The 103,776-nt window shown below is 36.7% G+C and overlaps 5 protein-coding genes and 1 long non-coding RNA gene across 7 annotated transcripts; 3 read left to right on the forward strand and 3 right to left on the reverse strand.

Annotated features, from left to right (window-relative positions):
* The first annotated feature begins 1,096 nt into the window (after window positions 1–1,096).
* On the forward strand, window positions 1,097–10,247 carry prss56 (serine protease 56). Its single transcript, XM_052134960.1, has 13 exons — window positions 1,097–1,571; window positions 1,956–2,145; window positions 2,279–2,387; window positions 2,538–2,694; window positions 2,799–2,941; window positions 4,489–4,648; window positions 4,816–4,995; window positions 5,965–6,132; window positions 6,278–6,429; window positions 6,575–6,980; window positions 7,996–8,058; window positions 9,663–9,769; window positions 10,005–10,247. The coding sequence occupies exons 1-13, from the start codon at window positions 1,097–1,099 to the stop codon at window positions 10,176–10,178; spliced, it is 2,484 nt and encodes an 827-aa protein (XP_051990920.1). The 3' UTR covers window positions 10,179–10,247.
* A 3,702-nt stretch (window positions 10,248–13,949) lies between these two features.
* chrng (cholinergic receptor, nicotinic, gamma) lies at window positions 13,950–23,459 on the forward strand. Its single transcript, XM_052133752.1, has 12 exons — window positions 13,950–14,089; window positions 16,242–16,378; window positions 17,262–17,306; window positions 17,395–17,516; window positions 17,690–17,845; window positions 17,941–18,038; window positions 18,325–18,525; window positions 19,922–20,036; window positions 20,973–21,087; window positions 21,468–21,723; window positions 22,538–22,671; window positions 22,795–23,459. Exons 1-12 carry the CDS (start codon window positions 14,029–14,031, stop codon window positions 22,984–22,986), a joined length of 1,632 nt encoding a protein of 543 aa, XP_051989712.1. The 5' UTR covers window positions 13,950–14,028; the 3' UTR covers window positions 22,987–23,459.
* A 9,063-nt stretch (window positions 23,460–32,522) lies between these two features.
* Window positions 32,523–42,575, reverse strand: LOC127648922 (eukaryotic translation initiation factor 4E type 2). 2 transcript variants are annotated; one of them, XM_052133755.1, is made up of 9 exons: window positions 42,483–42,575; window positions 38,640–38,751; window positions 36,165–36,299; window positions 35,884–35,988; window positions 34,584–34,736; window positions 34,278–34,414; window positions 33,882–33,944; window positions 33,724–33,798; window positions 32,523–33,569 (listed from the first exon to the last, which is right to left on the reverse strand). In XM_052133755.1, exons 1-7 carry the CDS (start codon window positions 42,500–42,502, stop codon window positions 33,932–33,934), a joined length of 675 nt encoding a protein of 224 aa, XP_051989715.1. In that variant the 5' UTR covers window positions 42,503–42,575; the 3' UTR covers window positions 32,523–33,569; window positions 33,724–33,798; window positions 33,882–33,931. The 2 variants fall into 2 exon arrangements, with proteins under 2 accessions (XP_051989715.1, XP_051989714.1); XM_052133754.1 differs by lacking the exon at window positions 33,882–33,944.
* Window positions 42,576–45,889: 3,314 nt separating this feature from the next.
* LOC127649826 (uncharacterized) lies at window positions 45,890–47,495 on the reverse strand. Its single transcript, XR_007971319.1, has 3 exons — window positions 47,341–47,495; window positions 46,965–47,197; window positions 45,890–46,723 (listed from the first exon to the last, which is right to left on the reverse strand). It is a non-coding gene; the product is annotated as an uncharacterized LOC127649826 (long non-coding RNA).
* Window positions 47,496–52,666: 5,171 nt separating this feature from the next.
* Window positions 52,667–54,469, reverse strand: LOC127648597 (C-C motif chemokine 12-like). The gene is made up of 4 exons (XM_052133263.1): window positions 54,284–54,469; window positions 53,389–53,497; window positions 52,996–53,073; window positions 52,667–52,813 (listed from the first exon to the last, which is right to left on the reverse strand). Exons 1-4 carry the CDS (start codon window positions 54,357–54,359, stop codon window positions 52,792–52,794), a joined length of 285 nt encoding a protein of 94 aa, XP_051989223.1. The 5' UTR covers window positions 54,360–54,469; the 3' UTR covers window positions 52,667–52,791.
* A 3,056-nt stretch (window positions 54,470–57,525) lies between these two features.
* LOC127649545 (C-C motif chemokine 20-like) lies at window positions 57,526–59,069 on the forward strand. Its single transcript, XM_052134702.1, has 4 exons — window positions 57,526–57,660; window positions 58,385–58,484; window positions 58,603–58,680; window positions 58,849–59,069. Exons 1-4 carry the CDS (start codon window positions 57,582–57,584, stop codon window positions 58,889–58,891), a joined length of 300 nt encoding a protein of 99 aa, XP_051990662.1. The 5' UTR covers window positions 57,526–57,581; the 3' UTR covers window positions 58,892–59,069.
* Window positions 59,070–103,776: the final 44,707 nt, after the last annotated feature.

The raw sequence follows: 103,776 nt of genomic DNA on the forward strand, positions 1-103,776 counted from the left end.
GAAGTTTACCTAATCCATTTGAGTTGGGACTACTTGAATACTCTTTGTGGTACTGAAGGGGATTTCCATTTCTTACCATGCTTTGCATGGGACTCGACAGGGAGAGTAAATGCTAAAATGAAGTGTTATTTTATGTGTTTTTGTGCAAGATTAATTTAAAGACGGATACTTGTTGCTGTTTAAGGTTTTGTTATGTTGGAGATTTGGGGTTAACATTACTATAGTGAAGAGTGGAGCTTGAGCAAATAAACTCATGTACAGAGTAAATAATTTCACCATTAGTCCTTGTGGCATCTATAAAGTAGTCTTCTTTTTGCTATAAATGCTGCTTTTGAAATAGGCAGGAATCAGTGCTCGGCTCTTGTATGCGGTCACAGTGAGACTCTGTGTTCAGCAGTTTAGCATAGTCACCATAGAGGCCATAGTTCAGGCTGTTAATTAAGGTCACAATCAGCTTTGAAGTCTCTCTCGCTTTCTGGGATATAGAGAAGAGGGGACGGCTGAATGATGTTCGGTGTGTTTGAACTTCATGTTTGGTGTCTTCAGCAGTGCTTTGGGCATGAGTTTGCTCACTTGTTTAGAAGAAATATGCACACTGTTTTTAGAGGAATTAAAAAGAAATGTGATTTTATCACAGCTTGTAATAGTATACTCACCGGCACAAGGGATAGTTCACCCAAAAATAAAAACTCTTTTTCATTTTCTCATTCTCATGTTGTTATAAACTGCATGACTCTTTCTTCTGTGGAACACAAAAGGAGATGTTAGGCAGAATGAAAGCGTCTGAGCCTCAGGTGCACCATTCACATTCACTTTTTTCCATACAGTGAAAGTGAATGGCCACTGAGGCTGTCAGTGCCTAACATTATATCTCCTTTTGTGTTCCACATAGGAAAGAAAGTCCTACAGAACAACGTGAGTGTGAATACATTTCCCTGTTTTGGTGAACTATTCCTTTAAGTTCCCTTTAAAGCTTTTCAACATTATCTGTCTGTTGCTGTGTGGTTTTGTGGCATGTAGTCTCTTTTACCAACATCTCTCTCTCTCGCTCTGCCTCTCTTTCTCAATAGCGTTGACTGATAGAGGAACAGTAGTGATGGAGGCAGCTCTGTCCCGTGCCCTGTCTGCGATAGATGCTGCCATAGCGGACCGCAGCAAGGCTGAGGCAGGCTGCAGAGGATGTGTGCCCTGTCTGTTTCAGGACTGTGGACAGCGAAAAGGTGCCTGTGGTAAGCTTGAATGCACAAACACTTCAAAACCAGGACTCAAAACTGTGACTCTAAGCTCTGATGATGATAATGATGATAATTTCATAGCATCTTCAGAGACCACCCAATTGGAGCCGAGCTGTGAGGTGATCTCTCATGCTCAGCAGGAAGCTGATGAAGGTGAGAGGAGCTGGTTGCTAAGTCAGGCCTGTGGTTTCTACAAATTCCGTTGCTCACCTGCTCAGCTGAACAAAGACTCATGCATCAGAATTATGGGAGAGAGCTGCAGCGCTCGTGTCTTGCAGTGCAGTCTGCTCAACACCATGCAAAACCTGGAGCCAGCCACACAGACCACAACTCAAGGTTAAGAGACACACACACATATATACACTTAAAGGGGCCTCATTAATGAAACACAAGCAGATGCAACAATTTATATACGAATAGTGTTTATGAAGAATTTACACAAAAAGAAAAAGATACAGTATTGAGCAAAATGTTCAGGATGCTCTTTGCATTTAATAAAAGTGGATAGTGACTAGAGGCTGTCAAGTTTGAAAAAGAAGACAAATGTACTACAAAAGTAGTTCATACAACTTGAGTATGCTGTATGTACAGTAGTAGCTATAAAATAGCTTTGTGCAAGGAACTGACACTGACTGAAAGTTGATAGAATAAATATTCCTTTAAAGGATGCAAACATTTCTTGCTTTACATCTATTATATGAAATCTTTACATTTATGCAGCTGTGTGTGGGCAGCGCTTGTCCGTCATGCAAAACTTGACACAGCCTCGCTCTCGTATCATGGGAGGGTCTCCGGCCCCTCCGGGCAGCTGGCCATGGCTGGTGAACCTGCGGCTGGACGGGGCTTTGATGTGTGGGGGTGTGCTAGTGGACAGCTCTTGGGTTGTTACTGCTGCCCATTGCTTTGTTGGGTAAGAGCACAAATACAAATACACAAACATACAGATGGTAGAAGAATACAGAACAATCGCATAATGAATGAATTAAGTAATTGATGAATGAATTTGTGGAGATAAAATAAGTACAGCTGTCTCGCCTGATTAGGAGTCGCAGTGAGAGTTACTGGACGGCTGTGGTGGGGGAGTTTGATCTCACTAAAACTGACCCCGATGAACAGGTCATGAAGGTCAATCGTATCATCACTCATCCGAAGGTAAACACAATAAAAATGCAGCTTACAGCTATTCTAATCATTATTTTATCTAAGCATTTTTTTAAAGTATGTAAATGAAATTTATTCAACATCAACTTTGTTGTTTATCAAAGCATCCCTTCCCTATTCCCCTCTTCTTTCTCATTGTAGTTTAACCCAAAAACATTTAATAATGACATTGCTCTGGTGGAGCTGAGTTCTCCTGTAATTCTGTCTGAATGGGTCACACCTGTCTGTTTGCCCTCCGACCTCGATCCCCCGGGTGGTACACCCTGTTTGGTGGCTGGCTGGGGCTCACTGTATGAGGGTAAGAGAATACCTATAACAGCTTAAGAGTTTAACACAAAGTTTTCTCAGGGTTGTGTAAAATGTTTTGTTTTTGCCTCTCTGTGCATGTGTTGGTGTGTGTAGATGGCCCCTCTGCAGATGTGGTGATGGAGGCTAAGGTGCCCCTGATGTCTCAGACCACCTGTCGCAGTGCGCTTGGGAAGGAACTACTCACTAACACAATGTTCTGCGCTGGGTACCTATCTGGGGGCATCGACTCATGCCAGGTATTTACACACCATCATACTCACGCACATTATAAACACCACCCCTGTTTTAGGAACATCTCACCTGTATGATTAACACCATACCTGTTTTAGGACCATCTCACTTGGATGATTAACACCACATCTGCTTTACAAACATCTCACCAGCATTGCAAACACCATAGCTGATTTAGAAATATCTCAAACATATAAAAACCAAACCTGCTCTATAAAACATCTAACCTGCAAAACACCATACCTGCTTTAAAAACATCTAACCTGCATTATAAACACCATACCTGCTCTATAAAACATCTAACCTGCATTATAAACACCATACCTGCTCTATAAAACATCTAACCTGCATTATAAACACCATACCTGCTCTATAAAACATCTAACCTGCATTATAAACACCATACCTGCTTTAAAAACATCTAACCTGCATTATAAACACCATACCTGCTTTAAAAACATCTAACCTGCATTATAAACACCATACCTGCTTTAAAAATATCTAACCTGCATTATAAACACCATACCTGCTTTAAAAATATCTAACCTGCATTATAAACACCATACCTGCTTTAGAAACATCTAACCTGCATTATAAACACCATACCTGCTCTATAAAACATCTAACCTGCATTATAAACACCATACCTGCTCTAGAAAACATCTAACCTGCATTATAAACACCATACCTGCTTTAAAAACATCTAACCTGCATTATAAACACCATACCTGCTCTATAAAACATCTAACCTGCATTATAAACACCATACCTGCTCTATAAAACATCTAACCTGCATTATAAACACCATACCTGCTTTAAAAACATCTAACCTGCATTATAAACACCATACCTGCTTTAAAAACATCTAACCTGCATTATAAACACCATACCTGCTTTAAAAACATCTAACCTGCATTATAAACACCATACCTGCTTTAAAAACATCTAACCTGCATTATAAACACCATACCTGCTTTAAAAACATCTAACCTGCATTATAAACACCATACCTGCTTTAAAAAACATCTAACCTGCATTATAAACACCATACCTGCTTTAAAAACATCTAACCTGCATTATAAACACCATACCTGCTTTAAAAACATCTAACCTGCATTATAAACACCATACCTGCTTTAAAAACATATAACCTGCATTATAAACACCGTACCTGCTTTAAAAACATATAACCTGCATTATAAACACCATACCTGCTTTAGAAACATATAACCTGCATTATAAACACCATACCTGCTTTAAAAACGTAACCTGCATTATAAACACCATACCTGCTTTAGAAACATCTCACATGCATTAAAAACACCAAATTTGCTTTTAAACATTTCACCTGCATCTTAAATACCACATCTGCTTAAGAGTGATCTTATTTGTATTATAAACACCACCAATGCTTTGGAAATACTACACATGCAGCTTCAACACCACAGCTGCTTTAAAAACATCACACATGAACTATAAACACTACACCTAACCTTTAAAAGCATCTAACCTGTATCTGCTTTAGTTACAACTAATTTTGCATTTTTTACAGGGTGATTCTGGTGGGCCGTTGATCTTCCAGGACCGTTTATCGGGACGGTTTCAGCTATTTGGCATCACCTCTTGGGGCGATGGTTGTGGGGAGAAGGGAAAGCCTGGCGTGTATACACGGGTCACTGCCTTCTCTGACTGGGTCTTGACAGAGATACAGAGTGAGTTACTCAACATGTTACACAGATGCTTTCACTTCACTGAAAGAAAGAATATCTTCACTCTTCACAAGTATTTTTGCAAATTTTCAGTGAAAATCCATAATGTCTGCAAAACATTTCCATTCACATTTTTAAAATGTGATTAAAATTCTTTCTCCAAATTTCAGAGTCCTTTGGGAGCCGGGAGCCCACGTGTCCTGAGCTGCTAAAGACAACTGAACTGTCTGAGGAACAACAGATGTCAGAGTTCTGCCACTTTTACACACAGACCTGCTCTTCAGCCACTGACCCGTCTGCCTGCCAACGATTGGCTCAGGAAAAATGCCAAAGTCGATTTAAGAAGTGCCGTAAGTTATCCAGGCATTCTATAGAGCGCAACAGTCTGGTTCCAGAAGTAAAAATCCCATTCATTTTTCTCATAGACTAATTGATTTTCAATGATTACTTCTAAACCTTTAAAACAGACCTACCATGAGCTCTAAGGTTGTTCATTGATGGTATAAGCTTCCGTTCAATCTATTAGTCTGTGTGGTCAACAAAGCCCACGAAACTAGGAATGACCGCCCTCTCCCACAACGCACTGTGAATGACGCAACTCCTTTCTGGTCTCCTTTCACCCTTAAACTACTTAAATATTTGTATATATCTGAATATTTTGCGATAAAAATTAAATCAATTGTTTCTATACTTCTAATCAGCAACCTAAAATCAATAGTTTTATATATTCCCATCATATTATATTTAATTACATCATTCACAATGCTTCAAGGGTATTGTAGCCCATGCCCTTGTGAAAGATGGTAAGTAGACAGTCTTGTACCTTTGTCTTTTTGTCCATTTTTCATATGCTTATTTGCTTCAAAACAACATTTGTATTGTTGTGATTCTCCTTGGAGCTAGTTTGCTTGGTTAATGGGTTACAACTCTTTTATGGAGGATTTTATGGAAATCCTATGCAAAAATGAATGGGAAATATACTTCCAGAACTCAGATGGCTGAAAAAGTGGGCTGGCACTGTTGCACTCTAGTAACAGAAATTATTTACTACATGATTGAAGGGAATGTACTTGCCATGAAGCACTAAGATGATGAATTAAAGAACACAGCAAGTTTGGACATACTCTTTATTAGTAGCATTTTACACATTTTAGAATAATAGTGAAGTAATCACACACAAATGAAAATATTCAAATTATGCAGTGACCAAAGTTTTGCAAAGAAATGAATATGTACTACGCACTGTGTCAAATAAATGCCCTAATCTCCTTCCTTTATTTTGTTGCTTTTCTTTCTTTCTTCCTCTTTTCTTTCTGCAGAGTTACGTTCCTTTCTGCAGACACTTTTGGACTTGCTTCAGAGGGCTGATGACTACATCAGAGATAAAGTCGATCTGAACTTTTTAACTCAGACTCTTCCTCAGCTGGTGGAGAATGTCTATAGTTCTACACATATAAAACGACAACGTAGAAATGCACCCACAACAGGTACAGCCATTAAACCAGTATTAGTTGTAGAACAATAAAAACAACATCAGTTGTTCATTTGTTGATTTATAAGCTATGTCATACATCAGGATCTGTATAGACCATCTTCTAGATCATTATTCTGACAGATATATTACTCTAAAAGAGCAGGTAGGCCTGCCAGCAATATTCCAGCAAGTGGGCCCCCTGGTGGATGACTGGGAGAGCTACCTCAGAGGCATTGCTGAAGATCTGGATCAACTGAGAGAACTAAAGAACTCAGAGCAGCTGTCTCAGGAGGAACAACTCTTCACACCGGTAAGCGTGCCTAATTACAGATACAGTGTTATCTGTGATAGAGCAACTTAATGGATTTTTATGGTTTGCATATTTCAAATGAGGGACAAACCTTTTATAGATATGGGTTCTTATTGTCTCCATCTGTGTCTTGCGGTATTTTCAGGATGATGAAAAGGAAGAATCCCCTACTCATCAGCTAGACGGTGCACTCCGCTCCTCCATTGCTTTTCTGCATTCCAAACTGGAATCACTGCGCTTTCCTGTCATACCAGAGTTGGACCACCAACTGTTTCAGAGGGATTTCACCACTGGAAAACCACAGGACAACAGTGCACATTCTGAAGAGCCTGTACTGTCACCTGACATTTGGACTGCTCTGATACTTAAAGCTCTCAGAGGAAACACTACAGGAAGTGTCACAGGAGACCCAGTGATGACAGCATCTCTTGAGGATACATACACGCATACACAGCCTCTCAAGCTCAGCACCATGGATCATGCAGAGGCACTTCTTGAAAAAAGCTCTCTTTCTACTCCGATGCCCCTGCTTCCACAGTCACTCTTCAAAAGTAAGACTTTATGTGGTTTGAGTGCTCTTAAAGCAAATTAAAAAGGATCAACAGGAAATATAGCAGCAGAATGGTGGTAAAGAATGGCAGGAAACCACAAAAACATGTTTACATAGAGGAAAATACGAACACAAATTTACAAATAAATGTAACAAATTAGTGCATCAACCTAAAACTGTAGTCCCACAACAGTAATGACACTTCAGCTTCACACATCAAGTAATTCACATTGTTAATGGAAGAATTCATGCAAGGGCTTCAAACTATAATATAAATAAAATTAATACAAACTTAGCATTTCTGCTTTTAAAGGAATAGTTCATCTCTCATCATTTTCTCACCCTAATGCCATCCCAGATGTGTATGACTTTCTTTCTTCTGCAAAACACAAATTAAGATTTTTAGAAGTTCTCAGCTCTGTTGGTCCTTACAATGAAAGTGAATGGTGACCAGAACTCAGAAGGTCCAAAAAGGAAATAAAGGCAACATAAATGTAATCTATAAGACTCCAGTGGTTAAATATATGTCTTCAGAAGTGATATGATCTGAGAAACAGATCAATATTTAGGTCCTTTTTTTTTTTACTGTCAATCTCCACTTTCACAACGTTCATCTTTTGTTTTTGCAATTTGCTGCCTTTGTGTATATCGCCACCTACTGGGTGGGGAGGAGAATTTATTGTAAAAAAAGAACTTCTTACCCACACCTATCACATCGCTTCTGAAGATATAGATTTAACCACTGCAGTCTTTTGGATTAATTTTATGCTGCCTTTATGTGCATTTTGGAGCTTAAAAAGTTTGATACCATACAGTTGCATTGTGAGTACCTACAGAGCTATTCTTCTAAAAAATCTATGTTTGCAGTCAGCAGAGGAAAAAAGGTCATACACGTCTGGGATGGCATGAGGGTGAGTGAATTATGAGGGAACATTTTCTTTTAAGTGTTAAGTATTGCAGAAAGTTAAAACCATGAATATAAAACCTGACAGAATCCACCTCTGATCTTGTTTCAGAGCTCCTTCAGAGGAAAAGGAGAGCCCTGTACAAGAGAAGGATAAGAAGAGCAAATGACAAAGGTATGATTTCTCATTTGATTATTATTTAGTAAACTTTTTCCTTATCCCAAAATTAGCGCATTCGTTCTATGCATTGACCTTTGGATTATGGGCCCTGCACACTATATATAGAATAGAATAGAATCCTTTATTTTGGTCACATATTATACACACAGTTTTTTTGCATATATACCGTGAAATGTATTAGTTTTCACATATCCCAGCTAAGCTGAGGAAAATGTTTATGTTTGGAAAATAGACGACTGTTCAAGGTATACAAATGGGCCATGGACCGTATACTTTAATTTTCTCTTACAATCAAATCAAAATCAAATCAAATCAAATCACTTTATTGTCACACTACCATGTACACAAGTGCAACAGTAGGTGAAATTCTTGTGTGCAGTTCCGAGCAACATAGCAGTCATGACAGTGACGAGACATATACCAATTACAATAAACAACATACTTACACAAAACAATTTACATATCAAATGTACACATACTTACACAAAACAATTTACAAATCAGATGTACACATACTTACACAACACAATAATTATATACAATGCAGAATGATATAGAACAGAATATACAATACAATACAATAAGTGGGAGTATATGAAATATATATGTGTATATATATATATATAGCAGTTGTATTGAGGAGAATATGTTGACAGTCCAGTGTGAGATTATAGCTGAATAAAGTGCAGTGCTAATTATTGATCCTGATAGATCAAGAGTTCAACAGTCTGATTGCTTGGGGGAAAAAGCTATCATGTAGTCGGCTGGTGCGGGTCCTGATGCTGCGATACCGCCTGCCTGATGGTAGCAGTGAGAACAGCCCATGACTTGGGTGACTGGAGTCTCTGATGATCCTCCGAGCTTTTTTCACACACCGCCTGGTGTATATGTCCTGGAGGGAGGGAAGCTCACCTCCGATGATGTTCCTGGCAGTTCGCACCACCCTTTGCAGGGCTTTGCAGTTGTGCGCGGTGCTATTGCCGTACCAGGCGGTGATGCAGCCAGTCAGGATGCTCTCTCGATGCTCCAATCACCTCATAGATGCGATATCAGAGCTGAAGAAGTTGGTGGCATTATTGCACTTCTACTGACAAGTTTCGCACCGCTTTTGGTGTGAAATGAAAACGCCTGTACAAACGAAACATTTCAAAAGCCTGCCGCCCACCACATCCCCTGTAAAACCGCCTTTAGTCTTCACAGTTTAAATTCCTATTGAGGTTCTTTGCCAAAAAAAAAACACATATAGGCAAAAACTAAAAATTTATTAAATGTTTAATTGTAATTTGTTCAAAGGAAAATTGATAGGTCTAGTTCTTCATTCAAATTATTCTGAGGTAGTGCTTTGAGTTTGTAGATCCAAAAAAGCTTCATGTTTTAATAATTTGTTTTTTAAATTACCTCTTCTGCAAGGCCCTTGAACTTCCTCTTTCCCTATACATTCCAATTGTTTAATACTATGACCCATCACATTAAAGTGTTTTGCTACTGGAGATGTTATATCTTGATGTCTAATAGCTGACTTGTGTTCATTAAACATGACTTGATCTCTTAGTATTATTTTATAAGAATGTGTTCTTTAAGGTTTTTTTTTTTTGTAGTTTGCTCAGGAGTAACTGAATCTGCTCAGCTGGTCAGCACCACCAAAGAGATGTACAACTGGATCCTGGCTGTTCCTCCTAACAACCTTAACATGATCTTCCAGGAGGTGTGTGTGTGTGTGTGTGTGTGTGTGTGTGTGTGTTTTACAAGTTACAAGACACCAGTCAAAATTATCAAATGGACACTTTCCATATTAAAAAGGACAATTCTTTATTCTCATTCATGTTTTGAAAATTCACAAGAAGAGTTAAATTGTAACAATTTGTAGAATAGAAAGTAATTTTATAATTTGGTGTGTAAAGGTGTTTCTCTTCATATTGTGTGTGTGTGTGTTACCTCAGGTGTTGGTTGATCTCAACTCTAAGAATGAACGTGGTTTGTACCAGTCACGGATCAAGGCCACTGTTGGCGGGCGACCTTTGACCTTTTACAGCTTGGTGGGTTTGGAAAATGAAGCATTTTACCGCAGCATGCCACGCATCATTGCGGTTGCCATCGATTCTCTCAAAACGTAAAACACACTCACAGACACTTGTATACAATGCAGAAATTGTGCTTAATGTATGTGTGTGGGTTTAAAACTGCTGAGCACAGGTAGAAACACACACACATACACACGCGCTTCACCTTTTCTTAAAGGGACAGGAATCTTGACATTTCTTTTGTGGGATCCTACATGTAGCATCGCCTATTTGGACATTTCACGAAGGCTTTCCGACATGGATCATTGTCATTTCGAATCTTCAACTGAAATAGCACCACCAACATTGAACATTGTTACATCAAAAATTATATTGTGATATCACGTGTTGCTGTGGAAATGATTGGACAGAATCGCTTTTCTAGAACTCCTCCTCTCAGAATGAGGTGCTTCTTTCTGAGGGGGATGAGGGGTTCCAGTTGACTGACCTGACAGTCCACCCTGACTTAACTTATTCTGCAGGGACAGAGGTTGATCCTCCAGTACAATCTGCCAACTGTACAGATATTATTTTTGACGTTTGTTACATATTTATTTGTATTAAGGCTTTGTATTTGAAATATTTTTATATAAAAATGATGTTTCATATCATTATAACAAAAATAAAAATGAAATTGAGTCTTTAACTATATTTAAATAAATGTTGTCATCATATTTATAAGCTTTGTATGCACATTTTTTTTATCATTCATTATGTTCTTACATAAGAATTCCAACCCTGCATTCCTTTTATCTTAATCTTTTTTGTTATCCCTCCTTGTCTTTGCAACTGTTACATTTTCTGTCTCTATCTTTTATACAATTAATGTGGAGGAGATATCTCCCTTTTAACTTTGAAACCAAAAGTTTTGTTTTCCTCCAATGATTCCAAGGTATGCCTGCCAGGTCTCTGAGCAGCCACATTTGAATCCCACAACTAGAAGGCTTCCACTCACAATTAACACATCAGTTCTTCCACTGCAGAACCTCTCAGTACTGTCAGCAGGGACTGCACTGGAAAACACAGTGGGCCTTTTTGTCAGTGTGAAGTGATTGAGGATACAGCAACTGGCAACCCACTTAGAGTCTTCATTTAGAACTAATGCTTTGGTTTATCCTTTGGGCTTTCAGAGGATTCTAGAGGAACATTGGGGAAATACTTGCTGCATTAGCACTTGATAGTTGACAGGTTCAGCTCCTTGTCTCTTCCATAAAGTCTTAATTTCAGATTGTATATCCTTTTTAAGTGTGATTAAGTAGCTTATTGAGAGCAGTGAAGAGTAGTTAACTACATTTTTAAATGTTCTTCTTTTTAAACAGTGTAATTAATCAGCAATTACCCAAAGTTTAACTCTATTCTATTCTATTTTCTGGAACTAGTTTGCAATTAGCCCTATTATACCCAAACGAATTAGCATTCTAGAAACTGTCATCCCAGAATTCCAGGACATATACCTTTTAGACTCCCAAAAATTCATTTTCAAATAGATATAATAAATAATAGATATAGAATAAAAGAACAGGGAGCCCTACAACAATTGGCATGGACCCCACAGAGCCCCTATACTGAACATCGAGTCTGTTTGGGATTACAAGAAAAGACCTCCTGAATAGATAGAAGAACTGTGGGGAATTCTCCAAGAAGCTTGGAACATCCTATCAGCCAACAACGAAGGAAAACTGTGTACAGGTGTACCTAGAAGAATTGGTGCTGTTTAGAAGGCAAACGTGGTCACAGCAAATATTGATTGAATTCTTTTTTTCTTTTTATGTTAACTGGATTTTGTATGACGTTAGTTGATACATTAAAACTATTTATTGCATTATTTTTGAATATATATTTAAGAAATAGCACACTCAATAGTGTAATATGTTCCTACATCAGCAGTGCTGATGTAGGGCCATATCGCATGATTGCGAGTGTGATATTGCTTATATACAAGAGTTCAATGAACAAGTGAAATAAAAATAGTTTTTTGAAAAAACTGAGTACGGTCATAAAAACGCATCTGTGCACGGAACTACATTCTTACGCGACCAATCAGAATCTGCCGTTGCTGGTTCAAACCAAATGTGTCCAAGCCTTCATTAGTAATTCAAAAATGTCACTTCAGAAATAGTATCACGGCTTGTTCTGTTTCTACCAAGTTATTGGATAAATGTGTGTGTGAGAGTGTGTGTGTGAGTGAGTGTGTGAGTGAGTGTGTGAGTGAGTGTGTGAGTGTGAGCATGTATTTATCACTTTGTGGGGACCAAATGTCCCCATAAGGATAGTAAAACCCGAAATTTTTGACCTTGTGGGGACATTTTGTCGGTCCCCATGAGGAAAACAGCTTATAAATCATACTAAATTATGTTTTTTGAAAATGTAAAAATGCAGAACGTTTTCTGTGAGGGTTAGGTTTAGGGGTAGGGTTAGGTTTAGGGGATAGAATATAAAGTTTGTACAGTATAAAAACCATTATGTCTATGGAAAGTCCCCATAAAACATGGAAACACAACGTGTGTGTGAGTGTGTGTGTGTGTGTGTGTGTGTGTGTGAGTGTGTGAGTGTGTGTGTGTGTGTGTGTGTGTGAGTGAGTGGGTGAGTGTGTGAGTGAGAGAGACAGAGAGACAGAGAGAACTAGCGATCATCTGTTGCCACACCCAAGCAGAGATGCTCTCAGCTTTCTGAAGGTCAGCTTTCTCAGTGGAAAAATAGCCGTCCAAGCGAGGGTATTTCTCCCTATTTCGCGGTAGCCGGTGCGCAAGAGTCATTCACTATAGAAACCGCAATGTCCTCCGCCATTTTAAACAGCATGTCCTTTCCAATGTGGAAACTCTGGTAAGACGTATTTGCCTTGAGTTCTGTAATTAATCAGTCTGTTGTTTCTCTCAGCTGTGATGAGCCTTAATGCTGAATTTGTTAGTTTAAAGCTGTTTCCTAGCTTTAGTAGTAATACGAGTGATCATGGAGGCTGTTGTATGTAAACACTGGCTGATGCGGATTCACTTCACGTCACCAACTGGCTCATATTAGACACAAAAATGATCTTTTGCCACCACCTGCTGGCCAACATATATAATGTTAAAAAAATAAAAATAAAATACATGTAAAAGAGACACATACAGTAGCTCGTAACACATATGCACTGCTCTTACACTTTAGTTTAGAGCGGCACGAAAGCGGAGTGATACAAACAGTGAAGCGTAGGTGTGAAGCTGATGGTGTGAGACCATCGGTGCTTAAGGAACGTCTCTTGTCCAATCAGATTCGAGGACTGGAACTATATGTATGTATGTAATGTAATGTATAACATTGTAAAATATGGAAATATATATATACAGTATATAACAATAATAAATAATTTAATATGTATGTATTTTCAAATACATGTATTTATATCCAAAAGCAGTGACATTAAAAGTGAACTTGTCTTACTAGATGGGGGTCATTAGACAGAGATGAATGAAGAACAGCTGATGACACATGTCCTTCCACAGATCATCTCAGGTCACACCATCTGTGCACTGACCTGTGGGAAAATACTGTAACCTTATCTTTCTGTTTGACTTCAGAGAGAGAAACAGAGGAAAAGAGAGAGAGAGGGACAGTAGGTAATATAACTGGTTCCTATGGCCTCCCATTGGGGCTGGACATCATGTCTGCGATGTGTGTGTGTAGTGACAGCTGACAATGTGAGGAACTGTATGTGCATGGAGTGTGTGGGCATTCTGAAAATAACAATGTAGATTCAAGCTTGAAACCACACCTATTTTCCCCATAATACTTCCCTTTCCCAAACAGCTGTTTCTCCTCTCTCTCACACACACACGCACACACACACTCTGATAAGGTGCTGGTTCTGAATAAGGGAACTGAGATCGTCCCCTTCCTCACTAATGCTGCTCTGAGGATTTCAACCATGGGTTTCATCTCTCCCTCAAATATTGTCTGGTTATGGGCTTTTCTGTCTTTTCACCTGGGTAAGACAGGACATTTTTCCTTTCTTTTCTTTCTTTCGTTTTTTGTTTTTTTTTGGAGGATTTGTGACAAATAAAGTAATTTCACATGAGACTGGTGGATAACCAACTGGTAATGTGACTACCTCATGTAGGATCTTGGTCATGCTGTTGAGTAATGAGTAATAAATCTAATCAAGTTAGAAACGTGTCGATTCTCTTATAAAAATAGGTTGTGCTAAGTCAATGAAGTAAATAAACTGTGGCAATGCAACATTCTGTTGTCATTTCTTATGAGAGCACATGCTTGTCCTCTGCCTTTATCAAGTGTTAGAGAGTAGGATAAGCAAGTATCACTGTGCTAAAGTGTCAAATATGGTGTTAAATCCTTGTTAATTTTCATGAGCACAACTGCTAAGAGTTCCTTTTAACCCAAAGTGAAGCTTGCAATGTTTATAGTTCATATCAGGTTATGTAATAAACACATTGTTTTGATTCATTGATTGATTGAGTCATGGTTTATTAGACATCCATTGTTATTTGATCATATATAATTAATTAATGATGACTTTGCAATACTGAGCATGTATAGGGAAAATTAAACAAGCCAAAAGACTAAAGACCAGCAACTAAATATTGCACTCTAAACAAAACAAAAGAAAAACTCTTCACAACATTGACCGTTAGAATAACATTATGTTAAATGATTAATGGTGATTTTGCATCAAAATTCTTATTTCATTCTTGTGGGCTTTTCACATGAAGGTTTGAATATTTTGTTGTACTTGGTGGTAAAATTTTACAATAAGGTTCCATTTGTTAACAACATTATTTAACATGCATTTATTCATTTTGGTTCATTTTATATTTGAACATATAGAAATACATTTTTGAAATCAAAAGTTAACATTAGTTAATGCATCATGAATTAACATGAACTAACAACAAACAATTGTATTTTTGTTAACTAACAAATATTAATAAATGCTGTCCCTTCATTGTTAGTTCATGATACATAATGCATTACATTTAGATTTATGCATTTGTCAGACGCTTTTATCCAAAGCGACTTACAGTGCACTTATCCCGGAGCAACCTGGAGTTAAGTGCCTTGTTCAAGGACACAATGGTGGTGGCTGTGGGGATCGAACCAGTGACCTTCTGATTACCAGACTACCAGTTATGTGCTTTAGACCACTACACCACCACCACTCCACGCATTAACTGTTGTAATGTTTTACTGTTAACATTAACAAATGCATTAGTTGTCATGGACAATACATTTTTACAGTCTTTATTTATCTTGGTTAATGTTAATTTATAAAATTATAATATACAATTATTCACTGTTAGTTCATAATGCAATAACTAATGTTAACATATACAACTTTTAATTTAAAAAATGTACAGTATTAGTATAATGTATGTTGAAATGAACAATAACCAATATTAAAGGAATAGTTCACCCCAAGAGGAAAGTTCTCTCATCATTTACTCTCCCTCATGCATCCCAGATGTACTTATGCTAAACATAAAACTAAGATTTTTAGAAGAATATCTCATCTCTGTAGGTCCATCCAATGCAATTGAATGGTGACCAGAACCCCAAAAGCTCCAAAAAGTAGATAAAGTCAGCATAAAAGTAATTAATATGGCTCCAGTGGTTTAATCAATGTCTTCTGAAGCGATCCAACTGGTTTGGGGTGAAAACAGACCAAAATATAACACCGTACATCATCGCAGCAGTCTCCTTGGCGATCGTGATTTCAAGCTTGATTACACTTCCTATTGCGTCATCTAGCTCTTGCGCATGCGTCAAGCACTAGGAAGTGTAATCAAGCATGAAATCAGAATCATGCCTAGAGATGGCAATGCCAAGATTTATGGTGAAACAAGGAGTTATATAGTTTGTGTTCTGCAGAAGAAAGTCATACACATCCTACTGTTGATGGCATAAGGGTGAATAATTAATGAGATCATTTTCAGTTTGGGGTCAAATATCCCTTTAATAAGTGTTTTAAAAGTATTGTTAATTGTTAGTTTGTGTTAATTAATACAGTTATCTATAATATCAAATGCTGTGTGCAAAATGTGGATAGAACAAAATAGAGTTTTGATGAATAGCCACTTTGTGGATTAGTGGCATTGTAATGCTTTGTTTGTGTGTGTGTTTCAGTGGTTGTGTGTAATCTGGAGGGCTCTCTACACAAAGATCTAATGATAGGCTACAATAAAAACATACGGCCTGTGGAGCACCACGATGACATCACAAATGTGAAAATCAAGATGACCCTTACAAACCTAATTTCTCTGGTAAAACTCTTTATTTGTGTCCGTGTGTCAGTCAAGATAAATAAGTGTGGTGTATGTGGGTCCAGGTTTACTTTTGAAATGTATTCCACTACAGATTACAAAATACATGCTGTAAAATGTAATTTGTAAAGTATTCTGTTAGATTACTCAAGGTCAGTAACATATTCTAAATACTTTGGATTACTTCTTCTGTAGATTTTTTTCACTTGTTTTGACTATAAAAACTGCCAGTACAGTGACAAAAATACATTCTCCGAAAAACCGAAATATCTTATGCAGTGTTGTTACTAAAACATGACAAATCAAATTGATTTTGTTTTAAGATTTTTTGATATTTTTACAGGAAAACAATACAATAATTATTATCAAGAATATGATTTTTACCCTAATATCAAAGGTCTCGCTAGAAAAAAAATAATTATGATCCAACGTGAATTTTCTTGATATAAAAATATGATCATGTTTGGTAACATGTGCATGTAAAATGGCTAGAAATAGCATTATAGCTTAGTGTAAAGCTGACAATTTACACAAGGTTTATTTCTATTTCTTTATTTCTTCTCTGTCTGCTCGTATGAATGTAAAACATCAGAAGAAAGTGTTTCACCGCTGTTCAAATGCACTTTGGATCACATAATTTATATTTATTAATGTTTTCCATCTGAAAGGACTAAATATTAAATGAAACAAATGACAATAAAAGGCAAAGTAATCTCTTCAGTAGTCAAAATACTTTTTGAATGTAACTGTATTCTAATTACCAATGATTTAAATTGTAACTTTAGTGGAATTCAGTTACTTATATTTTGTATTTTAAATATGTATTCCTGTTACCCTGTGTGGGTCAATATGGTTTATCATCCAATTGCTTTTTCATGTCCAGAATGAGAAAGAAGAGACCCTCACCACTTGCGTTTGGATTGAGATGGTAAGATTTATCATGTCTGTGTAGTTGCCAAATCTGGATTTGTTGTGTAGTTAGCAGTGATTTCATTTCTCTCTCTCGCTCTCTTTAGACATGGCGTGATTATAGACTCAGCTGGGCCAACAGGACAGGGTTTGAGGTCTATGAGAACATCACCCGCATGCGTCTTCCCTCAAAAGCCATCTGGCTGCCTGACGTTGGCCTGGAGAACAAGTGAGTAACTGTATGAATGAGGATTCTATGTGCAGTTTACCCAGCACATTCAGCAGAATATTGTGGTCTTTGACTGATATCTGAGCCGTTTTTCACAATCTGGGTATTTTAACCCAGGGGCATTGGTGTAAATTGTGACCAACATAAAGTAATACCTGTTTGTGTGTTTGCAGTGTAGATGGGCACTTTGAGGTGGCCCTCTATACTAATGCTCTGATAGATCCTGACGGTAGTGTGGTCTGGCTACCCCCTGCCATCTACCGGAGCTCCTGTGGCATCAAAGTCAACTACTTCCCCTTTGACTGGCAGAACTGCAGCATGGTGTTCAGGTACGGCTAATCAGTGAGGAGATAAATTACATTTCTTCTTACTTGAATTAAGAAGCATACTTTTATGCTGGGTTTCACTCCGGTTCCTTTTGCAGATCTCAGACATACAACTCTAATGAAATTACACTGATGTTGGCAGAGGAGGACAATATCACCATGGAATGGATAGAGATCGACCCAGAGGCTTTTACTGGTACTAAACCTCCTGTGACACATTTTCTTGTCTTACGTATCAAGATAAACTCCAGATTCCATCACTATAAAATACAGTTTATATATATATATATATATAGTACTGTGCAAACATTTTAAGCAGTTAGGATATTTCCCATTGACACACTAAAACAGAAGCTATAAAATAATCTTAAGACAAATGTTTTTGTGAAACATCTAATGTGCTTAATATTTTTGCACACTATTGTACATAAAACATGGGCATGGCCATTAATATACACCTTTCCTGTGCCCTGATTGGTCAGAAAACGGTGAATGGATTATTAAGCACCGCCCTGCTAAGAAGGTTGTGAATAAGCGATACAGCCCAGATGAATTGGAGTACCAGGATATCATCTTCTTCCTCATCATCCAGAGAAAGCCACTCTTCTATGTCATTAACATCATCGTACCTTGTGTCCTCTTTTCGTCCCTTGGGCTTCTTGTCTACTTCCTGCCAGCTAAAGGTGAGATTACATTGCCAACGTTAACAGTTGTCACTGTTGTGGATGCTCTACAAGCTTGCCATTTCAACAAGACCATAATGACAGCATGTTTTGTTCAACTATCCTTTTAATATCCTCAAAATGAAGAAATCAGAATGTGATGTCAACTCACTTTGCTACAGTTTTTAAGGGTGGTAAATAATTTAGAAGCAGACTTTATAAAATAATTACAACATTCTTTCACTCTCCATAAACCTCAACACAATCCTAATTATACACAGACAGACACTGTAGTATTTTCTGCACCTCTGCTGGGCACATGGCAACACACCAAAAATAACTCTAAACCCTACAACCCACATATTATTTTAATCTCCATGCTGACCCTCAGACTGAATTTACAGAAGCCCTGAACCACAAGGTGAAATAAAAATTCACCAAATGAAAATATTGTTTTTTTGGTGTCTTAGTGCCTTCCATGTCCTATTTATTCGCACATTTTTTTTTTTCCTTCTCTAATTTTTCTTTTAATTGAATTTAATTTTCTCTTGATTTTTTTTTTTAGGAAAAATAAATAAATACAAATTTAGATAGAGAAAATACTATTTTCCGAGAGAAAAAAAAATGCCAAAGAAAGAAAAATGGGGAGAATTTTTTTTTACTAAGACTCCAAAAAAATTTACTAATGATTTTTATCCCACCTTGCAGTTCAGGGCTTTCATAAGAACTAAACTAGCAAAACTGAACATAAATTACACAGTCCATGTTTTGTTTCTCTTGTGTATAGAGTTTCACTGAGTGATGCTTTATAATAGGAGCTGTTTATGAAGAGTCTTCATCTGAAAGAGCTTACAGAGACCTAAAGAGATACTTGCTTTCTAATACATAGTGTTGCTTTAGATTACGGCATGGTGGCCCAGTGGTTAGCACTGTCACCTCACAGTAAAAAGATCCTAGGGTTTGAAAGGGTCCAGCACCACCTGTAACTCTACTTTGGATCAGTGGGTATATAAATTGGATGGATGGATGTTTGCTTTAGAGGTTAATGCAAACTCAAATTAAACTGAAGGTGGGCTTGTTACACAAGCTTCTGTGGACCATTTAGACTCAAATTCTCTTTGCCACTCAGGGTAATTATTTATTTTCTGGACAAAGTATTGAACTCACAATGACAAGTATTAAAAGGAGTGAATTAGTAATAGGGTAATAGTGACAAATGATGCATGTATTTACTCAAGTATCTATAGCTGCAGCCCGGAGATCTTCAAATGGGGGCGAAATCTCTAAAAGAGGGCAAGGTAACTCCAGAAGGTGGTTGGGCCAGCTATAAATGGGGGTGGCACTTTGGGTTACGATTATTTTTTTTTTTGTATCTTTATTGATGAATAGACCTCTTAATTGTTTCTTTAATGAATAGCTGGAGGACAGAAGTGCACCATGGCCATTGCAATCCTGCTGGGTCAAACTGTCTTCCTGTTTCTTATCGCCAAGAAAGTGCCGGAAACCTCCCAGGCTGTGCCACTCATTGGAAAGTAAGTCTGTGCTTTTATTCTCTTAAAGGGATAGTATACACAAAAATTTAAATTCTCTCATCATTTAATAACCCTCATGCCATCCCAGATGTGTATGACTTTCTTTCTTTTGCTGAACACAAACAAAGATTTTAAGAAGAATATCTCAGCTCTGTAGGTCCTCACAATGCAAGTGAATGAGTACCAACATTTTAAAGCTCCATAAAGCACATAAAGACAGCATAAAAGTAATCCATACGACTCCAGTTGTTATGTCCATATCTTCAAAATTATATGATAAGTGTGGGTGAAAAACAGATCAATATTTAATTCCTTTTTTTTACTATCAATCTCCACTTTCACATTCTTCTTCTTTTGTTTTTGGCGTGTCACATTCTTCATGTATATCGCCACCTACTGGGCAAGGAGGAGAATTAATAGTAAAAAAGGATATTGATAAATCCTATAAAATAAAGATATTGATCTGTTTCTCACCCACACTTATATCGCTTCTAAAGATATAGATTTAACCACTGGAGACTTATGGGTTACTTTTATGCTGCCTTTATTTGCTTTTTAGAGCTTCAAAATCTTGGTAACCATTCACTTGCATTGTGAGGACCTACAGAGCTTAAAAATTATTAGTTTGTGTTCAGCAGAAGAAAGAATGAATGTCATGCACATCTGGGATGGCATGAGGGTGAGTATATCATGAGTGAATTTTCATTTGTTTGGTGAACGATACCGTTAACATCTTTTGTTATCAAACATTTCCTGCAAACGTGTTAAAAGTTCACACTGAGTTGACTATCTAAGCAAATGTTCTGTTGGTTTCCTCTCCTTGTTCAAATTGGCTGGCCAAAAGGCAAAGACTAATGTTTTTAAAACTTAATTTTCAGTTCAAAAGAAATTGACTTGTCTTGAGCAAATGAGTTTTTTTTTTTTTTTTTTTGCCAGGTATCTTATGTTTGTGATGTCAGTGACAACGATAACCGTGATGAACTGTGTGGTGGTATTAAATGTTTCTCTTCGAACTCCAAACACCCACCCAATGAGCAACAGCATTAGAAAGGTACAACACTGCCAGACACACCACAGCCATTTGTCCATCACTACATTTCTAAATTGCTTCAAAAAGTATTCAGAACATGGTCAAGCATGGGTCCCCCTGGGCCAGACAAGTGGGTTATACAACAACCCCCTCCCCAACTGCACAAATTCCTTTAAACTAATTCCACAAACTGATGTTAAAACTGTCTTCTCACCATCATTTCCTGTCTTCTCTATACTATCTCTGTCAAAAACAATGACCATTTAAGCAGTTTAAACAGAACTTGAACTCCAAATCTTACTCCTAAATTCCTTTTCCAAACCTCTGATTTGTAACATAGAAATGAAGATGTTATTGTGCAGAGGTCAATAAACTCTTTTCCTCCATGTCATGGTCCCCAGGTCTTGTTGAACATCCTTCCTCGTCTGCTGAGGATGAGGATGCAGCGCTGGACACCTGACAACAGCGAGCAGGAGGAGGGGGTTTTTAAGATGTTTGCACTGGGTGACGGCAGCCCGCTCCATCGCAGGAGACGCAGCTCTTTGGGACTGATAGCGAAGGCAGATGAATACATGTTCAGAACAGCACGGTCAGAGCTGATGTTCAGTCGATTAAAGGAACGACAGGGACTTCTGAAGAACACACTGGAGAAAATACGTGAGTAAACAACAAATGACAAAGAAACCAACACATACACTGAAAAAATATATAGTATAAGTAAATATAGCAGAAAAGGTACGGTACCATTTAAATAAGATTTGTTTCTGTATTAACTGAAATGTTTAAGTTAAATTTACTCCTTCACTTTAATCAATATCATGTTAAGAAGATTCTACTTAATTTAATAGTTATAATTTACTTTGAAAAACTGCAAAAACATAAGCAAATCTTACTAGTATATTTTCAGTGTAAAAACAGCAAATTATTATGTACAAAGTGAGTATATGAATGCGTGCTTACAGACAAAACCAAAATCAATAATAAAAACACCATATTCAGTTCCATCAGATAGAGCAGGGTTTTTCAAACAGAAGGGATTGACCTGCAAGGGGTTCATGAGATTGTGATAGAAATGCCAATGGCAAATTATAAATAAAATAAAATATGTATTCATATTATCTATTTATATTTATTAATATAATGTTTTGAAATTCATTTGTAATGATTATATATTAATGCCATAAAAATAATTTATAATTAAGTAATTAATAATGTATATGCAATAATATTCTAAATCATATTTTCACTATAGACCAGTAGGTGGCGATATGCAGAATGAATGTGAATGTTTTTCGTATATATAATATACTATATATACACTATACTGTTTTTATAATAATAATACAAAATTACATTATTTATATGTATATATATGAAGAGCCCCCCCCTTCCTGGTTCAAATAAAAATTAATAATTTTCATAATTTTTCCCCAAATGGGTGTCAACTTCAATTTGTTGCTTGTGACCTCAGAAAATGGCCTAGGGGATGGAACAGCAAAGGATCTGGAATCCAGTCTGGCTTTGGCATCACCAGAAGTGCAACAGTGTCTGGCTTCCTGTAAACACATTGCAGAGAGTGCCAAGCAGCAAAATGCCTTTCAAAGTGTGAGTCACTGATCCAGAATTCTCCAAATACCAGCTGAAAGTGTTGTATCTCATTTGCACTTATAGTGAATCTTTTCAGTTGGGTTTAAATGTAGTATTTTCTTTTATTTAATCACTCTGCAGGAAAATGAGGAGTGGTTTCTGGTCGCCAGGGTGATTGACAGAGTGTGCTTCATCGTCATGATGCTGCTGTTTATACTGGGCACCATCGCGATCTTCCTGATGGGCCATTTTAACCAGGCACCATCTCAACCATTTCATGGAGACCCCAAGAAATACCTGCCTGAAATCTCACTTGGGGACATCACAGGATAAACGCATCCCTACTACTGTATAGATTAAAAAGAGCTTAAAGAAAATTCAGTGCCACATAGAAGAATGGAAAACTTTGTTAAAGATATTCCAGAGACAAATTGCAGTCAGATTTAGTTTTACTATACTGTGGTAAAGGGAACCTTGGCACTATTGTGCTATACCAGAAACATATACACTTTTTATGCAATCTGGAGAGAGAATGTGTTCGATCTTAAGCCATTTGAGACAGAAAAATGGCCTATATGAGTTGTGTACAATAATGGAAATTATATTATTTGTTAATCATTAAATCAGTCTCAATTTTGTGTTGAAGTGATTTAAACAAGTTTAAGCTTCCCTTAGAGCTAAATTTGGCCAAATGTTATGCCAGACTATGCCATCTGTATGACCAAAAATTGCCTCAAATAAGTCATCTTCATACTCTCCCTAGCTACCTTCATCTGAAATATAAAGCTCATTTAAAAAAAAAAATAGTCGTGTATCGTGTATAAAAAAAACTATATCTTTGTATATACTTACATATATATATATGTATTCACAGCGCTTCACCTTTTCCACATTTTTTATGTTACAGCGTTATTCCAAAATGGATTAAAGTAATTATTTTCCTCAAAATTCTATAAACAATACCCCATAATGACAACGTGAAAGAAGTGTGTTTGAAATCTTTGCAAATGTATTAAAAATAAAAAAATGAGTAAAATCACATGCCTTTGCCATGATACTCAAAATTGAGCTCAGGTGCATCCTGTTTCCACTGATCATCCTTGAGATGTTTCTACAACTTGAATGGAATCCACCTGTGGTAAATTCAGTTGATTGGACATGATTTGGAAAGGCACACACCTGTCTATATAAAGTCCCACAGTTAACTGTTCCTGTCAGAGCACAAAGATTTAAAAAAAAAAAAACTTCTTTCACATTGTCATTATGGGGTGTTGTTTGTAGAATTTTTAGGAAAATAATTAATTTAATCCATTTTGGAATAAGGCTGTAATATAATAAAATGTGGAAAAAGTGAAGCGCTGTGAATATTTTCCGGATGCACTGTATATACTATAAGGTGTCTGGGTGGTCATATAGGTCATTGTGGGTGAGAAACGGATCAATACTTTACTATAAATTCAGAGTGTGATAGTGAAAGTTAATGTGGAGATTTATAGTGAAAAAGGACTTAAATATTGATCTGTTCTCCCTTATTACTGTGGCTTATGAGCTGGCCATGACACAGGAATCAAAGTTGTGTTTACAAGTTCCCAGGCAGTTACAATGAGCACTTCTAAGGAACAGCTAATAATTTGAGCTACTACTAAAATCCCCATCGGTTTCAACTAAAAATATAATTTACGTACCCTTTAAACGGTGTGAAGAACCAACAACTTCAGCTAAAGCTGGAGACAGCTGAAACGGTCCTCTCCAGAACAACTGGGACAATAGAACTTCCCAAAATACTCTCCCCACAAATAAAGGGCCGCAAACAAACAAATCGGATATTCTTCAATCCAACATGCATCTCCCACAAAAGGCGAGTACAAAAACTCAAAACAATAGCGCTACAAACCATGTTTTTATTTAATCGGCTGAAGAAACGATGAGGGCGACACCCACCAAATAGCCAATGAATAAAAAAAACAAAGTGCCTCAATCATTGGAACTAAATACAAACCACGCCAAGAATGAACTGATCAACAAAATTCCCAGACACAAGCTCCCACTTCAAGGCCGGCTTGTAAGCCGCAACAATAAGGGAGACTACACGGTATATACAGGCTCAAAGAATATATATTTTTTAACAATAACATGGAATAACTGGAAACAAGAGAGAATGATAACCAAACAACACAAGTCTGGATAGGGGAGAGGCACACCAGGAATGACGAGTGCCGGATTTTTAAATCCCTCGCCACCCTTCGCATAGGTGAATTTGTGTAGGCTTATTGAGCAGGGCTCATCTCAAAACGAAGCACCACAAACAACAGTGAGAAGAAAACCCACGAGGCCAGCAAGGGTCGACACACCTGGCAGACCAAAAAAAAGCTGTATAAAGCCATCCAGCCAGATTGAAACTTGCCATTTTCATCAGTGGTCCATGAGCAATCTGTAGATATTAAATCAAATCATTTTTTTATTTTTCAGAACACCAGTGACAATAAAAAAACAGTAAGTGAAAAACTTGTGATCCACCAACTTTGCTGTCATGTTGTGAAATAATTCAGTTTACATGATTTGAAGTATGCACAATATGTATAATATTATATGCAGAATATATCAACACATAGTACAACATACTAAAAAGTTTTGTAGGAGTGGCAGTTACAGAAAGATTTCAATACACAAAATCTGTAATGTATATTCAATGACTACTGCAAGGGTCCTGTTAGCTGTTCATGGTGGAGTATTAATAAAATTAAACAATGATTGGGCACAGTATGTGGTACTGGAGTGCAATATCAGGCAAGTAAACATTTGTTTACTATGGGTACATGAATGCCACCAGTACATATGCAATCTGAAGCTGAGACTTACTAGATGCACCTTAATAGATGCACCTGTAAAAAAGAAAAAAATAAGCACAGAGGCGATTGGAGGGGGAAAAAAATTATTGAATGATAGAAACTCTATCTGCAAATCTATTATGCAGACAGAGCTCTTCATTCACTTCTCTTTCATGTTACATCATAGCCATCTCACATTACATCTACCCATGTAAAACATACAAATTCCTTTGTCAAGATGGTTTTACAGTTAAACATCTCATATCTTTCAAAGTCATTTTTCCTCATTTGCTCTTCATTATGGTGCCAACTATTCTGTGAGGTCAGAAAAGGTCACCATTGTTTACCTACTAACAGCCTCAGAGGAATGCCATATCCCTCAATCTCTCTCTCATTCTTTCCAGGCAGCTTTGAGAATGCAATTAAATATGGAGAGATGCTGTGAACTTCGTGGGACGGAAGCATCAACATGACCTCTTCCTCAGGACAGCCGAAAACAAAGGCACAATGTTCCAGATATTGTGTGCATGTGTTTGGTTGTCGTCACATACAGTACTACAGCCTTTTAGCATTAGGTGATAATGCATAATATCACTCATGCATTTTTGAGCCAATGAGCTAAGCCATAAATGCCATGTGACTAATCACAGAATAAGTCAAATTCATGCTTTTAAAAGGCTATGACAAACATGTTGTTTGCACAAATACACTCCACCAGCCATTTTATTAGGTACACCTGTACATCTACTTATTCATGCAATTATCTAATCAGCCAATCATGCAACGTAATGTATAAAATCATGCAGATATGGGTCAGGAGCTTCCGTTAATGTTCACATCAATCATCAGAATGGGGAAAAAATGTGATCTCAGTTATTTAGTCATGGCGTGATTTTTGTTTCGAGTATTTCTGTAACTGCTGATCTCCTGGGATATTCATGCGCAACCGTGTATATAGAGAATAGGACGAAAAACAACCAGTGTTCTGTAGATGAAAATGGCTTGTTGATGAGAGAGGTCCATGGAGAATGGTAAGACTGACAGAAAGGCTACATTAACTCCTAACCCTTCTGTACAATTTTAGTCAGCAGAATAGCATCTCAGAATGTAGGGGCTTATCTCCCGGATTCGATATTATCCCGATACTTGGGAGCTGATTCGAACTGATTCTTTCTCTGAACAGCTGGGTAGTTTATTCATTGTCCCATCCAGAGTCCGTTGGCTTGCTGCTACTACAGGTTGTTTGGCCAACTCCACGTTTAGCTCTGGATGGTGTCAAGCAAGATGGGGACTCATGTTGGTCATATTACCACAATACGATACCAATGCATGACAGAGTTTGCATACCGATTTAGTCATGTCTAGTTCTGCATTTCCTGGTAATGTATCAAATCCAAAGTGCTTCCATATTTTGGATTTAAAATGTGAGGGTGCAGGACGTATCCCTGCAGATCTCTGACCGTCCGGCATTTTTTTTTAGCTTTCTCGCATCTGCTTGAAACTGATATGATGTCACGTAATACTCATAGATGACAACAAATACTTTCGCTCTCTGCTGGAATAAATGCGGTAACTTCTCTCCACCTCGTCTATCAGCAAATACTTTATTTTCTTTATTATTCAATCTGTCACCCATTTAAAAAAATTTGTAATGAAATAAATTAATATGTTGGTACATTATATTTTTGTCTACAAAACAAATTTCAAACAATTAAGCATACACCTTCAAATCAAAAGGTTTTTAAGATCATGAGAATCATTTCAGTGAAGTGACCCCAATATATATATCAATCTGTCCAGTTAGGAAGCCTAAGCGATTGTGAATCAATGTCACCTGTTTTGGTGCAAATGAAAGTGACAATAGGTGCATTGGAAAGGCAAAAGCAAGACAACCCCCAAAAAGGAAATTGTTTTGCAGGTGGTGGCCACAGACAATTGCTCTCTCCTTATCCTTCCTGACTGAATCTTCTCTAGTTTTGTATATTGCTAATGTCCTTGTCAATGCAGGTAGCAGCCCATTCAGGTTGCACTGCACATGTGGACTCCAGGATGTCACATCCATACGTGCCATCGCAAGAAGGTTTACTGTGTCTCCCAGTACAGTCTCAAGTGCATGGAGGAGATACCAAGAGATGGGCCGTTACACGAAGAGAGCTGGACAGGGCCGTAGAAGGGCAACAACCCAGCAGCCGGGTATCTGCTCCTTTGTGCGAGGAGGAACAGGAGGAGCACTGCCAGAGCCCTATAAAATGACCTCCAGCGGGGTACTTGTGTGCATGTTTCTGACCAACGTCCTGACGTCCTCTAGTGGGACCTGTACTCACAGCCCAGCATTCGCCAGAGAACACCAGAATTGCCACCCCGTTCTCTTCAAAGATGAGAGCAGGTTCACACTGAGCACGTGGCAGACGTGAAAGAGTCTGGAGATGCTGTGGTGAACGTTATGCTGCCTGCAACATCATCCAGCATGACCGGTTTGGCGGTGGGACAATGATGGTCTGGTGAGGCATATCCTTGGAGGGTCACACAGACCTCCTCCGGGATGAAATCCTCAGACCCTTTATCAGACCTTATGCTGATGTAGTGGGCCCTGGGTTCCTCCTGGTGCAGGACAATGCCTGGCCTCTTGTGGCCAGAGAGTGTAGGCAGTTTGTGTTCCCCAGACTTGAATCCAATTGAGAACCTTTGGGACGTTATGTATCGGTACATCCAACACCACAAAGCAGCGCCACAGACAGTCCAGGAGTTCACTGATACCCTGATCCAGGTCACCCAGGACACCATCCGCCATCTCACCAGGAGCATGCCTAGATGTTGTCGGGAGTGCATACAGGCACGTGGGGGCCATACACACTACTGAGTCACATTATGAGTTGCCGTGATGAAATTCATGCAAGTTGGAACAGCCTGTGATTTCAATTGTTTACTTTGATTTTCAGTGCGAGTTTGAATCCAGCCCTCAATCAGTTGGTGATTTTGGTTTCCATTGACCGTTGTTACGTCATATTGTTCTCAACGAATTACACAATGTACAGTAAAGATTTTGATCTTCAATATATTTCGTTCATGGAGATCCGATGTGTGATTTAGATGTTCCCTTAATTTTTTTGAGCAGTGTGTGTGTGTGTGTATTTATTATGACTCTACATTAGACTCTACATTAAGAGACTAAATAAAATATTTGAACTTTAAAAAAAAAAACATGTCACACCACAAGACCATTTTAATTGAACTAGACAGTAAAATGGTCATAAAAAAAAGAAAAAAAAGGTGACCAGTAACAGGACCTATAATCATTAACAATTTACAATAAAGCTGCAAGCAGCCACTATGGGGCCAAGCACCAGCATGGCAACCACTGCACACTAAACACAACCCAAAGTTCTCACAATCAAGCAGAGATCATAGCACCCCAGGACAGATTTGAACACATATCTTTCTGTTCTAGAGTTCAGTGTGCAATCCACTACACTACACAGCCAGTTATGCAGAGTTACAAGTTAACAAATGGGCATACCAAGCTTAGAGGCAACCCCACACTACTTCACGTCACCCAAAAGTTACAGAAAACACAACAGAAACACTGCTGTGCCACGTTGCCACAGGTTTTACAGGTGCTGAAGAGATATACCAAGATGAGAGTCCACATGTTTTAAATTTAAAAAGTATTCAAAGGGGTGGAGTGCTGATATGGCTGATATCAAACACAGCAGAAAGAAAGAACAAACAGGGCATGAAGCATTTTGCAATTACTCAAAGTTTTTCCAGTTGTACCAAGCTGGTCTCAAACCAGCAACGTTTTTATCTCCACAGCACTCAGGTATAGTACACCATACTGCTGGACAGAGACATACCAAGCTGAGAGTCAGCAAGTTTTGAATAAAAATAAAGTATTCAAAACGGTGGAGAGCCAATATGGCTAATATCAAACACAGCAGAAAGAAAGGACAGAATGGTCATGATGTATTTAACTGATTAGTATGTTAAACTAATGTTACCTATGGATAGCATTGTGCTTTAACAATTGCTGCAAGCAGCAATTTCAGGGTATTGTGATCAAACAGCCTTACAAATGTATTGGTTAGAATGCTAAGCTAATGTTGCCCTATGGATAGCATTGTGATCAAATAGCCTTATAAGACAGAAAACCCAACAGTTACCATGCTAAACAGACCATGCTCTTTTGAACTACATGTGATGCTGTCTCCAAACGTTTTAAATCCTTTCAAAAGATATCCCTCCCATATATATCAGAAGAACAACACTAAGACAAAGAAGAACAAGAAGTATACCAGTAAACATAAATTATCTGTTATAAGCCCTGCAACTATTCAGTATACAAAATGCAAAGATCTCCAGTACACTATACCATCAACTCTAACACTGTTCACTCTGGGAATCAAACCTACAACTTTTTGAACTATAAATCAGTGCTTTATCATGCCCATTGAGTGGCAAAGAGACTTCCTGAGGTTAGAGTTAGTGCTCAAATGTAGGTTATCTTTTGAACTATAGTGCCACACTGACTCTAAACTGCTCAAGTATCACCAGGACATGATGTCGATGATACACACCAGTTTTCATTGAAATCCGACAATGTATTTAAAAAATATAAAATCTTTTAATAAATGTCAATATGGTGGAGAGGCAATATGGCCAATGTGGGAAACACTGGTATCATTGATCCGCATGACCTAAGGAATCCACAGACATCAACCCCATGATTTTAGGACATACAGTTAAAAAAAACTAACTTTCACATTTCTTGACCTATAGGTGGCGCTGTCGCGAATCTCTGCATGTCCCCACAGACCAAGGTCCTCATGGGGCATAGCCTACCAAGTTTTGTCTTGAAAGGACAAACCATTGCAGAGATACAGCCTCACATCCAGTTTTAAATTTGTGCTGCTGCTGTGAACATCATTATCCAAGATGGCAGCTACTGTAATGGGTGTAATTATAATGTATGGGTTTAATTTGAAACAGTAAAAGAAGAGTAATCAGACAAAAAAAAAATGTTTTTGTTTCTAGGACAACGGTTCAAAAGACACACACTAAAGAAATATGAATTTTTGGACTGGTGGTGGTGCTATGGAGTTTGCCTTAAAGGTCCTAAATTTGCTATGGGGACTATACATGACCACTCCCATCAGTGTGCCAAATTTCATAATTGTCCTACGAACGGTTTTATGGGCTGCCATAGTGGTTTAAAATCCATGAACAGAATTAATTCTGTAATAACATTGCATTTCACTTTTGACCAATAGGTCATGTCAAGGGATGGCTATAATGGCACATTTAAAGTTTCTTGTCAATTCAAGTGTTTACAAGATACATCCTAATATAATTGTTGGCATATTGGCATAAAATTAGTTGTAGTGTTATAGAGAACAACAGACTTTTTGCCAGTATGGTGTAATGATTTTGTAGACCACATTTGGTGAAGGTCTAATGAATGGCCTAGGGCTAGATTGCAAAAGCAGATTTTGTTGCGTAGCTCAAAAATTTCACGAACAATTTGACTGACACCAATGGTTCTTGAGGCAAAGGTGGACACATATCATAAGCTATGAATTACTTCTGTTTTTCTGAAACACTGCACTATACAAAATCATAAACACCCATTGTAAAACGTAACAGTGCCACCCCGTGGTCAGTTTAATTGTCAATTTGTGAAAAATCCTATCGGGCAAAGATTCAAATATGTCCCCCGCATTTCATTCCGATTGGCCTTTGTTAAAATTGTCTAACAGCTGAATTGGCCATGTTGGCGGCCATGTTCCTCAAGATACTCAACTGTCCTCATGGTCAATGATGGCAACTCCAACAAAGACACTGCATGCAAATTTTGTAAATTGGACCAAGGGTTCTGTAGTTAGAGACACTTTCATGTCGTTTCCTGTGATAGTGTCACTAAGTGTCCAAGCCACGCAACTTTCTCAGATTGAGTCCCGATACAAGTGTCAAATTTGCTGGAAATATCTCATTCCGTTTAAGAGTTATATTCATTTATGTAAAAGCGGAGACAACTTTTACAATTGTCTGCCTGTTTTTGGTCCTTAAAATAAAATTTTTGCCATGTCCCTTAAAATATCAAAAGAACTTGCTTACCACAATTCTTCTGGTGGTGGTTTCGTTCTGATTGGAAGAATGGCCTAGGAGCAATTTGCTAAAGTAGTTTTGGTGCCAAATTCAAAATGGCAACAGGCCATAGGGCGAACCATTGCAAATGTGGTATTGTTGCACTCGGCAAGTCCCCAGAAATGTAACGAGACTAGCCTCATGAAAACAGGCCAACACCATCAAAAGTTATAATCTCACAAATGTATAATATTAAATTTTTTAACTAGATGGCACCAGACCCAAACTTCTCAGGCACCTACAGGACATGGTACTGATGACACAAAGAAACCAATGTTAACGAATATAACCATATTGTAAAGTGTTAACGTTCATTGCAATATTCTGTATACTAGTGCATTTTTACACTAAAAGTTGTATATGCTAATGTTAGTTAATACATTATAAACAGTGGTGTTAATAAATGGAGTGGTGGTGGCATAGTGGGCTAAAGCACTGAACTGGTAAGCAGAAGTTTGTAGGTTCGATCCCCACAGCCACCACCATTGTGTCCTTGAGCAAGGCACTTAACTCCAGGTTGTTCTGGGGGATTGTCCCTGTAATAAGTGCACTGTAAGTAGCTTTGGATACAAGCGTCTGCCAAATGCATAAATGTAAATGTAAACAAAAATGAACTAATGAACAATTTTAAATGCATAAATTAACATTTACCAATGTTAAATGCTGTAAAACAATATTGTTCATTGTTAGTTAATGATACCTAAAGCATTTACTTGTTACTGAATATAACCTTATTTGTAAAGCGTGACCATAGCATTGCCCTTACACATTTATATACATTTTAACCTAAAAATGTTGACGTTGATAAAAAAAAAGTCCATGCATATCATGCATCAACTACCCAAGTAACAAGTTATACTACCAACAAAACAGTCACACCACAGCTGAAAATGAGCAGCAGATGCATAATAACCATTTATTGCTAATAAATTGTAAATACAAACCACCTTTCCTTTTCTCTTTTTATATACCGGTATACCTCAAATACAACTTTGTCCAGCACCAGCACTGAATTTCAGGCAGTATAAAGTAGGTGTTGAAACTAGAGCCCGCCCAACCTCCATCAACTCCAGATCAATGTTATCACTACATATCTGTGCAAAAAGTTTTAATGATTTCAAATTATTCTAAACCAGGGCTTGGGATCTTCTCTATATAACACTGGAGCAATGATGTCACTCTGACACCTCCAGTGACCCCTTCCCCAGCAGAGTGCCAGGATGTGGAGTGATTTTTAAAATCTGTTTTGACAGAGGCGAAGGCCTGTAGGCCAGGCACAGTGAATCAGGCAGCTTGGTACCCACCATGCCCACCCCAGGGAAGGCATTGTCCTTTGTGTTTTCACTCTCTCAACTCAGGAAAAATAAAAAGTTTCCATTATAGATCTCTCCAAATATGTTTAGAAATATAATATTTTTTTGTACAACAGTTCCTAGTTAAAACAATTCTTAACACTGTAGCTAAAATTCTGCACCATAGTAAAATATTCCCATCAATGTGACCTAAATGAATTCTGTCTTTCTGCCTTTCTTCTTTTTTTTAAGACAGTGCTATTCAGATGCTAATTCAGGTAAATGTGACTGTACTACACAAGGACGCATTAAAATTTCTGGAAAACTGTTGGCAGTTCCCAGCCAATAGTTCATGTCACAGTGGCTGAACAATGTGGTCCCACTGGCTTCCTCCATGTCGCTCTGATATCTCAGCCTGTTGGCTGAATGGAAAACATTCTTTTGCAAGATGATGATTTGGTACCTTCCTCTTCTGCAAGATTTCAGGTGGGGTTCAGATGATAAAAACCAAATCCAGAAGTCTTCCACAGTAAAAATGTCTCATGCTGAACCTTTTCATGATGTCCCTTTTGTTTTGTTTTTTAAACAGAAAATCAATTATCAAGTTATCGTTCCTCTGACGCATCCTCTTCCTTGGGAAAATGAACCCGAAAATCTATATATGAGTGAAAACGTAATACTGTTAGCCAGTGATAAAAAGAAATATGGGCATGAAGTATTAAGAATGAACTGAGCTGCAGCAATGAGAGTGATTACTGTATGTGTCAGTGTTAAATTGTGTTTGTGAGTGTCGTTTTATGAGTTTTTACCCATCACACACTCTCAAGATGAAAGACTAGCGGCCTCCACTTGCATTTACTAGACCATGGAAATCCTCCCAAGCTCTGAAAGATCACACAAAAAATATCCAATATATATATATATCTCTCAAAACTAACAATACTACCCATAAAAACAATAGGCTTACATCCATTGTTATGTTTCCATTTAGCCATGATAATATTACATACGGTGGCCTCAGTAAGTATATCTGAAAAAAAAAAAAAAACACTAAAAAATATCTGCATGTCATTACATTAGAAAAAAAAATTAAACTCTATGTTATCTATAAACAAATGATGCTATATCTTTTCTCAGGACTAACTCTATTTGATTAAACTTCTAACCAAATAGTCCCAATGCTTACAAAGTTCACACAGGTGTCCTAGCAGAATAACAACATGTGCCGTTCATATCATTAACTCTTGACATGTTCAACAAATTCTGACAACCAGAAAGTGTCCAAAAACTCACATTTTCAACAACATATTTAATGTTTTATCATTTGACACCTAACAAACTTGATATGTGTTCTGCAACTCACTTGATGCTGTCGGTGTGTGTTTTATACTCCATTATGGTATTTGGAGGCAGATTGAGAACTCTGCGTAAAGTGTCTCTAATGCGCGCTGTGGTGGCCTGGTCACTGGCTGTCTTATTCCAGATAGAAATTATATCCTCCTTCAAACAAAAGCAAAAATGTTTTATACAGAAAAATATAATTGGCACATCTCAGCTAAATAAATCTAATTTTTAGATAACAATTTCTAAAAACTTCTCTAAAAATGTCCAAAAATAATATGAAAACAATGCCATTTTATGAACAACTAAAGTCATTGCATTACAGTACCTGGAAACGAACAGACACGACAGCCCCACAGATCTCCTCGCCTACCATGAACTGCTCCCCGAGCATCGCTAAGATCAGATTCTCCCAGCAGCGTGATGCCAGGCCTTTACGAAGCCGAATGATCCACTTACCCCCACTCTTATTAGCATCATCCTAGAAAAGAAAGAGTGAGAGAACTGATTAAACAAGCAATGAAATGGAGAGTGGAGCTCTGTAATAGGATGATATATACTGGTTTTTTTATTAAGATAAAAAAAGGAATAAACAATTATTTAATAAAAAGATTTCGTTTTGTTTCCAGCAGAAATAATTGCAAAACAGCTTATATATTTTTTAGGGGTTATAGGTGTCCTCTTAGAGGACAGGGCTGGATTTTTTATTCTGGAATAGTTTTGCCAGCCCCAGCAATACGTTTTGGGTTCTATTGCAATAGTTTACATTCACTTGCAATAAATTTACCATGGTTTTACTACAGTAACTGTATTTTAACCATGATATTCATAGTGAAACCATGATAATACAGAAAATGTAATCTATGGTAATAAAAAACCTAATTTTGTAGTTATTATGGTTTTACTATGTTTACTAAGTATAAAAATGTACATGATGTTAACAAAATTAAGATGTTTTTTTACCATAGCTTTCATTTAACTGCATTAATACTATGGTTTTACAATGAATATCAAGGTTAAAATATGGTTACTATAGTAAAACCATGATACATATATTGCGAGGGAATGAAAAACTTATTGTGAGGGAACAAAACTTACTGCGAGGGCATGCAAAAAAAAATCCCTCAGGCAATTACATTTTTTTCCCTGAAATTGTCACCCCACCCCCTAAATGAAGAACCACTGCAACACCTGATAAATCCTGTGAGCAGGTGCATAGGAAAAATGTCATAAGAGAATAACGAAAGGAATGAATCTCGCACAGTGATTGCAATTTAGTAATACCAAATTTTTACATTAACAAATGTATACGCAGATTGCAAGCAACAGCAGTGTGCGGGGTTCATTCCTATGTTTTTGTTTTTCTATCTTAAATGTTTTTCTTTTCTGAGAGAAAAAAACATTCAGAGAAAAAAAATATTTTTTTGCCTGAGGAAAATGTTTTTTTATTTAGGACATAGGCTGAAAGGCCCACCTTTAAAAAACCTTTTCACCTTGCGGTTGAGGGCTTCCATAACATAATCTGACAACAATAAATATGACCTCAGCTATTTTAATAATATTTGATTAAATTAATGCAATTAAAATAAAATATATTTTTAAGCAGCATTACATCATGCAGCACTCACCTCCCACATGGGTTTGATTCCTTCCTTAAACAAGTGGAAATCACTGTGGCCAGTCAGATCACCCGGTCTGATCATGTGACTATAAAAACGCCAGAACTGCTCCACCTACAGTACAATTAAAAGACAGCTGTTGAGCGGTCAATCAAGTGATCATATGACCTGCAGCAAGGCAATCTAACTTCAGTTCCCACTGTGCATGCATTTTAATTTGTGGTTCATATTTCTAAATAAATATATCAGCAACAATGTGTGTTTGTGTGCATAAATATGTCAGTAGGTACCGAAGCAAAGCTGCCGATCTGTTTGATGTTCTGTTCATAGCTCTGTGTGCTGGCTGGTCGTCCTGGTGTGCGACGAGAATACCAGTATGTGTAGTTGTACTGAAGAGGGTGTTCACCGGCCCCTGGGACCACTGGCTGCAGCACACACACACACACACACACACACACACACACACACACACACACACACACACACAAAGATTCTAACTAGAACAACAAAGTGTATCACACATGATATGGATCCATCTGATTTATTCCTAAAATTAATAATTTACGTCCATGTATCCATTTTTATCTATCCATCCATCTATGGGTTTTTTTTTAAGAGGAAGCAATGAAACCGTGCCTTTGGGTGGCAATTTGGGTGAGGAAAACAATCTACTACACATAATTGCAACAATATCATGCAATTATTATAGAGTAGTATTACTTGATTTAATATATTATGTTAATATGAACATACAAAAAATCGAAGTAATGTATGCTTATTAAAAGTGTAAGATAAAAAGTTATTCCATATGCCTTCCCCATACAGAAATCTGAAAACGGCAATGAACAAATAAATAAAAATACAGTTTATATATTTGGACATATAAGTTATATAACATATTTAAATTAAACTATGATAGAAAAATATGTTAAATACAGTTGAAGTCCGAAGTTTACATACACTTAGGTTAAAGTAATTAAAACTCATTTTTTAACCACTCCACAGATTTAATATTTGAAAACTATAGTTTTGGCAAGTCGTTTAGGACATCTACTTTGTGCATGACACAAGTAATTTTTTTCAACAATTGTTTACAGACATATTGTTTAACTTGTTGACTATATCACAATTTCAGTTGGTCAGAAGTTTACATACACTAAATGAACTGTGCCTTTAAGCTGTTTGGGAAATTCCAGAAAATTATGTCAAGCCTTCAGGCAATTAGCTTCTGATAGGCTAATTGGAGTCAATTGGAGGTGTACCTGTGGATGTATTTTAAGGCCTACCTTCAAACTGTGTCTCATTGCTTGACATCGTGAGAAAATCAAAAGTAATCAGCCAAGACCTCATAAAAAAAAAAAAAAACTGTGGACCTCCACAAGTCTGGTTCATCCTTGGGAGCAATTTCCAAATGCCTGAATGTACAACGTTTATCTGTACAAACAATAGTATGCTAGTATTAACACCATTGGACCATGTAGCCATCATACCGCTCAGGAAGGAGACACATTCTACTAGTCTCCTAGAGGTGAACAAAGTTTGATGCGGAAAGTGCAAATCAATCCCAGAACAACAGCAAAGGACCTTGTGAAGATGCTAGAGGAAACAGGTAGGCAAGTATCTATATCCACAGTAAAACGAGTCCAATATCAAAATAATCTGAAAGGCTGTTCAGCAAGGAAGAAGCCACTGCTCCAAAACTGCAATAAAAAAGCCAGACTATAGTTTGCAAGGGAACATGGGGACAAAGATCTTACTTTTTGGAGAAATGTCCTCTGGTCTGATGAAAAAGAATTGAACTGTTTGGCCATAATGACCATCATTAGGTTTGGAGGAAAAAGGGTGAGGCTTGCAAGCCAAAGAACACCATCCCAACCATGAACCATGGGGGTGGTAGTATTATGTTGTGGGGGTGCTTTGCTGCAGGAGGGACTGGTGCACTTCACAAAATAGATGGCATCATGAGGAAGGGAAATTATGCGGAAATATTGAAGCAACTTTCAAGAAGCCAGGAAGTTAAAGCTCGGTCATAAATGGGTCTTCCAAATGGACAATGACCCCAAGCAACCTCCAAAGTTGTGGCAAAATGGCTTAAGGACAACAAAGTCAAGGTATTGGAGTGACCATCACAAAGCACTGACCTCAATCCGATTGAAAATTTGTGGGCAGAACTGAAAAAGCATGTGAGCAAGGTGGCCTGCAAACCCGACTCAGTTACAACAGTTCTGTCTGGAGGAATGGGAAAGAATTCCAGCAAATTATTGTGAGAAGCTTGTGGAAGGCTACCCAAAACGATTGACCCAAGTTAAACAATTTAAAGGCAATGCTACCAAATACTAAATGTATGTAAACTTCTGACCCACTGGGAATGTGATGAAAGAAATAAAAGCTGAAAGAAATTATTCTCTCTACTAGTATTCTGACATTTCACATTCTTAAAATAGGGATCCTTATTGACCTAAGAGAGGGAATGTTTTCAATGACTAAATGCCACGAATTGTGAAAAACTGAATTTAAATGTATTTGGCTAAGGTGTGTGTACATTTCTGAATACTGTATATGAAAACAACCATCTTTATAATAGTTTTAAAAAAAAATGTTGTAGCATAAATGTGGAAGTATGTGACATTATATTTTATTTTAATATAGGTCTACTTTTATATGTAATATAGTTTACAGATTTCTGAATGGGTTTCACCTGAAAGCTGTGTTGTTGTCAAATGGAACTGAAGTATGAATTAAAAATCTATCCATCTATAACACACCTTTCTCTTGGTAGTGTTTGAATCCTTGTCATCTTCGTCATTTCTTTCCTTCTCCCCATCTTTCGGTGAGCTGTTGTCCTGGTTGTAGTCTCCGCTGTCATCATCTTTCAGGCTTTAAAGGGAAACAGAATTCTCAATTCGACAAAGCCACATTACCTAAATATTCACCACAGAAGTACACATACAATGTCTTCCAAAAGAAAAAAAAATTGTATTCCAAACATAACTCCGATAAAAACAATCAACAAAGTACAGTGGAAGTACCTGGGTACAGCGATGGTAATAATTACCATACTTAAATACAATGGTAGGTACAGGGTTTACAAAGCACTTTGTCCAAAAAGTCTTGTTTGTCATTGGGTTAAATTTTTTCTGCACACACACACATATATATACACACACACGTACACGTGTACACACACACACACGCACACACACAGACCAGCCACATAATTAAAACCACCTGCCTAAAATTGTATAGGTCCCCTTGTCATTGTACATTAAATATAGGATATGACACACATTCACTGAATCAATGTTAGCGAATATTTAACAGGCATATTTATTGAAAACAATTGAATGAATTGATTGAATCAACAGGAAATCAGCAGTTACAGAAATATTCAAACAAGCCCGTCTGGCACCAACAATCATCCATGCGATTACCTAATCAGCCAATCATGTAGCAGCAGTGCCCTGCATAAAATCATGCAGATATGAGTCAAGAGCTTCAGTCAATGTTCACATCAACCATCAGAATAGAGAAACAAATGTGATCTCAGTGATTTTGACCGTGGCATGATTGTTGGTACCAGATGGGCTGGTTTGAGTATTTCTGTAACTGCTGATCTCTTGGGATTTTCACATACAACAGTCTCTAGAATTTAGTCAGAATGGTGCCAAAAACAAAAAACATCCAGTGAGCAGCAGTTCTGTGGACGGAAATGTGTTGATGAGAGAGGCCAACAGAGATCAGCCAGACTGTTTTGAACTGACAAAGTCTACGATAACTCAGATAACCGCTCTTTACAATTGTGTTGAGAAGAATATCATCTCACAATGTTATTCTGAGATGCGGGTTGGCGTTGCTTTGGCGGCAAGAGGGGGACCTACACAATATTAGGCAGGTTGTTTTAATGTTGTGGCTGATTGGTGTACGTGTGTGTATGTGTGTATATATACACTCACCTAAAGGATTATTAGGAACACCTGTTCAATTTCTCATTAATGCAATTATCTAATCAACCAATCACATGGCAGTTGCTTCAATGCATTTAGGGGTGTGGTCCTGGTCAAGAAAATCTCCTGAACTCCAAACTGAATGTCAGAATGGGAAAGAAAGGTGATTTAAGCTATTTTGAGTGTGGCATGGTTGTTGGTGCCAGACGGGCCGGTCTGAGTATTTCACAATCTGCTCAGTTACTGGGATTTTCACGCACAACCATTTCTAGGGTTTACAAAGAATGGTGTGAAAAGGGAAAAACATCCAGTATGCGGCATTCCTGTGGGCGAAAATGCCTTGTTGATGCTAGAGGTCAGAGGAGAATGGGCCGACTGATTCAAGCTGATAGAATAGCAACTTTGCCTGAAATAACCACTCGTTACAACCGAGGTATGCAGCAAAGCATTTGTGAAGCCACAACACGCACAACCTTGAGGCGGATGGGCTACAACAGCAGAAGACCCCACCATGTACCACTCATCTCCACTACAAATAGGAAAAAGAGGCTACAATTTGCAAGAGCTCACCAAAATTGGACAGTTGAAGACTGGACTGATGAGTCTCGATTTCTGTTGAGACATTCAGATGGTAGAGTCAGAATTTGGCGTAAACAGAATGAGAACATGGATGCATCATGCCTTGTTACCACTGTGCAGGCTGGTGGTGGTGGTGTAATGGTGTGGGGGATGTTTTCTTGGCACACTTTAGGCCCCTTAGTGCCAATTGGGCATCGTTTAAATGCCATGGCCTACCTGAGCATTGTTTCTGACCATGTCCATCCCTTTATGGCCACCATGTACCCATCCTCTGATGGCTACTTCCAGCAGGATAATGCACCATGTCACAAAGCTTGAATCATTTCAAATTGGTTTCTTGAACATGACAATGAGTTCACTGTACTAAAATGGCCACCACAGTCACCAGATCTCAACCCAATAGAGCTTTGGGATGTGGTGGAGCAGGAGCTTCGTGCCCTGGATGTGCATCCCACAAATCTCCATCAACTGCAAGATGCTATCCTATCAATATGGGCCAACATTTCTAAAGAATGCTTTCAGCACCTTGTTGAATCAATGCCATGTAGAATTAAGGCAGTTCTGAAGGCGAAAGGGGGTCAAACACAGTATTAGTATGGTGTTCCTAATAATCCTTTAGGTGAGTGTATATATATGTGTGTGTGTGTGTGTGTGTGTGTGTGTGTGTGTGTATACAGCTCTGGAAAAATTTATAAGACCACTGCAAAATTATCAGTTTCTCTGGATTTTAGTCAAATTAAAATTTTTGTTTTATTCTATAAAGTACTGCCAACATTTCACCCAAATTCCAAATAAAAATATTGTCATTTAGAGCATTTATTTGCAGAAAATGACAACTGGTCAAAATATCAAAAAAGACCTCTAATAATGCAAAGAAAACAAGTTTATTTGTATTTTTATTTTTAAACAACCCAACACTATTGTTTTAACTTGGAGTTCAGAAATCAATATTTGGTTGAATAACAACGATTTTTAATCACAGCTTTCAAGCATCTTGGCATGCTCTCTACCAGTCTTTCACACTGCTGTTGGGTGACTTTATGTCACTCCTGGTGCAAACATTCAAGCAGCTTGGCTTTGTTTGATGGCTTGAGGTGATCCATCATCTTCTTCTTGATCACATTCCAGAGGTTTTCAATGGGGTTCAGTTCCTGGAGATTGGGCTGGTCATCTCTCTCTCTTTTCTCACACACACACACACTCTCTCACACATCCATGTTTCTCCAATAACATGTTAGAAGCAGCCCAAGCCATGATACTAGCAGTTCTAAAGTGGTGTTTTTAATAAGATTGGACACATCATTTGTTTTGAACCAGCAACAGCAGATTCTGATCCGTGGCGTGAGAAAGTAGTTCCAGGGACAAATGTGTTTTTTTTTTGACCGTACTCTGTTTTTTCCTTATCTATTTATTTTTTCATTGAGCTGTCATTTATTGTACAGTCGTATGTGACAAACTTGATTACAAATTTGAGAGAGGCCTAGTCTGAGTTTAAGGAATGCGATTGTACAAACCTTATGTGACCCTGTGCTTATTATGGTCAGTTGATGTGCATGTGAAGTTTGCAAACGTAAGGAATGACGCAGAAGTAACATAATAATTTGTAATCCACTTGTATATTATAATGCCAAATACAGACGTGTTGCGCTTAAGCACAAACCCACGCATGTTTATAATCAGTCAAAGTGTCACATGTCATTCCAGCAGGCAAAAGAGCAGCAAGAGTTTCTACCCGGGTCGCAGAGCACCTGCCCCCGCTGCTCACACACACGCTCAACCCGGTGATTCGTCCTCGGCCTGGAGGCCCTACGCTTGCAGATCTGGCGCTTCTGATGGGTTATTTTCAAGATGAATTAAACGCGTGCATTCAAATCCAATTAATCTGGCCACAACTACGTGGGAGTCCTATCGTGCAACTAAAACACATTGACCTCACAGCTCATACCACAGCTAGTAGACACACCTTTTTCCCTCTCTCTCTTTTCTCTCGCGCTCTCCGCGTTAATAGGATACTTGAAATGCATGATTTAGTACACACGTATTAGTAACCCCCAGCTAAAGTGGAGCGTCGTTTTGATTACTCACGCGTCAAATTTGTTGTTCATTATCTTCTACGTGGGTCTCTGTGTGTGCTCTCGCTCCGACGGCAGCCCCGTCAATTCCGCAGCAACGGCGGCGCGCACGAGTGAGGGCAATCGCGCGCATAACACACCAGCTGGCGCCGCGCACGTCGTTCACTGAATATTTGTTAGCCGATAAGCGACATTTACTTCAACGGAACAACACAGTTACAAAACATATGACAAACGTTAATGTTTTATTTGCAAAAAAAGACTTTATTCAGAGTAGCGCCATTTTATTTTTGACGAGAATAAAAAAGAAGACATCTCTTCAATGGCTTGCACTCTATGGGCAATTCTACAGAAGTGCTGCAAATGCAGGGTTGGATATGTTGATATTTAAATAATAATAATAATAATAATATGAAACATGTCCCATCCTGGTCACCATAAAAAAAAAAAAAAAAAAAAATATAATATATATATATATATATATATATATATATATATATATATATATATATATATATATATATATATATATATATATAAATCATGGTATATTATTATTTAAAATTTGTGCTTCTGTTGTGACCATGATGTTTTGGTAGTGACCTTATTCAGGCATGTTCAGGTATCAGGTATGTTGTGGTTTGGTGTACGTTCACCTTCACTTGATGTACATGAAGGTCTCTAGCTCTTTCTGTGCTTTCTTCCGTGCCCTATGTTATTTTTGACTTGCACTCCATCTCTTCTCCCTGTTAGTAAAGTCTTTTAATTTTTTAAATGTTACCTCTTTCTTTTTGTAAGTATTGTTGAAATCTTATGGGTCATCCCTGATCCTCTGCCTATATTCACATAGGCACTCTTGTACTCTTTGGCATATTTGCATCTCTTGTGTCTATCTGCCTTTTATCAGTCTACAAGTAAAAAAAATACATATATTTACATTCACTGAGCACTTTATTAAGAATATTATGGTATTAATAAAGTGTTTGATGTGGTCTTCATGCTGTTGTAGCCAGGGCTACATGCAATCTGTCATACAGGGCATTTTCCCGGTGGGCCGACGCACTTTGGGGCCAATCAGGGACGGACTGCTCAGCGGGAGAACCAGCCCTCCCCTGTTCAGCAACTTTTGGGCCAGTTTCTATATAAACTCTTGAGTCGATTTCTCTTCCCAGCCCACCCCAGGTTGTAGCCCATCTGCCTCAATGTTTGACATGTGAATTCTGAGATGATATTGTTCTCACTACTTATTAAACAGAGTGGTTATCTGAGTTACCGCAGCCTTTCTGTCTGTCAGCTCGAACCAGTCTGGCCATTCTCCTTTGTCCTCTCTCATCAAGGCGTATTCGTCCGCAGAACTGCCACTCACTAGATGTTTTTTGTTTTTGGCACCAATTTGAGTAAACTCTAGAGACTGTTTTGTGTGAAAATCCCAGGAGATCAGCAGTTACAGAAATACTCAAACCAGCCCATCTGGCACCAACAATCATGCCATTGTCCAAATCATTGAGATCACATTTTTCCCCATTCTGATGGTTGATGTGAACATTAACTGGAGCTTCTACCCATATCTGATTGATTTTATGCACTGCTGCCACAGGATTAGCTGATTAGATAATCACATGGATGTTTGTTGGCGCCAGAGAGGCTGGTTTGAATATTTCTGTAACTGCTGGTCTCCGGGGATTTTCACACACAACAGTCTCTAGAATTGACTCAGAATGGTGCCAAAAACAAAAAACATCCAGTGAATGGCAGTTCTGCAGATGGAAATGCCTTGTGGATGTGAGAGAGGTCAACAGAGAATGGCCAGACTGGTTTAAGCTGACAAAGTCTACGGTAACTCAGATAACTGCTCTGTACAATTGTGGTGGAAGAATATCATATTGGAATGCTATTCTGAGATGCGGGTTAATGTTGTTTTGGCAGCACGAGGGGGACCTACACAATATTAGGCAGGTGGTTTTAATGTTGTGGCTGATCGGTGTATAATAATTATGCAAGAATAAGAAGCATGTTTTAAAATACACATGGCAGGACACTGTTGTAAATATGGCATTTCAATTACCCAAAGGCATAAAAAATAACATATCTTCTTCAAATAGTGTGAAAAGAGTTCAGATTCTTTGTCGCTGTGTTACTAACCAAATTACTGCAGTTTTACTAAAGTTACAATAACTGTAACTTTTAATAATAATTTTGGAATTTCGGCAGAAACTATAGTTGTCATTGTACAGGGTTGTAAAGCTTATACTATAAAGTAGCATTCTAATATTTTTAATTCAAATTAATTTAATTAATGTTTGGTACCTACTGTATACAACAGACTGGAACACAGGGAGGTTTCTGTGTGTTGTTTCACACAGTGAGTCATTGTGTGGTGGCACCATGTGCTGGTCAGGACAGGATGGGCAGTGACGCTGCAAGTTCGTCACTAGTGTGGCGCTAACGGGCCAACAGACTGTCACACACAGGCTATTAGCACTCAAAGACGCCGACGGGGCAGCGACTGGGTGATGGATGCCAACTCTGCGGCATACTTCAGAGAGTGCTAGAGCTTCACTAGAGCCGCGTCCCATCCCATTCATTCAGTCCTTGTCTTTCTATCCTTCTCTGGGCCAATATTACCCCAATCTTTCTTTCCTCACCCTCTGCATCCTATTTTTTACTCTCTCTAGTAAATTAAGTACTTTCTAAAACAAAAGGTTCTTCATCTCATTCTATTATTTTATCTTTTTATCTAGACCTTGATGGACGCAAATCAAAAGATAAGATTATTTACAAAATATGAGTGCAAAAAACATTCACATTACAAGTAATATTTTAAAAGGATGAGCCACATTCAAAGTCGTTGCCATTATACATACAATCGCATGCACTACCATTCAAAAGTTTGGGATCACAAAGACATTTTTCTTCTTGAAATAAATTAATGTTTTGTGAACAAAAGTATGAATAACATTGATAAAAAAATTTTTTTTAATTATAATGAATAAGCTGTTTTAAATTTTTTTTACATTTATTTCTAAATGTTTTGCCTATAATGGCAAAGTCCCATTTTCAGCAGTTATTATGCCAGCCTACTCAGAAAATAGTGTCACATAATCATTGATAAATCATTCTAATGTGCTACTCAAACCTTTCTTATTATTACAACAGTTGAAAACGGTTGTGCTATTTAATAATGTTTGAACATTGCAATGGTGTCTTTATTTCAGTTGCTGAAGTATTAAGTACACTTGCAATTCCTGCAATTCACTTTACACTTCCAAGTCAAATTTTGGTTTGAAAAAAAAAGATAAATAAAAAATATACACATTTCTCTAAAAACTCAGTTTATTGTCATTTTAAATGATAAAAGGTTTTGCATTTACTATTTACTTGTATGAGAACAGCAAACTGGATCTAGGACAGAGAGAGCGAGAGAGAGAAGTGGAAAACCCAGATGCACAACAATAATACAAGAACAACAGAGAGTTTCTCGTTTGAGTTTAAGGAGGGTGTGACAGGTCGGAGGGCGGGGCCGGATTGTGATTCTACACACCCGGTCCCTTATCAGGCTAATTAAGCCCCCGAGAGGGATCAAGGCCGACTGCAGACGTTTGTGCAACAGAGAGAGAGAGAGAGAGCGTTTACTGGCAGCTGTCCGACACCTTTGTGTATTTGTCTTTTTGTTTCGTTTTTCATTAAACTATTTATATTGTCAAGCTGGTTCTCGCCTCCTCCTTTCCATTAATAGCTTTCCGAAACCCGGGAAGGAGGAAGGATACACCGTAGTGGAGTTCTTGCCACTACCGTGAGGGGAGAAGGCTGTCCTAGCCGACCACCTGGAGCAGTCAGGGCCACTGCCAGGGGCGGGGGGAGACCCCTTCTGGGGGAGATCCCGAGAATGCAGCGGGCAGTTCTGTCCACCAGGGGCAGGATGGCTGATGGCTGACTGTGTCAAAGGCTGTAGAAAGGTCCAGCAGAATCAGGACGGATGATCTGGATTCAGCTTTTGCCTGTCTCAGCGACGCAGTGACAGACAGCAGGGCAGTTTTGGTGGAGTGTCCACTTTTGAAGCCTGACTGATTGTCATCCAGCAGCTCTCAAAAGAAATCAGCATTCAGCTCCCTGCAACAAGGTACTGGGCACAAGCAGGTAAAACCCAGGACTCACATGAGTGTTTACAACCACTTGAGGCTCATATGCATGTGTGTGTGATACAAGTAGTTGTTTGTTCAATGTCTGCATCAGGTTGAAGTGTTTCGTCTCCACCTATAACAAACAAAAAGTGTGTTAAGAGCTTTAAACAAACATGTTCTCACACACCCACACACATTAGTGATAAATGCCTAAACACATTCATCATTCATACATGTACAAACACAATGTAATGTTCTGAGTTAAAAACAAGTTAAGCTCTATCAACAGCATTTGTAGCATAATGTTAATTACCATTACCAAAATTATTATTATTTTTTTGATCACTGTAAGATTAGTTTTGTGATTCTCTAACCTTCCACACATGTAGTGTAATGGCCTGGAAGTTTGAGCGCGGCTGAACGCTGACCTCTGCTGGTGACCAAGGAATGTGACTTGCAGCAATGAAATAAAAACTTCCCCCTACTCACACACTTTCAACCAGCACTTAAGAGTTGATGCTAAAAGTGCTGTTGTTACGGCAACCGCCTGCTGAGTGACCTTTAACCCAGCAGTCTCCAATCTGGTGGCCATGGGTTAGAAAATGCCCTACATGAAGGGAAATTATACAATAACATAAATATTCAATAAATAAATTCCTTTATTATCAACCTTGCATTAAATTATTAGTAGATATTAATTTTACGAGACATTAAGTGTCTCATAATAAAATATGATCTAATGAAGTGTACCGGTGTAGATGCTCTGGAGGTGTCCTGCATCACTGACTGGATAATCCACTGTGACCTGATCAAATTCCTGCTGGAATTCTGACTCATCCAGAATTCCCCCTCTGCCAAGCCGCTCAGGACTGACTGAGCACCGGAGGGCTCCAGAGAAGTCCACCATGATCCACTGTATAGAGAGAAAAATACAGTACATAACTCTGCAAAAACACAAGTAGAATAGGTGCAACTTAGAAAGACGAACCAGATATAGTGTTAAATGTGTTTAAATCAGCATGCACGGATACTGTATTCATAATTATGACAACAGACTGACTTTAGATGGTTAAAGGTATGAGAGTTTAATTCATACTCTAATTTGTTATGGTAAAGATACTGTATGTTGGAAAACAAGGCACTTAAAGTGTTGTTCACCCAAAAATGAAAATTCTTCCATCATTTACTCATCCTCATGCCATCTCAGATGTGTTTAAATTTCTTTTTTCTGCTTAACACAAACAACATTTTTTGTAAGAATATTTCAGCTGTGTAGGCCCATACAATGAAAGTGAATGGTGACCAGAATTTCAAAAGCACCAAAAAGGAGATAATTTCAGGATAAGATTAAACCATAAGACTCCAGTAGTTTAATCAATGTCTACTGAAGCGATCCAGTTGGATTACTTATATGCTGAATTTATCTCCTTTTTGGAGGGTTTGGAGTTCTGGTCACCATTCACTTGCATTGTATGGACCTACATAGCTAAGATATTCATCTAAAAAACTGTGTTTGTGTTCAGCAGAAGAAAGTCTTACACATCTGTGATGGCATTGTTTTCTATACAGTTTTCTGAATACCCCCCCACCCCCATCTGATGTTGATCAAACAAACAGATTGTCTTACTAACCCATTACTGGAATCAAATCAGTTACCTACAGTGAATCATGAATAGCAGTTCAGCTACTACTTCTATATCGTCAGAAACATAAATAATAAAAAATATGTACTACCATAACATCAGTGGTGCACTGAATTGTAGCCGCTGAAATGAACAGCTGTATTGTGACTGAGCTGGGCAAAAATGAGGACAGTTCTTTTAAATAAATACAAATAAATACATACAGTGAACATAACCCAAAAAAACAACAACAGCTCTATCCAGCTATGTGAAATCCATAAGGAAGTAGGAAACACTTATCGCTAAATACTTCCTCTGTAATTCTGCTAGTTAGAATGTTTCTAACCACAAATTCAAGGAACTATTGTACTTTTTTATTTGGTAATCATTTCTGCACTTTGTTTAGAAGATGCAGTATTTACTCACTACCAAAGGTCTGTCTGTGTCAAGCAGTGACAAACTACCGTTGTTTTTCTCTTTCTCACCTGTGGGGGTGCTGTGGATACAGCAGCTGATAGCACATCGCTACTTCAGCTCCAGTGAGAGATGTGATAAATTCATGGTGTTTCTATAGTCTGGCCATTGCTTTGGAGCTGAGCTATGGCTCCACTCAAGTCCACCACTGCCTCACATACTTGCCCCACCCACAAACGCTCATATGAACCATGTAACCTAGCGTGAAGGATGGTTAACAGCTTCTGACATCACAATTCTACTTTATACTCAGAGAAGGGGGAGGGGTGCAGAGGTTAAGTAGACACTTCAACAGAGCCACCCAGAATGCCCTCGGGCTCTGGCACCATGAGAAGCAGAGAGTGTCATTGAAACAGTGCAGACGGTCATCCACTCGTAACTCTATCCAGTGCCCGTTCCGCCAGAACCAGAACAGGAAATTTCCATGGTAACCGTTGTCCTCCCACAAAGGCTGTTCATGTGGAAACACCCGATGACAAACACATAAACACGCAACCTTGTTTCAAATCACTGATATGTAATTACAGACACAATAACTTTATTATCTAAGTCCCTACATGTCTTCCATGTTTCAGAGTAACTGCTCTTATGAGAATAATAATTATAAACAAAACACTGAAACAAAAAGCACATTTTTAACTTACATATACATTTTTAAGTCACATTAACTGAATTCTGTCTAGTCTCCTGTTGGGATCACTTTAAACATTTTCTAATGTTTTTAACTCACATTTACAGAATTCTGAATGATGAAGCTAATTCCTTCTTAGCTGATGCAGCCTCCACTTTAGCCTCAACAAACTCATCAGATTCCTTGCTGTGTCAAGCTTTAAAGGGATAGTTCACCCAAAATTATCTAATCATTTACACACACTCATGCCATCCAAGATGTGTATGACTTTCTTTCTTCTACTGAAAACAAACAAAGATTTGTAAAAGAATATCTCAGCTCTGTATAGGTCCTTACAATGCAAGTGAATGGGTACCAACATGTTCCCTATAAATTCACCTTTCTACCCAGTAGGTGGCGATATGCATGAAGAATGCAAATCTCCAAAAACAAAAGAAGAAGAAAGTGAAAGTGGAGATTAATCATAAAAAAATACAATTTAAAAATAAAAAATGACTTAAATATTGATCTGTTTCACACCCACAATTGTCATATTGATTCTGAAGATATGGATTGAAACACTGGAGACTTATGGATTACTTTTACGCTGCCTTTATATGCTTTTTAGACCTTTTTGAAACCCATTCTCTTGCATTGTGAGGACCAACAGAGCTGATGTATTTTTCTACAAATATTTGTATTCAACAAAAGAAAGAAAGACATACACATCAGGCATGGCATAAGGGTGAGTAAAGGGTGAGTAAATGATGAGTGAATGTTACATTTTTGGGGTGAATTATCCCTTTAAGGTTGTAACTTGAAAACCAATAAGTTGTGAAAACAGTTAGATTTGAATAGTAGTTCCACCTTGTGATATTCTACCCAATTCAAATTGATTCCACACAAGAGACCTTTTCTTTTACACACAGCAGAAATTGTAGGCTAATCGGCTGACAGGTTTTTCCGGCCGTTTTTGACAGCAAATAACTCGGACCAGTCAATGAGGCACATTCATTTTCCTACCACTGCTAAGCAGATGATACGCAGCTCTACCTGTCGTTCCAGCCATAAGACCCTACTGTCTCAGCCCGTGTCTCTGGCTGCCTCTCTGACATTTTGGCCTGGATGAAGGAACGACACCTTCAGCTCAAACTTGCTAAGACAGAACTCCTCGTGATCCCAGTCATCCCAAATGTTGACAACAACCTCACTATTAATCTTGGTTCACCTACACGAACACCAACCAGAACGGCATGGTGGTGTAGTGGTCTAAAGCACATAACTGGTAATCTGGTAATCAGAAGGATGCTGGTTCGAGCCCCACAGCCACCACCATTGTGTCCTTGAGCAAGGCACTTAACTCCAGGTTGCTCCAGGGGGATTGTCCCTGTAATAAGGACTCTGTAAGTTGCTTTGGATAAAAGCGTCTGCCAAATGCATAAATGTAAATGTAAATCTTGCAGATTTGTGCTTTACACCATCAGGAAAATCAGACCTTTCCTGTCTGAATATGCTAAACAGCTCCTGGTCCAAGCTCTGATCATTTCAAGACTTGACTACTGCAATGCTCTGTTGGCTGGCCTTCCAGCTAACACAATTATGCTACTGCAGATGGTCCAGAATTAAGCAGTGTGTCTGGTCTTTAATCAGCCAAAAAGGGCTCATGTCACCCCACTCTTAATTTCACTCCACTGGCTACATGTAGCTGCCTGCATCAAATTCAAGGCTTTGACCCTTGCTTTCAGGACAGCCAATGGAACTGCACCCTCTTAATTCAAAGCTGAAAACACATCTGTTCTGCAAGCACTTAACTAACCCACACTAATTGCACTTACTACTGCACTTAACCGAAGAAAGAAAAAAAACAACCTTGTTTGTCAATTTCTTCTGTGCTAGCATCTTTACTACTCCAGCCACTGAGAACTTAGCAGTCCTATATGGCAGATAGACAGTAGGAAAAGCATCGATAGAAGTAGCCTAAACATCGCGCAAAAACAACATGCTAGCAAAGAAAGGGTGTCATGACAGCAAAACGGACTGACGGCGTATCAGCTTGGAGTGGATATATGAAATAAAATCTTGATGCACTTTTTACACCTTCACTATCTGTTTGTTCATATTATCACATTAAAAAAGTAAAATTTTTTGCATGCTCAGTGGTCACACCACTCGTCAATGTTCTTAGAGACCAAATCAAATAAGGCGGGACTCATAAAAGCTAAGTGCAAATCTAGTTATTCCAGCACCATGCTTCATGCAGGCAAGCACGCAGCGGCACATCCAGAAGTTCAGGGTAAGAGACATACTGCCACCTGCTGTATACTGTGCACACAACATGCGTGATCTACTCTAACCAAGCTGTCAGAAAATCAGGTGTACTGTATGCAAGTGGGCAGAAAACTTTAAGAAAGTATTCTGGGATGAATACTAAATACTCTTTCTAAAATGTATTCTTTGATTTTAACCCACTATTGTTTTTTTTTTTTTCAAATTAGCCCAATTTGTTATGAATCCCTGGCAAGACTGTAAACATGCTGCAGCTGATCTGAGCAAGAGAGTGCGAGAGGACACATCTGCACTGTTTAGAAAAAAAATTCTCTACTTTAAAAATGTCTCACTTGATTGACAAGATTTTTTTTCTTACTGTCTTATTTTGTAATGATTATGAGAGAAGTATTCTAACAAAATTGTATAAAATAATTGTATTCTGAATACAGGTACTTGAAAATGTAATGTGGACTGAATACAGTTACTTAATTGTTGTATTCTAAATACGTAACGCCATTACATGTATTCTGTTACAGCCCAACACCGGGTGTATGTTCAATGTAGCGCTATCAAAACATTGCTCTGTTAACCTATCATAACATAACATAACATTAATGGATATACAAGCATACTGTAGCACTCTCCTCGTATTATAATATGTTTTCATAGTACAATGACCCCTTTTTTTCCTCAAACTCTGGGACAATTTGATTTCTAATGATATGGCATTTTTAATAACTTTTAATATTTCAACCAGATAATATGACATTTTGGGGAATATAAATGGATGCTAGAAGAAATATTGCAGGACAGAGGTACTGTAAGTACTGTTTTTTGTAAATGGTGAGATTACATTATCATGCGTATTCTCTAAAAGTTTTGTTTAGAACTCAATTTAAATTAAATACATTTTTGTCACTTCTATCTAAAGAGTTAAACATGTTCAGTCTTTCTCAGGTGAACTGCTTTAAAGCTTGGTTTTGTTGTGTTGTAATGCTAGAGCAGCGCTGTGATCAGTTAGTATTGTGAACATTTTTCAAACTAAGAAACATTCAGTCAAATTTAAAAGAAAATAGCAAGAATAAATGAAAAGCCAATTGCTGTCAAAATCATTTATTAATTACAAAAATAAATTCTAATCAATCTGTTTTATTAAGGTGTTTGAGTTACTATTTCCCCCCCAGTTTGTTCAGCTCAAAGTTACAGACAGATTAATCGCTGTCCACATTATACTGAATTTCTTGTGTTCCTGCAAAAGACAAAAGAGAACTTACGTGAGCCATCTCAAATTTTAACTTCACAACGTATTCATATTTTCTTCCCTGTATATTTAGTGTATGGGGAAAACATTTTGTCTTGGTACTTTTATCTAAATGCAATTATAATTTAACATATACCCTGTTTCTAAAGCATGTGTGATTCTTAACTTACTGGATATGTGAAATAGCTTTCTTAACCCATGAGTCATCAGGGTTAGCACAGATCTGTCTGTTCTTCACTGTAGTAAAACTGCAAGAGAGAAAGAATATTCTATATATATATATATATAATCACTTTACTACTGTTTTTGCATTAGGTATTTTGAACAAACAGTTAACAAGATATTTTTACTGCATTTATTCATCTATGTCAAAAGGAACCTTATTATAAAGTGTGACCTATATATATATATATATATATATATATATATATATATATATATATATATATATATATATATACTGCATATATAGTAGTGTGTGTGTGTCTGCGTGTTTGTAAGCAATATGCTTATGTATTTTCAGATGATTTTAATTTAGTTTAAGACATAAATGATATACTTACATGACTGCGTCTATGTTGCATAACATGGTGGCATCCTGCAGAGTAAAGTCTTTCAGTCGGAGAAAAGGAAGCTGATGTGATGAATATTTGGTACAGCACCTCACCGGACCTTGACACATGACGGACAGACTATAATTTAATTTGGCTCCATGACACTTAACCAAATAAACAGTCTTGCACATGTCTGCTCTGTGCAATTATTGCTTTATGACTTTTAATCTCTATCTGTAATTTACATGTGAAACCCATTCAACAACATGAGAACCAATGTCGTTTTGGCATCCATTTGTCAAACCTGAGGCAACACGTCAATGCAAAAATGTTTAATCTGAACACGCAATGAGACTTCAAAGCTTTGGATGGAGGAGAAGATTATCAGTGAATAATTTAAATTTCAGTCTATTCCTTACACATAGCAACTGTATGTTTCAGAAGACCTGTTAATGGTACACAAGTCGCATGGACTACATTTATGATGCTGTTTTTTCTTTCTATTTTTGTGTTCCATGGAAAAAAACCTGCAAATGGGTTTGGATCAACATGAGGTTGTAAATAATAATTTTTTTTAAATTTGACCACCCCCTTTTGCAAATCATGAACCATATGCATGATGTCAGTGATGCTCAGATAAGTTTGTTAAATCAGATAGGTTTGAGATAAATTAAATTAAGTTAAATCATCAAACATGCCATAGAGAAAGCACTGAATACAAGGAGTGACAGATGTCTCTCTACTTATATCGTAAATGTGTTTCAATCTCTCCCAATTCTAAAGGTATGAAATTACGCTATCAGATGTGGTTACATTTCAGAACAGTCTTGAGAACTCAGCATTGAGATAAGACCTGAAACTGAACAGATATTCTGATAAAAATCATACGAAAAGATTTACTTACTGCTTTGACTTACGGTGACCCAGACGCACAGCAACAACAGCAGCGTGGATGATGTCAGGACGAGTCTGCTCATCATGGGAGGGAAATCACGGGTCAAAATGAAAAATGAGACCGATAATATTTACGACAACTAAAATGATCACAGTCGTGCAGATAGCAACAGCAGGGCTGATGAGAATAATGATTATAGAGACGGAGAGCTCTATGTCCACATTATTTTGCATCCACAAAAGCTACATTATATACACATGCATGTGGGGATTTTGGGAGCGGCACATCAAATGTCATTGTAGGTGGAAGGCAGGGGGAAAATCAGGGTGTAATGGTGTAAATGTTTATAGGTCATGTGTGCTATAAAGGGGGATATTCCATCCCTGGAAATAAAATATGAATGGCATTTTTAACATCTATGACCAACAATGTGATTTGACAATTACAACAACTATAGTACTTATAAAGTTCTCAATCTGTAACTTAATTTGCATACATAGCAAATATATGTCACAACTATAACATTAAGGGAACTGCTTCTGTACCTCTAGCTATAATGTTTAATTAATTTTGGGTACATAATTGGACCCTAAGGCAGGGGTTTACAAACTGGGGTCCAGGGACCACCAGGTGATGCTAGGGGATCCATGAAAAACAATGAGAGAAAAAAAGGAACAAAAAAAATAATAATGTCAACATTACTTATAATTATTATTGTTTTATTTAGAATGAGATTATTTTATTCCATAGAGATTATTCATGATAATTTTATTCTATTGACAGCCATAGATTAAACCATAATAAATCAAAACAAATCTGCATATAATTTCATACATTATGTAAAAAACATTTCTTATTTGTATAAAATTAAGGTTGTACTTCAATATTCTCTTTAAAACTGCTATTAAAACAATATTTATTGCTATACAAATACATTTTAATTAAATTGAAAATGTACTCTTCGGTTTAAATATCTTACATTTCCAAGATACGCTTTCAACTTAATAAAAATAATATATTTTCCATATAGCATTTGAATAATTAATTTAACTTTAGTACAATGACACTATAAAAGCCAGATATTTTATTTATGCTAACAACATGTCTTTATAATATCATGTTTACTATTTTTTTCACACTGGTGGTCCATCGCAAGGGGGTCATCATTTTTGGGGGTCTTTGGCATTGAAAGTTTGAATACGCCCTAAGTTCCTATTATGTACGTTTAAAGGTGGAGTGGTAGTGGGCTAAAGCACTAAACTATTAAGCAGAAGGTTGCTGGTTCGATATCCACAGCCACCACCATTGTGTCCTTGAGCAAGGCACTTAACTCTGGGGATTGTCCCTGTAATAAGTGCACTGTAAGTCGCTTTGGATAAAAGTGTCTGCCAAATGCATAAAGGTAAATAAAGGTACCACCCCAGTGAAGGCCATTGTACCTTAAACACTACCATTTCTTATGAGAGGGTATTTTTATACATCCACTATAAAGACAGAATAATATAAATAATATATATATATATATATATATATATATATATATATATATATATATATATATATATATATATATATATATTACAGTAATAAGAAAAATCTGGAAAACAGTTCATGTTCCAAGACATCTGCCTTTCCTGGAAATCAATTTTGCGCTTATCACTCATCGCATCATCTTATCACAGCCTAAATCAGATCACAACAACTGATGAGAGAAAATAATATTACAGTAAGACTCCACTGTTTTATCATCGCAAGCCTCCTTTATAGAAATTAAACTTAAAATATATCAAAATGTCAAGTAGGTTAATGCCTCTTTGAAGACTGGAGGTGTAAATGAATTCATCCACAGAATGTTTAAGTAAAAGCACCGCTGTGAGCAATGCTTTTAAGTGGTATTAGAATTGGTGTCATGCAGTATCATGCAGTAAGTTTGTGGGCACTTTAAGGTTTTGATCTCCCTCTTATGACCTATTTAACTTTTTGATTTTAGGACACGAGTTTCATAAAACTTTATGACCTAGAATATATATACAAACCAAATTTAGTAACACCCACACTCTAACGTGTCAAAATGAGGACGCTAGGTAATTATGTGCATGTGCATGTGCATGTGGTTTTATCATCTAAAAGCTATTATGACACAATATATTCATAATATGACAATACACACTACAAACAAAAGGTTGCTGTGTGTAAAAGTACCAACTGCAAGAAGGTTCCTTGTTTCAAAAATTCCCTGTTCAGAGGCATTGTCACACCCTTGAAAAAGTATTTAAACCATGACCACGCCAGCTATACATTTATGTCTGAATTGGCAATTATATCATATCTGACAATAAATGGAATTTTCCTAAATGTGAATGAAATCCCTTGAGAACTAAATCAGAGGATGGCCAATGAATGCTTTTCTGTTGAATATATGCAAACAGATAAAACTGTTCTCTTTGCAATCACATCTCATACGGAGACTTTTATAAAAAAAATTTAATCAAAATAAACTTTCTTTACATTTTGACATTATATGATATTTATTTTATTATAGTAAAGGAGACTATATACTGTATATATAATGATAATGAGCAGGCAGGACAGGCTGAACACAAGAATGGACGAGGACGATGATGAAGTGAGAACCCAAGTGCAGTTTATTTACAAAAACGTGAAATCTAAACGAGAATATACAGTAAACCAGAGACTTATAAGGCTGCTTATAGAATTATTAAACTATTGTTTAATGTGACACATTTTAGGTCTAATAAAACAGTCTGCTTTATTAATCTATTTTAATATTATATCACATAAAAATCATAAATATAATTAGTTTTTATTGTTTGATTATGGTTTATGTTTTTATTTGTATTTATGTATTGCAAATTTCAGAATGGTCCTATTTCTTTTTCTTTTATTCCAGTGACATATATTTTACATTAATGTCAGCGTTCCTGGAGTTTCCAACATTGTTGCTATTCATCTGACTGTAGGAAACAATTTAAATATGCCTGTGGTTAAACTTTCTTTCGAGGAAGTAAAATCTAACAGAGAGTTAGACATTTTTCTCTGATTTTCCACAGGCCATTATTCCATTCATCTCCTTCCTCATTGCATATTTTCACAGTCAGGGCAGATCACATTGTGGATTAAGTTTTCCAAATGACATATTTGAACATGGAAAGCCCAAATGCCATGTCATGGGTTATTTCCAGTGTCAGGCACTGATATAAGGCTTACACACCTGCCCATTTCTCATCAGACTCTTGCTCTGAAGATCTCACACTCACTCTCACTCACACCCAAACAGAAAGAGACAATGGCTCGGATCTCAGCTACCACGATCATGCTGATTATTGCGGCTCTCAGTGTACTCTGTACAGAGACATCAGCTATGTGTAAGTAAATCTTACTTATTGTCTGTACCTGCAGTACCAGTTTAACCAGTTTAACAAGTAACTTTAAAATAATTTATTTATTTTTTCTTTCTTTCTTTCTTTCTTCTTTCTTTCTTCAGTGTTTCCGCCGTTTTAAAATTGTGAACTTAATACAAATCTTAAAATATATGAAAATTTATATTATGTATTTTGTAGTTATTTTTAGTTATCAAATTTTGAATTGGCTAGATTGCTCTTGTAAATAACAAAACTCGCTTGTAAGCCATAATGATGTCTGATTTGGAACAAATCGTTGGTTTTAAGTTTGTCCTTTTTAAAGTTTTTCAAGTTGGTTAAAATGTTCACAAATCAGTCTTGAGGATTTATTAGCAAATTGGTCTAAATATAAATCATATTTTAAAATTTGCATCCTCACAAACAACTGGAAAGATCAGGGAAAAGTCAGATTCATTTGTCAAAAGTGTGGGAACCCCTTTTCTTTCTTTCTTTCTTTCTATCTATCTATCTATCTATCTATCTATCTATCTATCTATCTATCTATCTATCTATCTATCTATCTATCTATCTATCTATCTATCTATCTATCTATCTATCTATCTATCTATCTATATTCAATCTGAATAAGCCTGCCATTTGTCATGTTAATGGTGTAATGAATGTACACAAACTTTAGGTTTACAAACTTGCAACAGGTGTTAACATGCTCATATTGTTGTGTTTACAGCATGTTGCAGAAAGTACACCAAAGTAGAAATACCTATAGCAATCATCAAAGGGTTTTCCATCCAGACCATAAAAGGAAGATGCAACATTAACGCTGTAATGTAAGTAAAAGAAGCGTCCAACATACACTGTAACGACACACACAAACACACACAAATGCGCCATGTATTGGATTCATTATTTAAGACACTAACAAAGAGATGCTTCTTTCCCCAACAGATTCCATACAAACAGAGGCAAGAATATTTGCACTGACCCCTCTAAATCCTGGGTGACGGACAACATCAGTAAACTAAGGTACGTTTAGAGATAAGGGTATGCTGCGGATAAATAAATAAACAAAACTTACATTGCACACATATGTAAATATAGACACATACAGGCTACAGGCCATTTCTTGTCCTTAACAACATTGCAATTAATGCTTTGAAATGAAAGCTAATGATTCTGTTTTTTGTTCTTCAGGAAACAAGTGCAAGCAATCAAAGGAAAGCATTCAATATCATAATTCCAAACCTTCTGGGGCCAAACAGATGTTCTTAAGAAGATTTTATCACAAAGAACCTACATTTTTATGCACTTTGCATAGTTACTCTGCATATGTGTGTATGCATATTACTTCATATTTCTTGTATTTGCTTTAATTAATTCAAGGCATTAAAATAATAAATAATTTTCTAAGTAAACAGTGAACTTGCCTTATGTGTTTATTTTTAAATGTCTTTTCAGCTTTAATAAATTCTAATTAGATTCATATACAGTAAGAGTTTCAAAATAACAGTCAAATACAACTGCACATGAGTTGCAAACTGCACATGAAGTAACATACCATAACATTACTGTAGCACTACAGTGCACGTGCAAAGGAAAAGGCACATGGAGTCATTTGCATTTGTGCCGTGATTGGTTAAAAAAAAACATGACGCAATTTGAATGCTGTTTTGTGTTTGGTCAGGCACAGAGACAGGGTTAATGGAATGCTAGACATTCAAGTTTAAAAATTCCCCATACATAATGGCTTGGAAATAACTTTGTTGATGTAATCTAGGAAGCAATGGAATGCGGAACAACTTTTGTGTGGATTAAAATAAACAAACCTTGAGAGATAATCTGTCAGTCTGTCTGGATAGAGACGATGGTACACACGCAAAAAGCAAAAAGTACAAAAAAAAAGACCACCAGGTGTCGCACCCCCCTATAAAACACATGAAACAGTTAAAGGGTTAGTTCACCCAACAAAGACATACAAATAATTACCCTCATGATGATCCAGTTCCAAACACGTAGAACTTTGTTTCTTCCGTAGACGCTTGAGTGCCACTCTTTTCCATTTAACAAAAGTGTGGTATATTGTGATAAAATAATAATAATAATAATTTGTATAAAGAAAATACTTCTTGGAGTCACCAGTAGGTGTCACTATGCATATAATAATTTGTTGCACGTTCCAGAGGCAGTGTCAGTTCCAGTGGAGTTAAATCATGCTTGATGCTGAAATAGTTCAAGTAAAGCATGTCATTCATTATCCAATGGCAGTTGAGTGATTCTTACAGAAAGTGAATAAATGGGACTGTCAAGCTCCAAAATAACAATCAAAGCTCCAAAACGATTGGATAGTCTATGCCAAGTATTCTTAAAGGTGCAGTCAGTAACTTTTGTCTTTGTGTCATCTTGGATGTACACTGACACCTAGCGGCTTGGATGCAGCGTCATTTAAAATCAATAGTTTTCATTTTCAGATGTCATTGTAGAAATGTAATATTCACAATCAACCATGATCACTTTAATCATTGAGTGGAAGTGTCAAATAACAGGACAGTTACTGAAATTAAGCCAGCAATATTCGGCTGGTCATGTGATTGTAACTTGGCAGCCCCCATGTGCGGACCCTCTCCATTTAGAATAAATCAGCATTTATAAGATTACTGATATGACTGGAGTCTTCATTTTAATGTGTAATCTTGATGTTCTACATACATTGCAAAAATGAAGGTCTTTAAGAGTTAAACTTTTTAATGAGAGAAAAAAATTACTGAGCGCACCTTTAAGTCATGTGTGATTATTTTGTATTTTTTTTATTAATCCCCTCTAGCGGTCGGTTAACCATTTGTGATCAGATAATTCATTCTGCTTCCAAAAAAGACACAAAAGCACTATAAAAGTGGTCCATTTGAGTTGTGCGCTATATTCCAAGTCATAGGGCAACTCACGATGGCTTTGTATGAGAAACTGATGGAAATTTACGTTAATTTTCACTGATAATCTCTCCAGTGAGCTGTTAACCTCATCAACCGGATCATTCAGCCAGTTAAGAACCGGATCAATCTAATTCGTGAAGAAATAGTGAACTGGATCTGTCGATTCAATAAAAAGACCAGACTTAAAATAACTTTTTTACATGTTCTCTCATTTTTTAATGTCACATAGGAGCTTTGTAGCCAAAATGAATATAATTTATAATATAAAAAGAGTGGTCAGCTTTAATCATCAGTGTTTATGTGGCTTCTCATTGGAAATCAAAATAGACATCAACATTAGAGTCTTTTATATGAATATTAAAAGGATATTTTACCAAAAAAAAAACATTATCTCATCAATTACCCTCATGCCAGATGTGTATGACTTTCTTTCTTCTGCTGAACACAGATGACGATTTTTAGAAGAATGATTACGATTACACTTCCTAGTGTTTGACGCATGCTCAAAGTGATAGATGGCGCTGTAGGAAGTGTTATCGAGCTTGACATCATGATCACAAAGGAGACTGCTGTCAAAATGTACAGTGAAAAGGAGTTACATTTTGGTCTGTTTTCACCCAAAACCAACTGGATCACTTCAGAAGACATTGATTAAACCAATGGAGACTGATGGATTTCTTTTTGCTGACTTTATACTGTATGCTGGGGGCTGACTGTAATGGGCCTGACTACCACGTGTGGACCTATAGAGCTTGTATATTCTTCTAAAAATCTGTTTGTGTTCTACAGAAGAAAGACCTTCATGCCATCTTAGATGTGTATGACTGAGTAAATGATGAGAGAATTTTCATTTTTGGGTGAACTAACCCTTCAAGGGAAAGTGGGTACATCATCAGCAAAATTAGCCGCCTGTGGCAGCATAAAAACTGTAAATAAAACCCCTAAAATTTTGTAATTACTATGAAATTACCCTAACCTTAATACAATGTTTGACATGCCGAATTGAATTAAGGCATTATTTAGACTATATAGATTTTTTTTTCCATTTAGGACGTCTCCAAATGTATTTTCATTGGCTATGTATCTGAACCCTAAAGTCTAGCTAGGTTAGACACACACACACACACACACACACACACACACACACTTCCTGCAGCTGAGTGATTTAATTAACAGCAGTGCTCTCCAGTCAAGTTATGACTGCCGATGACATCATCGCCTCGGTCCTCTGCACGGTTGCAAACACAGAGGACTTCCTGCTGAATAATGGAGAAACACACACATTCCTGAACACCCACACACACAAACAGGACCTTGGCAACAAAACAGCTCCACTGCCCAGCTCTAATCTTTCTCTTTATGCAATCACAGTGAATGGCAAACTTCCCCAACACATGAACTCATGGACCTACACATAAGCTACTGTATGAATTTTTACTACTGTATGAATTTTCAGATATGCTTTTCAAAAACCCTTTCAAACAAATAAATAATCATTTAACACAATGTCTAAGATTCACACATCACTGTTTCAAGTCCCATGAAATCGAAATTGGAGTCTGGTAGCTTTTAGTTCATGTCTGTTAGATTTGAGGCTATATGTACTACAAAGTTGACAAAAACGTTTTGCGATTAAAATGCATTTACAATGCCATTCTGCATTTCCTTTTTATTGTTTCATTTACAGCTTCAGGCTGGGCTTGATTTCATTGCTTTGGATCTGATGGCCCCTGTGGCCTCGAACTCTCACAGAACCATGTAAAAAACGGACATAACACAGTCTTTTTGTCCTTTTAGTACCACAAAGTCCTCATTACTGAGTTTAGTTATTTTATTTCAGCAAGGTACACCATTTTCTTCATAGTATTGTGAAACATTTTGAGTTATAAACTAGTACAAAAATGAATCTGTTTCAGAGCAATAATTCTCAGGGAATCCCTTGAGTTCACTTAGCCCGGTTTAACCTTCCTCAAGAGCTGAAAGGTCCCACTGTGCTTTACTAGATCTATACAAGTATGGGTTTTTGATGGATCTACATTTTTTTTTTAATCAACTAATCACTGTCCCCATATTTTGGGGGGTAGAGTTAGGATTTAGGTCTGAAATTATATTCTTTTCAACCAATCATTGCCCTTTACAAATAATGTACATTGATGTTACAATGGTACTGAATAATAGCCATATTCATGTATGGAATTTATCATTTGTGTGCTTTAATGCACGATGATACTGTACAGTATGTGTGTGCACATCTTGTCTCAACACGCTTTGGATAATGTATGTGCATTTTTTACGGCTCATTAGTGTGGATTGTTTGTGAACCAGTCAATACGATTAAAGCTTTGCAAACTAAATGCTACTGAAGGATGGGGACAGTTAAAATAACCACAAGTAAACATTCATGAATTATTCAAATGTCATGGCTGTTTGCTAGTTTATGGTGTTGAATGTTAACAGTTGTGCTTGAGATGAACAGTTTAATATATTCGGATGCAATGTGTTCCATGTGAGTTGTGCAAACCCTGGAATTTAGTTTTATAATGTTGTGGAAATTGATCATTCCCTTCCGATTAAGTTTCAAATATGGCTGTATATGAGGGGCTGCACGATGTTAGTCAATCATAACAGTGGCCATTTACATTGACGTTTAAAGAAGACACTGAGAACAAAACCAAACGTTTCAGTCAGAGGCCAGAGACATGGTGGATAAGTATCATATATTACTAAATTATAACTGTTTTGGTGCAAAAAAAAGAAAACCTTTAATAACATTTTCTGAAAAGTGCATTTCATGACCCCTTTAACTATATTATACATAACATTATTATGTTATTAAACTATACCTTAACTGAACCTAAGGAACTCTAACTTAATTACAAGAATTACAACAAATTGAATGCATTGCACTACTTTACAACTAGACTACAGTAACTAATTACTTTGTAATCAGATTACACCCAACACTGGTAAGTTGTGTTTTTAGAGCACAAAGTTTTAAAAGAGAATCTTCTCCATAACAAGACAACAAACACTCAAAACCAGGACACAGTCGCAGTGCAGCACTGAAATTTTAATATTCAGAGATTTTATTCAAATAATGCTCCACTGAGAACATAGAAGAATGAAAGGCAGTCAAAGGCAGAGAGACAGAAAGAGAGACAGGAATAGTTCAGCATAGTAGACAATAACAGTGTTGTTGTGTTCCAGTATCTAGAGATTTTAAGACTGAGGATTTTCCCTTTGATGTCAGTGTTGGGAGTATAGACTGGATAGAGTGTACGCAAAATGCATGCAACATTCTACACACACTCACACAAAATGTTAAACATGCATTCACACCACACAACACACTGTATAATCTTTTGCAATAGACATCTGTAACTCTCTTAAAATACATAATCTAAATGATGAAAATAGAAAGGATTAGGAATAATTGCATTCTTGTATTAATGTAAAAAAATACAAATACTTTCTATTCATAAATGGATAATTTTTTTTCCATGGACAAGAAGCATCAGCTACCCATATACACCAAAAAGAGACACACAGCAGAGAGAGAGAGGACACAGTATTCAGAAGCAAGTGCCATTTTAGGCTTGTTTCAGGCTGCAATGAACACTATATAATTTGGGAGACAAAACAGCCAAATGAGAAGAACATCTAGATGATTACACATACTGCATTTCCTTCTCACACACACACACACACACACACACACACACACACACACACACACACACACACACACACACACACCCCAATTAGATGCAGGAGGAAGCAGTCAACGCTTCTATTTGTGTCTTCCTTGAAGAACTCCAGATGAGAGTGAGAGAAGAAAGGATAAGAAAAGAAAGAGAAGCTGATCTCCGCTGTACTGGCGTAGTGTGATGCATCCTGGCATGAGAAGCAGAAATCTGGGCCATAGTTACATTCATTGTTCAGAGAGCTGTTACAAACCAAAACCCACCGACAGCAATGAATGTTGATTATGACCTTTGAAGACATCAAGAGAGCCATGGAGGTGGGTGTGTCCACGTGAGCTCCGTCAGGCTGAAATGGCTGTGGTCTTAGGGCACAATCAACGGTCGATGGTTTTTTTAAGGTCAAAAACTCACCGACAGCGTTGAATGTTCAACAAGACCAGCAAGAGAGTGATAAAGACAGAACATGACCAAAATATTTCACTGAGATCTTGCCACTTGGGCCTACATATCTTCCAGGACCTTAAAGAAGACTAGCAGTGTAATCTCCATGCTGTGCCAAGCATCTGTTGAAAGAAGAAATAAAGATTTTAGTGACCAATTCAAAATAATAATAATAATAATAATAATAATAATAATAATCAGACTAGACTGAGGTGACCGGCACATAATTATTTATTTTTTTAAATACCAGTAATTTCTCAGACAAGAACAATTCCATAATCATTCTTATATTAAAAAAGTGAAGAAAAAAAAAAATAACATTACTGAATATATTATAGAAGGACAATATGTTTGTGGATGTTAACTATTGTGTAATATTTTCCTGATATTTTGTTCTCCATTTTACATATGATGTAAAAAAAAATGTATTCTTGTTTTGCTCTTATTATGGCAACAATGCTTTTTTTTTAAACTTTTAATGAGATTTGCTTGAAATTATACTCTACACTGTCAAGAGACTTCCTATACAAAAATCTACAGGAAAAACACTCAAAATAAAATAACCAAACCATATAAACCACCATAATACCACAATAACTATACCCCAAACATAAAACAAATAAAAAAGCGATGTAATGGAAACAAAACACGTCTTTGTGCAGGGTATTTTTGTGCCAAGTTTGAGATCATTTCAGTGATATTATTTGCCAGTGCACATTTTGATTTCACAGACACACACACTCCCTCCTCAGACAAAAGGTCACGATTTGATGTTTACTAGGTCACATTACCATTTCAAATTCAAAAGCAAACTCTACACCCAAATCTCCCAACCATTTCAAACACAATGAATGATGAATTCACACACCATGCCATCCCCTCATAGGACCATGGGTGGGTGAAAGGGTTTCCTATGGCAACAGCAGTAGGGAGGGATGTGTCAATCCAGGGGGATTGTGTGTGTGTGTGTGGGGGGGTCCCCTGTGAATGCAGACACTCAGCCAAGGATGTAACCACATATTCAGTATTGTGGGCGACCAAATGTAATTATTTAATAATCAAAATTGGAAAAAACCCATATCAGTAGACCACCATTATGAATAATGGGGGGGGGTGCACACCTGTATTATTCATGGGATAATCAGTCAATCATGTGGCAACAGAGCAAAGCATAAAATTATTCATATACAGGTCAGGAGCTTCAGTTAATGTTAATATCAATCATCAGGATGAGTAAAAAATGTGATTATAGCGATTTTGACCATGGCATGATTGTTGGTGCCAGACAGGCTGGTTTGAGTATTTCTGTAACTGCTGATCTCCTGTGATTTTCACACACAACAATCTTTAGAATTTATTCAGAATGGTGCCAAAAACAAAAAACATAGAGTGAGCGACAGTTCTGGGGACGGAAACGCCTTGATGATTAGAGAGGTCAACGGAGAATGGCCAGACTGGTTCGAGCTGACAGAAAGGATATGGTAACACAGATAACTGCTCAGTACAAGGGCAGGGCGATATTGCAAAAAAAATTATAAACTCGATTTTTTTACTTAAGGATGAATTTCGATTTGATTTTCCTATATTTAAAGATATTTTTCATAAAAAAAAAAAATTTCATTGTAGAAAACATAGGTGTTTAACAGAAATGCACCAAAAAGTGCAATACACAGAAAGTTGTCAACAGCGTAAAAAGTAAAATAAATGCCAATCGAATTTATATAAAATAAATTAAAATGTTCACAAATAATATCCATCTAGAAATCAATATCTAGAAATAGTCATGTTTGTCTAGAAATAATTTTTAGTATATCAATCAATTTTTATGCATAACCATAAACACGTGCAGATATAGTCTAGATATCAGAAAAAAAATCAGTGTAGTTGAAAACGCAAGAAGCAAAAAGCTTGGTTTAAAATAATGACGTCAGTCAGTGCTGTCAGCACATGGCGCCCTCTTGTGGTATACGCAGAGTAGAGCAGCGAAATTAAATAATATTGCTGTTTGTCAAAATGATTGCTTCACTTCCTAAATGTTGGCAATAAATGCAGTACATTTGAAACACGTCATGATCTATCTGAATCATAACGGTAAAAGGCGATGTGGATGATTCCCCATTTATAGCCTATCCGTTATATAATTTGATATGAAGGGCCCATAACTGTCACGTATGTTCTAACTAACACTTTATTATAAACACATACATTTCTGTTGACATCTCAGAAAATGTAGCATAGTGCTTCGTGACTTACAAAACTTACACAGAACATAGATATTGTTTGTAACATATCTATGTACAAATTGTACTTACAATCACACTGTACAACTGTACTGGAAACATTACCAGCTTTTATATCGTTGGAGTGCACAGCCGCACATATTTCAAAACTTGTTCAGTTTATCAGATTGAGGGCGGCATTCAGCCAAGTGCTGTGAAAATTAGTTTTTCTCTTTTATATTCAGCCATTGGTGGATTGACAGTGTATACAACTACAGCGTCTGCTAATATTTTATGCAAAACCTCGATTCCACTATTTAAAAATAATAAAATAGTGTCAAAAAAGTTAATTCGAATTAAGATTAATTGACTAAATTGATTAAAAATCACCCACCTCTACTCTGTACAATTGTAGTGAGCAGAATAGCATGTCAGAATGCACAACACGTCGAACCTTTAGGCGGATAGGTGACAACAGCAAATGAGCACGCCAGGTACTTTATTAGGACCCTAGGATTCCTAATAAAGTGCTTATTAAGTGTTAAAATTAAAATTCGCTGATCATATACTCACTCTCATGCCATCCCAAACTTGCATGAGAGTATCTTTTGTCTGCGGAACTTAAACAAGTTTTTTTTGTTCTTACTCGTTTTGGACCCCAAGTCAATGGGGTCCAAAACGTTCTGAAATGGACATAAATGCAGCATAAAAGTAATCCATACCAATTTGAGTGGTTTACTCCAATTGCTTAGGATGAGAAACAGATCAATGATAAATTCTTAATTTACATTTTCTTGTACTTTCAGTAAAAAACTGTGTGGAAAACATGCCTTAATTATTTTCAACTCTATTTTAACTGTGTTTTAGTTCTTATATTAACCATTTTTAATCTACTTGCCAATAATGGCCATTTGGTTGAAATGATGGCATAAAATCTACAGAACCGAGATAGAGAGACAGAGAGAGCGAGAAAGATTATGTGCCAGATGCATGTGTGAAATATATAATCCATAATGGCTTTCAGACGTAGAGGTCTGATTTTAAGTGGACTGGGGAGGTGGCCTTTTTTCACAGTGTCTCCTTGCGGTTTGCCACAGAATTCTGGGGGAAGTGGGGGGTTGGGAGGGGGCCCCCCATTCCGATCCTAAAATACCCTGTATCAAGCAGTGGTCGGCCAGCTCATCTATCAGCACTGATTACACATCGTTGCCGCCCAGGAAGGGAAGCAATCAGGAACACGTTCACCCCGCACAGATCAGCATGATACTTCCGTCCTCTACAAGCACCTAAGGTTTCCAGTAGTGATGTCCCGACACAAATTGTGTGCGGATACAGATATACGATTATTTAACAATTTACAAACTCACCATATTCCTTGCTGTGCCGAACTTTAGGGTGAGTGATCAAATTAATTGTGTTAGAGACATTTTCTTTCACCCAAAGCACTTTTGTAGAACGCATTTTTCAGCCCCCTCTTGACAGGAAATAATCAGCCCTGTTTATTGGTCGATGTTCGATAGTGTTGATAATTGCTTATACTGATTTTTGGACGATATATCGGTGCATCTCTAGTTTCCACTAAAGTGGACATGACAGAATAGAGGTAGAAGATCCCAGAACTTCCTGCAAGTGATGTTAAGATGTTTTCTGAGAATTAGCTTCAGTTTGATCCATTTTTGCAATTCCATTTTTGCTTAACCAGCTAGGCCCAAGGTCATTTTAGGCCAAATACACAACCTTACAAACTTCTTTTTGAGAAAAGTTTCACAGGAAAAGTAAGCTTGTGCTATCTTTCTTTAAAGTAAATGCTACTTGGTTTAATATTTTGTTATCTAATGTAATAATACTGCCATCTTTCTTTTAGAGCATCTATGAATTCTTGTGCCTGAATGTCAGCCTCTTTGATGGAGGACACTCTTTTCCTGTTGCACAGCTGTTTCATCGTGATGCGCCACTGGACAACGATGGAATGCCAGACTGTCTGATGTCAGATAAGCAAGCTTCCCTCAATTACCACGCTGATCTCACAGTGCCGCAGTAGCAATTTAAACTTTTGAGCTAAAACAGGTGGGGTTTGATCCTGCAATGGTTGATCATGCTTTGGCTTCTTTTGGAAGAATTTTCATTGCAGAGAATATCTGGTTATATTGTGTCTCAAATGTAAGTTACTGATATTAACGTCTTGTTTACAGAACTGTTCAATTACAGCATTATAACATTTACATTTACATTTATGCATTTGGCAGACGCCTTTATCCAAAGCGACTTACAGAGACCTTATTACAGGGACAATCCCCCCGGAGCAACCTGGAGTTAAGTGCCTTGCTCAAGGACACAATGTTGGTGGCTGTGGGGCTCGAACCAGCGTCCTTCTAATTACCAGATTACCAGTTATGTGCTTAGACCACTACACCACCACCACTCCCTGCAATCCCACTCTAGTAATGAATACCAGTCTGACTGGGATTACAATCTTGTTTTATCTTGATCGTGTGATTATGCTTAACACTTATTTAAAAAGGTAACATGGGGATTCCTAGGGCATCTAAACATGAATGTGTAAGACAGACATAAACATATCAGATTGTGAGATTTAAGGCAATTAGCTCTTAAGTGTTCAACAGTTCAAATGATCAGGCAAACCCCGTTCAATGCCTCTAAAATTTGTTTGATTTTGTAGAACAAAAAGTGCACCCCAGTTAACCTTTGACCTTTAAACCTTTAGGAATGTCGTATCGAGTCGCTCGTTGGATTGTTCCCCTAACCCCTAAAGGAGAGTCTGTATGCACTAGTGTGTGTGTGTGTGTGTGTGTGTCTATAAAAGGTAAAGTGCTGGTATTTAGACGGTTGTCAGGCTTGCAGCAAAAATTCTGCTCTATTATCAGCTACAAGGCTTTCTACTGATCACCTGTTACAGACCTGAACTAAAGACCATCTGGGAGTCTCCCACACACACACACACACACACACACACACACACACACACACACACACACACACACACACACACACACACACACACACACACACACACAAACACACACACACACACACAGCTGTTTTTCAAGCTGTGGACAAAAAAGGATGTTTGTCAGACATGCCTCTGCACAATGTTTCCTTTTATAAGAATCTGTGGCTGGACAACCCACAATCCATTCAATCAAATCACCACCCAGATACCCAGCTTCCTGTTAATCACCACAAAGTCCATTCAAAACCCTTAAACACACTCACGCACACACACAGAGAGAGAGAGAGAGAGAGAGAAAGATAAAAGACAATAAAGATTAGAGTAAAAAAAAAAATCAACTGTATCTATAAAGAATTACTGACTGACATGATTAATATATTTCCAAATATTAAAACTAAACTGAAGTAAACAACATTACTGTAAAAACTACATTTAAAGAAAAAAGAAATCCTACAATCCAAACTACCAACTGATCAAACATGCCTACCTTAAACCTTACAATCAGGCAGCTCCATCCTAAAACTAATCATTCAAACTGCTTCAACTGAAGACCACCAAATAAATCAAACAATCACACTCTAAAACCACCATTCAGAAAACACTGGATTTTCATGAATTACATTTGTTTAAATTAGATATCTGCATATTTACAGATGGAGATAATTGCCTTTTATCATTACAAAAGAAAGTTAAAATTGACAGGGAACTGCTGAGGAGAGATTGATAGAATACTGCTTTAGAGGTAAATAAATGAGTGCTCCACAGGATGCTGGATCTACTCAAGTTGTGAGAGGTTGGTTTATTACATCTGTTTAAACTAGATATGTGCATATTTGCAGACGGTATTGGTTTTATTGACATTTGCCTTTTTATCATTAGACAAGATAGTTAAAAGTTACAGGGAACTGTTGAGGAGAGAGAGGAAGAATGAAGCAGACGAGCACTTTAACATAATGAGCTCAAACGCGTCTGCCGCGGCTCTGATATGCGTTGCACTCAGCGCCCTCAAGAAACATCGGCCAAATGGGAAAATTATCAGCTGATGCCGATAATTAAAAATTCCAAATATTGGCCATTTATCGGCCTTGCCGATATATTGGTCAACCACGACTTATAACCACCAACCAAACACAGTCCAATCAAACAGCCTCACCCTAAAGCCATCCAACCAAACAGCCTCACTCTAAACCCATCCAACCAATTAAACAGCCTCACCCTAAACCCGTCCAACCAATCAAACAGCCTCACCCTAAACCCGTCCAACCAATTAAACAGCCTCACCCTAAACCCGTCCAACCAATTAAACAGCCTCACCCTAAACCCGTCCAACCAATTAAACAGCCTCACCCTAAACCCGTCCAACCAATTAAACAGCCTCACCCTAAACCCGTCCAACCAATTAAACAGCCTCACCCTAAACCCATCCAACCAATCAAACAGCCTCACCCTAAACCCGTCCAACCAATCAAACAGCCTCACCCTAAACCCGTCCAACCAATCAAACAGCCTCACCCTAAACCCGTCCAACCAATTAAACAGCCTCACCCTAAACCCATCCAACCAATCAAACAGCCTCACTCTAAACCCATCCAACCAATCAAACAGCCTCACTCTATACCCGTCCAACCAATTAAACAGCCTCACCCTAAACCCATCCAACCAATCAAACAGCCTCACCCTAAACCCATCCAACCAAACAGTCTTACCCTAAAACCTTCAATCAAATAGTACCAACATAAAACCTCCAACCAATCAAACTGCTTCAACAGAAGACCACCAACTTATCACAGCTACATCCTAAAACCATCAACCAATAACACATCCCCACCACCCTTAAACATCAACCAATCAAACACCTCACCCTAAAACCAATGTGTGTTTGACTTCATGTATATTTCATGAGTTCGCATTGGCATACTATTACTACTAGAGGTCGACCGATTAATCGGCCGATTTTTAGCATTTTTAACATAATTGGCATCGGCCAATATCCAAGTATATCAAGCCGATTATTAGGCAGGCGCATCTGTGGGCAGCCTAGTGTTGTTGCGGAACACGTGTTCGACGCATGCTGCCCCTAGAGTCATTTTCCAGCAGAGTGAGCAGACCTCATCCAGTGCCATAAGGAAGGAGCTAAGTTCCTTGGAGAAAACAGTAAGGGTTAAATTTGTATAACTTCTTTAGAGTTACTGCCAACTTCAAGAAAATACGTGACAAACGCGATAGTTGACATGACGTTCAGCTACTTTGGATATTGATAGCGTAGTTGAAGTTGCATTATCACAGCAGAAGGGTTGCTATCATGTCACAGTAAGTAAAGCAAGAAATTTGCAATTACAGACAGTGAATCTGAGACTTTTATTTGCTCTGTTTGTGTGTCTTATATTTGAGAGGGTTGTCACTCAATGCAGATAAATAAGTAATAAAAAAGATACCAACGCACTATAGGCTAGTGAAGGACTGGCTTTGGTAAGCTCGGACGTTATCGGTTCTGCTGTCAGTACTGGAGAAATTAAGAAAATACATTTATTATTGCTATAAAGAGAAAGTTATTTTATCTCGCCAGCCATTTCTATGTATAATATATGAAACCATTTGTGATGCAATTTAGCTATTCGCAGTCAGAGAGAGAGATTTTGCGTACAGCGCGCACAACACGAGCCCAGCTAAATGAGTGACAGAACGAAACATTCAAACGTAGCCTGCTTTAGATTTGTGATATTAGTCTGATTTTATTTTAGATTTCGCCTTCCAAAGATTATAAAAAGAATATTTATACATAAGCCACATTCTGTCTAGCACAACTTCCTTCCCTTCACAGCGGTGCACTGACATGTCTCCCTAAAACTCAAACTTGACGTCAGAATCAGCACGATCGGTGATTGTTGTAAAATGCACTCTAGCTACTGTTGCTAAATTGCGGGACGCGTTTAATAATAAAAAGAGCGCAAGAGATACCGTTCCCAAGGTGGCGCGCGCTCCGATACAGACTGCAACGAGACAAGCAAAGTATAGGCTACTTTGGGTTTCATGTGCGCGTCTAAACGATCAACTATACACAAAAATATGTCAAAACGACCAGCTTGGAGATTCACTTACATACAGTTTATGTCTTAAATGGACGTAGTTATGGAAATAGTTGGGAGAAAATATGCCGCATCAGGAGCCTTTTAGACTCAGTCTTAAAGGGGAAGCGGTCTAAAAAACATGCTGACGATTGAGCCATTACTGCGAATCAAACAACAAAAGGCAAAGAGAAAATCACTTACAGCTCTTGAATGAATAACTTCTGCATTAATAAGCATTAATCTATCTATGATAAACTATGCAGTGTTATTTTACAATTGATTACTTTATTAGATTTCTTTTTAGACCACACCTGAACAATAATGTTAGTAGACCTTACTGAAATTAAATCACTGTGCCTATATAACGTTTATCTTTGTTTAATATATATATATATATATATATATATATATATATATATATATATATATATATATATATATATATATATAAACAAAAAGAACCGTTAAGAATACCGTTGAAGTACCGGATCGATAAGCAGGATCGATAAGATAGTAATACCATTAAAACCTTAACGATACCCATCCCTAGTTATGCCTGTGCTTCTCTTGGATTACGTGTCTTGATTGCCCCTTAATTAAAGCTGCATTTGGATCTCGTATGTTCGTAACACCTGCTTCGTTTATTTAATATATTTGTTATACATTATTTATACAATTTTACATTATACATTTTTAATTTAAGTGTACAAGTGCAGATTGGTCAAGTGTTCAATAAATGTATTTGTTGAGAAATTTTGTCTATCTTAAGTAATTATTTGTGTTACATTTTATCTTTCAAATAAAAGGTTCAAATAAGAGGTTAAAAACAAGCACATATCGGCCAAAATAAATCGGCCGACCCAGATTTTAAAAGATCGGCATCGGCCTGAAAAAAAAAAACAATATCGGTCGACCTCTAATTACTAATTCTGCAATGTCAAACTATGGCAGAAATAGTGAGAAGAGTATGGTAGTATGCCATTAACAATGTGTTTATTCTGATACAGTTCTGCAATCTGAATTTACCAGCAAATCTTGACAATTGGTAAAGCAAGGTGCAATTGAAGTCGAACACACCTATTAACTAATCAAACAGCCTCACCCTTAAACCATCCATTTAAACGGACCACTCGAAAACCCAACCAATCAAACTTCAGTGTCCTAAATCTAACAACCAAACAATCAGCTCCAAACTTGAACAACCAATCAAACAGCCTCACGATCAAATGCTCAAAAACTGACATGGAAAAACCTACCAATCATGTAGCTCCATCCAAAATCCACCACTTAAGATACATCAGAATGCCACCACCTTCTTTCACCCAGACTGAAATCGTGGCAGGATTCGAGAATACAGTGAGACTGTTTTCTCCATGGATTACAGCAGGTAGACATAAAGATTTCAACCTGCCTCCCTCACAGAGCAGCAACTACATTAAAATTACATAAATCTGTGGTATTGGACATGCAAGTGTGTGTGTGTGTATGTGTGTGTGTATTAAAGAAAATAAAGCTGATGTCAGGCAGCGAAACCAAAGCCATGCAGATGTGGTGATCTTTCAGTGTTTGTTGAAAGAACAGTTTTTACCTCAGCACAATAATTTTTTTGGTCAAAAAAAGGAAAAAAAAGTCTTACCCTCCTCGCTATTTTTTTTATTTTATTTTTATTCACGGCTAATTAGAGTCTTTTCCACAGACGTCACTTACACATGGAAAATCGTCATAGAGCCATATTGAAAAAAAGTTCAAAAGTGAGGGCTTATGTGAGGATGTATGGACTCCTTACATAAATGAAACGCAGCCACCAACTGTCTTGAATTTTCCTTGGAACGCACAAACTGCAATAAATCCCTTATATGAAGAGTCTGGTGCCAAAACACAAACAATAATTTACATAAAGTGTCTAAAGTGTGTCAGCTTTTGAGAAGTCCATCATTTTACTGTTTTTCTTGTTAATCACTGAAGTATTTTGTCCTTACAGCTCTAAGTTGGAGTTCCAATGAGGACATGCATGTGATTGGTAGAGGGGAGGGGGTTGTCTAAAAGGCCGACAGTTTATTTCTGTTCCTGCATTGCAAGTCATTTTTGCCAACTCAGCGAAACCCCTGCAGATTCAGGAGAGAGAGAGAATGGAAACCCACATTGAAATGGTCGTCTAAACTCTAAGCTTCTACTGCCCTGCATAGCCTCTAAAGCAGTGGTTCTCAACTGGCTTTGCTTCAGGGTAAACAAAACATATTGAAATGTATTCATATAAATGAATTAAAATAAGTATGAACTGCACAGGCCCAACAATATTCAAAAGTAATTAAAACGACATGGGCTCAAAAGATAAATGGACAATTTTGGTTTTTAGTGTCTCTTGAATAGCTATGGTTTCGTTCTGTTGGCATTGGACAAAACTCTGTGTGGTCCATCATAACCTCACTGCACGTGAAACTCATATTTAATGTACTATGGGTCATATTTGTTATTGCCTTCTGTAGTTATGTTCATGGTTTTTAATAACATGATGAGGGCATGTTGCGCGACCAGTTCATTATGGCATCTGCCTTGAAGACTGATCTCATGAAAATAATGTGACTTGGAAATGTTTTCAAAATGATATTATGAGGTTCCTTACATGTACTGCGGCAGCTCCGAGGTGAAATGTCCACTGTGTGGTGCTAAAAAAAAGTAATGTTTTCCCTCAAACAGATAAGGTTTTTAAAGTTTAAAATCAAGAAAAGCAACCTCCCTACCCTAAACCTAACCGGCAGTGTCATAAAAACAAACATGACATGAAAAATGCAATTGCTTAAGCAACCACGTAATTATTTGGTGCTTCTTTGACACTTTCGCTCAAGTGTCCTCTGAGGACACCTTCAAGACTTGTTTCCCGGTCCTTTGCATCGCTAGTGCAACGCTTTATCAGTTGAGCTAAAATGTATCGTCATGTGCTGTAGTTAAAGTGTTTAGATGTTATAAGATAGCATTGTGTGAATTACAGGGTAAAACTTAAGTATTATGAACTGATAATCTGCCGTTTTACTCGTGATTTGTGTGAATATAAAATAAGTCACTGTTGTTGTTGTAGTGCCTCTAGTGTTCATTTCACAAGGAAACTGCAGTGATGTTCATCAAACTAAGAAAATCATTCTACAAAAATATAGTTATAGTAAAGTGATTCTATGAGATCAGGTTTCTTATTTTGTTAGCTTAAAAGTGACTACAGTTTTTTGAATTTGCACCAAAAACTGTAGTTTTATTGGATCCACAGCCTTTAATGTCAACAATGGGAAGCATTTTCATTTTGCACATATTTAATTTGCTATTCCAACTCTGCACGGCTTTTGCGATTTTGTTCTTCTGTCCATTACCATATCAGAACAGACTTCCAAACCATTTTTGGACCACAACCTATCAATTGAGAACCACAGCTCTAAAAGACACAAACACACACAATTGCATGATCATTCAACACACTTGAACTTGGACCCCCCGAGCAGCTGCAACACAGAAAAAAGAAAATCACATGGCATCCCACCACACAATACGGTCGTAAAAGAGAAAGTGCACAGCCATGGCCGACTGAAACAAAAGGACGGGGACAGACCGTTGGGCACCAGAGCCACATCCACAAATGAGGCCTAGGATAACAGAGTACTGCAGAAAAACCATATGACTGCTACTGCACAGCCAGGCGTTGGCTTGCATGGGCTGAAAAAACTTCATGTAAATGTACAATTACACTCTTTCTGTTCACAATAACAAAAGCATATTTTAGTCCATGTAAGACAAATAAAATTGCAAATAAATATGGGACACATGTGATCTGAGTCCCAAAGCTTGAGAAACTAAGGAGCCATTCACACAGGACACATTCAGTTTTGGAAACAGCAAGATGCAGCATAATGGAATTGCAAAAGGCAGGTGTATTGGCATCTTAACTCCCATAAACCGCTGCTAATATAAACACTTATTATGCTTATCCCATCCCCAGATTCCTGATTAGTTCAAAATATAGTGCTCATGGTGCAACATAGGGGTGGTCGATATATAGGTATAAAGTTTGGATTATCGTCTCTATGCAGTTACACAAAATTGCCAATGCATGGCAAAAAATGGGCACCTCATTCTATACACTTAACACGTACGCAGAATTCTATTGGAGAAATAAGTGCGCGTGAGTCCAGCAGGATTCCCATTTGTGCTTCAGAGACCGGAAAGTTTTGTTTACTTATCTATTATTTTCTTTGTTGCATTGCTTTGAAAAGATTAGTTTTTTAAGGAAAGTTTATAGTCAACAACATGAGACTGATATGTGGCATAATGTGAAATGTAGCAATATGGTAAGGTTGATTTAAAACCAAATTTAGTTTTTTTTTTTTTTTTTTACTTTGACGATGTTTTTCAAGATCCAAATAAAGAGAAAATTATATAAGAGTAAGTAATTTTGAACATTTTATTCACTGACTGGATTATACAAAAACAGGCATTACAATATATATATATAAAATATATAAACCAATTTTATTTTGTTTATGTTTTTGTTTTTTTTAATTAACTATATTATGATATATATTGTTATCATGATATAAAATTATTCATATCGTGAGATAAGATATTGGTCATACCGTCCAGCCATTGTACAAGACGCTGAAAAAAACTGTATTGTTCAAAGATGTCTCTTTGGTGCTTGTGTACAGTACATACACTAAGAATTAAAAAATTATGCGAAAAGAACACAAGAACACATCCTGTGTGAACTGACCCAAGGCCTAAACTAGCAGGCAACATTGTTTATTTAACTGATCAATAATCATTATAGACTGAAGACTTTCATAAAGGTAGATTTCAACACGATCAAACAAACTTTTGTTTGTAAAACAATAATAATATTCAGTCTTCTTATTCTCAAAATCTCATACCTGTACACAACTCATACACCCTCAAAAGAACTTTCCAGAAGATAAACTGGGGTTCTTATGATGGCAGTCAACCTCACATATGCTCAACCAATCGTGTGTCTCTCTAACAGGAAGTTCAGGCCAGCGGGGATGTATGTGGCAACAAAAAGAGCTTTAATCTTCCTTACAAAAGAAGGAAACATGGCGTGTGATTTACAAGCCAACATGAACACACAAGAATTCTGTATTTCGCAGCGGAGACCCTTGAGTGTAACATAGCCCGCTTGGGTTCAACACTGCACTCTTTTTCTTCTTTCTTCTGTTCTCTTCTCTCTATACCTCTTGTCTCATTTCTCAAACGCCTCTGCAGGAAGTGCACACTGGAGTTTATTTTTGAATCAGACAAAAGGAATGCATGCCATTTCCTGTTCATCCCTTCTCCACATGAACATATGAAGAAATGCATAGGTCTAATGGAAGTGTTTCCAGCTGTGATCCCTACTGTAAAGACCAGCTGAGTCTGGAATTAACTTAGATGCTGGTCCTGGCTGGACTAGCTAGTGAGCCCAACAGACTCTAAACAGTGATAATCCCAACCAGGGACTATACACTAAATGTTTTTCTTTTCGGTTTGTTCTGAGCAAAACAGAATTTTTTCGTTCCGGTTCAGAAGTTCCGCAGCTTCCTTTCCAAAAGGTTACTGGTTAGAACAAAAGAAGCAATATTTTTTTTTTCCTGTGTGGTGGATTGATCGGCATAGAAATCATAACAAGCAGTTAATTAACAGTGAAGTATAATTTTATTTACAGATCTGCTTCTCAGTCAAAACCGGCTGCATCAAATCTGTATTAATGCGTCATATCTAAAAATAATTCAGTGAAATGTTTTCCTTGTATCTAGATTAGCCGTGCATGTATAGTGTATGTAGAATGTATATATGGTTGTTAAAAAGGACTTCATTTCACAGAATGCGACATCCAGAATGGACAATTAAGAAATATGTCATGCAGCAGTTTTCTTCAGGATCAAAGCAAATGCGTACTTTCAGGGAACATGAAGTGGTGTAGATCCAAAAATGTACTGTGATAAATTTTGGCCATTGGTTTGATAAAAAAATTACCAGAACAAAATTAACCAGCTATAACAAGTTACCAGCATGTAAAAATAACGTTTTCACTCCGAAAACCAAAAAAAATAAAAATAATTTTCAATTATTCCGGTTACGTTTTGCTAAAAAAAAAAAAAAAAAAAAAATAGTTTTTTTGTTTTTGTTCCTTGAACCGTTTTTAGTCCCGAATCCTAACTCATTCAAACTCAAACAGTCACAATGAGGGTATTCTCTGAGAACAACGTAAATTTGGAACAAATGTTCCTTTCCACTGAGAGTTAAATATCCAATTTAAAATTGTACAAGATGTACCTGTTTTTGTTCATTGATATTTTGGACTAATTTCAGAGATGTTCCAACACACAGACTGACCATTTTCATGAACAATGATGGACAAAATAAAAGTTTTTTAGTATTAAATTCACAACAGAAAAAAAAATAATAATAATATTTGAAAGTGAGACGAGATTTAAAGTTAAAAAACAGATATTGTCTGTTGAAATCTAGTCTTGTCTAGCTAGACTTTTGACTACTGGCCTAAAGTCTGATCAGCTTTTGCAGCTTGTTCTGGACAAGAACTTCCTACTTTGAAAACTCTGAGTGACATGCAATGGGAAAAATAAAGCTTTTTCTAACTTGAAATTTAGGGGAAGTACATTAAAAGTGTTAAATAAAAAAAAAACATTTAGTCATAGTTTTTATTCTTTTGACGAAAATGTCCTTTAAAATAATTATATATATTTTAACGTGTGTCAAAGTGTAACAGAACAAATAAATTAAATGTTCAAAGAATTTGAGTAAAGAAATTATAAACATTTCTTAATTCAAACATATAAACAATATACATACAACATAGAACGGTCCTTAAAAACCTGAGATCCTGAAATAATAGCATATAATGAATAAATTGAAGTATTAGCTAGCTACTGTTTAGAAGTTAGCCTAATGTATTCTGAATTTTTCATGCCTTAGGAGACCTTCATTTTCCATGTTTAGACCATATTTTACAGAAACAGCTTCTTTACAATGCAAATTACACATATACTAAGCGCAATCAAATTTCCCGTTAATTCGATTAACTGTCTGTGCAGATGCAATTTGTAATATGTTGTGGATATAGTGATTAATCTAATGCATATTTAATTCATTTTAAAGCGGTTCATTTTTGCTAGTGTTCAGTGTATTCAACTCATGCACCTCAAGTGGGGAAAGCCCCAACACACTGGATTATTGGACTAGATTAATCCATATCTAATATCTTCTTGATAAGCAGATGTTTCCCTTGATGCTTATTCTTCAGTTTATATCTTTCATTGTTAATATCTTTCCGAATTAAATTTTTCTCATCATATTTTTGTCAACAGTATGCTTTAATAAAATCATTTAATTATCATAATTTTTAAAGATTCAATGCCACGAACCTCACAAACTTGATAAAATCCAACAGTAGTTCTTCTCGGAAATGCTCAAAATTCTTAATTAAATGGTGTCCTACTAAATTTTTGCATCCTCTCAAATGTACTGACAAAACTTAGAAAACTTTCAACCACACTTTAAGAGCCCCAAAATTTGAGTCATTATGTAGGTTTTTTGGCATCTGTTTGGCTTCTGCTGAAACAAGACAAATTGGTGGGTTCTACTGAAGACAAATTGAGAAGCCTATAAAAAGACTATGCTTTAATGAGGAACTACAGTAAACATAAAAAGAGAAATCTCCATATGCCAAAACCAAAGTCTAAATTGAGACCCCAGTCTTGCCCATGATTCAGAACCATTACATTGATCTTGTATGGTCAAGCAATAGACCTGAAGACTCCAATGCAATTTCCAATATGCACTGTATATATAGTACTACTGCTAATGAAATTAAATTACCATTAGGGATTTGCATTCGAGAGGTCTGCTTCTGTTTATGTGACGGTGTCATAAAATATGTTTTTGCCATTACTATGTTAGAAAAAGAACTTTAAAAATAAGTTTAAAAAAAAACAAATACATTAAGTAAACCATCACACCATTCTAATAAAAAATATGCAGCTCTGTTGTTTCATCTAAAGAAATAAAATGAACAAAACAGCCTTTTTTCCTTTCTCCTTGACATAATCAAAATGAATTAAACCCTCAAACAGTTTGCACTCATTTTTCACACAGAGAGGGGTAACGAGTAAAAAAAAGTAAGCGAGAGAGCGAAGAGGCAAAAGAAATAAAGGGAATTGAACGGCTCATTGCTTGTGCATCCTGCAGCAGTGGGCTCCCACACTGCGCCCAGTGGGGTTTAGAGCATTATGGTTAATGAGAGGGGAAAAAGCGTAATGTTCTAATGGTTTAGAATAGCTGGGTGGTTGTCTTTTGGAAGTGAGAGTTGAAGAAAAAAAAAAAAAAAAAAAAAGAGGAATCAACGCTTTCTGTTTGTCCCATAGACACGCCAGTAGAACACAGCGTTCTTTAAGTGTGTGGTTGCACTTTTAAAGGTTCAAACTGAATGCAGTCTGCCGGATTACAGCCAACAATACAGAAAAATGCAAACAGAGACAAAAAAGCAATGGTGCAGTTTCCTTTTTAGACATTAGTTTTTGCATTTCTATGGCAGCATTTATGCTTTTCCCTAATTTCCTGATGCAATCAGAGGTGTTCTCTGAGGGAACTGCTGTGTAAGATGTCTGTGGTTATCCTCAGCCATAAACACATGGCACATTCTAAAGTCAGCACCTTCAGAAAAGGTTTGCAACAGTGATTTCAGTGTTAACAATGGCTTTTGATTGGTTCCCAAGGAAAATTTACTTCAAATTAATTGACCGTTTTTTAATTCAGTTTGAAGCAGATATTTGGTGTAAGAATGCTGTTCATGTCACAAATGTGCCTTGATTAAACAATGATTTGACCCAGAGGTTTCCACATGGTTTCACTGGTTTAAGGGAAAAACTGTCAAAGATATTCAACACTCAAACTTAAGAAACCCTCATAAATTAATCAAAACAAAGGCGTAATTGTTTTTAAACATATTGTGAATGTTATGGAGATGATTCTGGGATCTTTAGAGCTAATTGGAATGCATTATCAGTGGAGCTTCTTCATTGAAAATCTTTTAAAATCTGTACTACACTATCAGAAGCTGGGTCCACCGTGTCTTCATCAACATACAACTAGATGAGGCACAGAAAGTCAGTTAGATCAAACTACAGTTGATCACTCATGTTTATAATAGCAAATTTGTATTGAGTGAAATTAAGTTTAACGGTTATATTTTGTCTTAAGTTACTAAGCATACCCAGTCCCATCTGCTTTGCAAGTCCTCCAAAGCCTGCTCAGTAAAGGCTGCGGATTGGGGTTAGGATGCAAACCATTCAAACCCGTAAATTCCTATTTCAATCTCCAATCGTTTAGACAAAAAGGTAATCCCACCCAAATTCACACCATTGGTTGAGCCAGAAGTTGACATTTCAGGCTACTCAAACAAACAGTAATATTTTTATGGATCCACAGAGCCACAGTATTTACACTTTGAGGAAATCAACCTATGAATGGCTTATTTATCTCTGCATATTATGCAGGGATAAAGTTTTACAGAGAAAAAAAAATTAAACATCAGCTGAATGCCAAACTCATTTTAGAAAAATAATACAACAGAGCGCAATCTCACATGTCTGAGCAGTAGGTAGTGGAAATGTAACATTTGATATATTATCCTACACTGTAACTGTAGATAAATGTTTCACTGCAGTCGAAACCATGCCGTTTCAGTGCAATTTTACCAACCACGGTCATGCTCCAGGGAGTCTGAGCTTGTGTTTTAAGTTTTCAGTCATGAGTAGAGAGATCGTTAGCATAAATCATTTGCTATGTTGAGGGTTGTTGGTAATGTAGATGCAGGGACGCTGGTAAAGCATTGCCCCATTCAACCCAACGTTCCAGATGGGGACAAAGTTTATGCAGATTGGCTCATTAACCTCACTGTGCTGATCTCTCTACGGTAATGACATACACAGCATGTTGGGGATTCAATAATCTATCTCAACGTACTCTCCCCAGAAAAGATTACAGTGTGAATGCCACATACCTTGAAAATAGCAACAGTTTTAGATGGAGTCTACATACAGTTTGTGAACACACATACTAACACACACTCAGAAAAAGGGTTTAAACAAAAAACATGAAGGCATCATAGCGCCTGGTGGCACATACTCACTAAGGTGTTTCTGTTCATTTTAGTTCCTCAGACATAATAAATGAACATCACTTTGAAGTGCAGCTGATTTGGAATAGCATAATTACTCCCATATCAACACATGCACACAAAGAGATGCACATATGCACGTAGAGTGGGGATCATACATCAAAGATTGAAAATCGAATTTAAAGATTTTGAACAGAAATACATAAGGTTTTAAAATTTGGAAAAAATATGAATCAAAGAAACTTTATGGTGTTAAATGAATAAGTAATATTTATGATGCCTTCTTATAATTATCACTCAGGAACTCAGCAAATTTGTGACAATGGCCATGTTAAAACTTTTGTACAAAAGGTCAGACTTTATTGCTTCCACTTAAGCACACAAGATGCTCTTTGAGACATTCTTAAAACATTTTGGAATAACATGGATCATTAGGTGTTGCATAAATGCATGAGTTCAAGCTTGAGTGCATACTATCAATAAAAAAAAAAGGGGGACATACCAAATACCAAGAAATACTGAAATTTAGGTAAAAATATTTCAATTCAACTTTAATATCTGGTAAAAAAAAAAAAACAACAACAACAACTAATAAATAATAAAAAAAACAAATGCAAAATTGAAGCATGTTCACAATTGGGTTTTGTTAAGACTTTAAAAAGAGCTGTTAATTGCATAATAAGAGTAGTAATAATCTTCATATTACCATTACAGCATGTTGTAGTGTCCTTTTGTTGTGTACTTTGTTTGCTGTAAGGAGATATTGAATTGTATAAATACATTTTTATCTAGCTTTATACACTAAAATATGCAAATACTCCAAAAAATAATAGTTATTATATTATCTATTCTTATCATATCTGTCTTGTGTCAGACAGCATTTTGCACCTTGCAACCTACTTTTCCACAAATATGCAGCCAGTTTAAAACATGTTAAAACATGTAGCTAGGTCAACACAAAGCAGTAAAATGCAGTATACACCACTATAAATATACACAGTACATATACAGTATACATAGGTATGGTATCCACTTATAAATATCACAAATAATTTATTCTTCCATTTGCTCCCTGCTAGATTCAGGTAAGGCACAGAAAGCAGGTGATCTGAAGCATTTGTGAGCATGTAATTTGCATAATGCTTTTTTGTCAATCACGTTGAATATATTCTGAAGAAATCCAATTCAGACCTAAACAACAGTCTGTACAGATGATTTAAACAGCGTTTTTGTTCAAATTTAAAAAGCCTATTCTACATGGCCTCTTTATAGTTTACAGATACAATTGTATTCCATTTGTAAATGGCCACAATGTTAGGAAAAACGTGCAGTTGTTAATATAGAGAGCGATGTCTACCTTATCTGAGCCCCAATTGAATTTCGTTATGTTGTCTAACCTAATAGTCAAGATGATTCATTCATATTAAATAATATTTTTTACTTATATGCCAGTTAATTTAAATGTTACCACATGAAGTACATTTTTGCGCTACCTAACAACATATTTATACAGTTCATATGCAAAGTTATAATGAAATCAATTTTTTAAACTGAATTTAAAAATGTCTTTGTATATGGTGTGTCCCCAGTGCAAAGTTATAACTGCACCTGGATGTGTTAAACCTGATCCAAAAGTTGAAAAATCAACATTAGTACTGCAGTGTGGGCATGGATTCTCTGAAAAGCTGATAAGGAACAAAAACTAATAGGTAAAAGGGCTAATGACACAGTAAACACAAATGTGAAAGCACAGCCAAAATTTTACGTATGTGCTACTTGGCCGTTTTTATTTTATTATACAGATTTAAATATAATTTGCATAAAATGCATAGAAACCCATAGAAAGGTTTGGCCTCACTAATTATGTTACATCTAATTAGTGACCTAGAAATAATGTAGAATCTTAAAAATGTCTTTCCATTCATTTATATAATAACTTTATTTTGTTTTTAAAAATCCCAAAGCTCTGTTCATTGCCAGGTTTAAATGTAAAAGAACCCTAGATTTTCAGTAAAGTCTCAGTCTTTTGGTTGGACTCCACTATGTAAATATATCTTTCCCTGCTGAACAGACATATTTGATATTATTTATATTGCATTTCAGTGTGTTAACCATTCAGAATACACAAATGTGCATTCCTTTCATGAAAGGACACCCTGTCTGACTCTTGCTGTCTGTTTGGGCCTGCATTGGGTTGGCCCCTTTCTGTGTATGTTGGAGTAAAGAGGGGGCGTTCTTACAGTGGATCATTATGTCTGGTGTTCAGGTATCTCTGAGGGCGGTGGTAGACTAGTGGTGGTGAACATAATTTCTTCCTTTACTTTTAACAGGGATTTGTTGACACAAAGCACCCCGACTGCTGGAGTTATAAATATTTACAATAGCAAAAAAAAAAACCCACTGTAAAACCAAGTTATGACACCAGTTAAGAGAACAATGAAACTGAAACCCAGATTAAGAGTATAAAGCGCATTTAACTTGTCACTAAACCAGTTTTATTTTCAGCCCACACATCTCAGTTTACTGATTAAGTATAATGATTCAGCAGTGATTATAAGGGTCTGGGTGATTATATGACACACAGCACAGTCTGTGATCATACCGGTGTCGTGCTGATTTCTGACTCCCTTGTATAGTTATGTTTAGGGGTATGTGTAGGGGTTGCCTTTAGGGATAGGGACCAATGACTCCCTCCCTACTATGGTTAGGGGTGGGGATAAAGGTGGGCATTAAGTGTAAGGACCAATCTGCTAGTGGGGAGTCAGATTTCGGCACAACATCGGCATTAGAAAGCGATCAAACGCGGAGGTAAATTCCAGTGACAGGAATTGGAGCAATCCTTTGCTTTACTTAAAGCGCAATAATCTGTACGTTGTATACAAGTTAGGGCTGTTGATTTAACATGTTAAATTAGTGTGATTAATTATATTAAAATTATGTGTTAAACAAATTTACGCAATTAATCATGTCCCGGACCGTAATATGGAATATTTCAAGCATCGGAACAATTCAAGTTTGAAGTACCAACTGTTTTCTCTAGGGGGCAGTAAACAAACCACACTTACCAACAACAGACAGCCCAAGATAAGAACAAGTTCTTGCGTTCAAACACAGCTGCTTAATGGAGAACAAATCCGAACGCAGGGATCTCAAGATGTGTTTTTCTAAGTTTTAAACTATTTTAATTTGACACAGCGACCTAAAAATGGTATGTTTATGATGCGACGCAACCAAAGTGAGACGCTCCAAAAAGCGTCCATATGATGCAGGTTGCACGTCCTTGGAAAGCCGTTATAATAAGTCTAACTCAGATAGATTGACGAATTAAATTGCAAAATGGAGTGCTGTGAACTGTAGGCCAATCAAGGGGGTAGATTTGGCTTGAACATTGAAATCCCACCATCCCCCCTGGAATCTACGTCCCTAAAGCCAATGATTGGATTATGTTCAAAAATATGCAAATATTCAATACATTGGATTCTAAAGCCACTTTTTGTATTGTGCATATATATGTATGTATATATATATATATATATATATATATATATATATATATATATATATATATATATATATTTATTTATTTTATTTTATTTTATTTTTTTTTGGTGTTTCGCATAAAGATAATCCAAACAGTTTCAGCAGTGTCTTGCAGTATCACATACTATAAATAATCTAAAACATAATTTTATCTAGTTCTTTTAACCCCAACCCTTATATATACACATGCACATTTTAACCTAAAATCGTAATGTTGTTTAATAAAAATAAAAGAGTTCATAAACATGTTGTCAACAACCATCTTGTTTCAGGAGACACATTACGTCTCTGAAGGATAGCGTCTATATTTATATTTAAAGGAGGCTATATAAGCTATACATGTCCTATTAAAAACGCGGTATTTTCGAGCGAGAGTACATGTTTGTATTAAAATAATTATGAAAAAACAATTAGACAATGAGAGAAAAAATAACATCATTTTAAATTGTAAAACTTGAAGGAGAGTTCTCTTGTGATAATAAAAAGGCTTCCTCTATTAGATAAGTCAATAAAACATCAGAATGAATGAAAATTGATAAATTAACCTGCAGATAAAGCACTTTTATGAATACAAGTTAGTGGCAAACAGTTGCTATTTCATGCGCAACTGCCACCTACAGCCCTAACCCGGTTAACTGCAACCTTTGCATTGTGAGAGCACAGTGAAGGCTACTTACCCTTTTCTTATTTTTAAATCTTGCGAGGAAATGTAAAGAAACTCAGTCCGCTTTTAACGAGCATTTGTATCGCTTCACAAATCTCCACGAATCCTCTGACTAGCTTGAGCTGCGCCTGTTCGCCGGTCACCGCTGAATCGCTGGAGTTCCACTCGCGCTCTCAATAATTACACACGGGGGAGTTGGCTTATGGTCACATGGCCAAATATAAAACACATGATTGGACACGGAGATGTAGGTTGACGCAATGCTCTCGTTTGTGATTGGTTGAGTGTGAAGCTATTTGACGTTGAGTCCACCTCCTGGGCCAAAAGCATTTGTGCGTTAGAATGGTGAAGAGGAGAGTGTGGGGTGGGGTTCTTTGATTTTTTTTATTTTTTTTTTTAAGCAAGGACTTTATTGATAAAAAGTAATTTTTTTAGATGCCCAGCCTAAAATGCTATCAAATAATAATACATAAATTTAAAAAAATAATAATTAATTAATTATTAAATAATAAAACCTGTTAAATTCAGCTGTATATTGAATTACTATTTGTTCAGAAGACTAATTACTAATATGGCCAATGTGTTCTATCCCACATATATAATGTGCATATTTTGGGTAAGTGAGAAATTGCAGTCACACTCTGTGGTCTACACAGCAAGTGCTTGGATTGGCATACTGATGAATTCATCTGAAGTGTAGAACAAACACATTTTACACATAATCTGATGTGTGATTGCTTGGGTTGCTGCAAATTCTTTGTTTAGTGTGCTTTTCAATAGTCATATATTATTTCAATGCCTTTACAATTCCTGTTTACCCTTAAAACCACAAATCTGAATCAATTTGCTTAGCATTGTGGACACAGAGTATTCCTATTGGGAAACTTTAAACAGACTAATTTGTCTTCCTTCAGATCAGGGTAGCAGAAGGAAGCATTAAAGCATCTTTAAATAGTTCCAGTGAGGTTTTAACCATCTGGAAGAGATAAAATGTTAAAGGACAATGGACTCCACAGAATCTATAAAACAACAAACAAAAAAAGAGGAACAAAGAATATTAACAAGGCTGCTCTCCCTGTTTCTGCTGAACCGCTGAAGCTCTGTGACACATTTCAGTGAATTATTTACCAAAGAAAAACTCTCAGAATAGAATTGCACAGTTCAGTTTTCCTTATATCAGCAATAAGCATTACTCCTGAAAAGCTATTAGGCCCAAACAGCAAGAGAATATGATTTAAATGTAGGTTACTTAATAATAGTTCAGATACACCATCAACAAAACACTGATTGAATTTATTTTTGAATGAGTCAATTGAAAACCTCTTTGGTAACACTTTACCATAAGGGTCCATTCTTTAAGATTAGTTAGTGCAATAGGTATGTGAAATAACAGTAAACAATACATCTTTTACAGCATTTATTAATCTTTGTTAATAAAAATACAACTGTTCATATTTAGTTCATGTTAGTTCATAGTGCATTAACTAATGTTAACATATACATCTTCTGATTTTAAAAATGTATTACAACATGTAAAAATTAACATTAACCAAGATTAAAAAATGCTTTAAATGTATTGTTCTGTGTTATTTCATGTTAACTAATTTTGTTAGCTAATGTTAACAAAAGGAACCATATTGTAAATTGTAACCAAATCTTTTGAAGAATTTTTTTTACATGTAGAATTGTGATACAAAAGAGAGATTCTTAAAATTAGATTGGTCATCTAACATCCTCCCCCAGTACATTCATAGAGTTATGCAGAATACGGCACACAACATATTTGTCTGTATATTATACTGTCTATTTAAACCACAATTTATAAGCATGTGGCAGACAGTGTGAAAAATGTATCTCTCTCTCTCTCTCTCTCTCTCTCTCTCTCTCTCTCTCTCTCTCTCTCTCTCTCTCTTCAACACAAATGCTCAGAAGTTATTAGCAGGGTTGATAAATTCTCTCCTGCTAAAGAATAATTCGATGAAATTGAAAGTGTTGCAGTTTTATGCGGCAGAGGTTTCTGTCGTCTCCATGGTGATTTGACATAGACGTTAACATGTGGGTAAAAACATTTCACTGGGATGGTATTCAGTGCTGGAATTTATTGCTAAATTTAGGCAGGACATTTTCACAGTTATCTGCCTGACACCCCAGTGTAGAGACCACATTATGAATTGTGTTTGGCAGAATGTTATGAGAAACACTTGAGCTTAGCAATGGCTGCATTATTACCATAAATTCCAAATCCAAATGTGTAATCTTTCCACACGTTTGGTGAATAATATTTTTTGTAATAATGTAATTTTACTGAATGTCTAACAAGCTAAATTTGGAGTAGTGTTGGATAAATTCTGATGCTGCTTAGTAAATCCATTTAAATTGAGAAGAGGCATCATTTCAGTCCTGAATTGACGGCAAATGTTTGTTTGTGTGTGATCAAAATGATTGTTCCACCTTTTGTCACTGTCATTACGTGTGGAAATCTGATCTGCTACACTTGATTACCATGGCAACCAACCAAAGCCAGGGATTTAATCGTATTGGTGCCAAACAGTAGGGAGAGTGCAAATTTGTATGCATGTGCTTACAAAAGCTTGTCAATTAGCTTTAAGCTTGGAGCTATAGTAGCTATAGATAAATAGAAATAAAACTCCTCTTTTGAAAAAAATGATGTTCACATTTGCAAATTACAAATTTCAGACACAAAAACATGCTTTATATAGTTTATTTCCCAGAAGATGAACACAGAATTGATATTGTTCACAGTTGGGTCTCACTTTATATTAGTTGCCTATAACTAATATGTTAGTAGTTATATATAGTGTTCATAAAATACTTGTATTTATTGTGTAGCTACATGTTGTTATGCAAAATTCTCACAAGATTCACATTTGCTGCTACTGAGGTTGAGGTATGGTAGAAGTAGAGGTATAGGGCTAGGTTTAGGATTAGGGTTGTGTTAGTGATGGGTTAGGGGTAAGGTTAACAGTGCAATTACAATGCAACAACACATATGTACACTCACTAAGCACTTAATTAGGAACACTATGGTCCTAATAAAGTGCCCAACATGGTGTTCTGCTTCTGTAGCCTATGCGCCACATGTTCGACATTTTGAGCATTCTGAAATGCTATTCTGCTAACTACAATTGTACAGAGTGGTTATCTGAGTTAATGTAGCCTTTCTGTCAGCTCGAACCAGTTTGGCCATTCTCCGTTGACCTCTCTCACCAAAGAGGCGTTTCCGTCCACAGAACTACTGCTCACTGGATTTTTTGTTTTGTTTTTGGTAACATTCTGAGTAAACTCTAGAGACTGTTGTGTGAGAAAATTCCAGGAGGTCAGCAGTTACAGAAATACTCAAACCAGCCTGTCTGGTACCAAAAATCATGCCACGTTCAAAATCACTAAGATAAATTTTTTTCTCCATTCTGATGGTTAAATGGATATTAATTGAAGCTCGTAACATGTATCTGCATGATTTTCTGCATTTTACTGCTGCCATACAATTGGCTGATTAGCTAATCGCATGAATACGTAGGTGTACAGGTGTTCCTAATAATGTGCTCAGTGAGTGTACATAATAGGTATAATGTATCAAATCCTTAAGTACATAGTAGTTAAAGACACCTAATATAAAGTGGGTCCCAAATACCAGCTTTCATGGAGTGCTATATGCATTTCTATGCTGCGGTCGAGGAGTTCCTATGTTAAATCCTAGATTTGCTGTTTGATTACTGACGTGCCTTGAGTGAGGGCAGATGTTAGATAATTTAAGTGATTAGGTCTCAAGGAGGGGAGAGGTCCTTAACAAAGCCCGCACTCTTTTAGCCAATAACACATCACTCATGTGAGCTGCTGGTAGAGAGTGCCACAATATTTCATCAGACAATAAACAAAGGAGATCAAAAATTGAGAATTCTATGTGGAATTCCAATTTTCTTGAAACAAGAAAGTGCACAATAAATGTGAATTTTCTGTTTCAGTATATGTGAGTATATGCAAATGTATTTGTTTTGTATACATGTTCATGAGTAAGAACTTACAAGTATAGGTGTGTGTGTGTGTATGTGTGTGTGTGAGCGTGTATTTATCACTTTGTGGGGACCAAATGTCCCCATAAGGATAGTAAAACCCGAAATTTTGAGCTTGTGGGGACATTTTGTCGGCCCCCATGAGGAAAACAGCTTATAACTCATACTAAATTATGTTTTTTGAAAATGTAAAAATGCAGAAAGTTTTCTGTGAGGGTTAGGTTTAGGGGTAGGGTTAGGTTTAGGGGATAGAATATAAAGTTTGTACAGTATAAAAACCATTATGTCTATGGAAAGTCCCCATAAAACATGGAAACACAACGTGTGTGTGTGTGTGCGTGTGTGTGTGTGTGTGTGTGTGTGTGTGTGTGTGTGTGTGCAGATGGGATCAGGGGTGACATGACTGACAGAATGAAGAATCTGACCAAACATATACGCTCATTCTACAAATCCAAAGATTCACACTTTAATTTATGCTCTTGATGTCCTCCCTCAGGCCTGTTATTCCTTACATGTTTCAAAACATGATGCGTTTCTTAACCTGTTACAATTCCATGTACATATAAATGCATAGTTGACACATATCAAATAACAGGACATGTCAACTTCCCAAAATTATTTCATGTGAACTATTCATATATTAATTGAATTTGCCCATTGTGACAAGGATAAGTTCTTGGCATTGTCTGGAGACAATGAAAACAGTTCAAAGGTAAGACTATTCTTTTCTTTCAGCAGACATTAATGTCCGTAACATAAATGTAGTTCACTTTGTGTGATGAAAGCACTCTTAAACAATAGACAGTCATTAGTAGACATGTTGTGCTTTCCAGTCGCTCTCTCTCTCCCATGCTGACGCTCTGGCGTGCTTGTTGAGGTCTCCCTCTGCCATCACTATAATTAGAGATAGGAGTTAGATATCATCACAACCCAGGTGATGAGCCTTACCGCTGTTCCTCTGCTGCAGACACATGACCCCCCTCCATGCCACACCCATATTTATTCAGGGTAAGCCCAGAACCAATTCATGATATATCCCTCTGTGTTCTGTGGAAGAAAGAAAGTCATATGGGGTTGGAACAACATAAGGGAGAGTAAATAATGACAGAATTTTCATTTCTAAGTGAATTATCCCACCAACTTAGGAATTTTCACCCTATCTAGCAGCTGTTTTTGACTCCTAGTCGTGAGATTTTGGATATCTCTGACTGTCAGCTGATTTAACTAGGGCTAAAGAAGTGTGCTGTAAGAACAGTGAATTTGAAACAGCAAGATATGCTGAGTGATGAGCAACTGTGGCTGTTCGCTGGGAGCATAAACGAGGGAAGGACATTCTGAACCACCAGGAGGAAGTGATGTCTCAAATGTTTCACAGCAACTATCCTCCTTTTTCTGATCCTGGATCAGAGCATATGTCTTAATTCTTGTGTCCAGACAGAACCAGATTAAGCCACAGATAGCATTGTAAAGTTTGGGCACTACCACAACTTCCATTTTCGATGTTCTACTCTCACATGTCTAAAGGATTATGAGTAGAGAGACTGTGGTCAGTTAACACTTCAGAATCTTGTGTTTGATTGCTCTCTTTAAGTGCATTCATATTTTTGTGAATCTCATGTCCAATATTCTTCTAAAAAAATGATCATGGATCCTTACTCTCGTATTGAACATACAGTATTTTGGATTAAAGGCTAATGCTACCACACTAATTACAAGTTGATGCTCTTTCCTCTCAAAAAGGGTTAAATTAATCAATAATTAATTATCCCACGTGTCTGTTGAATGCTTAATTCTGATTGGTTGACGGATGATCTAAGGTGTGCTATGAAGTAGTTCCAGGTCTTGACTGCAAAACTGTTCCATATCACTTTGCCAAATTATTTCAATTATTTCAAAGAGCCCTACAGGCTACCACCAATTAAAACAAAGACATTGGTTAAGTACATCGGCTAAGAATGTACTATAATATCTTAAATGCATTTAAATTTCTCTCTCTTTCACTTTTATCTCAGCCCCCGAGCCACCCACCCACCCACACAGACACACAAACACTCATGTTGGTGCAGCTATCCTTATGAGGACTCTCCATAGACATAATGATTTTTATACTGTACAAACTATAGATTCTATGGCCCATTTTACATTTAAAAAAAAAAAAAAAAACTCACGCACACACGCACACACGCACGCAGGCACACAAGCACACACACACGTGCACTACCTTGTTACTCCAATGCCGAAAAGCAGCTAATCCTCTGTTGCTAGTTCTAAAGTGATGTTTTCATACTAACAATGAAGGCTTGAGCAGTATCAGAGCAAGATACACTTGATCAATACAACAGCTTCTATATTATCTGAAATACCTGTGGGAAACAGCCTCATTCTCACCCTCCCCCTCTCTTAAACTTTCACACACGTGGACACTATAGTAATCCCAGGAACGATCTATCTTAGTTTCTGAGTTTCTCTCTTTCGATCACTCAAAACTAACTCTCTCACACACACACACACACACACACACACACACACACACTCATACACACTCATACACACACACACACACACACACACACACACACACACACACTATCTTGTAACTCCAGTAAGTGCTCAAGTAAAGCAGCGCAAGCCTCACTATCCTCCGTTGCTACTTCTAAAGTGATGTTTTCAAACTAGCAACGAAGGCTTGAGCAGTATCAGAGCAAGAAGCTTTTAGGAATGTAAACAAGAAAATGTCTTGAGATTAAACCCTGAATAATGTCTTAAGATGTGTTAACTGTGGTATAAGTGGAATAATTTACGCCCCGTTAAATTATTGAAAAATAATGCACACTCTGCTGCGCATCGTGACCGCATTACCACCTCAGGTGTGCATTATTTTCCAATATTTCAATGGTCCATCGTACAATTATTCCTTACTTATTTTACACTGTATAATTTTATGTAATAACAACAATAATATATAATATAAGACTTTTTTCTGTAAATATTGTAATACTCTTATTGTAAATATTGTAATAAGACTGTGATGCAAGACCCATTTAAAGGAATATTCCAGGTTCAATACAAGTTAAGCTCAATTGGCAGCATTACAATTTTTTAAGGCAAAAATCTGGGTAAAATTGAGGCACTTACAGTGGAAGTGAATGGGGCCAATCCGTAAACGTTAAAATACTGAATGTTTTAAAAGTATAGTTACAAGACATAAACTAATTAATTTAGTGTGATAAAATCACTTTCTAACCTTTTCTGTGTAAAGTATCTTGTTTTTTGCTGACGACATAACGCTGTAAACCATAAACAATGATTTACTTTGTTATGAACAACTTTACAGCTCAATTATTACACAACTTTTAAAAGAAGAATTAATGTATATTATTTTATAAAATCATAAATCATATTACTGCCATTAAACCCTCCAAAAACTGGCACTATTCACTTTATTGTAAGTGCTTCACTGTAAGCTAAATTTTTGCTTTTTTTAAGACAAAGGAGGGACAAGTCGAAATAATTTTTTGCGGAAATCAACATTATGCCATAAATGCTGTCAATTGAGCTTAACTAGTATTGAACCCAGAATATTCCTTCAATGCACCTCTTTCAAAATAGCTTTAATATTGACAAAAGCATTCAACTTGCAAATATGATACATAAATAACTTTTCTCACACTATAACGGCTGTCAACCTTCTCAGAATGAATTTGTTAAGTGAAGATGCTTGTGCCGTCCCAACTCCATTTCTGCTGCAGACAGAAGTGCTTACTGTTCTTATCTCAAAAACAACAACAAAACAAGTGTCAGGGCCTTGAAGACACTGCATATTTTTGGTGTTTAGGTTGCTATTCTCTGAAAAAGTTGAAAAGAAATATATAAATGGCATAAAAGTGGGACAGCAGAAATAATTGTGTACCTTCACCGCATGGCCAGGTAATGAGAATCTAACTGGTTTACTTCGCATAATTATATTTTACCATCTGTATAATGGTTGCTTTTGTATTTGATTATAATTTTTAAAACGCTACCTCTATCCTGACTCTGAATCTTAATTTAATACTGACACCACCCCAAAAGCATATGCCCAATCAATAAAAGTTCTTGGTAGGAATAGTCAGATGTAAACCAAAAATAATTTTGAAGTATTGCACTTTTAAAGTTCTGCAGCAAATACCATTTGCATGAGGCTGTTAAAGTGCTAAATAAACTATTTTCATGTTTCTTAGCATTCACCTAAGATTGCTAAGGTAACAAATGCAACACTGGTAGAGGTGACCACTAGTTACTTGTACTTGCTGTTGCTTGTTTAAAAGTCTAATTTTTAATGCATCTTAATTTATTTCAATTCAAGCCCTTTTTTAAAGTGCATGCTGCTTGAGATTGGTGCTGATAGCTGCATCAGCCAGTGAGCATAACGATATCCTCTGGGGCTCTGGCTCTGTCGCACCAATGTGAAAGCATGGCGCGACGTGTAGACGAGATGCAGGCAGGCGGACGGCTGGCGGTCTGCCAGAAGGGGGCTGTTCTGCATTGTTGTCGGCTTGGCCTACATGCTCAGCCAAGCATAATCTCTTACTGCAGATATACATCTAACATCATCTCTCTGTGCATCATCCTATTTTTCCATCTCTTTTCAAATCAACATTTCCTGATTCAAGATGCCGCCAACAGGCATCATAATGACATTCACGCACTGCCTAATGCCATGTTGTTGCTGTATAATTTAGGCCTATTTTAAAAATAAATGACAGGATTGGGCTCATAGCTTTGTCCCTGTCTCAGCATGAGTATTAAGTGCACCAAAACCATTTTTCCAAGATCTGCACTGATGCATTTCTTATGCCATCAGAAAAGCAATTTTCGCCCACATGAGAGTGTTATTAATATTGGATGTGTATCGGGACCAATATGGTCTGCACGGAAATGTGGCCAAAAATATGATGAGCTCTTATTTGGCTGGATTTTACTCCAGTCTGTCAGTGTCCCTCCAAATCCCACCAGAAGGTGGACAGGTTTCATGAATTGTTTATCACAAGCATATTAACAAATCTTCCACTGCAGAAGAGATATACCTCTAAATCACATTTATACTCAAACATGGGGCAGTTTTAATTATCAGGACTTGTACCACTCTTAACAGCAGTAGTTTATAACACTGGTACGAAGTCTTAGAGAAGCTGTCTCAAATTATTTCAATCTGGTAGGTCTAAGAGGTCATAGGGCAGGTGTCTTAAGACACATAACACAAAAGGAGTTTTAAGCAAGGTTTGAGTGTAAATGGCAAGTGGGCTAGCCAATCAGGATTGAGTGGAGTGATGTCATTTGAATGCATAACTGATAAGAAATGACAGGGAGAGAGATGGTAACTCTCTGTACCTCTAAGACTTTAAATGTTATTCTATAAAGAATCCAAATTGACATGCTGTATTTGTCTCTTTCCAACTAATATCTGAAAACAAATGATTCTAGACCTTTTACAGAACTCATTTAACTTTTGTTTAGGCCATTTTTATGGTCCAAAGGTCATTTTAGTGAATGTATAAGCTCAGTTCCCCTTACCGTATGTACACATAAGTGTCGTAGCAGAGTAACCACAGGTGTAGTTTATCATATTAACTATTATTACTTTTGTACAGAATCTGATGATTGCATGATTTTGTTTTAGTGATATGTTTTCTTTGTGCTATCTTTGTGCTAAACGTAATGCTTCTTGGTTTGGTATTATATAACTCAATGGCTTTCATACATTTTTAAGGGTGGATTAAGTGTCCAAATACTTTTAAGGGGCACAGCGTGTATTCCACATTACCTATTCAATGGAAGGAACCCCTGCACTGAAAAACAATTAACTTAAAAAATTTACATGATATCATCTAAATTAGCTGGTTTAATTCATATAAAAAATGGTTCTATGGTAAAATGGTAAAATAACAGAATTTGTGGCATTTGACATATTGATTTCCACCAAAATATTTTCGACTTGTCTCTCCTTTAAAAACAAAACAAAAAAACAAACAGCAGTCAATGTAAGGCAGTGACTGAGGCTAGTTCATAAATGCCAAAACACACACACACACGCGTACACACACATTACATTTTTTTTTGTTGAATATTCCTTTAACACTTTTTTTCCAGTACAACCATTATACAAAATAATGACAACTTTAGCTTTCTCGAATTTTGATCTCCAAAAAGTAATGATAAAAGCTGACTCAGCTATACTTATATAAATGCTAACCTCCGCTTGTTACTTCAAGGATCTATGTTAATGTGGTTATGACATATTTATAGCATATTGGTCTTGGCGGAATGTTTGCTATGCTGTGTACGGAGATTTTCCAGTATGGATACTTGCTACTGCTAGAACACACACAAACATACTGAATTAAGTATGTCAACATGCTGCTGCACTATTAGACATAAATACCTTCCCCATGTAGCAGATCTAGACCAGTGATTCTGGGGTGGTGGAGGGTTTCATAGAAACTCTCCCAGTGTATGCAGTGAAACCAGCTTACTTGCAAACTGAGCAAATTGAATTGTTAGCAATGAGAGACTTCTTAAGTTAACTGGCTGATTACACATCAGCATAAACCATGTGAGCCGATTGGCTAGACAAATCACATGTGAGCAAGCTGATTGGCTAACAGATAACAAGTTCAAAGAACCTATCGGCTTGTGCAATTCAGAGTTTAATGCCTGAACTTAGTAATTTGTAAGGTTGATTTAATCATATTAACAATTTTTACTTGATTAAAACCAGTTTATTTAGATGTTACCAAATGAGGGACAAATTTAGGTTACTTAAAGCAGATTTATGTCAATAAATATGAGCTAAAGCAAGAGATGTTTGAGACCTTTTTGCTGGTTCTTTATGAAAGGCTGGAGTTCTTCTGACTTAAGTTGAATCACAACTTTAAGGAATAGGAAAAAAGGCCATTGAATTTTTCCCTAATGTACACAATCTGCTTTAACGTTGGTAATGTCTTGTGCAATGGGTTTGCGATTGTTTCATAGGGAAGGGCTCTTAAAGTCACATCTGATTGGTTGGAACATCTGACTAACACAGAGCTGATCATTGCTTACTCATGATCTGTGTTATGTTAAAATCAGGAGTGTAGACAGCGCTGGTGTGCATGAATAACCAATAATGCTTGGGGTCTGTACGTCACAGGACCTTTGGGCCTCTGCGTGTTATTCTTGGAGAATTATGGGATGTGATGCATATGTCAAAGGTCACACATCACAAGAACAGAATGACAGCCTGTTTGTCTCAACAATCCCTGTCAATTGTCCTTGTCATCAAGAGCTGTGACCAAAGTAAATTCAGATGAACATTAAAAGAGAAAAGAACATTTTAACAATACAAACTTACAATTTGGCTTAGATAGATTACATAAAAAATTTAGTGTATGGAATTTTGGTCTGAGAATAATAATATGCTTAAATAGCAGTGCTGGGGAGTAAACAAAAGGTATCGGTCCATGCTACTAACTTAACTACTTTTTAGCATGAAAGCAGTTATTTATACAATAGTGTATAGCTTTTCCCATAAAAAACTTCATTTTTCATACTGTATTATTTTTGTAATCATGTGTATATACACTACCGTCAAAAGTTTTGAAACACTTGACTGAAATATTTCTCATGATCTAAAAAATGTTTTGATTTGAAAGCGTATGCTTAAATGTTTTAAATGAGTTTTGTAGACAAAAATATAATTATGCCACCATATTAATTTATTTCATTCTAAAACTAAAATTTAATTAAAACAAAAGTTTTTGACATTGATGACTTGAACCAAATAATAAAGAAAAGCAGCCAATAAGTGCCTAACATAGATGGGAACTCCTTCAATACTGTTTAAAAAGCATCCCAGTGTGATACCTCAAGAAGTTGGTTGAGAAAATGTCAAGAGTACATTCTAGCAAATTCTAGGCAAAGGGTGACTACTTTGAAGATGCTAAAATATAACACAGTTTTGGTTTATTTTGTATTTTCAATGATTTTGACTAAAAAAACTCTGCCAGTACAGTAAGACAAAATACACATGTTAAAAATACATTATCTGAAAAACCTATAAAGCAAAGATATATATATTTTTACAGAAAAACAATACAAAAATTATCATCAAGAATATGATTTTTGCCCTAATATCAAAGGTCTTACTAGAGAGAAAAAAAATGTATGATCTAACATGGATGTTTTTAATTAAACAAACATGATCATGCCTGGTAACAGGTGCATGGAAAATGGCTAGATTTAGCATTTTAGTTTAGCATAAAGCTGAATGTATCACATGACAATTTACACAAGGTTTATTTCTATTTTTTCTGCTCCAAACTTACTTGAAACTTATCTGTCTGCTCGTATGAATGTAACACATCAAAATAATTTTTTTCTTAAACGCTCTATGGATCGCATCATTTATATGGATTAATGTTTTCCATCTGAATAGAATTAGTAAATTAAATAATGACAATAAAATGCAAAGTAATCTCTTCTGTAATCAAAATACTATTTGAATGTAACTGCATTCTGATTATCAATTACCTAAATTGTAACTTAAGTGGGATACAGTTAGTAATATTTTGTATTTTAATTACGTATTCCCGTTACATGTAGCCCAATAATCCCCAATCTAGTTTTATGACTATATATTAAGTACAAATGTATTCATCCATGGTGACCTTTTTTTTTTTTTTTTTTTACTCTATGTTGACACCCTGATTTTTTATGTCACCCTAATGTATAACTACCAGGAAATATTGTTGAATTCAATTATATATCATGATCCGATTGTTACATTTCTTCTTTAAATAGCTTCTGTGTAGTTATAGCTACATTTTGAAGGTAGCATGTACTGTAGCTAACTGCTTTTTTACATGTTAATCTTGACTGTAGTTTAATTACTTTAAGTTGTAAGTAGCTTGTATCTTGGGAAACTGCAGTTTCAAAGCAGCTTCCCCAACACTGTTAAATACAATAACAGTATGTTGGCTTTGACTAAGCAATATATTGTGATTATCAGCATGTAGTACTGTACATTGTAAGGTTTTTAGGTTTAAGTTTTTAAATATCCTATAAATGCCTTACACAGATTATGAGAAAGGATTATTTATTCAGATTTAAATGAGATTAATTCTGTTGTTTCAAGTGTTTGTTTATTTTTGAATGCATCCCTGGCATTTCTAGAGGAACAGCCTTCCAGATGTCACTTTCACAAGAAGTAAAGACACAGACTTTCATTTTTTTTCATCAGATGCTCTAAGATATATTCAATTGTTGGGAACTGAAGAAAAAAAATGCATAATGTAATTTAAATCCAATCCTAAAAGCCAGGTGGCCTGTGCAGTAATGCCAGAATTTTCTTTCAATGCCTTTCATTCATCTGTGATACTTAAGGCAAGATCCAATCTTTCTGTGTTTTTAGGTCACCTGATAAAAATTACATTGCAGTTGGAAAATATTACTTGCCACATGTCTTTTGTAATAGCCTACTTTCAAGACACTAATGTAACATTAATAGAGTGCTGCTGCAGCATTGTTACAATGAAACAGGTTTCGCAACATTTAAGCTTAGCTCAGCATTAGCCTTTATTTGGCTGAATGTTAAGCACAAAATCATATTATATCAAACACTCAGATACTGGGAAATCTATATAATTTCTCTGATAATGAGATGACCTCTGCAGTAATGCTGTGTTCTCTCTGTTGTTTATTCCAGGAACGGTGAAACCTACGGGGAAGGCTGAGAGGTGGGCAAACAGGAAGTGACATGGTTCTGTGTATGAGTTGTGCCTGTGTGTGGACTGACCCTAATCAAAACAGACAGTTTGCACTTATATAAGCAGCTCAAAACAGCCAACAGGCTTGAAGACCATCCTGAAGCAACATATGTGACTTCTGTGATATATGTGCATGTGTGAATACGTTTTTTCTCATGTGCACATGAATGTTTGCATTTGTGTCCACTTTAAAAGGAACAGTTCACCCAAGAAAGAACATGCTGTCATTATTTACTCACTCCATGTTGTTCCAAACCCATATTTAGTTTTGTTTCTCTGAAAACAAGACAAAATATCTCATGTAATTTTGCTTCTCAAGTAAATTTATCTTGTTTTAAAGATGCACTCAGTATTTTTTCCTCTTTTAAAGTTCTCATGACCAAAAAAAGTTCTCATGAAGTTGCTCATGATCAAAGAAATCATGAGCACTCACATTAAAATAAAGACTCCAGTCATATCAGTAACCTTATTAAAGCAGTTTTGTTTTACATGGAGAGGTTCCACACATGGGTGCTGCCATGTTAAAATCACATGACTAGTCATGCTGTTATTTGACACATTCACTCATTGATTAAAGTAATCATGGCTGACTGTGAATACTACATTTCTGCAATGACATCTGAAACTGAAAACCATTGATTTTAAATGATGCTGCATCCAAGCCACTAGGTGTCAGTGTAAGTCCAAGATGACACAAAGACCAAAGTTACTCCTTACACCTTTAAGAATGTTTGAATATTTTTAAAGGAAAACAAGTACCATAAATGTCTTCTAAGGCCATACAATAGCTTTGTGTGAGGAACAGACCAATATTTTAGTAGATATTGACTAACAATCTGGTACACGAGTTCATGAGAGAAGTTCTGATTTGTGAATAAATCAATCTTTTGAGTGTGATCTTTTTAATAAATCAATTTATACAGTTCACAAAACAGGTCAGAACGATTTGTTCACAAATCAGACTGATCCTGTTCTGAAGTTCAGCTCACTTCTCGATCCACTGGGTATTTAATAGTAATCTGATGAGTTAGATTATCAGTGAATAACGACTTCTATTCCCTTTCAAAACTATCATGTGATTTATAGAAACTTGGAATATAGAACACAAGACCAATTTTATGGTGGTTTTGTCTATTGTTTTTTTTTTTTTTGAAGCTTGAAAGATTCAGCTCCCTTTCAGTGTAATGGGAAATTCTTCAAGTTCATTCACTTCTAAATTTCTCCTTTCGTGTCCAACGGAAGAAAGCCATATGGGTTTTTTAACAACATCAGGGTGAGCAAATTGTGACTTTTTATTTTTGGTTGAACTAATCCTTTAAGCACTCCCATTTCTTGCAGTTTTGATCACGGACAAACACATAATTCCCACTGGCTCTATTTCTCTGTACTAACAGCACTTGACAAAGCACATCACACTTAAAGTGCTGATCAGGAATCATATTTTTCCCTTTCCAGGCATAATCTCAGTCATATAAACAGATTCTGGCTCAGCACGTCTACTGTGCACATATGACTTTCAAGGAAAAAACCTATGAAGAATAATGCTGAGGATGAGACGAGGTAAGCACAACAAGCACACACAATTGGATTTGCAGTGATATTTACTGAATAGTTGGGTTAACTCTTTTCATTGGGGTATAACTGAGCGTACTGTATGTGTTAGTGCTTTGCTGCTGATGGAGGGCATGCATTGAGAGCAGATCTGCCCATTAGCTTCAGCGTTTTACACAGCATGCCATTTTACACACCTGAACTGGTAAAGTGTAAACAATATGTTTCTTCAACTAAAAGAAATAAATTCATGATTTCACACTTTATCATGTTTCATAGCTCATGTTTCATTACCTACACACATCAATGCAAATTTGTATAAAAAAAAAATTAATAATGTTGACCAACAAATTAAAGACTTTTAGATATAATTTACTCACAAAGAGCATTTTATAGCCAATGAGATCAGAGGTGAGCATACTGTAACTAGAAATGTTTATATTAACTTAAGAAATTTCCATGACTTTTCCCATCCTGAAAATTCTAAATGTAAAATTCCCTGACATTTCCATTTTGAGTGTGGGAACGCTGGTAAAGTATATGGTGCCCTGATGAGAATTACATGAAGCTTCTCATCATTCTTCTTTAACAAGCTCTCTGCCGTGCAGGCCAAGATCAAATCTTGCATCCTGACTCCAGCAATTTAACAAGAAAATCATTGTGTGTTTATGTGTGAGTAAACAGTTTCATTAAACTCAAGTGGCACTTAAACACACCGTAGACTCAGTCCTTAGGAATCATAATGAATGTTTCATAAACAAAATTCCCAAATGATTACAAAAAAACTGAGGCCACTCCCACTTCCTGTTTCCAGTTAAATGGGAAGCACATGCAAAATGTGAATGCAACCACTGAAGAATTCCAAGGAATAATGAAGTTTAAAGGGGTCATATCATACTTTTTTCATAATTTAAATGCTGAATTAAATTATAAATGAATTAGTTGTTAATGTTAAATGAGTTATAAAGCTGGTCAAAGTTTAATTAAGTAATTTTGTTTATTATAACTATTTCTCTCTCTCTCTCTCTCTCTCTCTCTCTCTCTCTCTCTCTC

Source organism: Xyrauchen texanus, chromosome 9, assembly GCF_025860055.1.
Source record: "Xyrauchen texanus isolate HMW12.3.18 chromosome 9, RBS_HiC_50CHRs, whole genome shotgun sequence".
NCBI lineage: Eukaryota > Metazoa > Chordata > Actinopteri > Cypriniformes > Catostomidae > Xyrauchen > Xyrauchen texanus.

Coding starts and splice junctions, on each gene's coding strand:
- LOC127648597 (XM_052133263.1), bottom strand. CDS start 54,359: ATGATGAGCAGACTCGTCCTGACATCATCCACGCTGCTGTTGTTGCTG. Junction 53,498..54,283: donor GGTCACCGTAAGTCAAAGCA/GTAAGTAAATCT, acceptor TCATGTGTCAAG/GTCCGGTGAGGTGCTGTACC. Junction 53,074..53,388: donor TGCAACATAGACGCAGTCAT/GTAAGTATATCA, acceptor TCTCTCTTGCAG/TTTTACTACAGTGAAGAACA.
- prss56 (XM_052134960.1), top strand. CDS start 1,097: ATGGAGGCAGCTCTGTCCCGTGCCCTGTCTGCGATAGATGCTGCCATA. Junction 2,388..2,537: donor GTATCATCACTCATCCGAAG/GTAAACACAATA, acceptor TTCTCATTGTAG/TTTAACCCAAAAACATTTAA. Junction 4,649..4,815: donor GGTCTTGACAGAGATACAGA/GTGAGTTACTCA, acceptor TCCAAATTTCAG/AGTCCTTTGGGAGCCGGGAG.
- LOC127648922 (XM_052133754.1), bottom strand. CDS start 42,502: ATGAACAACAAATTTGACGC. Junction 36,300..38,639: donor CAAACACTACCAAGAGAAAG/GTGTGTTATAGA, acceptor TGTGTGCTGCAG/CCAGTGGTCCCAGGGGCCGG. Junction 34,415..34,583: donor TCGTGTCTGTTCGTTTCCAG/GTACTGTAATGC, acceptor TTTTGTTTGAAG/GAGGATATAATTTCTATCTG.
- LOC127649545 (XM_052134702.1), top strand. CDS start 57,582: ATGGCTCGGATCTCAGCTACCACGATCATGCTGATTATTGCGGCTCTC. Junction 57,661..58,384: donor TACAGAGACATCAGCTATGT/GTAAGTAAATCT, acceptor TTGTGTTTACAG/CATGTTGCAGAAAGTACACC. Junction 58,485..58,602: donor TGCAACATTAACGCTGTAAT/GTAAGTAAAAGA, acceptor TTTCCCCAACAG/ATTCCATACAAACAGAGGCA.
- chrng (XM_052133752.1), top strand. CDS start 14,029: ATGGGTTTCATCTCTCCCTCAAATATTGTCTGGTTATGGGCTTTTCTG. Junction 18,039..18,324: donor CGACCCAGAGGCTTTTACTG/GTACTAAACCTC, acceptor CTGATTGGTCAG/AAAACGGTGAATGGATTATT. Junction 21,724..22,537: donor GAACACACTGGAGAAAATAC/GTGAGTAAACAA, acceptor TTGTGACCTCAG/AAAATGGCCTAGGGGATGGA.